Source organism: Mytilus californianus, unplaced genomic scaffold, assembly GCF_021869535.1.
Source record: "Mytilus californianus isolate M0D057914Y unplaced genomic scaffold, xbMytCali1.0.p SCAF_7, whole genome shotgun sequence".
NCBI lineage: Eukaryota > Metazoa > Mollusca > Bivalvia > Mytilida > Mytilidae > Mytilus > Mytilus californianus.
In genome coordinates this window covers 11,021,778-11,165,956 of record NW_026262723.1, presented here as the reverse complement: position 1 = coordinate 11,165,956, position 144,179 = coordinate 11,021,778, and the positions used below count along the sequence as shown (strand labels likewise).

At 32.1% G+C, this 144,179-nt stretch overlaps 3 protein-coding genes across 3 annotated transcripts in view; 2 read left to right on the top strand and 1 right to left on the bottom strand.

Annotated features, from left to right (window-relative positions):
- The first annotated feature begins 36,335 nt into the window (after positions 1-36,335).
- LOC127708220 (neuropeptide receptor 22-like) lies at positions 36,336-37,151 on the top strand. Its single transcript, XM_052213064.1, has one exon. The coding sequence runs from the start codon at positions 36,336-36,338 to the stop codon at positions 37,149-37,151; it is 816 nt and encodes a 271-aa protein (XP_052069024.1).
- An 18,242-nt stretch (positions 37,152-55,393) lies between these two features.
- On the top strand, positions 55,394-116,981 carry LOC127708218 (QRFP-like peptide receptor). The gene is made up of 3 exons (XM_052213062.1): positions 55,394-56,107; positions 108,338-108,559; positions 116,471-116,981. The coding sequence occupies exons 1-3, from the start codon at positions 55,394-55,396 to the stop codon at positions 116,852-116,854; spliced, it is 1,320 nt and encodes a 439-aa protein (XP_052069022.1). The 3' UTR covers positions 116,855-116,981.
- A 22,150-nt stretch (positions 116,982-139,131) lies between these two features.
- Positions 139,132-144,179, bottom strand: part of LOC127708217 (angiopoietin-related protein 7-like) — a 9,086-nt gene continuing 4,038 nt past the window's right edge. Inside the window, exons 2-6 of the mRNA XM_052213061.1 lie at positions 143,758-143,814; positions 142,594-142,742; positions 140,976-141,072; positions 140,551-140,715; positions 139,132-139,172 (exon numbers count right to left, since the gene is read on the bottom strand). Of these exons, the coding sequence (XP_052069021.1) occupies positions 139,132-139,172; positions 140,551-140,715; positions 140,976-141,072; positions 142,594-142,742; positions 143,758-143,814 (509 nt within the window). The remainder of the gene's footprint in view (positions 139,173-140,550; positions 140,716-140,975; positions 141,073-142,593; positions 142,743-143,757; positions 143,815-144,179) is intronic.

The following is a 144,179-nucleotide window of genomic DNA, read 5'->3' as shown; positions in this document are numbered from 1 at the left end:
TGACAAAGGATTCACTAGAAAAGATGGAAGTGGTTGTTAGTAGATTAGAGAGAGAGAGACATCAACCAAAGACAACCATTACTTTTTATTTTTGTTCATAAAATGAATGCGATATAATAATGAAAGAAAACATAATATATATAGGGTTTAAGGACAGAAATGAACTGGAGAAAAATGCAGCTGCATGTATTTCATTCAAATTCGTTGAGCAACTTATTGTACCAAATGTAACATATAAAAGATAGACAAAGAGGCAAAATATACCAAAACCATTATCAAAGAAGACAAACTGACAGCGCCATGACAAAACAAGAACAACGACTAAAAGACAAACAACAATCCACAAAACACAACATAGAAAACTATAGACTTAACAACACGAACCCCACCAAAAATCGGGGGTGATCTCATGTGGTCTGAATGTGTAAGCAGAACCTGCTTCTCATGTGGCACCCCTCGTGCTTATCATGCAAGTACAAATTATGTGGTAACATGGTGATGTCACATACTTGGAAAAGAGGACAAGATTTTTCTTTCGACGATTGGAACATACTAATATCTGCCGTCATCTAACCGTATATAATAGATTATATATTGTTAATTTTCCTTTTCCCATGCCGAAATTAAAATGGATGGTGCATTATTGTATACAATTTAATATACTGTTTTATTCTGACAAGACAGTACATTACAGCATCCAGTCTAGGCCAGTAGTATTCTTTAAATACACGGACGAATCAAGTCGCTGTCTGAAATTGAATTTTTGCTTTATGCAATGACTTCTTTTTGAAAACGAAATGCGTGTCTAGCGAACAAAACTGAAAGCCTGATATCTTTGAAAAGTTTTTTTTCATAAGTTTATGTTTATTGGCTTAATCGGATAATGTCTCATGTATAACATATAACAGTAATATCAAAATAATGTATCATGCAAAACCATCTATATTAACTTCTACATTGTATAAAATAAAATTTTTAACAGTCTACTTCATGTGTGAATTTACGCCTTTAAAGCTGGGAAACCATGATTTTATGACGCCTGGATGTCTGGTGTGTATTTTTTTTTTAATAGCTGATAAATTAAATGTGTTTGTATTTTAGTTACATGCACTCGTGACAAAACTGTACTTCCTACATGTGTGATTTAAATGTCATAATTTGATCAATCAAGAGAGCAATAATTATTTCCCTGTCAGATTGGAAATCTAAAGCAAAATTATTACATGTTTAAAAATTTACTCTAATAGCAGATAAAATGTTATTTATCATGATATTACTTATTTATCAATTTATTGATAGAGACTTATTTCTATTAAAACCCCGTTTATCACTAAATGATCAATTTACACACACGAGTGATTTAAAGAAACGGCGTTTTGGTTTATCTGGGTTGCGAAATATAGGTTTTGTTACATAACATTTTTTGCGAGATATTGTTGATTAGTGACGTAAGACGAGAAAACACAATAGACAACGCAAGCCGACCAATACACAAAAAATAACAAATTATAAAAATTTAAAAACTATTTGACATGGTTTTTCTGGTGAAAAGTTTTCATGTTGTCTTTAATATAATCAAAATACACCAAACAACGGTGTTTGTGCCTAACGTTTACCTATTTATACACGGACTTGACAAATATATTTGGACATTTTATTTGAAAATCATCGTATTTTATGGACGTACTATCAGCAACGGATGGAGACTTAAGAAGACCTTTTATGTTCAAGGTTGTATGAACAATATGTTTAACTGCTGTAAAATGTCAATGATTTTTACATGCAAACTAACGAAATATTAACAAAAATGTGTGCATTGTATTTTTACACAGATCCGATACAAATTCCCGCAATTATGGGACATAATCTTTAATGATATAATTTATAAAAAAATAATAAAAAAAAACATTAAATATTTTATGTAAAAGTAATGTTCGATCATCAATAAATCTATCTATGGGAAAACTTGCTATATTTTTTATGAATGCAATAGAGTACTTTTGATATCAAAACATGAACAAATCGATCTTTTTCAATATTTTAAATTGCCAAACGGAATTTGAAATCGTACCATGTGATCTGAAAAACTTTGCGCACAGCACCAAGGCTGTCGTCCCTTCTTTGTGGTCTAGATATCCATACTCGTTGTTGAAGGTTGTGCGTTAAACCTATAATAGTTGATAAATTCTACGTCATTTGGTGTCTGTTGGAGAGTTGTCGTATTGGCAAGAATACCACATCTTCTTATTTTATAAAGATACTGGCACAAAACATAGCTGATTTAAACCAGTTGTTAAACGTAGGTGTAACCCTTTGTATTGCCTTTCTGGACCATCTATTTTTAAAGAATAACACAAAGAAAAACCTGTTTAGTCGAAATTCAAACAGGATGCATTTTGTATCTCTCTTTTCAAGTCTGCACCCATTTTTTATACCTTGCATATGATAGTAGTACGGCATATTGTGTTCTGGTCCGTTTGTCCGTGCGTCTCTTCGTTGGTTCATCTGGAATATTAGCTTGAAATTTCATACACATGTTTATTTATTAGTGAATTGTTTAACTTATACCAAATTAGGTTTTGAGGAAGATTTTACAGTTTGCTGAAAATGGAAATGTGATAGTGCGAGAGAGGCATAGTGACTTTTTGACATATATCCTTTTATTAAAATACACAGGCACATCAAGTTTATCTATTTTAAAACTTAATATATTAACAAAAGACTGTAAATTGGAGATACTTATTGTTAAGTTGAGATCATGGCAAATTCAGAAATTAAACAAAAAACAATACCACGTTTTACATGTTTAAGCCGACAAAATTTGGTGACGGATAGAAATCAAATGTATGATATAAATATAAGATGTGGTATGACTGTAACTATGTACCAGGGACTAAAGGAGGAAGGTGTATGTGCATATAGGGTAGAGTACGGCCTTCAACAATGAGCAAAATCCATACTGTATAGTAAATTATAAAATTCACCATCATAAACAATTGTGAAAGAAAACAAAAGGGAAAATCAACTGCCAATTTTTTTTATTTTTGTCAATTCTAAAGAAATATTATGCCTGATTTATGCCTAAAACAATAAACAAACAAAACATATGACAGACAGCAACCATAGAAAACCATATATATTTTTCTTCTTCGTGATATTAATTCAATATAATGAAAGAAAGCATATATAGTATTACAATTTAAGGACATAAACGACCAGGGGGAAACTGTAGCTGATTGTGTTTTACTTTGGTTTGTTGAGCAACTTATAGTACAACATGTAACTTATAAGACAGAAAGGCGGAAGAAAGCAAAGGAACATTCAAACTCACGAGTCGGAACGTCAACTCAATGTCAAAAAAAAAAGACAACAGTCTAGAAAAAAAATAACATAGAAAACTAAATACTAAGCAAAACGAATTCAACTCAAAGTCGTGAGTTGACCTAGATACTCCCGAGAGATAAACATATCCTGCTTCACATGTGGCACCCGTCGTGTTGCTTGTGTAAGAACACATTCGGTCATGTTACATTCAACGAAAGAGGACGGGATTGTAGTTACGGAATATTTGGAACATATCCGTCGTCATCTCTGAACGAATGTTGATGAATAATGTAGTAACTATCCAATTTAATATACTATTCTATCCTCACATAAGACAGAAACTGACTATATCTAGTCTTGTCAAAATAATTTTCCAAACATATACGAATCAATTCGCTATATCAAATTTAGATTTCGTTTTATGTAACGACATTGTCGGAATAATAAATAACAAATATCTCGAAATAATGCATCATGCAAATTCGTCTTATATATCAACTTCAGATCTGCATAATTGAAAAGCAAATTTATAAGACTCTAGTAAATGTGTGAAATAACGCTTTTGATAAAGCTGGAAAACCATGATTTTTGTACTCCTAGATGTCTGTGAGTATTAATTGTAAAGAAATGACAATTAAGTTGTACTTTAGCTTGAAGCACATGTGGCAAAACTGCACTTCCTACAAGTGTGATTTTAATGTTGATCAATACAGAGAGAAATAATTATTCCCCTGAGGCCTGACAGATTTGAAACCTAACGCATAACAATTACATGTAAAGCAGTTTACTCTGATATCAAATAAAATGTTATTAACCATGATATTGCTTATTTATTAATTTATTGATAGACATTTTTGATTACAATTCTGTTTATAACTTCATTTTGTGTAAAATGTCATCAATTTACACACACGAGTGATATAATGAAATGGCGTTGATCTATATCTGAATTGATAACTATTGGTTATGTTATGTAATATTGATCTTAATTCAAAATATATTGTGTAAAACTATATGTACCTCATAAAAGATGTAATTTACATATTTTTAGCTCACCTGGCCCAAAGTGAGCTTTTCTCATCACTTGGCGTCCGTCGTCCGTCGTCGTCCGTCATCGTCGTTAACTTTTTACATTTTGAACTTCTTCTAGAGAACCACTGAATGGAATGAAACCAAACATGGCATGAATGTTTCTTATGAGGTGCTGACAAAGTGTTGTTACTTTGAAGCCGATTCATCATCCAAGATGGCTGCAAGCGGGTGACTTGGTTTATCATAGGACCCTATGGGAAATACATACAAATGTCTTCTTTTAGAGAACCACTGAATGGAATGAAATCAAACATGGCCTGAATGTTCCTTTGGAGGTTCTTACCAAGTGTTGTTACTTTGAAGCCGATCCATCATCTAAGATGGCTGCCAGCGGGGGACTTAGTTTAACATAGGACCCTATGGGAAATACATACAAATGTCTTCTTTTAGAGAACCAGTGAATGGAATGAAACCAAACATGTCATGAATGTTCCTTATGAGATGCTGACCAAGCGGTGTTACTTTACAGTCGGTCCATCATCTAAGATGGCTGCCAGTGGGGGACTTAGTTTAACGTAGGACCCTATGGGAAATACATACAAATCTCTTCTTCTAGAGAAACACTGAATGGAATGAAACAAAACATGGCATGAATGTTCCTTATGAAGTGCTGACCAAGTGTTGTTACTTTGCAGTCCGTCCATCATCCAATATGGCCACCAGCGGATGGCTTAGTTTAACATAGGACCCTATGGGAAATACATACAAATGTCTTCTTTTAGAGAACCACTGAATGGAATGAAACTAAATATGGCATGAATGTTCCTTATGAGGTGCCGACCAAGTGTTGTTACTTTGCAACCAATTCATCATCCAAGATGGCCGCCAGTGGGTGACCTAGTTTAACATAGGACCCTATGGGAAATACATACAAATGTCTTCTTTTAGAGTACCACTGAATGGAATGAAACCAAACATGGCATGAATGCTCCTTATGAGGTGCTGACCAAGTGTTGCTTCTTTGTTGCTAATTTACTGTTCGAGATGGCCACCAGGATATTTTATTAAATAACGGGACCAATATTAAACTAAATTTGGCCTCAATCATTATTTGGGTATCTGTTATGATTTTTATCTATCTTTACATGATATCTAAAACTAAAGTAGAGTCAAGTGAGCGACACAGGCTCTTGAGAGCCTCTAGTAATGGTGATATATTGTTATTTTGTGACAGGAATTTTAATTTAAAAGCACGAAACACCATTCGAGGAAATAATTCGAATTGCATAACACTATTATGTAAGAAATGTAGAATCCCAGATGATGATTATCGTTTCTTTTTTTATAGTGATGTTAATGTGTCTTTATGTGCAGATTATATTGTTTATCTAAAAGACGACATGTCATCATTTCAAGATTAAGATCCATTAAATAAATTTATACACATCATTTGCCCCATTTTTTTTTTATATTGGGATCTTTAAAACTGAGATCATCAGACTGCAAGCAGGTTCATGATACTTTGGAATAGTATACTGACAGTATATTATGTCTCAGATGGTACTCATACTATCACAATGTAGTAAATATCATCTTACATCTGTGTATTTGGTTAAATGTTCATTTGTTATATTTTTGTACATGTATGCGGCTTTTCTTTTAATGGTTCTGTGCTGATGTTTTTATCAAGGTGACGATAGGGAAACTTCGCTACTTAAACTAGCAGCCAAAGTTTTCGGTCATCTAATGGAGTATTGTTGTTGCTTATACGATTTTGATTCGTAATACCTAGTAAGTCTTAAACAAAACGTGCACAGAGAACTTAGTTTAGAACATAGGCATGTCTTGGTTCAATACTTTCCAAAACATTAAAATCTTAAACTCGTTTTATATGACTTTCAGAAATTGCAGAAAGCATCCTTTATCTATTATCGTTAAATATTAGACGAAGAATAAAGAAAACGCAAAATATTTGATTCTAATATGACGCTCTTCAAACGCTTTGAGTACACACCCGTGGTAAAATTCGAATATATTCATATATCAGCTGATAGGCAACGTCATGATCTGTTTGGGCTGTTCCAATTCTAATCCCACGCCGAATGCTTTTTATGAATGATTTACCTCAGATGGTGTAAATGACGTCATTGAACGATTACGTAAGAATATAAGGATTTTACGGGAAAATGCACGAATGGGAAACTGAAAGTAGTCAAAACATGAAAACATAAACAAACGATGGTAAGAATTTGTAGTATGTCCCTATCTTCTTAAATGAAAGTAAGATAGTCAATTAAATACATCCAAATCTGTCTTAATATGTAATTGTATATCGTTTAAGAATGTCACTTATTCAATAGTGTGTTCAATTACGGGAACAGCAAACATTTCCCTACACATAGAGCGCTTCGATCCAAAAGAATTGCTGTCTTTGTCATATTAGAATAGAAATAATTCATGAGGGGTTGCATTTATATTGATTTTACCACGAATTGGCCCTTTATGCTGATAATTTACCCCTCGCTGTCGCTCGAGGTAAAATATTTAGCATAAATAGCCAACCCTTGGTAAAATAACGATAAATTCAAGCCCCCATGGATTATTTCTTAATTCTACATAGACTAAGAAAAGGTAAAAAAATATTAAACTATTGAAAATAAGATAAAGTGAGTTCTCTATTACAAGTAGAATTAAAAAAATAAGATGCAAAATAAAACACGAAATACGTAATTTATAATGCAGAAAACGGTAGATTTTTCTTCAAAGGATTATTACTCCTACAGAATGAAAAAACTAAGGGGTAGAATACCAATGTTTCCCATAAATCGATACCTGTGGTAACATGGTGATGTCACATTCGTGGAAAAGAGGATAAGATTGTGGTTACGACAATTGGAACATACTAAGTTCTGCTGTCAGCTAGGCGTATATAATAGATTGTGGTTACGACAATTGGAACATACTAAGTTCTGTCGTCAGCTAGGTGTATATAATAGATTACATATTGTTAGTTTTCCTTTTCCCATGCCGAAATTTATATGGATGCTTCATGATTGTATACAATTTGATATACTGTGTTTTATTCTCACATAAAACAGTAGATGACAGTATCAGGTCTAGACCAACATTATTCTTTACAAACACCGACGAATCACTGTGCTTTATGCAATGACTTCATTTTTACATATAACAGTAATCTCAAATTACTTCATCATGCAAAACCGTCTATAATAACTTCTACTTTGTGTAAACTCTAATTTATTAGACTCTTTTTAATGTGTGAATTAACGCCCTTTTAAGCTGGGAAACTATGATATTATTACGCTTAGATGTCTGGTGGATATTTTTCTGAATGTAACTGATAATTTATTGGTATTTTAGTAACATGCACTTGTGGCTAAATTGCACTTCCTACACGTGTCATTTAAATGACATAATTTTATCAATACAGAGAGAAATAATAAATTATGTCCCTTTCAGATTGGAAACCTATCGCATAACATGTATAACAATGTATTCTACTAGCAGATAAAATGTTATGAACTATGATATTGCTTGATATTTATAGATTTATTGACAGAATTATTTAGATTGCAATTCTTTTCCAAACAAAAAATATGCGTTCAATTTACACACATGAGTGATTTAATGAAACGGTGTTTACATATATCCGGATTATTAGATATTTGTTCTGTTATGTAACATTGATCATAGTATTAAATATATTGTATAAATAAATACTTGTTCATAAAAGCTGAAATTAACAGATTTTTCGTGATATATTGTTACTTTGCCACGTTAATTTTAATTTAAAACCACGGAACACTCACCGAGGAAACAATTCGAATTATATAACACTATTATTTAAGAAATACAGAGTCCCAGATGATGATAAAGAACATAATTGTCTTTTATTGTGACAAAAATGTGTATGTTCGTTAAGATTGTTTGCTTATCTAAGAGACAATGTGCCATCATTTCAAGGTCTAGGTCCATTGAATAAACTAATACGAACTCTTTTCCATACACCCTCAGCTTGTTTTTCATATTGGATTCTTTAACAGACATTTTCGTATTGGTAGACCCTTATGCAATAAAGATATAAATTAGTATTGTATTTAACAGTAAAATTTTGCCGATAACCTTGAGCAAAAACAATCTGTTAAATGTTTGTTTTATTAACGACCGCTTTATGGTATGATTTTAATGGTCAAAGGTAAAAACAAACCAAACACTAAGACCTAAGTATTTAGACATTTTATATTGAAAAAGTACGAAAACTAGGATTTTGTAGGGAACAATTGAAATTTTAGTTCGTAGGCTAAATCATTAATTGGTTCAAAATATTAAAACAAAACATACAACTGGTATCTAGTTTAATACATACATTTTTTGACAATAATAAATTTATATTAAAAATTGGTTTCATGTATAGTATTTATTTTTAGGTCCCCTCAGTCAGAATTTGGCTTCTATTATTTGGTTCCCTTTGGTTTTATCAGCTCTTCAACGTTTGAATAAAGTTTTCGATTTTCAAACATTTTGGCCTCAATCATAGCTGAAGAGATGTTAAGAGCTTGTTTCACAGAAAACCATGCAAAATTTGAAAAATCGTCCAGGAGGGTGGTTAAAACTTTTACGGCTTATGAAGATTTTTAAGATATAAATATTATGTGTAATGGAAACAAGAAAATATATTTTAGAGTTCTCTAAATTGTGTCTATTTTTAGTAACAAGCTAATTTGCATAATTGATGAAAATGAGCTAAAAATTCCTTCAAATATAGGTTAAGTTAAAAGTACTTTTAAAGTCAACATGATAGTTCTATTGGGTTTCTAGCAATTTATAATGTGGAAACATATACAAAAGGTCATAAATTATGCATTTTTAAAGTGTTTTCTTTTTTTTGGCTAACTTATAGGGTGCTTCCTATAAGGCCTTATTTTGTGTTTGTCATTTACTAGCCAAGTTTCAGTCACTGGTTTTCAAAAAGGTGAGCGAATAAATACATGAAATAAAGTTCTTTGCAAACATTGTTATTAGATTTAAAAAATATAAAAAATTCACCCATGGCAAATTAGTAAAAATTACCTTATTTTTTACTTTAAAACCCCACGTCAAGCCTTTCCCCACATTTTTTACTAAACCAATTATGAGTAAATATCAAACAAAATATGATGTTATAAATAATTAAAATGTTCAATTTTGAACATTTCTAATATTTAATTCAGATAAAATAATTTGCAAATGTATAACTTCAAATTAAATAAGATCTTATAACTTTCATCAAAAAATTGTTATAAAGAGTTATCTCCCCTTAAATCATTCTCCACAAGAATTAAAGAAGGTAACTGCTTTGTGCAGACTTCACTGACACTTGAAAACAAGCCTTCTCGTGTTAGCAGGGCCTTACCTAAGCTCTATGATTGGCATAAAGATACATCACACTTTGTATTGATGTCAATTTTGCAATGTGAAGAGAAAATTCTAGAGAATTTCCTAGTTTTCTTCGCACATTTTATCAGCTCAGAGCCTCGGTGCTTCTGCAAGAAAATGTCCTGTCAGATATTAAACTAACACTACAAAAGTCTAAAAGTTTGAAAAGACCAGTTTTTGTCTTAATTTGCATGAACTTTTACTCGACATTCTCCAAATGTATGACTTGTGTCTTAATTTTTTCTTGACAAATTCTCATTTATAGTTAATTTGAATGAAATTTACTCGACATATTCTCGACATTCTGAATATGGTCTTGAAATTTCTTGACAAATTCTTGAAATTTGAATACTGTCTTGAAATTTCTCGACATATTCTCGACATTCTTATTTTTTCTCAGTATGGCTTGACATTCCGAACATTTTGAATCGTGTCTTAAATTTACTTGACAGTTCTCAGTTTTACAAATCATGACCAATATTCATGATATAACTTTAATCTTTATTTCTCTTTATATGATATACTGTTGTTTCAAGTTACACTTCTTTACAACAAAAATAAAAGTTGGGCATGTAAAATAATTGAAAATTTGGGTATATTAATATTTTTACAAATGCAAATATGGCTATGAAATCTAAAGTATAAAATAATTCAAATGTGGGTGTGTTGATATAAAACAATTTCAATGTGGGTTTTTAAATAATTACAAATTTTGATTCCTAAATCTTATAAATTAAATGATTTAAACCAATCATACTGTAGACATATTTCATTCTACATTCATAATATTCAATGTTGATATGGTAAATAATTATTATACCAAAATGTGGTTTATATAAATAGCAAATTATGATGATATACAAATCATTCATTTAACAGAAGAAAAATTTGTGTAATGTCATCTGTGGGAATATATTAAGTATTACACATGGACAGGATGTTCCCCATAAAATTAAGGTATTCCACACCCCAGAGTACAGGCAACTGTCAAATAGAAGTTATTGCTTTACCTGTAATCAGCCATACAACTTATCAGTTGACTAACCATGCCACTACCATTTAAAAAGTTTGTTGATAGATGAAAATGAAAATCATCATTTGGATGAAAAAAAATTGAATTGAAATGGATTTTCTTCATCAAAATTATGAAGTTAATTATTTTAACATAAAAACAAATTGAATAATTCTCAAAGATTAAAAGAAAATTATTATCTACTCCAGGAATAATAAAAAAAATATTTATAATGGGTCCCATCAATGATTTCTATAGACAAATGTGTGTAATGTCATCTGTTGGAATATATTAAGTATTACACATGGACAGGATGTTCCCCATAAAATTAAGGTATTCCACACCCCAGAGTACAGGCAACTGTCAAATAGAAGTTATTGCTTTACCTGTAATCAGCCATTCTATAGAAATCATCGGTCTTATGAAATGGTTCTCAAATAGACATGCATAATATAGATCTAAACATTTTTTTCTTTTCAGGAAGGAGTTATCACAAATATTTATTTTTGATAAAAAATTATAAAATTCAACACTCAAATTTGAATAAAAAATGTTTTTGGGTTGTTTTAAAAAATGAATAAGGTTTTTGAATCAAGACGGGAACAAATTCTTTGACCTAAACGAAAGCCCCCCCCCCTCTTTTTTTAGCCACACAAACTCAAAAGATGAATTGTGGGGTCCAAAAGAGATACAAGATACCTATTTTAGTAAAGCAAATTTGACTAGCAGTTTTGCGAACTTAGTTGCACCAAAAGGGTATCTTACTATACCAAATTAATCCTTGATTCTTCAAAGTTTAGTTTAGCCATAATAAAAAGGAGTATATAACAGCAATAGAATGTCATAAACAGTGCAGAATAAGTCTGTTCACATTTCAGGCAAAATTTATACTGTTGAGATAGTGTCAAGACATATTTAAGACTGTCAAGAATATGTCGAGACATATTCAGACATTATTTAGAATATCAAGAATATGTCGAGACATAGTCAGACATTATTAAGAATGTCAAGAATATGTCAAGACAGATCGAGACAAATTTAAGACAGTCAAGAATTGGTCGAGACTAATCCAGACTCTTATCAGATGATACAGGAAGTGTCGAGAAATTTTAAGACAATGTTCATACTGTCAAGACACTTGTCAAGAAAAATCAAGAACCTTATTAGACAAATTCATACTATGTCAAGAATTTTTTTAAATTATTTAGACAAATTAAGAATGTCGAGTAAAAATTCATGCAAATTCAGACAAAAACTGGTCTTTTCAGACTTTTTGACTTTTGTAGTGTAACGTACTGTAGAGCTCACACAGAGAGAATATGTTGGTGAAGAAGGAATTAGGTTTGCTGTTGCTATTATGAGTCATATGACCTGATCTTGGGACTTTAGGAGGAGTGCACATTTGTAGTTCTTTGTAAAAGAGGAGTCCTTGCAGAAACCTGAACAGACACATACAGCATGTACAGGGTTTTCACATTGGATAAGGTAAATATAAATTAATGAATCATTATCTGCTTATATAATAACATGGTCTGCTGATACCATACAATAACAGGGTCTGCTGAAGTGCTGATGTAATGTAATTAAACCTCAGCTGTAATCCCTTTTACTGTTAAGGATTCCGAGTCCGGAGTCTCTGAGGTGCCCAATTAGAAAGTTCGCTCCAGACTCCGGCAACAGTCACATGACATTTTTGTGACAAATATCTGGGACTATTATATTAGATACAATAGCACGAGGATAAAAGCTTATGTGAAGGGTTACTGCCAGTCACCACTTATTAAAAAGTAGTGCTGCATATACCTACGCGTATAATCATAAACAATACTATAGGTGCCTGTAGGTCACACCTAAATTTATCTGTATAAAATGTGCCTGCAGGTCACACCAAAATTTATCTGTATCATAGATGCCTGCAATTCACATCACTTAAGATCTGTAACATAGCCTATCGTTTGAGTCTGCAGGTCACAATGCTAATTATCTGTACCATAGCCTATAATATGTGCCTGCATGTCACATCTCCATAGATCTGCACCATATGCTATTAAAGGTGCCTGCAGGTCACACTTTCATTTACATATATGCATGGTAGGTGCCTGCAGTGCACATCACTATAGGTTTTAACCAAATATATAAAAGGAAGATGTGGTATGATTGCCAATGAGACAACTCTCCACAATAGACCCAATGACACCCAATGCCACAGAAACTAACAACTATAGGTCCCCTTACGACCTTTAACAATGAGCAAAGCCCATACCGCATAGTCAGCTATAAAAGGCTCCAAAATGACAAATGTAAAACAATTAAAACGAGAAAATGAACGAAAAACAAATATGTAACACAGCAACAAATGACAACCAATGAATTACCAGTTCCTGACGACTTGGGAAAGGCACATACAGAATTAGTTTGAAGGCGCCAACCCTTCCCTTACCTGGGACAGTGGTGTAACAATACAACATAAGAACAGACTATACAAATTAGTTGAAAAAGGCTTAAAGGAATACGATACAGTTTCGATCCCATGATGATTTTCTACGAAAATTTGCATACAAGCTATTTTTCATCCTAGCAATTCAAATATACCTTCATGTGCTACTTTAAGAGGTAACAGAGGTAGAAATTTTAGACTTTTACTCAAAATTTCTGTTTTTTGGACATTACTATCCTTTGGATAGACACACCTAACCTCTTATTTCAGCAGATAAATACAAGCGGATCTTTATAGAACCATTATGAAAATCTTCGTTACATAAATATGGTCTAAATATGTTCAACAGTTCTTCGGAAATAATTAATTGTTAACAAAGTTTCAGGATTTTAGTAAAAAAAAACGGCATTTTTGCGGTTTATTAATCAAATTTAAAAAAATGTTGACTTTTTTATTAAAATTGGTACAAATTATTTTCATACGTAATCAAACCTAATGCCATTTTAAAAAAGAGGCGTCCATGTACTCGTTTTCAGGTTAAATCAGTTTAAATCACAAAAAACAGTAGACAAATGCATCTTTTCCCGATATGTCACAGTTTGACGTCGCGAAAATAACATTTTACGTTAGCAACGTCATTACCTCCCCTGTAACTGTATCGTATGCCCTTAACCCATCAGATGGATACAAATAGAAATACATCATGAACTAACAATAATACAAAGTGGACGTGGATGGAGAAACTTGCACATGCAAATAACCAAAAAAAAACAGTCAGTACAAATCTGAGAGTACTGATAGGTGCCTGTAAGTCACACCGCTATTTAAAGTACCATATTCTATCATAGGTGCCTGCAGGTCACACCAAAATTTATCACTACCACCATTGCCTTCAGGTCATACTTTTATTCATATGTAACATTAGCCTTTTATAGTAGGTGCCTGTAGGTCATTTCACTTATGATCTGCACCATAGCCTATCATAGTGGCCTGCAGGTCACACTGCTATTTATCTGTACCATAACCAATCATAGATGCATGCAGAACACATCACCATAGATCAAAGCCTATCATGGGTGCCTGGTGGTCTCACAGCTTTTTTATCTGTTCCATCGCCCATCATAGGTGGCTGCAGGTCACATCATCATAGATCTGCACTATAGCCTATCATAGGAGACTGTCGGTCACTTCACTACAGATCTGCACTATATCCTATCATAGATGCCTTTAGGTCATTCAACTTTTTATCTGCACCTTAGCCTATCATGGGTGACTGTAGGTCACACTGCTATTTATCTGTACCATAGCCTATTTTAGGTGCCTGCTGGTCACATCACCATATATCTGCAACAAAGCCTATCATAGGTGCCTGCAGGTCCCAGAGCGTTTTATCTGTATCATAGTCTATAGATGACTGCAGGTCATACAACTTTATATGTGTACCATAGACTATCATAGGTGCCTGCAAGTCACCCTGATATTTATCTGTTCTATAGTCTATCTTAGGTGCCTGCAGATCACATTACCATAGATCTGTACCATAGTCTCTCAAAGGTGCCTGCAGGTCACATCACCATAGATCTGCACCATATCCTTTCATAGGTGCCTGCAGGCCATACAACATTTTATCTGTACCATAGCCTAGCATATGTGCCTACAGGTCACATCACCATAGATATGTACCAAAGTCTATCATGGGTCTATCATAGGTGCAAGTAGGTTACTTCACTATAGATCTGCACCATAGCCTATCATATGTGCCTACAGGTCACATCTCCATATGTCTGTACCTAAGCCTTTCGTAGGAGCCTGCAGGTCACACTGATTTTGATTTATACCATAGCCTATCATATGTGCCTGTAGGTCACACAGGTTTATTTTATTTACCATATCCAATCATAGGTGCCTGTAGGTCACATCGCTATTTAAAGTACCATATCCTATCATAGGTGCCTGCAGGTCACACCAAAATTTATCACTACCATCATTGCCTTCAGGTCATACTTTTATTCATATGTAACATTAGCCTTTTATAGCTACCTGCAGGTCAAACTGATATGTATCTGAAAAATAGCCTTTACATCACGTCATCATAGATCTGTATCATAGGTGCATGCAGGTCGTATCCACATAGATCTTTACATAGATCTTTACCAGAGCCCACCATAGGAGCCTGCAGGTCACACTGCTATGTATATGTTACAAAGACTATAATCGGTGCCTGCAGATCACACAGCTTTTTATCTATACTTTTGCGCATTATAGAATACTTCAAATCCAGTCACCATATAGATATGTATCATAGGTGCATGAAGGTTGAATCAAGTAATACGATATGGATAAATACCATCGTGACTAACAGGCACCTATGATAGTAAAAGAAAATAACAGGGTGACCTACAGACACCTATAATACGATATGGATCAATAACATGGTGACCTACAGGCACCTATGAAAGGATATGTAAAATTAACAGGGTAACCTACAGGCACCTATAATATAATACCGGTATGGAAACTAACATGATGACCTATTTTCATATATGGTAGGATATGTAAAATAACAGGGTGACCTACAGACACCTATGATATATATGATATGGAAAATAAGGTGGTGACGTACAGGCACCGATGATAGGATATGTAAGATAACACTACGTTACAGGGTGACGTAAGCTTACAGGCCTCTATAATATGATACGGATAAATACCATGGTGACCTACAGGCACCTATAATGTGATATGGAAAATAACAAGATGACCTACAGGCACCTATGAAAGGTTAAGTAAATTAACAGGGTGACCTACAGGAACATAAGATAGGATAAAAAAAATGGTGACCTACGGGCACCTGTAATATGATATAAATGAATACCATGGTGACCTACAGGCACCTATGATAGGATATGTAATATAACTGGGTGACCGACAGACACCTATAATATGATATGGAAAATAACTGGATGACCTACAGTCACCTACGATAGGATATGTAAAATAACAAGGTGACTTACAGGCACCTATAATATATATGATATGGAAAATAACAAGGTGACCTACGGGCATCTATATATATATGATATAGAAAATAACAAGGTGACCTACGGGCATCTATATATGATATGGAAAATAACAATGTGACCTACGGGCATCTATATATGATATGGAAAATAACAAAGTGACCTACGGGCATCTATATATGATATTGAAAATTACAAGGTGATCTACGGACTTCTATATATGATATGGAAAAAATAACAAGGTGACCTATGGGCATCTATATATGATATGGTAAACAACAGGGTGACGTACAGGCACTGTTGAAATGATATGGTAAAGATAAGAAGCAGTCTTGCATACAGGCACATAGGATATGATATGGTACAAATCAATAGCAGGGTGACCAACAGTCACTTTTGATAATTATGATGGTAATGACAATTGCAGTCACCTAGTTAGTGAAACATTGTGACCTGCAGGCACTTATGGTACGGATAAATAGCAGGACGACCTACAGGCACCTATGATAAGGTTTGGTAAATAACATGGTGACCTACAGGCACCTATAATGTGACATGGAAAATAACAAGGTGTCCTACGTGCATCTATAATATGACATGGTTAACAACAGAGCCGTTCAAATGATAGCTAAAGATCAAAAGCAGTATGACATACAGGCACCTAGGATATAATAGGGTACAAATCAATAACGGAGTGACCTTTTTGATAATTTTGATAATTATGATAATATATGGTAAAGATAAACAGGAATATAACCTTCAGCAGCTAGCAGATACGATAGATACAAGCAACATAAGTATAGCGCTGTTCAAAAGTCCTAAATCGATAGAGAGAAAACAAATCCTGGTTACAAACTAAAACACATCAACTATAAGAGGAAAACAACGGAACAACAGAAACAGCGAAGTGCACCAAAAACAAACGCCAACATACATAGAAACGGACTATGTGGTAACAACTGCATTATTCGTGACTTGGTACAGGATATGGTAGAGACGAATAGTAGATGACCTACAAGCACCTTTGATAGCCATTAGGATTTATTATACTTCACATTAAAATGCCAGATTTGATTGGCTAATACGAGTAAGACAATTTACTCTATCTCATGGCTGAGCGGGAGACAATTTTTTGAATGTCACCCTCTAGTGTAGACCAATCAAAATAGATAATTTAAAGGATAATGAATTGAATTTACAACAAATAATTAATTACAATGCTCAAGTTCTACGTGTTGGCTCAGAACTTTTTCATGGAATGTCAAAATAAAAAATAAATATCTTTCTTCACTTCTGTTGATTTTTATAATATCTGTATAATTGTTATGTACGTGACGTCCTGGTAAAATACTTTAAATTTCAAATTCAACAGTAAAAGACAATAATGATAGGACATTCAGTATAATAAATTAGATAACACATAGCTGAGAGGGTGATCGATCAGATTGGTACCCCTCGAAAAAACATTGTCAATCTTGGCTTCACCTCAGTTGACAATGTTTCCTCGGGGAAACAATCTGCTCTATCACCCTCTCAGCTATGTTTAATTTATATAATGGTACAGATCAACCACAAGGTGACATTCAAGCACCTTTGAAAGGGTATGCTACGGATCAATAGCAATGTGACCCCTTGTACCTTTGATATGATATGTTACATATTAACATCAGTGTGACCTACAGGCACTTTTGAAATGTATGGTACAGATCAATAGCAGGGTGACATACAGGCACCCCAGTAACAATGTAATCTACAGGCAACTCAGATAATTATTAAATAGATCAATAGCAGGGTGACCTACAGGCAACTTAGATAATTATGGTAAAGATCAATAGCAGGGTTACCTCCAGGCTACTCAGATAATTATGGAACAGATCAATTACCTACAGGCACCTCAGATAATTATGGTACAGATCAATAGCAGGATGCCATACAGGCACTTTTGATAATTATGATAGGATATGGTAAAGACAAACAGGAATATAATCTTCAGCATCTATGGTAGGATATGGTAGAGACTAATAGTAGATGACCTTCACGCACATTTGATAAGATGTGATAGAGATCAATAGCAATGTGACCGCTTGCACCTTTGATAAGATATGGTACATATCAATAGCAGGGTTACATACCTACACGTTTGAAATGATATGATACATATCAGTAAAAAGGTGACCTACAGGTACCTCAGATAATTACGGTACAGATCAATAACAGGGTGACCTACAGGCACCTCAGATAATTATGGTACAGATCAATAGCAGCGTGATCTTCAGGCACCTCAGACAATCATGGTACAGATCAATAACAGAGTGACCTACAGGCACCTCAGATATATATCGTACAGATCAATAGCAGGGTGACCTGCAGGCACCTCAGAAAATTATGGTACAAATCAATAACAGGATGGCCTACATGCAGAACCAAATGAGTTTTATATGTTATATGGAATGGCCAATAGTAGTTAACATTTTATCAGGAGTAACCTGTCCTTACCAATACGTTTGTGTGTGACCTGCAGCTACCCATGTATTATTGGGTATAGCTAGCAGTAAATTCAGTGTTATTGAGTATGACTAGCAATAACTCATGTTTTATTTTTTATGACTAGCAGTAAATCCTATGCTTAAGGGTAATATTAGTAGCATCACATGTGTTATCGGGTAAGACTAGCAGTAACTCAAGTCTATTAGTGGCCTGCGATGACCAGTTAACTGTCACTTGACGAGAAGAAAGACGTCTGCATTTTAGTGCGACTTATTCAATGAACAAAGCAATTCTAGTGTTTAGTGTCAACTGCATTATGCCTGGGCCGATATTACAAAATAAAACATGTTCCACATTTATTAAGATGCAGGTACTGTGATGCTCTTATCTGGTTGCTTCATCAATGTGCATGGAAGTAATCTTGGTGGTACATGTTAACCCTACATGTTTACCAGTATACAGCTCAGAACAGAACAGTTCTTTGCATCGTGCAATACAAGAGCCTTAACATGAAGTAACTGTACAAATGCATATGTAGTTCAAAATATAGATGTAAAATTATAGAAAATAAGATTAGCAGAAAACCAAAATCTAGTTATAATTATTGATTAAAAAAATAAAAGATCTGACAGTTCGCCGTACTAGTCATGACACGAAAAGTTCAATTACACCATGGTTGACATTCTACGAAACCCAATAGTAGTTAATTATTCAACAAATTAATTTATGACTTGCTTCACACGTGAACACATATACATGTCCCCTTTTAAGTGAAACTCCTGCGGTTTTCTAATAGATCGTCTATATAGAGTAAAACGGTCAGAAATAACATTTAATTAAATTTAAAAGTCCTTTAACATGTTTAACACGACACCACTCTTTGACATCATGAATTACCCAAAAAGGGAAAAACATTGCAACACTCAAGAACGGGAATGGAAACTAGACTCCACTAAAACAACATTTGAACTAAGACGAAGTTCACCTGTTGATTCAGTTAACTTTCAAGATATGCCCCTGTAGATATTTTTGGGATTCCAAATTCGGTTTATACCTATGTTTTCACGAACTTAATAAGTAGACATTTAATTTTGTTGATTTGTAAAAGTTCAGGGGCTGGTTTTCGAAAGTATCCCAAGATATGTCATAAGATACATCTTACGACACATTTAAGGACCATCTTATGACAATCATATGATATTTCGTAGAACGTAAATCATGGCAGTCATTAAATAGTCATCATACTTATGATGCCCTTATGACAGTCAAAAAAGATATAGTAGTATGAAAAACTATAATTATTCTATCTTATACGAATATTTCGTATATTTCATTATAATGAACACGATGAACATGAAAGTATATATGAAAACGAGTTATAATCTGAGTTGATAATTTGTTTAATTTTAGTAAGAACTTCGCGTATATGTATAATTATAATGAAGTGTTATCTAATTATGAATACCTTTAAGCCATGGTACATCGAGTACCCACTTAAAGAAATGCCCGTGCAAATACGTTAATGAATTACTATATAAAGAGAGAAATATCATAAATATTTATTAAAAATAATCATGACTATGAAGTGGATTCCAAATTTTACGTCGCAGGAGATTCAAATTTTAAATGACCAAGTGGAAAAGAATAAATCTTTACTATTTTGCAGATAAAACAACACAACAAACAGTGCCGAAAATAGAGCAAGGGAGGTTGCATGCAGAAACGGATTTAGTATGAGAGGCAAGGCCTTGCCCCCTATGGAGCTACATATATGGTTTATGTATAGACTTTTAGCATATGCAGGTCCAAACGTTGTCTAGTTTGGGCCCTTTTTTTCAAAATCTTTGACCTGCATGTTGCATGTGCAAATAAAGTTGCAGTAAATGACGCGTATACCTTAGAAACAAATGTGTGATGTCGTAACATTTATGACAATCATAAGACCATCATAAGTCATGTTGCAAGGTATCTTAAGTGTACGATAAAAGTTATGACATATCATAACTTGAGACCCTTTCGAATACATATCTTACGACTATGACATGAACTAAAACTATCGTAGAACATGTCTGAGTCATAAGATACTTTCGAAAATCAGGTCCGAGGTCTTACCTTTAAATTTCCTCCATGACCCTCATATGAATAATTTAAATCCTTGATACCATACGTGTACATATCTACAACATTTTAAAAGTTGGTGATATGTAAATGTGACCTGCAGTCACCTACCATTTTGCCTGATATGATTGTTAATGGTATTTTATATATTTCCAATAAACAGTAATTTTCAACGTTATACAAAGGGGATAATCAAAAGATAAAATATATGAAACCTTAAGTTAAAATTAAAGGACACAAAATACATATTATAGAGACTGACAGAATTTATAATGTTTAGCATCAACTGAGTCACGTTGCATATGTAATAACACCGTCGATTAATCTAAATTTTTTACTGGAATCAATATTACTTGTAAATTACAGGCTATTCTATTTAATTTGATAATCAAGAAAGATTGCACTTCAATGGCAAATAAATGCTCAATTACAATGTTTCCCTTTAGGTATTTAGATCTACCTTTTTGTTGGGACTACATTAACTTGCGTAGACAATATTCGTAGTGCTACGGTTTTGACGTTGGGTGACTGGCAGTAACCCTTCACATAAGCTTTTATCCTCGTGCGATACAATACAAAGGTAACAAAGAAACAGGCCGGTAACAACCGTAGCCGGATAGCTTTACTGCACGAGTAGTCAGGTGAAGGTCCGAGGCAATAACCGAAGACCTTGACCTGACTACAAGTGCAGAAGAACTATACGGCAGTTTGTTTCCGGCCTGTCTTTTGTTACCTTTGTTTTTATCTGACTTGTTCAAGAAAGAAGTAGTATATTTTGCATTTAGTAGAGGTCGAAAATTAAACAGATTCGAAACTTAAATGGCCATATACCAGTTAATGTAAGTTACAGTTTAAACAAACTTTTTTTTCACTTCCCTTCAGCCGAGAGTTTTTTTTTCTCAAGAAATTCAAGAATCTAATAATTTTATAAAAAAAAGAATTCGAACCATGTCAAGTAAAAGATGACTGTCGTACATTTTTGAGACTTTTGAAATAGTGTTGATCAGGATTCAACACATGTCCAATTGCAGCTTACCGTCTAAAATTGGTGACACAAGTTGAATGATTTTCTTCAAGATTTGCTGCCTATTTGAACACGTATTACACGGACACTTTTTATTTATAGGATCAATCGTGCATTGGTGAGTTGATAGGGATTTTATCTTTTGATTAGATTTGATTTTTTTTATATATATATATTTCCTGTCTTTTCTATTGAAATATAAAAGTCGGTACCAGCATTTCTTTCATTATCCAGAATACTGTTCATGTCCAGTAATATACGGGAATTGTTTGAAAACAATATAGTTATTGATGTCAACGTAAATATTTCAATATTTTAATAAAAAAGACAGGAAATATGTCGGTGAAACAAAAAGTTCAAGTCTAATTGAAATTTAAAGTGCCCATGATCTCACTGACCATGCACGAGTGATTCAAATCATAAAAAGTGTCCGTGTAACAACTAAAAAGTGTCCGTGTATCATCTAAATAGTGTCCGTGTAACACCCGTTAATGTACTGTTTTTCTATAGCTCTGCTGGGGGCAAAGATGTACAAGTACATATACACTAATGTCATGAATGAAATTTGGAAAGATATATAATAATACATGTATTTAAATGTACATGTATATCCAATACTTTTTTTGACATATGTACCAAAACCCAATTTAAGGCATTAACATTTCAATATAACTTTAGATCATTTAATGCCTCAAGATTTTTTTGTGAAAAAAACTCAAGTATTTTACAATCAAACAACGAAAATAAATAAAAGGAGATTATGTGGGGGTATAAAAGTCAGCAACCCAATGACAAAAGTTTCCAAAAATAAAGACATTTCTGATATGAAGATTACAATGACAGGTGTCTATACAGTACATGTACGTGTATCTATGTCAAGCTCTAAATGGTTCCTTTTATTTTGTATGAAAACAAGGATTTAATTTAACAGAGCTTTGTCGTTGGTTGTTTTCTGTCAGTCTGTCATATTTTTTTTTCGTAAATTGTATTGTTATGAAAGTATGCTGTTAGTTTTCTCTGTTCAATTAAACTCGCATTATTCATGTCGGGGTCTTTTATAGCCAGATATACGGTATCTGGTATGGGGTTTTCTAATTGATGAGGGGGGACATATGGTTTCGTATAATTGCTTACATGCACTTCATTTAAACTTTGGTGGAGAGTTGTCTCATTGACAATCATACCACATCTCGTTATTTTTTTTTTATAAAGATCTGCTTATAACCCCTAATTTTCAATTGTCAAAAAGTACACTTTTGGTTTAATAAATTATCCATTATTATTTAAAACTTTATATTTTTTCTCCTTTGCTGACATTTACTTTAGGTGTGAAACCTTGATGTTTGGTACATTTATACTTATTATTATCTCTATCATGTTATATTGGGTTTTCATGATTGAAATTCGTTATTAGTATATAGAACAAGAGTGCACAAGCTGAAATGTCTTGCCTGCTTTACTGACCATTGATTTTATATCGATACTCGATAGTCCTAACTATAAATCTTTACTACAAGTTCATTAGATTTTACATGGTTTGATGGTTATCTAAAACACTATCCTTTAAGGCCATTTTTCCCAAGTTTTGTTGGCTGATCTTCACTTTGTTTATGAAGTGTCTTTAATTAGTATTTTAACCAGATTTTCGAAGTAAAAATCGGTTATTGATTTAAGGGTGTACGGCGTGCTGGCTGGCTGGCGGGCGGCTGCCAAACAGTGACCGTTCATTTACATGAAAACGCTTTGACGATTTTTTTTTCAAATTTAGATATGTTGTTTTCTGTGACTAAATGAAGGTCAAGTTTAATTTTCACGATTTTAGCTTTTCTCGTTGTTCAGTTATAGCCCTTTCCCCAGAATTAAATTTTTGATAAATTAATCCATTTCTGTACAAAGGGAAATAACTCATTTTTTAAAAGATTTTTAAAAGACATTGTATTAATGATAAATGACATTTTGGATTTTTTTTTCTTTTCTTTGGTTAATTGTTTGAAGAATTTCGTGGTAGGTTTGTTTGTTATTCTGTATTAACTAATTTTCTGAATGCTATATATATATAAATTTTTTTTATGAAGTGAACTCCTTTATTTAGATAATAATCTATGTTTATTATAGGATATATTTCATTACATTTAAAGTTGTTGACATTGATCATAGATAAGTTGGAGATCTGTATTAGTTTGTGACAAATGAAAGAAAAAATATTTGGAACTATTAGCTATATTTGAATATAATTTGAAAATAGATAAATATTGTGTTACATCACATATAATTTTAGAGAACTATTAATCATATCTAATGTTAGAGTACTATGTTAAACCATATTTCTGTTCAAAGGAAAATAACTCAAACTTATTCCATGAACACATAACATCAGAATTTCTTTATAACTATTTTTTTAAGTCATGTGTGTTATGAAGGTAGATGTCACAGTTGTTATGTGGTATTTTATTTTTGTTGTGTGTGTTAATATTTAATTTTTACATGATCCTGTTTGGGGTTTAGATTTGCAAATATCATTTTCATTATTAATTAGATAATAATCTATTTTAAATATTCAATCACAATCCAAATTCAGAGCTGTTTTAAGCTTAAATGTTGTGTCCATACTTGCTCAACTGTTTAGGGTTTGACCTCTGCAGGAAAATTTGGTTTGCTGTCACTCGACAGCCTCTTGTTATTTTCTAATTCCAATAATGAACATGCAACAATAAGTAAAATGTTTTTGTAAGTGTACAAGAGTACCTGTACATTTTTTGTACTTCTATAACTAAACCAATAGATTTGAAAAGTAATAAGTGATCATAATTTCATGCATATCATCAATTTTTGTATGTGTAAGCTCTTGCAACCTGTATCAAGCTTGAATATTGTGTCCATTTTTGCGCTTGACGAAGCAGTTTATTAAACTGAAGTATTGACTGAGGTCTATAACTAAGATTATTCACAGATTTCAACTAAAAATATAAACATCTTGCTAGAAATTATAACATTATACATGTAAAAGAAAGTCAGGTATTGTTTTGTTTTAATTTTATTTTCCAGTCTTTTAATACATGTACATGTATAGTTACATCAATTCTTTTTGCACACATGAATAAAAGGAGATGTTGGCTATATCGGACAGCAACCCAACATTATTGCAGATTGTAAATGATTTTTAAGATGTTATTTCTTTCTGTCATAATTTGGTATCTGTTCAAAATTTATACATGTATCTAATAATGTAATTTTTTCATGTTTCAGGTCATTCAGGCTTTTCTCAAAAACTATTCATTGCTAGATTAGTAACGTCCATATATACAAGAAAACACAGCCACCTATCAATGAAAATTAAGCAGTCAAAGGCTCAAAGCTACTTAGTGTTTAGCATGATGCTTATGTTCATTTTTTTGTTCATGGTCAGATATGCATACATCATGAAAGAAGTTGCTAAGAAAATATTTTTAATCTTGAAAAAACATGTACCAAATGGATAGAAATTAAAGTACATGTAAGGACAAGACTGTGAATTTGCAGGCTTCAAAGTGCAATTATTCATATGTTAAAATGGTCAATATATTATACTTAGCAGTTACATAAGTTACAGAACAAAATGTCAGCAGATGTTCAGAAAATGCTGGTGGAAAGGCTACATTGCAGTAAGAGAAAAGTATCAGATTCACACAGCAAGTGAATAGCTACTAATCTGTGAAGCGTGTGTAGAAATAGAAAGATTCCTTATTATATGTAATAGTCAGAATGAAGCTCCTATAGCTAATTACACAAACTACAAAAGTTGCCTAAGTTGGATACTTTTATAAAAAGAAAACAGATTAACAACTTGACAAACTATAGGAATCAATGCATCCTATCTGTAAAAAAATAATCAAAGATGATATCAGATCTGACCTCATGCACCAAACAGTTAGTTTCTGAAAATGAAAGTGAACTAGTGATGATGGTGAGGACCTACTCAAAATAAAAAGTATGCTCTTCATGGTAGATAATGTGTTTTAGTTGTGAATATGCAATGAGAATTATAAGCCAGAATGGAAATGACAATTCATTGAATATTACATGGACAATGATATGGCTACTTTTGCTATTAATGGAAAGTAAATCAGTCTTTGCCAAGTCAGCTGGTATCGATGATTGTTTTAAATTTAAATTCTAAAATGATTTGAAGGTGATAATGGGCAATTAAAAAGAAATGTAATGGATACAGTGTCACTCTTAATGTTTAAAACAAACAAAGAATGCTAAATTTTGTGTAATTTACATTGAAAAAAAAAATGATTTTGATGGCTTTTCCTTGTTAAACATGTCTTACAAATTATTCTGTCATCACCTTTTCAAACCTAACTTGATCAAGCTCTTTTAATTTTGGAGATACTAGGACATTACAATATTTCATTTTGACTAGTATTAGGATTTGTGTTTTTCTAATTTCACAGCCTCTATATCAAGTACCATTGGACCAAAATACTGATTAACTTGCATGATTACACATATTAAATGAATGCTCATGAGTAGCATGAAAGATTTCCAACAAAATTACATTTGCAGCAATACGTTTATACAGCACATTTATGTTAAATTTAATTAATGATCTTAGCCCAGGGGTTCCAGTACAAGTTGTTTTCTTCCATACTTAAATATTTTGAAGAAATATGTTTCTCTAAAATCAAGTTTTCTTTTATGTTATTTTGAAGACCTTTACTATGAGGTTTTATATCTTGCATCTTACATCTGTAAATGAAATATTTTGTCAGTAAGATAACGTTATTTTTAATAAAATTCAATTTATAATTTTCATAGAGGCCAAAAATGACAATATTAAAATTTAGTGGAATTTCTATATGAACTATATCGAAAATCCAAGAATTTAGATTGTGCCAAATGTCGGCTACAATATGACAACCCCAAAGTAAATGTTCTATAGTTTCAGGCTCTTCCTTGCAAAATGTACACAAATTACAGTTAACAAGTTTCATTTTAAAGAGTAGAGCATTAGTCCCTAAGATATAATGAATAATTCTATATTGAAACCAACATAACCTAGTATTTTTTGAAACCTTGGTAACACACAAGTGTATTTTTTTCCAATTTTCTATAACTTTATTAAGAATACCTTCCCATTTTTTTTCTGCTACAAAATCTATAGGTAAAGTTCCTTGATTTAAAATAGTATACATGTCCTTTGAGCCCTTTTCGGACTTAAAGAAAATATTAATGTTAAAAGGTATAATAGCCTGATGTTTTTTTCTCTCTTTCGGTGTTGATTCCAATGGCTTGTAGCCATTTTTTTAGTGCTAATATAAGCCCATAAAACTGTAGAAACATGGGTTTGAAATTATACATAATTTCAAAATTTTCATATGTTAATATATTTCCATGTTCATCTAACAGGTCATTTACAGTCCATACCCCATGATGTGACCAATTTTTATAGTAAACGCTGACGTTATCAATTTTAATATGTTCGTTATGCCATATAGATGTCGAAATGACTTCCTCAAAATGAAATGGATGTCTGAGTTTTGACATAATTTTCCAGGCATGAAAAACTTCATCCCAACATTTGTTTTTTGATTTTTTAATAATTCCCAAATAAGCCAACTCTGTAAAATTTATATTTTGGGTGGAGGTAAATAATTTTGACATAATTTTCCAGGCATGAAAAACTTCATCCCAAAATTTGTTTTTTGATTTTTTAATAATTCCAAAATAAGCCAACTCTGTAAAATTTATATTTTGGGTGGAGGTAAATAATTGGATCCATTTGGATTTTGACTTAAATAATCTTCTAACCCAATTTAGTTTTAACTCTTGTATAAAATGTCTCAAATTAATAATTTTTAGGCCCCTCTAAAGTACTCTTGGCATAGAAGATCCCGCTTTATCTTGTCAGGCTTATCATCCCAAATGAATGAATAAATTTTACTATTAAGTTGACGTATCATATTATCATCTGGACCTGGGATGGACAGGAACAGATGATTTAATTTTGATATAATTAGTGACTTTATAATTGTTATTTTACCAAACGGGGTAAGTGACTGTTTTGACCATTTTTGTAATATTTTTTCTATTTCTTGTATTCGAGGAGCATAGTTTAGATTTAACATTCTATCTAAATCAACACAGAAAGTGATACCTAATAATTTGAAGGTACTGAAACCCCATTTCAGTCCCCACTTTACACATATTTTGTCTTGACTATGTCTTTTACTACCTATCCATATAACGTTTGTTTTGTCTAAATTAATTTTCAGTCCTGATATCTCAGCATAGAATTGTAATATACGGAGAGATGCATCCAGTGAGGAAGGCGACCCATCTAAAATAAGTGATGTGTCGTCTGCATATTGAGACAAGATATACTCTGAATCATCTATCGTAATACCCTTTATCTCATCACTACTTCTTACTAAAATGCCTAATATTTCAGCACATAGCAAGAAAAGGTAAGGAGACAAAGGATTCCCCTGTCTACAGCCTCTCTCCACACGGAAAAAGTCTGACAGACAGCAGTTCTGGGTGACAGTAGATGTAATATCATTATAAAATGTTTTTATCCAGTTCATAATAGAGTCTTCAAAATTAAAATACTTCAGTGTTTCAAAGAGAAAGGCCCATGATATAGAGTCAAAGGCCTTCTCAAAATCAATGAGTAATAATATACCAGGGATATCACTTTCTTCTGTAAAGTGTAAAATATCATATATAAGTCTACAGTTCTCCCCAATAAATCTACCCGGGATAAAGCCTGTTTGATCAGAGTCAATAATTCTGTTAAGAACTGACTTTATCCTCTCAGCTATACAACTAGAAGCTAGTTTGTATGTTGAATTCAAAAGTGTAATTGGACGCCAATTTTTTAAGAACTGTTTTGACTTCTTTTGGAATACATGTGATAACCCCCTGCCTCTGTGTGACAGACATTTCCCCTATCAGATATGAATAATTTATTGACCTCAAGACAAACTTTCCAATGTCTATCCAAAATACTTTAAAAAATTCTGCAGCAAAACCATCTGACCCAGGACTTTTATTATTTTTCATCCTTTTCAAAGCTTGTGTTAATTCACTAAAAGACATGTTACCTTCTAATGATTCTTTTTCGATATCATTTAATTTAGATGTCAAAGATGGTAATTCCCTTGATAAGTTTACCTTTTTAAGACATTCTTGTCTTTTGTAAAGTTTCTCATAAAATATTTTTGATTGTTTTAAGATTTCTTTTTGAATTCTACTACAGTATTTTCATCAGTAACTAGTTTTTTAATAGTTTTATTGACAAAGTTTTGTGTTTCTAAATTACAAAAAAAATTAGTGGGCCTCTCTCCTTCTTCAATCCATTGGGTTCTTGACCTAACATATTGACCTTTAACCTTGTTCTGTCTCAAAATTCTAAGTTGACATTTTTTGGCTTCTATTTCAAGAGTGTCCTCTGTACTTACCTTATTTTCTAAATTTTGTATCTCCTCAGTCAGTTGGATTTCCTGTTTTGTCCTTTCTCTTTTTATAAATGTTGAATAAGAAATAGTCTTACCTCTAATCTCAAGGAGAAGGGTCTCCAAAAATAATTGGTCATTAATTGAAAATTCAATATCCAAATTATCAATACCATGTAAAGCATCCCCTCTATGCACTGGCATTACATATTGCTCAACTGTGTTAGTAATTTGTTGTTTTATTAGTTTTACATATTCAGGATCTTGAAGGAGAGAGTTATTAAACTTCCAGAGGCCTCTGCCTTTTATAAAGTCATTTATTTTTAAAGTCAAAATCACTGGTGAATGATCTGACCTGTAGCTATTACCAATGTTTACTTCACAAATGTCATCTATAAGGCTTTCAGAAATCAAAAAGAAATCTAATCTAGATTGATTAAAAGGGTTTTTCCTTCTCCATGTAAATCGTTTAAGATCAGGATATATTTCTCTAAATGGGTCGATGAGATTCTTATATTCTTTAATTTCCAAAATTTTCTCTCTAGATCTTGGATTGTTTATATTTATATAGTGATGGGTATCAAGGTTGAAATTTTGAACAAGATTAAAGTCCCCACAAATAATACAAAGCTGATTTCCAAAGAAATCTATTATTTCTGTTAATTTGTCATAGAAGCAGGGAGTATCAATATTTGGCCCATAAACATTTATCAGAGTAAATCTCTTGTCTTCAATATTAAGATCCAATCCCACCAGATTGCCATCTCCATCTTTTTTAACTTTATGTATTTTATAGTCAAAATCATTTTTAAACAGAATAGCAACTCCTCGTTTATTTGAAGCAAATGAATTAAAAACACAATGGCCTTTCCATTGGTTTTTTATCAAAACTTCATCTTGTTCTACAAAGTGTGTATCCTGGAGGCAATATATATTTAAATCTTTTGAATAAAGATAATCAAAAATATCTCCCCGTTTTTCCCTCATGTGAAGTCCTTGACAATTATAGGACATTATTTTAATGTTTTTCCTTCCATCATGATATTTGTTCTTCAACTGTGAAGTATGATATTTGTAAAAACAAAGGAAAAAATAGTTCATGCGAGATATCAGGACTGATTTCATAATATTTCACTTCCTTAAAAAATATTTCATATATATGCCAAATACCAGAAATCCATGTTTTGTAATAAATATATACATAAAATAAACAAACAAAAAAGAAGATGAAACACGTATAAAACATATAAAATGAAACTAAGATATTTCTCATCTTAATGCAGATTTACATATGTGTTCTATGGGAGATAGCTCAATTTGTTTTTATATCAAATTTAGGCCAGACTAAGTTTTGTACTGATCTGCATAATAATATGTACTACATCTCAATATTTAAACACCATTTCTTACAAACTTATAATTAATGAATTAGGTTTATACATAAAATATTGAAAATAATTATTTAGACAAAAGAGAAGAGATCACACAAGAAGCACCTTACAACAAAATGTCCATTGTTTTGTGCTTCCTTATCTGATCTGGTCAAGTTTGTCTTATGTTTATATCACATCACTACAATATGTGAGGTGTCACTTTGCATCTTAAGATTTAAATAAGCATACACAATAACAAGGATCTTGCAAGTTTCAATTATTGTCTTAATGTGCTGTATTTTTATTGTGCTAAGCTCTTATTTTAGTTGTCATTGTTTATTGTGTAGTTTTCTTAATTTATATACATGTAAGCAATTAGTTGTCTTTTATGAGATTATTTAGGGGTAGTACCTTATTCCTTTTTTGTCATTTTCAGAAGCCTTTGTTGAATTATGGAGTAAAATATTTGTTAAGTTTACAAGAAATCATTACTCTTAGAACTTTTACAATGATTTGGATCAATCCTCTTTGCTATTAGAAGTTTCAAATTGGAGAATTTTGATTTTGAATCAAACCGTCTATTTTTTTCATTTGTATAATAGAGCTCTCCATGAGTGCTTTTAGTACTTTGATTATTGTTTTCATTATGATTTTGCTTTGAATTAAAAAGAAACAGCAGTCGAAATAATAAATCATTTGTTTTGATAATAATTACACCCTGAATTGTGGATTTGTGTCGAGAAAATGATTCTATTACATGAAAAAATGTATAAAAATACTATTAAAAATAGCCGTACAGTGATATAATATACTAAATATATTTCTAAATATTTGCCGTGGGTGGATTTTTATATTTCTTTAATCTATCATATTAGTTCATGTTGATATATTCATCTTTTAATTACAGTTCACCCTTTTGGATATTTTAGCATTTCTTCTGACCCTAAATTAGGTAAAATAGCCAATTCCTCAAACACCAGTTTTATACATACAGAAGCCCTACTAAAATAAAAAGAAATATATTCATTATTTTGTCTTTTTATTTCCTTTATAATGCTTTATCACATGAATTGGTCAAAAAAGATATTTATCATGGCTATAACTGAATATTTGTTGGATTAAAATGCAAAAAAACCCTTAAATTTAGCAATTTTCCCGTAAAAAAGGGTGAAAATAGATGGTGCAGCAAAACTCGGCTATCCGATAAAATTCAAGCAAAATTTTTTACAAGTGAATCTGGCATGGCCAAAGTATTGTGTGTACCAAATTTCACGAGATTCTGTGCGATTCACTCCTGGACACTTTTGCATGGTTTTCTGTGAGACAAGCTCTTAATAGTCGAATTGCGCTGATTAATGTTTCGATTAAAATAACACACAATAAAAAAGGAAGAAAAAAAAACAAGTCAAGTGAGAATCAACCAGATCGTTCTTAATTACTGTGGCGATTCCGGTCACCTCCAATCTTAATTGACTATGATAGTCCGTTTTGCCTTCTGAAGGTCGGTGATTCTCTCCGGGCACTCCGGCTACCTCCACCAATAAAGACTGACCGCCACGATATAGAACAATAGTGCTGAAAGTGCCGTTTAATCCAACCAATCAATCAATCTTTATCGATATTTTGAAAATCTAAAATGTCGAATACGTTAATCCATAATTAACACGCCAACTCATTAACAGATAATCATTTTAAGATTAAAGATATTTTATTCCAATTAAATGGTCCATGATGAGCAACAAAATGTATTACAATATTTTTTTTTTATAATTGAGAGACAGTCGTATATACATATGGATATGATCACCTTATTTTATTATCTTAAGTCACAGCCAGACCAGAGCCATCAGCATATGTGTAAGAAAACATTAATAAACAGAGAACAATTATCACGTCAACCCATTAACACGTCAACCCATTAAAACGTCATCACATTAACACGTATACAAATAAAAAAAAATACACAAACAACTTGAGTCGTGATCTACTTTATTTAATTGTTTTCTTTTGTCATGTTATCGAAGCTAAACATGAAACAATAATATTGATATGAAAATATGATTTTGTTTCGGCTCAAAGTACATGGATGAATATTGTATACTTTTCGTTTGCATCTCAACACAAGACAAGGATTGACAATTACGTCTAGACTATTTAAATACCAGTACTCAAAAAAATCATGTCGCTTTATGTAATTATACATTTCCTTTCATATTCGGGATTTATTAGGTTTCTATCAGTGTTAGTCTAATCATTTGATGTCTCAAGCATAACACATTCGAAAAACCTATTATTTATTTTTTACACAAAAAACACTCTCTATTTTTAATTCAAATGTAAAAAATAAAAGCTGTGTTTCATGTGAAAAAAAACGCCTGGAACTCTTATCAAGAGAAGTTCACACGCTGTACCGCACTACGCCATGATGTCTGATACATTTAGGTACACAAGTCATGTGTTTATATAAAAACATCATGTTGATTTCTACTTAAACGCACTTCCTACAAATTCATTTAAATGAATCAATTTGATTCAAAAATTTTCCCTAGAGAAATATGTATTTCCTGTTAGAAATTGGTTTCGTGTCGTAGAACTGTTCAAACTCTATTGGGAATCAAACTTTGACAACTTTACAATAATTTTGCTTATCACGATAAAACAAGAGTGTGAAATCATCTCCATTTAAAGTCAAAGTTTGAATTGCAAAACTTATAATGCACTATCAGCATTTTGATATTTAATTCATAACCAGCAACACAAAAAGGCAAAAAAAAATGGTAAAGTCAAATTCCAACAGGATGTATTCTGTACCTCCTTTTTCTAGTATAGCAGATTAATACATATACCCCACCTAAGTATGATAAAAGAGCGACATTATTTTTTTCCGGTTTGTGCGTCCGTCCGCCCGTACGTACGTACGTTAGTCCGCGTCTGGAATACCAATTTGAAATTAAATACGCATTTTCACATTTGGTAAACTGTTGAACTAACACCAAATTAGGGTTTTGGCCAAGATTTCACGGTTCACTGAAAATGGAAAAATGATGGTGCCAGCTAGGCATGCTGTCCAACGGACACATCTTCTTTTTATAATCTAATATACTGACATACAACAATAGGTAATAAAGAAAAACTTAGAACTGAACCTTTGTATTCAAATACACCGACACATCAAACTTAGCTTAATTTTCAATTTAGACAGTAACCTTTACATACCTAAGTGTCCTGTCTGTATACATGGTATAGTTAATAGAATAATCCAAAAGTTAACTCCCCTCGACTTGCTGAATATTTTCGGCTACCGTTAGCATCAAATTGGTTAACATTTTATCGTGATTCGTCAAAATATCCTTATTGTGAAGCGTCAGAGGTCTCAAATAATTAACCGTTACCGTTATTTTTGGAACGAATTTAACGTGATTCGTCAAAATCAGTCAAATTGTTTTATCGTCATAAAGAAAGTGTACATTTTATCGTCATGCACCAAAAATTACCGTTAACGTCATTTGGTAAGATTTTTTACCGTTATTCGTCATGAAGGTACCCCCATTACGACCCTCCTTCAACTCAAACGACCCAGCTTCCAGAACCTACTTGTATTCAATAGTAACCTGTAAAATAACTACGATATCTGTTTGATACATTTTGTGAAAAAAAAGCCACTGAACTTCAAAAACATTGACTTAAACCTAATGAGAACCCATTTTCGAATTGGTTACTAGTAATAATAAATAAAATGAAAATGAAAAAAAGATGTATCTAAATCTTTATCTTAAACCTACAAAATTTACTTTATCGATTTTAATTGTTTGTATGCAACACTTTATTATTGTTGTATCTGATATATCACACATAAGTCCATGACTATTCATCTGTGGGATACCATTGACATGTACATGCTGTATTTCAGTTGCTTACGAATTCATCCGAATACAATTTTGATAAATCCTTAGATAAATATACTTCCAATTATGACATTAATTGAGATATTTCTATCAATAATTTTAGATGCATACTGGTTAATAATTTATAATACTTGTTCTACTGAATGAAGTCTTGTTTTAATTCACTTTTTATTCATATTATTCAAACAAGACAGTACCCATTTCATTGTCCCCTGTCGGAAACTATATTGCATACATGTCTTTTATTTTGTTCCATGTTACTTTGAAATGAATTTGAACAATTTAAAATGTTATTCTTAATCTATTTTTTAAAAAGCATGGCATTCATTTCAAGGCCATGAATAACAAAGTTGTGCTTCTTGTCAAAACAAGAAAAGGATAGACTCGGATCGTTGGCTTTTTCCAAAACAAAAATGAAAATAGAAAAAAAAAAACCAAACGTATGCATCTGATCAGATGCGATATAGTGCAATCAGTAGTAATGAATTTAAAACAAGAGGATCATCGGGCCTCGAAAAGGTTTGTTAGAGGCTTATAAAAACAATCACCTAACATTAAAGATAAGTTTTAAAAGGTTCAGTTCTTATTGTACACAGCATCATCCATTATTTCATAGAGTTAGTGTGCTTTCCACCTTCAACACCATCAACTCAATTTGATGAGCTTAATTATGAGGGGCGTAAAAGGGGGGGTATCTACACGAAAGAACGCGAAATAAAATTGCCATTTCACGATGAACGAACAATTAAAAATTTCTTGCACGTTGATCTTTTTACCGATTTCACGAAACACGGTGAATATCGAACCTTTTTCACTGCTGCACGTGAAATAAAAATGGCAAAACACGTTGCATGAAAATAACCCTTTACCACCCTCAATTATTATTTCAATTTTGCTCAAAACACTCTTTCTCCCCTAAATATTCATGAAATATTTGCTACTGGACATTAAACAAACCAAACAGTATCTACACTTGTGTGTTCTAGCAATAAACACCTTTACAGAAGAACAAATAATCCTTTCACAATACAAACAAATACAATTGACATAAAAGGAGACAATTCCGGTAAAAGAAAAGTTCTATAATGTAACTAGTATGGCCACGTCATGTCCCATCCGATGTCAGGAAGATGTTATCGTTTAATTGACCACTCTGCGGTTCTTACTGGTACTAATTATCCCGTAGCGAACGTTTTATGATAACACTGAGTTTATTGAATTGGTTTCGTACTTTTCAATGGATACCATAATAAACTTTTGAGATTGTATCCAATAAATTCCCATACGAATTCGTCATCATGCATGGTGACATTGTCTGTAATAGTCTATTTAAATATACATGAACATGGGGAAACAAGCTATCATATCAATCGGTTAAGTATCTCAGATACAATTGCGTTTATATATGTAAATTAAACGGTTTCTGGTAACAAAGTGAAGAAACTTGTCCTATAAATGCAGATTCCTTAAAATGTTTTGAAGTTCTGAGTGGGATTTAAGTCTTTATATCTGTCGCTATTTTTAGTGGCATGGGAATAGTTTATATTTTGCTAAATAATACGTGTAGCTTCAGCACAACGGAGAACAAAGTAAATAGTGCTCGAAGTCAATAATGTATTCAAAAGATCGCTAACTGCGGCAATAGGTCATTTGACATTCCAGATACACGAAAAATGTCAATTAAATAACAAAATATATACAAGTAAATTGTTAGTTATTAAAACCAAAATGGATGAAAACTCAACTGGAAATTTAAGCAGCTTTTTTGATCAGATATCAAATCCAAAACTAGACAAAGAAGCTTTGACCGGACTGATACTATTATACTCGCTTACAACTCTTTTGTCCATAATAGGAAATATATTCGTCATCATAGTTTTTAAAAATGGAAACAGGTCAAGGACGGATTTGCGGCCTTTTCTGATTAACTTAGCTATAGCCGATCTCATGATGGCTCTGTTTTGCATGCCCTTCACATTTGCCGATGCTGTTTTCGGTACATGGATATTTTTGAAGGAATTATGCCCGATTGTTCTATTTGTTCAAATGATGTCTGTGGCGGCAAGTGTTTTTACAAATATGGCGATCGGAATCGACCGATTTTTGGTTGTTATGTACCCTCTACACCATCGTTTTACGCTTCACCGATACAAGTATGTGATGATTGCTATATGGGTTAGTTCGATTTGTTTCGGGTCTGTACAACTTATTGTAGCAAGGACTACTCGAATGGATTCTGGATTGCTTAAATGTGACGAAGTCTGGTCTTCGCCGTATTCGAGAAAAGTGTATACTATTTTTATTCTGTTATTTACTTATATTATACCACTGGTGATCTTAGCCGTGACTTACACGATTGTTGCATTTCTTCTGTGGAAAAGAACATCTCCGGGAAACAAAGATCGTTACAGGGATTATCTGCAGTGGCGTTCAAAGATTAAGGTAAACTGCTTTATATTAGTCAGGTTATCTACCTTTTGCACAACTGTTTCCAGTATGCATGGTCAGGCCAAACAGACAAAAGATAGTCAGAACAGCCAATGAAGTATGATCATACAGGTATTTGGAAGTTGTTTTATATTTAAGGCGATTTTCTTAGGAAAAAAAGTTATGATTCCTTACGAGTTCCATTACCTAGGTTAATTATATACAGGTACTTAATTTGGTAATGTCTTTAACTTCAGCGAGGTATAGTTTAATCAAAATCAAGGAAGTCTGTATGATTTACAGATGATTTATAATAATAAGAAGCCTTGATTTGTCTCCCCGTTACCAACACTGATCAATGAAGACTTTGTAAAGCTTCCCTCTTGATATCTTTTTCCCACGAGTTGACCAAACGTTAATTTGAATTTCCCGTCATTAGCCCTTAACTGACGCTTTCATGAATTGCTGATTAATTGTCTCATATTACGTTTTACTTTAAAAGAAATGTAGAACTACAATGCACTTCTAATTAACTAAAATAGAATTAAACTCTATCTCAAGGTTATTTTTCCCTGAAAATGAATCGGCAAGACATGTAGAATCCAGGTTGCACACATGCTTGCTTTAGAACTATTTTTTTATATTGGTTATATGATAGAAATTTCAATTCACAGTACATGTACCAGAATCAGTCACGTTAAAAAAGAAGAAAGAAAGGCAGAATAACAATGAACGATATTTTTCATAATTATGATTGTCCATTTTTATTTTATGTGAAATATAGATGCTCCTTTCTTTCAAGAAAGTTATTAAAAAATCATCCTTTTGCAAATTTGACGCATTCGTTATTTAATTGATTTGTATGGTATATATGTGTTAGATATAGGCTTGGATGTGTTCCATTTGTCGTAACCAAATTCCAATCCTCCTGTCTCGTTATGAAAATCATCGACAGCAACTGACCATCATGGACAACACAACGGGTGAAACTAGTTGAGCAGGAAGTTCTAGAGCACTTGACTTGTGAGTTTGAATGCCCCTTTAATATTTTTCGTCTCTCTTTTATAAAAAATTGAAAACAACACGTTTAATAATTTCATGCGCTTTTCTGGATTTACCTTCAAAATTTAGTTTATGTGTAGTGTGTTATAATATATAAATAAGGAGATGAGGTATGATTACCAATGAGACAACTATCCACCATAGTTCAGATAAAGTGGATGTAAGCAATTATTATATAGGCTTACAATAGAATAGTTCTCTGTTAACTTTTTACTTGAGGTATTGTGCTTTCCATTTTCTTCGACTTGTGGTTTATGATTGCACCTTAGGTATGTATAGTCTTAGTATGTATTTTCGATAAAAAGAAAAACTAAATTGGCTTTCATATCATGTAACCCAAATTTCCTATTTTCAATTTTGAACATTTAAAAACATGTTCAGACTTGCAAAAAAAAATTCAGCTCTTTGCATTTGCTGGATATTCCCAACTCAAATGTACAAGTAAACAGGAGCGTGTTTTGTTGCTCTTTGTTGTATATCTCCAGAATATCATCTGGTGGAGAGTCCCAAGAAATAAATCTGAACCTCTTCTTGGGATATTCCAAAGAAGCAATAAAACATAAATTCAGTTTGGCATCAAATATTGCAGAATTTGTTATGTTGGACGACAAAACTGAAGTTTACAATGTTTTTTTTTTTTTTTTTTAGAAAATTCAGTTATGTCAGCTCATTCGAAAGACATGACTGTAATAGTGTGTTCTTGTTTGGGCATTGATTTTGTATTTACATTGTGTCATAGATCAAATTTATTCGTCCAGTGTATGTTCACTTATTTTTGTTAATATGTCTTTTGATTGAGTTAAGCCATTTCAATTGATATTTTATAGTGTGTCTTTCTATGTTGTGATGTTACACTATTGTTTCAGGTAGAGTGAAGGTTGGCGCCTATTAAAACGTTTGCACCTGTCCGAAGTCAGGAACCTGATGTTCAGTGGTTGTCGTTTGTTGATGTGGTTCATAAGTGTTTCTCGTTTCTCGTTTTTTATATAGATTAGACCGTTGGTTTTCCTGTTTGAATGGTTTAACCCTAGTCATTTTTTGGGCCCTCTATAGCTTACTGTTCGGTGTGAGCCAAGGCTACGTGTTGGGAGGCCATACTTTGACCTATTATGGTTTACTTTTACAAATTGTGACTTGGATGGAGAGTTGTCTCATTGGCACTCATACCACATCTTCTTATATCTATTGATGTATATAAAATATTATACACGTAAGTGTAAAAACAAAGAAAATTGGTTGGAAGAAATCGCTGTGTTCGTGGCATTTTTTCTTTATGTTTTCCTAATTTAATTTAGTTAAACAAATCCGGCTCAAAGCTCCGACTATTTGATTTTCAGTGATAATATTACTCTATACAAAAAAATGTCTGGTATATGATTGAAAAAGATATGTTGTCTATCTATCAAACAAGTTTAAAGTAACCAAACTTGATTTATGTTTGAATATTAAAGATATATGTATACAAGATATACAAAGTCATGCGTTTCTTAGACTATTTATGGCGTCTTTATACTAAATCCATTGGTTGTGTACTGATTGATACTTTAGACTCGGAGAACATCATTTAATAATTAGTTGTAATTAGCTTTGAACTATAATAGCTTTCAGTAACTGCGAATATACTCTTGTTTCGGTGCTTTGAGTCGGACTCTATTGTTTTTATGTTAGTAGTTTTTGTGCCTCGCACCGATCTTTTGAGTTAAGCCAATTGCAACTAACTTTTACAGTTTCTTATGTGGTGCTGTTACACCACTGTCCCAGGTTAGGAGGAGGATTGAGCGCTCATAAACATGTTTAACCACGTCACATTCAATAAGTGTCTGTCCCATGTCAGTAGCCTGAAGTTCAGTGGTTGTCGTTGGTTCAATTCTGTTATATTTGTTTTTTTTTCATAAATTGTTGTGTTAAAACTAAATTAGGCCGTTAGTTTTCTCGTTTAAATTGATTAACAATTTTCATGACGGGGCCTTTTATAGCCGATTATACGGTATGGGTTTTCTCATTACATGTACAGTTCCTGTTATTGCTTAAATCATTTGAACTTTGGTGAATAGTTGTCTCATTGGCAATCATACTTTATCGCCGTATTTTTATATTATATATCCGACTTTTAATCTTGTGTCGTGCTTAACATGCATGAAATATTTGCCACTGGACGTTTAAAAATAAGCAACCATCAATCAATCAATTTAAACTTGTTTGAAAATAGGGACAACCATTTGATATCTAGTTTTTGGGGGTAGGCGGACAGGAGGATTTTTAATCCGAATATGCTGGCCTGGTAAGAGCCTAGAAAATAAGCATGCAAAGCGACAAATTGAAATGAATAATAAATCCGCAAAAAAATCTACCTGCCCCATTCCTTTCTCAGAATATCAAATGGCTACTCCCTTACTGTTATTGTCCGGCTAGTTCTGTAGTATAAATTCTTCAATTTAATTTTTTTCCTTTTTTTTTATCGGATATTTTCATTTGGAATATCCGATGGAAAATGTAAAAAAATAGACAAGAAATTTGTGACTATATTTTATAGAATGGCTGTTAAGCAGACGTTTTAACTCGTGTCTCATTTATATCATAGTATTGCAAGCAAATATTTATATTCATCCATCTTATCGTCCCTAAAGGGATGTCATACAAAGGCTGCCATAACATAAAAACGTTTATTACACAGCTCACATTCTATTTATATCATTCTGTAGACATAAAGTTATTAATGTCATTTAGATTAAACGACGTCATGTTTGTTATGTGATTCTGTCGTCTAACATACCTTTTATTTTAAAGGAAGAGGTTAAAGAGAGACAGAAGATATTCCAATTGCAAAAAAAAAAAAAAAAAAAAAAACTGAAATGGACCTCTTCTGGTTCACTTCCGACAAACAAAAAAATCACGCCCCAGGAAGCTGAGCTATTTTTGACATTCTCTTTACATACACATTAAAATGGATGGCATCTTTTGATATTTAAAAAAAAAATACAAGTTTGAAATACAAGATATGTATATGTATTTTGAAAATAGATGACTCGCAAAAATTGGAGAAAAAAAAAACTAAAGCGAAAAGCAATTTTTTACATGAACGTTGTACAAATCGACTCTAGGAAAAGTGTAACGCAAAGAAAAAAAAATCAAATGAACCAAAACATAAACATACCCCCACCCGATAAAAAATTAAACCAAACAAATAAAATTAAATTAAATTAAATTAAATAAAACTAAACACAACCAAATAAAATTGAATCAAATTGAATTAAACACAAGCAAACAAAATATATTTTGCATCATTTATACAGGACGTAAACAGCAATTGTATGTATCATAACAGTATTGTTATTTTATCAATCAATATCTTGCATATTATAATAACAGAAGAACAGATGTCAGGAAAATTAATTGCACTGATGGTTTCTAAGAAAAATAGATTTTAAAGTCGTTGACATATTTTTGCTATTGACAACGAGCTTATTAATAATAAATAATAAATGTTGAAACAACAGGAAAAAAGTCATAAAAGTTATTCTTGGAAACTGTAAAACAATAAATTAATTCCTGAATATAAAATAGCATGATAAAAATCTTCTAGATGCAGAAAATAGAGAGTTTGAAGGATCTATTCTCTTATGCCTGCATTTTCCTTTAATATCTTATTCTAATAATCATTGTCCATCATGTAGAATTTCAATTTATGTAAGAAAAGATAACATTTAAATATAAGTTTAATATTGACTTCAACAATTCCATATGTTCACGACTAACAGTAATTGAATGTAGGGCAAAATGTCAAAGGACAGAAAGTCGCAATTCAATTTTGAGAGAACTTTTTCTTTGATCATGCTGATTAATAAAAATAAGAGGATGGGTATGATTGCCAATAAGACCGGTTTTTTTTCTTTTCTAAAACTATAACATATATATAAAACAAGTTTCAAATGTGTTTTTTTTTATTACATTCGATGAAAATACTGTTAAGAAAAAAAGTTGTCATAGTTTCTGTTTAGTTACTGGATTCGTGGTGCCAAGAAATATATCTTTTTTTTGTGATTAATATTTGATAAATCTTCATTTAACCATTTTTAAAAAATTAATGTATGGCTTAAAGGGTCTTTTTCATGGATTTTCCCAAATAAATTCAAACCCTTGTTAACGAGGTTAATGTGACTTTTGTTCTTGTACAATGTAGTAAATACGGGTTTTTCTGTCTTGTGACTATATCTGTCCCTTTACTCAATAATTGACCAGGTAGGGACTGGTTCTATCAAAATTTCAATTGACCCGTACTTGCGGGACAGTGACCAGTATTTCCCGGTATTTACCACCGGCCTGGTCAATACTAGTATTGACATCTTTTTTACCAACCTTAAAAATAACACAACCACAAAAAAAAAAAAAAAAAAAAAAAAAAATTATGAACATGCACCCAAATCATCAAAGAAAGAATGAAACATCAACCAATACAAATAAAATCAAGTCCTGTATCTAGCTGAATCAGGGACCGGATACAACTTTCCGGAAATTATTTAAGTTAAAGATTTTAAGTAGATATTTTTAAAAATAAAAAAAAATCGTATAAATTTAAAAGAATCTTATTTCATAAAACTTGTGTATATGGAAAGAGAAATTGTAGTTTTATTAATTTATAGTAGTTGTGATACAATTTATTCATTAGCGCTTCATTGTTAAGATGTTGGAATCCGGTGAAACGTTTCAGTAGTTTGTACCTTCATGATTTGTGATCAAAGGATTTTATGATTTATTTAGGATGTTTGAATGAAATAAAAAAAAAAAAGGAAATATATTTGTTTACTGTCTTCAATAACAAGTCAAATTGCATGCCTCTCAGAGTCTGCATGTTTAGTCAAATTTGCTGGCTAAACGCAAAAATGAAATAAAAAAAACTGCTTCATACAACTTTTTGATGGCCAATCTTAAATTGAAATAAAATCATTCTTCTAGAGCCTTGCAATTTTTTAGCTGTGTAATATGAAGTGAAATTAAACTCTTTTGATAATCGACTTCTTCCTACTCCGTCACCGCACTATAAAATATTGTAAACACTATACTTAGATACAGGAAGACGTAGCGAAAATACTTCGTCATATCAATTTTGTATTAATGTTTACATGTAACTACATTTGTATATATGTAATAATGTTACAATATTGTGTTCTAAAATGAGAATCAGCATTGTGTTCATTTCTTACAAATACCTTTTTATATAATTCCAGTCGGTGGAATAATTTACTTTATCCGACACAAAGTTTGCGACTTTCTTTTATATGGTAAGATGATGAAAATTATTATTTATTTTGCTTCTAGATGAATGTTACTATCTTCAATGTCATGTCACCGGTTACGGATAATGTTTATGCTTCAATAAATTGTAAAACAAAGCTTCTTTTGTAAGATATTCCCATCACTTAAAAAAAAGAGAAAAACAACACAAAAGCTAGCATGTTTGCAAAACTACCGCAATTATACAATACAATTTTAATTTCTTACTTTTCAATTATCGAAATCAGTAAAATGTGTAAGTTGAGTCGTTTTAGATTTAAGGAAAAAATCTTAGCATTCAATATTTCTTAACTATGACTTCTGGCATTAAATTCAAAAATTTATAATAAAATTCAAGTGTTGTACTTTTCGTAATCACAGAAATAAAAAAAAATATTAATACCTACAAAATGTATGTATCACTTCAAATGTACCATAGAGTCATAGCAGTTAAGAGATGTTGATACATTGTACTCTGACATCTACAATCCAGCAGTAAGAGACGTGCAGAGTAACATCCTTTTTTTACATGAGGGATGTATAAATACGAAGACACATCTGGCCGGGATAAGCTGTTAAATTCGTTAAATCAAGCAGTTCATTTTCAAAAAGTGCATCTCACACTTCCACAAGCACGTTATAAACAATTTGTTGATGGGTCAACTGTTGCAAAAGTTATTAAACATACTCTATTTTTCATCGATGATTTCCTGCCCTTCACTCTGATCCATCAACTTTGCGGAACCTACTTAATTGATTAATTTGTTTATTCTTTTCTCGACCTGACTATGAATAGAATATTTCCCATTAGAGATTTTACAACAACAATAAATCTGCCACATACATGTAGGTGTTGTCATATCCATTCAATATACGGGTTATTTAAGTGTTAAAATATTTTCCCTTTGAAACAAGTGGGATCACATATATAATTAGCATTCGGTGTATAATTGACCCCAAAATGATCTGAATTATGACCATTTTATAACAAGTAACATGTTCTGGAAATAGTTATGCTTCGCGAACATTATCCCAAATGTATATAAAAAGTCTGGAGATAGATGATACCTAGGGAAAAGTAAAAACATAAATACGAAGAAAGACAATTAACTCAATGGCAAAAGTGAAGAAAAAACATAAACATGAAGAGACAAACAAAAGTCAACAAAACGTCATTGTGACAAAAAACTAAAGATTTAGCAACCCACACAAAAGATTGGGGGCTGGGGACTCAGGTGCTCCAATGAATGAGATATATATATATTTGGACCTGTATATATTAGATATGGTGTAGCATTCTACTTTTTTCATTGGTTATTATAATCACGTGTTTCAAAGGTTATTTCATGTATAGCTAAGTATATTGACGCTATGTTTCTATTTATATGTGTATTGACGGTCAATATTAAAAATCTTGCTAAATTTGGATCCAGATTTAAGCCGATCCGGTCCGAAACCACTCAACGTCATGACGTCACACATAATAATAAAGGGAGAAGCGCCGCAGCAGATGAACATTACATAATTGGAATTCTTATTTGTTCTAAACAGAAAAAAAATTAGTTACAATATAACAAGTTCATCTTATTTATTGATATTTTCAATGTTATATTGTTAATTTATGTATCATTATCATTTCGTTTAGTTTCTTTTGTTACCTATTCTGACATCGGAATCGGGCTTCTTTTAAACTGAGTTTTGCTTTGCGTATTGCTGTGTGTTTGTTTTTTCTACATTGGCTAGAGGTATAGGGGAGGGTTGAGATCTCAAAAAACATGTTTAACCCTGCCGCATTTTTGCGCCTGTCCCAAGTCAGGAGCCTCTGGCCTTTGTTAGTCTTGTGTGATTTTTAATTTTAGTTTCTTTTATATGGGGCCTCGGTGGCTGAGTGGTCTAAGTAGTTACTACTGTAATCACTAGCCAGTCAACACTGAGGTTGTGAGTTCGAACCCCGCTCGTGCGGGTGTACTCGACTCCAATCTTAATTGACTAGGATTGTCAGTTTTCCTATCGAAGGTCGGTGGTTTTCTCCGGGCACTCCGGCTTCCTCCACCAATAAAAACTGGCCGCCACGAAATAGCCCAAAAAACGGTGCTTAAAAGTGGCGTTAAAACACCAAAAATAAAAAATAAAATAAAAGTTTCTTTTATATATTTCGGAGTTTAGTATGACGTCCATTATAACTGAACTAGTACACATTTTTGTTTAGGGGCCAGCTGAAGCACGCCTCCGGGTGCGGGATTTTCTCGCTGTATTGAAGACCCATTGGTGACCTTCGGCTGTTTTCTGCTCTTTGGTCGGTTTTTTTATCTTTGACACATTCCCCATTTCCATTCTCAATTTTATAAGTTAAAATCTTGCAAAATACAATTTTGAAATACACAGAAAGAACATTGAAGTTCATTTTGCTAATACATTATTTACATATGTAATATAAAAATTAAGGACTTTCACTCAGTCAATACGTTATATATGGACCTATTATATTATATTGACACTCGGACTTCGTCCTCGGTCAATATAATCTGAACAGGTCCATATATAACGTGCCAAAAGTCCATAATTGATAAATATATATGTTAAGGTTTTGAAGTCCATTTAATGTACTTATATTTGCATACGACTTTTATGTTATAAAGTCAATTCAATTTCCAGCTTACCCAGTGCCGCCGTTTTGTTCGATATTTGTGGCCCAGAATTTCAAAGTAATTTACTGGAATCGCACACACGGATGTTTTTCAAGTAGACACACTGATGGTATATGACAATAACGGAATCATGATAGAGTTGTGATATTGAACTTTGATAAATATATATTGTTCAAGATTTTATGTCGACGAAAGAGGAGTAATCCATACATGGTACAATATTAAGCAACCTTGACTTAATTGTTTGCCTTTTATGTTTAAAATGACATTTTTACACTATTTAATTCGTTGCATATTTAATTGCTATATAAATTTTTTATCATCCTCTTAGATCATTTGAAGGATTTTCATATTCAGGAATGGATTGTTTTGTACAATGAAACCACCTGAGTAGCATTTCGCAAAGTGGCATAACATTTAATTTATCGTTTTATCACAAATATAGAGATTTATTGGGGGAATGTATATTTTTCTAATCTTTATGATTTAAATAAAAAGTAGAATGTTGCAATAAAAAGTAGAATGTAGAACTTCTTAGGAAGAAAGAAAAGAAATTAGCAGTATCCTTTAACTTTACTTTCCGCTATATAGATGATGTTCTCTCACTAAATAATTCAAAATTTGGTGACTATGTTGAACGCATCTACCCCATCGAACTTGAGATAAAGAATACAACAGATACAGTTAAGTCTGACTCATATCTTGACTTACATCTAGAAATTGACAATGAGGGTCGGTTGAAAACAAAACTCTACGATAAAAGAGATGATTTCAGCTTCCCAATTGTGAACTTTCCGTTTCTATGTAGCAACATTCCAGCAGCGCCTGCATACGGAGTATATATCTCTAAGTTGATACGATACTTCAGGGCTTGTATTTCCTATCATGATTTCCTTGGTAGAGGGTTGCTGCTCACAAGGAAGCTATTAAACCAAGACTTCCAAGTGGTGAAGTTGAAATCATCCTTTCGTAAATATTACGGACGCCATCACGAGTTGGTTGACCGTTATGGAATATCCGTTTCACAGATGACAGCGGATATGTTCCAATTGTCGTAACTACAATCCCGTCCCCTTTTCACCGAATGTGACCTAAAAAATTAAACTTATTACCAGATTTGTACTACATGAACTACACGACGGGTGCCACATGTGGAACAGGATCTGCTTACCCTTCTGGAGCACCTGAGATCACCTGCAGTTTTTGTGGGGTTAGTGTTGCTCAGTCTTTTGTTTTCTATGTTGTGTTTTTTGTACTGTTGTTTGTCTGTTTGTCTTTTTCTTTTTTAGCTATGGCGTTGTCAGTTTATTTTTGACTTGTGAGTTTGAATGGTATCTGTTGCCTCTCTTCTGCATGCAGCTATAAACGGTTTTACTATTTATAAAGCTAACAAGTGAAAGACTTGTTTTTCAAATATTTCTGGCTGGCTTCATATACTTATTAACAAAGGTTATTACAATGCTGATAAGGTATGACTTTCAATAACACAATTATGCGCCGAAAACCAAAGTACAATGATGTGAACAACTACAGATCTCTGAACGGCCTTCAACAATGAACAACACTCATACTCAAACTCATGTTGGTTAGATGAGTCGATGCATGGGTTACTGTTCAGTGATGTATGTCTAACATTGTATAGTCATGTAAGGAGTAAATATTTGTGAATCACAAGTCTGTTTAATTCCTTTTATATTTCCTTCAATGAATATGACGACAGTGACGACCTCACATCCTTGTTATAGCATACAAATTAACAGATACTAGTCTAGTAATTAAGATTTAGCTTTCAATATATAGATAACGTTCTTCTTCAAAGAGCACGAGCACGAAATCACAATAGTATGTTCATATCATCCATCTGAATGATCTAGAAACTACATCAGAGTCTACTTAACATGTATCTACCAACAGACACTGGAGGAAATATGATTATAAAACTTTAAAACTTCATGATTTAAGTTTTCAGCAGGTGAATTACCTTTTCTTAATATTTGTTTGGTATCAATGTACATAAGCTGTGGATGTCATTTCTTCAGACTTTATGTCCACTACAGAGACTTCCCCAAAGACGTAAGACATAGGGTACAGGTAAATGGGACAGCTTTCAAACTCAGTCATGGTTATGGAGGATTGTTCCATTGCAAAAAAAATATTTTAAAATTGTTTTAACTTTCTTGCTAAGTAATTTTTAACGCAATTTGATTTTAAAATGACCACATTTGATAGTCATTCTAAATTTATTTTGATATCTTCTGTCGTCCGACCAACTTTCATGGTCGGAAAATAATCAAGATAGCACAAAAATGTAAAAAAAATCGGAGAAAAATGGCTGATGGAAGTTAAATAAATTAGATATTTCAGGAATAATACGAAAATAAAATGAGTAATTCACATATTCAACCGGTTTTGACAGGAATTGCTTGTACATGGTTCCCTTTTAATTTACATCGAATGACCAAAATCCGCCTGTCATTTCTTTAAAAAGATAAAAATAGAAATTATAGAAAAATAAGGAGATTTATCATACTTCGGATAAATTATGACGTTGTGATTGGTTTAACGCGGTCACGTGGTGACCCCCCACATGGATCCGTAAGGGGTCAGTAGATTTCATATGGGGTTCATGACGTCACGTTTACTGTTAATGGTGACGTCATATGTTGGTGTTTTTGTATTTATTTTTTTTTTCCAAAACGCGGCAGTCCCGTGTGCGATAAATTCGTTATTAGGTTCACTACTGACCCCCTAAGGACCATAGAGGGTTAGTAAAATCCATAGGAGATTCGGCCTTCTGCCTCACCCCCTATGGATTTTACTATCCCTCTATGGTTCCGCAGGGGATCAGTAGCAAACCATATAGAGACCACTAACAACAATGATAGTTCAAATGACGTGGATATATTACAATGTAAGTAATTATAGGTCACGTACCGTACGATTTAAAGATATTGGAACTGTCTGTCATTAATATACAAGTTTGAAAACATTTGTTTGGACAAACAATATCAAAGGAATGTAATGAACGTCTATTCTATGGGTATGAATAGAATCTAAAAATTGTGATTTTATCAAATTGACTAGCAAAGAAAGACACCAGAAAAATAGCTTTTACTATTTCAAAAATATTTTCAGTTTTCTACACAGCTGCTCTGTTTTTCCTTTTTTTTATTGGACAGTATTACCGTATGTTTTACTTTATTCTAGAATCACTTTGTATCTTTTGAATAAATTATATTTATAATGTTGTTGTACATTGTAGCGAAGTAGGAAAATGATTTCCGACAAGCTTAACCTCATCGAATGTGAACGATTACCAGGTTTTCCCATGGGATAAAACTTATGTATTTTTTTGTCCGTCCACAATGTCAAACGCTTTGATTTGTCTTTTTCGTAAATTTTCCCATGTTATGTGATTCGTAATTTCCCATGATTGATATGATGTTTAAAAAAACAGAAATCATGCCTTCTACCGCTTTTCTGAATTGTTATTTCACATGGTTATTATAGTGCCTTCTTCTTGTTGATATATTAAATTGTTTCAGCTTTACAATGTAAAAGGATATCAATTGCAAATAGTTAGGTAGTTTTTTTTTTCTTTTTTCTCCTTTTTTTGTTTTTGTTTCTAGCCCAAAATATTTAACACGAAAAAAAAAGAACAACGGCATTCCAATACCAAATGCGCAAAATAAACGCAAAAAAAATATTACATTGCTTAAATAAATATCTTGCCAGTGCGTTTTTGAGTTACAATCAAGTAGGTGATTATACCGACCGTGCGAAACCCTCATGGGTAGTCAAGGTCGTTAAACATTCATCTAGTAGAAGTTAAGTATCTATCAAGATACAAAGTTTATCGTAAGGACGAACATTGTAATAAGTATTCAGTTAAATTAATTCCCCATCATACAACAATAAACACCAATAAACTAAACAGTTATTCATCTGAAGAATCATCAAAAGTAATTATTTTTTTCAGTGCTTAACAATTTTTGTGATAAAAATCATGCCACAAGAGAATACTTTTCAATGTTAAGAAGAGCATGAACTTTGAGATAACCTTTGAACTTTCTTCAGATGCATACAAAAAAAATCATAAGTCAATTAGTTCCTCATGAAAAGTACTTAGATCGATAAAAAAAACCAATAATCTATTATTCCTGAATTATAGTAATAACTTTTATTTTCTTAGTTGAACGTTTGTCATGTGTCTCATCTGGTCTGTAAACCAAATTGAATGTAATTACTGACATCACTTTTCTGACAAAATAGCTTGTAAAAGTCCATCAAGCACATTGGGAAAAACCTTAAGGTGGTACCTAACACTACAGGGAGATAACTCTGTAAAAATCAGCTAAACGTTTTAATTACGTTGTATTGTTAAGGAAATATTAAGCTTCTCAATGATCAAAATTAGTGTTTGTCAAACTGCTATATAACCAATGAAATTTTTCTGATAAAGTGGTTGGTTCAAATTTTTTGAAATTTTTATATTTTTGTCAAAGGGTCAAAGTAAACATTTTGTCAAAATTTTATGAAAATTAAACGAGCCAAATTAATATTAGTCAAGGTGTTGGGTACCACCTTAAACATCGCCAATGGAACTTGCGTACATTTGTAAACCGAACCCATTAGTACCAGTCTCTCCACAGATAACATTATTTTTCTTAACCAGTTAGAAAAAAAAATGACTTTTAAAAGTAGTCCATGGAATCAGTTTGCAAGTTTCTCTTCCTTACACAAATCTTTTTAGAATTAATAAAATCATTATATAGAATATTTTTTTATTCAACGACTGGTCAAATGTCTATAAGGAGATATCGGGTAAACAACATATCAGCACTAACAAACACAAAATACTCATAAGCAAAAAATGAAAATAATTTACATATGTCGTAGCCAAAAATACCGATCTAATCAGAAGTTTGAAAAGAGACAATTTCCCAAGAAAAAAATCATAAATCGAAGAAAACCCCCAAATAATATGATGGCTAAAAAGAAAACCGACCGAAACGACAAATAGACACAAAATAGTCCACATAACACCACACAGAAAAACTAAAGATTGAGCAATACATGTAAGTCGTTGATGTGATGATCAAGGAAAAGAGAACGTGATTGTGGTTATAATTGGAACATATCCGTGATCATCTGTTATGAACTCCCTTAACTATAACGTTATAATTGGAACATATCCGTGTTCATCTGTTATGAACTCCCTTAACTATAACGTTATAATTGGAACATATCCGTGTTCATCTGTTAAGAACTCCCTTTACTATAATGTCATAATTGGAACATATCAGTGTTCATCTGTTGAGAACTCCCTTAACTATAACGTTATAATTGGAACATATCCGTGTTCATCTGTTGAGAACTCCCTTAACTATAACGTTATAATTGGAACATATCCGTGTTCACCTGTTGAGAACTCCCTTTACTATAACGTTATAATTGGAACATATCAGTGTTCATCTGTTGAGAACTCCCTTCACTATAACGTTATAATTGGAACATATCCGTGTTCATCTGTTGAGAACTCCCTTAACTATAACGTTATAATTGGAACATATCCGTGTTCATCTGTTGAGAACTCCCTTTACTATAACGTTATAATTGGAACATATCAGTGTTCATCTGTTGAGAACTCCCTTAACTATAACGTTATAATTGTAATATATCAGTGTTCATCTGTTGAGAACTCCCTTAACTATAACGTTATAATTGTAACATATCCTTGTTCATCTGTTGAGAACTCCCTTAACTATAACGTTATAATTGGAACATATCCTTGTTCATCTGTTGAGAACTCCCTTAACTATAACGTTATAATTAGAACATATCCGTGTTCATCTGTTGAGAACTTCCTTAAATATAACGTTATAATTCGAACATATCCGTGTTCATCTGTTGAGAACTCCCTTAACTATAACGTTATAATTGGAACATATCCGTGTTCATCTGTTGAGAACTCCCTTAACTATAATGTTATAATTGGAACATATCCGTGTTCATCTATTGAGATCTCCCTTAACTATAACGTTAGCCGAATAGAGCTTTAATACGTTATGAATAAAACAACGCAAAACTTCCAGAGATCTGCAAACACACACTATTGAATATTAAATACCTAAAACAAAGACTAGGATGGTTTTGATTTGGAACAGTCACATTTGAATGCGTTTTATACTTTATTATGCTGCGTTCTTATTTCTATTCGCATTAACTAATTCGAATTAGTTTGATCCGCATCCGAAACGTTTTACCGTCCGAACGAAAATTTTAATACGAATTGCAATGCGCGTCAAATTCGCTTTAATGTCCAAACGCCGTTAAATTTTAATTTGCATTATCAATTAATTAATTATAATTTAAAACAAAACAACCATTTTAGAGCCAATAACATCTTCAAACTTGCTCTCTTGATCTAATATGGCATTTATCGGAATCATTATTACATCTCATTTCAATAACAGGGCTAGAGTTTACCTATTTTTTCCTGTTATTTTGAACAAACCATTGTTAAACGAAATAAAATTTTTAATTCGTCTTTGAAATTTTGCCCAGATTTATTACTTCTTAAAAAACTTCTTCTTTAGGGAACGACTATTTGATTTTTATGGAGGGTGCAACAAAATCATCAAAAGACAAGTCAACTATGCGCAGCTGGACATTCGGCAAACAACTATGATCAAGCAATCAACCAAATATTGATGTGCATTTGTATTATTATAAAAATATAATTATTAGAAATAAGAAGATGTGATATGAGTGCCAATGAGACAACTCTCCATCCAAGTCACAATGTGTAAAAAGTAAACAATTATAGGTCAAAGTACAGCCTTAAACACGGAGCCTTGGCTCACACCGAACAGCATGCTATAAAGGGCCCCAAAATGACTAGTGTAAAACAATTCAAACAGGACAACCAACGGTCTAATCTATATAAAAAACGAGAAACGAGAAACACTTAAGAACCACATCAACAAACAACAACCACTGAAACAGGTTCCTGACTTAGGACAGTTGCAAACAAATGCAGCGGGTTTAAACGTTTTAACAGGCATTAACCTTCTCCCTAACCTGAAATACATATGTAGTAGTGTAACATTACAACTTAGAAAGACACACTATAAAATAAATCATTCATGCAGAAAACTGTCTGAACAAAAAGAAATGAACAACATCTGTGTGCCGTTTCATATAAATTTACATTATGATGGCGATATATGAGTAAATTTCAGATACATTTACTTCGACAAACATTCATTAACTATACAAATATTTAAAATAATGGCGTCACTAATTTGTCTGTTCTATGTTGTAACATGCAATAGCAAATCAAATAAATTCTTGACATTTTTAACTAATATTTTGTGTGATGCATACTTAAAGATTTATTAAACAATTACTAAACATAAGTAGTTGAGTATAAACTATGCTTTATCTATATGATAGATTATTGGATAAAAATAAAGATGATATTCATGCCTGTACTTAGTTTTACTTCAGTTGCATGGTTTAACCTCATTATCTTGGTACAATCAATCGACGATACATTGTAATAAGGGGACGGAAATTTGATTTTATTTTGGGGAGAGTAGAGCAGGATGGTTTTGCAAATGACTATTCCGGCCTGGTAAGAAATGAAAATAAATTACATTACATAAGAGGATGAAAATGAGTATTTTGCAACACAAACTGCAGGAATCAATCGTGCACAAAAATGCAAATAAATTTTCGCGGAAATGAAATAAACGTGCCTAGCAACATTACAGATGGCAGTGAATAGTCAATACCCCCCTCCCTAATCAGCATATCGAATGGTCGTCCCCTAATAATTATTTAGACTTTTAATAATTTTATGGAACAAGTTTAACGTTAATACAGCCATGTTTTGAACTCTAGTCATTACAATATCCTTGTCTTTAAAGTTTCATTGTTAACACTTGACATAATATATTTAATTACAGTGCCATAAAATCTTAAGGGACGTTAATTTACATAGGAGGTTAATATAGATCATTCAAATAACGATTCAATAACCAATAGATCAATAGTCACCTATTCTCTAAAAAAACTTCAATTTTGTCTATTTATTTATAATTAATTCATTCCTTAAGTCCTGTAGTGTAAGTGTTTGAAGAAGATTTGCAAAAGAAATTTTATTTGAATTGAAGCTTAGCAAGAATGATTGGAATTCTTAGAATAAGAATTTCTTTTGTTGAAAAAAAAATATCAACGACTTTACAACAACGGATAAAGTGACTTTAATTATAGAAATTTCTAAAAATGTATCGTTAAAAATAGTAAAATCGGTAAATAAATTGAAAAACTACATTTATTTAACGTTATTTGTTTATTATTGCGAGCGACACTAAACTTACTACTGCAACAATTCATTTAGAAGGTGTTACATCGTTTGTGACAGAAACGAGGAGCAGCATAGAAAACTGGCAAAGATACACAAAACGCTTTTAAGATTCGGATCAAACAAGAAGATTGGATGAGAGACAATGATGCAGCACATGCTTCATGCATTGAATACATAAGTGTGATAATCATTATATTAATAGTTATACCAAGATAATTTTATCATCTTTAGTGCTAATTACAATGTAGTTTAGATGGACGCTTTATTTCTATATCCGTTATTAAAACCTTCTTTCGAAGAAATGTGAAATAACGAGATAAATGAAAAGTTAACGTTTAAGGTGTAAAAAAATGCAGTTTTACATATAATTTGTCAAATACTGAGGAAACAATTCAAAATGTCAAAAAAATGAATTTTTGTTATAGCTTTGCAAAGCACTTTTGTATCGGTTAAAGCTGACGTTTGATGTAATTTGTAAAACATTATAAGTAACGACACGCAACATGGAAATTTAACGTTTCAACGTTCGTCGACTTTAACTTTAAATTACTATGACATTGTGAGACGAGTTTTATATTAGATTCTAGGATTGTGCTTTAATTTAAGTCTCCAGACCATCAACTGGTACTTTATATTAATCAACGATTTATCAGATAACAGTATTATTATTCTGATGGCTGAAAGATTGTTGAATTTATCCAATAGAAGTGAAGTTAGAATTAAGTGTTATCAGACGAGATTCTACTCCGATCAATTTCCATGGAAGCACGTGAGCTAGTTAACGTCTGCAATGACTTAATCAATGACATTCTATAAATATATATCAATATTTAATAATCATTCTGATCCCTCTGACGACAAAGAATTGATACATGTATGCAAATAATGACAGACTTTGTCGAAAGAAAATAATGGAAACTTATGAAATCTTTGGAAAGTTTTGAATAAGTAGTGTAGTCTTTTAAATCCAGCGAAGAAACTTAATACACTTTCCATTCTTTAAGATGGATAAAAATTTGACAGAAAATTCAACAATTATTTATAAACAGATCACAACACCTAAACTAGACCAAGGACCTTTAGTTGGATTAATAGTTTTATATTCTTTAACCACTTTACTTTCTCTGGTTGGCAACATATTTGTTGTGATTGTTTTCAAAAAAGGTAAAAGGTCAAGGACTGATTTGAGACCTTTCCTTATTAACCTTGCACTTGCAGATCTTTTGATGGCTGCATTTTGCATGCCTTTTACTTTCGCGGACGCTATATTTCGTACATGGATATTTTCTGAAGTGTTTTGTCCTCTAGTTCTTTTTATCCAAATGTTGTCTGTAGCGGCAAGTGTTTTCACAAATACGGCGATAGGAATAGATAGATTTCTGGTAGTCATGTTCCCATTAAAACATCGGTTTACTCAACAAAGATACAAATATGTTATTATATCAATTTGGATATGTTCTACGTCATTAGCTTCGGTACAATTTTTCGTAGCACGAACAATTACCTATGACCCCGGCTATCTTGTTTGCCAGGAAGTCTGGCCAAATACACATTCTAGGCGCGTTTATACCGTAATACTTCTTTTATTTACCTACATAATTCCTTTATTCATTTTGACAATAACGTATTCTGTTGTTGGATTTTTACTTTGGAAAAGAACAACGCCAGGAAACAGAGATCATTATCGAGATTTCTTACAATGGAAGTCAAAAATAAAGGTAAGATTGTTGTAATATGTCCCCTTCTAGGGCCTTATGAGGATCCAGGTGGGGATACGTCATTATTTAATTAATTTTGCCTTTTTTTTACTATACTTTTGTTTTCCACACATTATTCCCTAATCCTTTTATTTCAGCGCCCAATTATGCATTCCTTTGTTTCTCGTTGTTTTTATCATTTTTTTTTTAATGTGGGAAAGGAGGGGGGGGGGGGGGGGGGGCGGGACTTTTTCCCTATTCTTGATTCCCCCTTATTCTCATTTTATGTTAACCCAATCCATACTCTTTCTTATTAAAATGGACTTAACACTGTTTCATTTTGTTATTTTTTTTTATCAGTCCACAACTCTAAATCATATTTTACCACAAGTGACAGGAAGAACCTCTCCAAGCTTCACATGATTTCTAATTCATGTGTGAGTACATGGTGTACACCAACTAATTTTCGCGACTTTCGAAGGTACAATAACATCGCGAACTTAATTTGTCGCAAATATATGAAACTATGATCTTCTCTTATATAAATCCAGAAAGAAAATTGAGAACACCGCGAAAAAAAATCGCCGCAGAGTTGGCAAGAAAGAAGACCTTAACGCGAAATAAAGTATGCTTGAAGATTAGTTGGTTTACTGTAATTTACACTCATCTCACCTTAATGCAATATAAGATAAATGGTAAAACGAAAGGTATATCTCAAACATCGAATTCTCTCCTGCTTTTGAAATGAAATCCATTATGCAATTAATACTTTACTTTTAGCAATCAATAAAGTTTTCAAAGTTGTTTAATTTATTTATGCTTAAATAGAAAAAACATATTATTGCCTCAATTCTCTTTATGGAATCCCTTAGTGTGTTTACAATCTTGTGATTTCGAAAGATAAGATGATAGAGTGATAAATAAGTCATGCGTTCTGTAAATCTGGCATTTAAACCTAATTGATAAAGTGAAAGTTGCGATATTAAAATGTTAGCAATATTTGAGTGACTTGCAGAAAACAATGACGGACAATTGCTCTTGTAAAAATAGCAGTTTTGACATGATAATTATATGACAAGCAACAAGAATTGTAACAACGAAGAATAGCGAACATCTTATGACTATCTTTAAAAATTAAATTGAAAATGTTATTCGTTTATATTGCCACTATAGTTCACATTGGTCATACAAAAACTGTGCATTCTTGACAGTCATTTTTGAACCTGATCTAGTACATCCATGATCTTTGCATTATAATTGTGCAAATAATCTTAAAAATATCAGTTATATATACAAAGAAACTATATATTACCTTTTGAAACATTGATATGACAGAAAAATTACCATAATATCATGTCAAAACAGCCATAACCATAAGAGTGTTCAGTCATAGTGCATTTTATTAATTTAATCATTAGTTTACTATTGATATTTAACACAGGTATGATTTAACATTAAGTTATCTAAATTTTTTCGTTAAAAGTTTAGTAACTATTAGTAGCAACCTCTTTCCGACGCCATGATTCTGTTTATCCAGTCTAGTTTTGACATGTTCAGATAACAAACTTACGCTTTTCTATATCATTTTCAAAATATAGCTGTTTTTTTTTTCATGACAAACATCATTTAAAGTTCTCCCTTGTCATTTGTTCTCAATTTCCATTGTCGTCTTCTTTTTATGCTTCAGTTCTTTTGACGAAATCAGAAACATTAATCCAAAATGCGTTTGAAATTATGTTTTAATTATTCATTACAATTGCATTTAATGTTCATTGAGAGCAACAAAAACTGTGGGTGGTAGAATTCCTATAATGTACTATATCTGTGTATTAATACGGTATCGATGAACGTTTGTCGAATGAACAGATGATAGGATTATGCATAAGTTAGGTCTAAGCTTTACTGGAGAGACAACCAAAGAAAAGTAATGATAACATTATATATTATATTGTACCATGAATGGTAGTTTTACCTTTGTTCTTCGAATGAGTTCACTTCTGTCATTTTTAGATGAGTGATTTAATTGAATAGATTTTCAGTTAGAGCACTATCGAATCCAGTTGACCGCTTCCCATTAAAAGCGCAATACAATTTTATTGGTGTGCATTAGATTTTAACTTTTGACATCTGGCATTGCCCATTAAAATTACAAATCATATATGGCTGCGCCTTACTCATTAACATATTTAATCCACTCAAAGCTACTTTTTGGTGCATTAAATACGTTGATTCGTAAAAGGCGTGCTATATATACAACATATCATTTTCTGAAATAAGCATTTTTAAGCTGATGACATTACATTGTTAAACATACAAAATGATTACGTGACTCCCTCTGAAGTTGATACTAACACATGTTATCATTTTATGCTTATAAATACATGTATATTTAAATATTTACTTTGAGCGAACAAATAGGAGGCAGAAACAGTACTTACATCAGTATATGTTATATGTATTATTCGATGTATTTGTTTGGCAGAAATTGTGTTTTACAGTAAGTACACTAAGGCAAATGGCACACTTTGCAAGTGCATCGGTATACAATGTTAATCAGTACAATGTGAATTAGGGTATTATATTTGACTTTTTTATGTAAGAGAAAGACAGGCGAAAGATACAAAAGGGACATTCAAACTCATAAGTCGAACTTTGCTTTTAGTAGGCTCTATCTCTTGAATCTATCTGTTTATTAAAAGGTAAGCAAAAAAGAAATTGTAAACTTTATTCAAAACCAATAACTTTTTTTAAAATTGTTTTTTAAAATGAATGATTAAATTGAAAAAAAAGTCCTTTTTGAAATACGCACAGTTCTAAGCTGACTAAAAATCTGTTTTTAAAATTGTAGAAGGAAAAGAATATTAAATCTTAATGAATTTGTTATGTTATCATTATAATACGAATAAAAAGTAAACAAATGACTGAGTAACAAACTAAACTTGTACATGAAAAGACCAAGTTTTTTTTTTAACCAAAACAACATTATACACACACACCCACACCACACACACAATGTATCTCATTCAATTCGAATGTCATGACATTAACGTTGTTTTGTACTATCATTTTAATGAAGACCTTTGTGTTCAACAATTCGTTTCACTTTGTAAAAAGATCTTGAGATTTTTCATAATTAGTTCTGTACAAAGCATGAAATGTGAACATTATGTACTCTCCGATATTATTACAACGTGACCTTTTGAAATACATCATCTAGTTTTCAAGTCCCAATGAAAGCTTAAACTTACACTTGAATCGCTTTTAGAATTCAAAGGAATCGACACCTTTCCTTTGATAATACTTGTTCAATCAACATCTAATTGGATCTCTTATTACATAACATAATTGAAATCTTGTCTCTGTAGTCATTCATTTGTGGGCGTTGATAAAAAATGTTTCGTCATAAAGATAGGATCTTGAAATTCACTGCCTTCTGAAATGGGTTCTCAATGGACGCTTTATAAGCTGGTAGTGATCTATTTGTGTTATATTTAATTAAATTGCTTGTTTAATTGATTCGATGAAACAAGTTTATGTGTACCATCGGAACCAAGAACGGTTGTGTTATACGATAACCAGTAGGATTCACAGTTAAGATTGAAATTAATTATCTTTAAAGTACTTCGATCAATTTACATTCACAAGAAAGATCCATTTTTTTTTTATTTATTTCAAAAGCAAATTTATTTCTAAAGGTTCGCTATTATATGTATGTTCTGAATCATTTGCTTGGAGATAGGATCATTTTGTAATTAGGAATACTGCCACTGCATATGAGTACATTGCTATATCTGCACAAATGTATTGTATGGGTTTATAATCAGTTTGATTGTAAGTCGGAGCAATTTAATAGCATTATAATGTTAAAAATTCAAACCTTAACAATGATGATCAACTCTTTAATTTATAAAACAGCTAAAGTATTCCGAGATTTATTTCTCTTTCCTACAACAAAAAGAGAAATTATACATAGTTTTAAGTGGCTATAATGTAACGACCGTTATGCCAATAAATTATTTATTGTCTTGTCTTTTGCTAACATAAACCATTACATCAAATAGTTATTTATTTGTCGCAATAAGTGGCTTACTTGCTAAATATATCATTATATTGATTTAGTAAACTAGTGCTGCATTATCATTTAATAATACAGCAGAATCAAAATCTTGCTTCACAAGAATACATGTACATGTAATTAACACTTCCTTTCCGTATTGACACGATTTCTTAAATTGTTCTTTTATAAATTTCGAAATTATTAAGAAAATAAGATCCGAACTCCCTCAGGCAAGATGAACTAATGTAGGTTTGACCATTATCTTTAGATCCCATTTGATCATATTGCTATTCGCCATGTTCACGTGTGTCGGTTTGGTTTTCAAATATTTGGCTTTGAGCGTTCCTAATAAAACTAGGTAATCCAAAAACGCGCTTCGAACGTTTAACAATTATAAAGTCCTACTTTTTTGTCAATGTAAGAACAAGGTAGAAACATCTATTATACTCACTTTTCTTTATAGCTTGACGGTTTCTTTGCATCATGTTGAAATATTACAATTGATGAGAATGTTTTGTTTTCAACCAACACATTTAATGTTAGTTTACCTCGATAGTCAAACAAAGACGCTTCTGTAGAGATTTGGGTTTGCCCATTTCTGTCATAGCATATGTTTGCTGGTGGCATGCTTTGTTTATGGTGAAGGTATAGAAAAGAAATATAGACAAAATGACCAATCTCCAATGTTGGTTGCTGTATTTAATAGCAGTACATTTTCTATAAATTTACTGTGACTGTGTTTGTTTTACACCATTCATTGGTACACACAGCCCGGTCCGTGAAAGTTTGCATTAGTAATGCTCATTTCTGCAAAGCACTTTGGATGTCGATACAGCTGTAAACTAAGAATTAAAATAAGAAGAAGTTGTATGATTGACAATGAGACAACTCCCCACCAGAGACCAAAATTAAAACTCACTATCTGTGAACGGGCGATAATTTGAGTATTTAAACTCAAATGAAGAAATGCAAATGCAACGTTTAGGATGCAATCTTTACACTTACAGTAAAGTAAAGGTTTCAAGTAGAATGAAGTTATGTATTTTCCTTTTAATCGATCGTACAGTTCCTTTATCCAAATACACCATGTAGGCTGTTGATAAGATATATTTCCCTTTCTGTATTAATTTTTACCATTATATGTATAATTAGTGATATTCATGATAAATTATTTAAGGCATTAATTTTTCGTTATATAGTTCCGTGTCCTTGTAAAGCATAAAACTACCGTCAAACCTTGACTGTATTGCTCCAACCAGTCTACTTAGAGAAACAGGCTTATGACAAAAACATAGTTTGCACGCAGTTTTCCAATTAATTAAATTGGTTTTGACAATGTAAATGACTTATACAATATATTTGCAATGAAATCAAATACCAATATATAGCTTTTAATACAATTGAGAATATAGTACATAAAAGACATGATGACATTCGGTTCTTTTTTGCTCAAACTGTTGTCTCGGAATAATAGAGGTATATTTCCCCCAGATTCTTGTTGCTTCCAATGATTATCAGGGTACAGAAACACATTTCACAGCACTATAAAGCTGCAATTCCATTGTGAATGACTTTAAAAATTTCGCAAGAATAAATTCTAACACATAATTTAACAAAACTAATGTTGTATGCAGCTAGAACTCGTTGAACTGCATCTGCATATCGAAAAATGATGTATTTAGCATTTATATATTTCTAGAGATATACACAATGAAACGCATGTGATAGGCTTATAAATGTTTGGAAAGTCTAAAGAGATCTTATCTAAATTTACGGGTTCTATAAACAACTTCAGCGTAAGAATTAGGATGCGATATCTTGTTTGTAGGTAAAACCAAGATTGCAAAGATTTCCCTTGTATGATATACAAGTTGAAGGCAATTACTCAAATATAGAAAACTCAAATGGCGTTTAATCGTATGATATTTGGTATCGAATGAAAATACCAATCACACTGGACTATATGTTCTGTAAACCTTATCTGATATACAAAAAAAAAATTATTAAAATTAATTGGTTTTCATACTCGGATATAGTTGAAAGACATGATATTGTTCTTGTTTAGTGACAAATGAAAAAACTGTGATAGATATCACTACTGCGTAAAGCGATTTTTGAGAGCGAAGTTCTATTGCATGTATTGATTAAAATTTTTGACTTAAAAAAATCTTGTCTAAAACAAAAATGATGTATTGGCTCTCAATAATGACGACTTCAGTATGTACAGTAAAGAGATTTATCCTACCGAACTGACTTTAAATAAAGCTGATACTAACAATGAACACTGCGCTTTCCTGGATCCTTATATCTATATCTTTAATGGGAAGCTTTATACCAAAATATACGATAAAAGAGATGATTTTTCATTTCCTATTGTTAATTATCCATTTGTAGATGTGACGTTCCCTTGTCACCATCTTATGGTGTTAATATATCTCAACTTGTCCAATTCGCTCGTGTATGCAACAACGTTTGATTTTAACGAAAGAAATCTCTGTATTACTTACAAATTATTACACCAGGGTTTTCGATATCACAAATTTCGTCAAAACATTTACTAAATTTTATCATCGGTACAAGGACATCATTCGTAAATATAAATCAACATGCAGACATCGTATACGTTCAGGTATTTCACATCCAATCTTTTATCGTCATATTCTATACGAAGCACAAAAATGTCGTCATTCACCTCAAAAGCTAACCAAACCTTTAAACAGATTTATTCAGAAGGGATATAGTTACGATACTGTTGTCAGGTATTTTTTTTAAAGATGGCATATTTTGGAATTAATATTGATTCACTCATAGGGTGTTTGCATCGGAAATTAACACATTTATTCTAAAACTAGTTATTGGCATGATACGGGTTATGTTCTTCTCATATATTTTATGATTGTATGATACTAAACCCCTAACGAGAGGGATTGTGCTTGATTTTCACATGATGAAGACATAATCTTTCAATCAGTTTAATTGAGGTCTGGAGCTGGCATGTCAGTAACTGCTAGTAGTCCTTTGTTAATTTATGTATCATTGACATTTTGCTTAATTTTTTCTGTTACCTATTCTGACATCGGACTCGGACCTCTTTTAAACTGAGTTTTATTGTGCGTATTGCTGTGTGTTTGTTTATTCTACATTGGCTAGAGGTATAGCGGGAGGGTTGAGATCTCACAAACCATGTTTAACCCCGCCGCATTTTTGCGCCTGTCCCAAGTCAGGAGCCTCTGGACTTTGTAAGTCTTATATGTTTTTTAATTTTAGTTCATTTATATCTTTTGGAGTTTAGTATGACATCCATTTTCACTGAACTAGTACACATTTTTGTTAAGAGGCAAGCTGAAACCCGCCTCCGGGTGTGGGATTTTCTCGCTGTGTTGAAGACCCATTGGTGGCCTTGGGCTGTTTTCTGCTCTTTGGTCGGGTTGTCTCTTTGACACATTTCCCATTTCTATTCTCAATTTTATTTGTTTAAATGAAAGTATCCTAAGCTTATCATCATTAACGCATGTCCTCAATTTTTAAAGACACAAATAACATATAATGTTGGACAACTTAATGTAAAGTTTAAGAATAAGATGCATTTCATATTTTTGCAATGTCTTTCAGCCACTGATAAAGTAGTCTTGTTATTTATTTTTTTTCACTTTTAAAAAAATGATTTCTGATAAAGGATTTGAAACTTTGTCGTTTATACTTTGATTTCTACATACATGTTTAGATCATATAGGATCCTCACAAATAGTAATCAGTTCTTTCTAAATCACGCATTTTGCAACTTTATCATTTCTTGACTTGATTTTCTTAATTATTTGAACATATGTACTTGTCAACTGTATCCAGCTTCCAATTTGACGTTAGAATCGATCAGAAATACGGTTATTTGTACTCTGTACCATTGGGGCGGTTATCTTTTGTTGCAGATTATATTTCTGTTAAACAACGTCATAACTTTGAATTGCTTTAATCTAGAGGATTATGGAAACATGGAAATATTTGTACTTGTCGTCTCCAATTGCCGCCAACTATCAGTTTCATAGATACTGAAGATTATGGTTGTTTTCCTTAAGTGGTAAATGGTAATTTGATTGTAAAAAAATAATGAATTGATTTTTCCTTAAATCAGAGCCTAGTAATCTAGGCAAAAACATATATTTAGAAATGATTTGAAGTTTTCTGATTAAAATAACAGCAAGTTTACCATTTGGACAGCGGCATACCAAGTTTGATATATTAATTTTCCATGGATGTTTAACTAGTTATAATTCATCACTAACCACATATGTCATGAACATCCTCATAACTCAAATCGAATAGATTTAGAGACTAGCGTAAACAAGCAATAGCCCTCTACAACTTTCAATTCATTTCATGTGTTTTTCTTTTTGATTGAGGAAATGACATTTGGTGGTTACTACCGATACTTCAAACAAAAATCAATTAAGTTTGGAGTAGATTGATAAAACATGGTTTACATAAGTGCATTCCACTTACGAGAGCAAGTATCAACTTAAAATAAAATTCTCTGATAAAGCCGGCATGTTTATTTTGATCCTGAACAGAAATGTAATGTTGATTGGCGATATATATAGCATGTATTAAAAGTGTCAATTACCGTTTTTTTTTTTTTTTTTTTTTTGTGTGTGAAAAATGGCTTTTTTTGGAAGCGCCATTTTGCCAAAATATATCCACCAAGACTCTTACATATCACAGTATGGTAAGTGAGGTACTCTGCGTTTTCAAAATTTGGGAAAAATCTCCATTTCTGTGACATCACTGCATTGTCATGTTTACACATCTTGTCAGGAAGAACAGACTTAAATAGCAGATTTTGATTATCTCTGAGACGTGTTCCTTTAATAACTTAGAATTATTTCGTCTTAAAAGGAACATGTGTTTAAAGTGACAAGAACATACCCAAATGATATCTGCTGTCAAACTATCTTGGAATTGATGCGTTTGCTTGATATTTTCCAGATTTCTTTTATATTGTTGGTTAAATTTACGCAGAAATATGACAATCAAATATAGCGATTTTTACATTATCGTTGTATCATCGATACATTTATCAAGAGACAACAGAAGTTTACCTATGTCCAAATCTATTCAGAACCTAACAAACAAACAAAAAAGAAACGTTTAAACCGGATGAATTCAAATGAACCACAAACGGAATAAGTCGACATGGTACGTGTCTCCTTACAGGCTTGTATCACGGGCCACTCGCATCCACTTTCTGTCAGAAATGTCACAATAGGTTTTACGATACTTGTATACGACTTATCTTATCTCACCTTAGGGTAGAAAACCTTAGTCTTTTCCATAACTCAACATCATACAGACAGTACATTTTACGAACATTAGAATATCAATGATGTTTCAAGAGTGATTACTACTAAGCTGGTGACCATAATGGGACAGTAACGTCCTTCATAAGTAACAATTATTGCCCCTATCTGTCAATTTCTTTACTTATACAGAGGATTATTGTTGTTTTCCAAGGGTGGTATATGAGAATTGGATTAATTTAAACAAACTAAAATGATTTTGTTTAATTAAAGTTTAGAAACTAGTCAAAATTATCTTAATAAATTTATCCAAATTTGACGTTTTTTCTTCTTTTTTTTGTGATTAAAATAACAGTGCGTACTTTTGGACAGCGCAGTATCAAGTTTGATGTATTAGGTTTCTGTGAATGTATTACAAGTGATAAGTCATCGCTAATCACAATCATGGTGACTTTTTAAAACAAACAAATCCTTTCTGCAAATCATTTCATTTCATCGACCATTCTTTTCACACCAATATAAGACATTTGATAGATTATACTGGTTACCTGTAACTAAACATTAATTAAGCTTAAACAGATCATTATAAGTGCATCCAAATAGCGATGACGAGCTCTCTAATCTTGTTTATTTATGATTTGTTTAAGACTAACTGTTTGGGTGTCTGGTAATGTACTTTGCGTTTAAAAAAATCCGCTTTGTTTTACGTTGAACGATCGGTATAAATTCTTTTTTTGATATTCTAACTAATTTTTCATTCATATCCCCTAATAGTGTGTCAGGCTATATGAGCTTTCTTATTTATTGGGAACTCCGTTTTTCTGATATCACTACTGTGTTATGATAACACACGTTATTTTAAGCAGAAGCAAGGAATTGCAGATGTTTTTTATTTCTTGAAAAATGTGCTTTTAGAAAATTGGAATGTATTCCTGAAAAAAAGAAAATGTTTGTTAAAAGTTGATATGTTCGCAGATCCTCGATATTGTTTAGAATAAACAATTATCTAAAATTGGGCTGTTTTATGGAGCGAAGTTGATAATCAAATATATTCGCATTTACAATATGTATAAAATAAAGAGATTCGGTATGATTGGCAATGAGACAACTACCCATCAGATAGTTAAGGTTGATTCATGTGATTTTTAGATGTTTCGAGATTTTTTCACAAGCAATACACTTATCTTTTTTATATAAAAAAGGTGTTTGAAACTCTTAAGTAAATGTTTTTTATTTTCTTAATATTTTGTAAATCAAAATGATTGTAATTGGTCTGGTCATTTCTTTTATGAAACAAAATGTAATCTCCTTCTCGCTTAGTGAAGTTTTGTGTTTAAAGAATACTACGATCATATCAAATGAATAACTATATCCAAACCATGAATTTTACAATATAGTTTAATACGGTATGGTGTTTTCTCATGGTTGAAGACCGTGCGCTGTCCAGTAATCGTTCACGTAATGGTGCATTGGTCTAAATGGTTAATTTATTATATGAAAAATACAACATCTGTCTATTTTTTGCATGAAAAGGTCTTTAAACTAAACAAGGAATTATTTCATAATTTACAGTCGTTCTATAGTTAGTGTGACAATTCTTGCTAGTAGTCGTATAGAAAGACTACAAACTTAACCACTGGACTGATAATTGACTATAATTGACTTTTGTTAGTCAATCTATTCTTTACAAGTTCTTTTAGTAACGCTTCATGTACCACAAGATTGTTTGGTTTAATTGCCCAATCAACACCAGTATGACAAATAATACACCTGATTGCGGCAAAGAAAAGTGACAAACAATACACCTGATTGCAGTCAAGAAAAATGACAAACAATGAACCTGATAACCGTATAGTAAAATGACAAACAATAAACCTGAACATCTTATAGTACCTATATAAAAAAATAATATTCACCAGAGTTCCAAATGAAGAGGATGTAAGTAATTATAGGCAACTGTACGGCCTTCAACAATTGAGTTTTAACTTAAGGTCTATTTTAGTATATATCACAAAAACCAGCAGACCAGTGTAACAAATTTAATGAGTTAATAAATACATTATTTATCAGTTATAAGAAGTAAGTGAATGACTGTCACATAAAAGCTGGTGACCAAATCTGTGGTTTCTGTGTTTCAACTTCTTCATCATCAGAACTAGCAGGTAAAACATTTGAAGATTGGATATTGTTGGCATAAAACGGTATAGGTTGTTGTTGTATTTGAAAAGCACTTGCATGGCGTGGAGGGAAACAGTTGTACATGTTTTGCCCTACTTGTTGTATATGGTGAAATTCTGGGTTAAATCCAGTTGGCATCTGTTGGTTCACAAACGGAAAACCACAAACTACATTGCCAGGATAATAAGTCGGAAAATTAATAGGAAATGGATTTGGACTATAAACATAATCGGAACAGTGCATTTGTTGCCTTACAGTCTGTCTGACTTTCTGCGGAGTGACGGTACACAATTTTTTAGAAGGCGGAGAGTCAGTAATGCTGGAATCTGAATCATATTCCCTTTTTATTTTAGTATTGACCTCCATAATTTTCTTTGGAATTTCTAATTTATCGTTTTGCGAAACTGTAGGAATTCTATTATCATATGCTGTTTTAAGCGCCATAACATCTCTCAAAAGAACACTAAATTGGGAGTATTTGGTTGGGTTACTCTTCCTAAGCCTATCCTTTACTACTTTCGTGAATGAGTTACCAGATTTTGCCTCATACGTAGTAGCATGTACAAGTTCATCCTCCAAATCAGCAATTTCATTTTTGATGTTTTTGAGGCGATTTTGTATTTTCTTTTTGTCATTTCGATACTCTTTATGTTTGTCTTTTTGGCCACATGATCGGTAATCGTTGCACTTTTCATTTCGACAAACATAATTTCCTTTGTTATTATCTGCCTTATGGCCACGAACATGACCATTTGTGCAGTTAAAAGTACAATGTTTTAAATGCAAGTTAAAATTGAAAAGCGAAAACACTTGCTAAATTCCTGTGAAAAAAATGATGCTGCGTTCACACGTAATGCGTTTTCTATTATTTGTTGTTTGAAATGTTTCGAAATTTTTTTACATTACACAATAAATGTAGGTGTGAACTAACGATCATGTGTTGTACTAGTATTATATTCTATACAAACAGCAATTATGTTCACACTTATGTAAATTCTTTGTTGTATGTGCATTGAATTTTAAGATCGGAATTTTCAAATAAATATTAAATGTCCAACAGCTCATACATCTATAGTCATATTGATTTAATTGGTTCGTATTCAATTTGAAAACATAACACCTGTTTGCTGTACTGTATAATGCAGTTTGTGTACAATTTTGATATAAACGTTACATTGATGACGCCGACACCGACGCCGCCGACGCCTGAAACAGCATACCTGTTCTATTTTATGTTGTCCGTGACTTTACTTTCCCCCCCCCCCTTTTCCCAGTACTTCGACCCACATCTAGAAAGGGCAAATTTAGGTCCAGATCAAGAATGGGGATACTATCTTTTTAAATTTACCTGTAATGCAAGCTTCCTTGTGGAGCAGGCTCACAAATAGGCATCTCAAGTTTAGCCAATTTTGTTCATCGTCGGCTTACTCTTGTTTCTTTTGGCGGATTTTCTCTTCTGTCGAATAACAATTTTTTCTGATAACTGGGTTTTCGACTTTTTCTTGTACATTTTTGTTTACACTTGCAAGTTCATTTAATGCGAATTCCATCCGTCTCATTTCTCCAAGCGATAGATCATTTCCGAATATAAAATGAAAGTCATCTGGAAATTTTAAACACCGTGGAGAAGCTACATTTGTGAATTTATGTCGGATAAAATGGTCAGCAAATCTTGCAAATTCGGGACCAATTTGATATAGAAATTCTCTTTTTTTTCATCCATTTTTATCAAGTAACACAGAACAAAGTTGTAAGTAAGGACAAGTAAAACACGTGAGTAGATTTATTTAGTTAGTTTTTTTCATGTTGACATTTGATTAGAACTGTACACGTTTACTGTTACTGTACGGTATTAGGTGAAAGAAATTAAAATGACAGACAAGGAAAACAAGTATGGAAGAAAATACAAACCAGGAATTCCCACTAATATAGAGTTAAATGAAAAAGTGATAAGACTTTACAAAACAGGGAGATTTTCTAATCCGCAAATAGGACGACATTGTGAAATATCGCACAATACTGTAGAAAAAATAGTTCAGAAATTACGAATTGACGGAACGTTGTCCCCTGTGAAAACCCGTTCTGGACCTGATAGAATCAAGAGATTGTACAAGCGGTACAATATTATAAATCAAGGAAGCCGTCTATTTTTCTCTCCGAAATCCATAAGCGATTGTTGGTTGATGGTATAACAACACGAGAAAACGTACCAAGTGTATCAACAATTTCAAAAATATTAAACAACGACTTAAAGATGTCATTTAAGAAGCTGAAAACTTGTGCAAGAGAGTCCCTAGATGCTGGCGTTCAAGTTAAATTTGATGAATATATATTCAATAGAAGTACAAAAAATCCATATACACTTCATTTTTTTTATAAATCATCTGTGGTCAAAACTACTGGAAATAGACTGTATGGACATTCACTTATAGGTGAAAAGGCTATTGAAGTCCAGAGGTATGCATCCAATGCAACGTATACAGTTGATTTACTTCAGGGACCTTTTGGAATTGAATATTTTGATATAGTTGATGGAGCATCAAACGGACTTGTTATGCTAGACTTTTTTGATAATGCATTCCAAGCAGTAGATATATATGGAAATGCAGTTCTACAGGCCGGGGACACCGTTATCATGGACAATTGTGGTTTTCACCATGGCCGGTTTGTTGAGAGTCATATGAGAGCTTTGTGTAACCAGCATAATGTCGAACTTTTGTTTCAACCACCATACCATCCAGACCTGAACCCGTGCGAAAACTGTTTTAAAGTAATGAAGGATATTTTACGTCGCCACACCAGGTTTGCATCAGATTTAACAGAAGTAGCTATATGCGATGGTCTAAATAATATAACTCCTTCAAAAACACTGTCAATGTTTCGTGGGTGTGGCTATTTGTAAATTAAAAATATTAGAAAATAAGTAAGCTTTTATTATTTTTTTTCCGATGCTGTGAATTTTCCTGTGTGTGTGGCTGAATGCGAGACATATGCATTATTTTCTTCCAGGTTTATTGTTTGTGGTTTTACTATACGGTTATCAAGTTTATTGTTTGTGATATTACTACACGGTTATCAAGTCTATTTTGTTTGTCATTTTACTTTACGGTTATCAGATGTATTGTTTGTCATTTCATTATACGGTTATCAGGTGTATTGTTAGTCTTATTTCTATACTGTAATCAGGTGTTGATTGAGCAATTAAACCAAGCAAGGTAATCTTGTGGTACACGAAGCGTTACTAAAAGAACTTGTAAAGAATAGATTGACTAACAAAAGTAAATTATAGTCAATTATCAGTCCAGTGGTTAAGTTTGTAGTCTTTCTATGCGACTACTAGCAAGACTTGTCACACTAACTATAGAACGACTGTAAAACAAAACGAAAAGAGGGAAAAGAAAACAATGGGGCAATGCAAATGCTTTAATAAAAAAAAAAGGCAGCAATATTTAAGAATTGAATGCTTCTTTTTGTAAATTCATTGGGGTGTAAAAGCGTTGATCGAAGTACATTTTGTATGAAGCGCGAAAGCGCTTCGTTCTAAAAATGTTCGCACGGTCAACTCTTTCACAACCCTATGAAATTACTAAAAGAAGCATTCAATACTTATAATTACATTTTTTCGCTATGATCATGAAAACACGATTACTATCATTTTTTTCTTTTATTTACCTGTGCACTTTTTTGTGGAAACGTGTGTCATCATGTATGTTACAATTCATGAAATTCATTTTGAAATGAAGAATGACGCGAGATTCCTGTTAGCCAATCAAAACAATGTATAATAATGAAACATACATCTAATGTAATTATAAAAAATGAAATAATAAAAAAAAGACAAATACTTATACCGCATAGCCAGTTACAAGTAGCCCCGAAATGACAAATGACAAAGAATTCAAACAAGAAAGCTAGCGACCTGATTTATGTACAAAACAATAAACGAAAAATAAATATGATATACAGCAACAAACGACAACCAATGGATTACAAGCATCTGACTTGGGACCGGCACATATATAATGTAGAGGGATTAAACATGTTTGCAGGCGGGCCAACCCTCTCCTAACTTGGGACAGTGGTGCTACCGCACAACATAAAAACAAATTATAAAAATCAGTTAGAAAGGGCTTAAATCATTATGTAGATACAAAGCACAAAACTAACTAGAACAACACTTGTTTTCCAATAATTGTGGTTATATCTAGAGTGGTAAAAGATCATTACTTTGTAAAAACCGAACAGGTTATCTTCAAGATAAGGCCTAGTTAACCGGGCAAAAACATGGTCAGAATTGTTTTCAAAATGTGAAGGTTAAATTATATATTTTGCAAGCGGTGTACAAAGTTTGATGTATGATTTTTTTCTATGGATTCAATGAAAAGTTATATTTCACTCCTAATCACAATAACCATGATCATCTTTATACGTCACTGCAAAGACATCGTCGTAAATTGTATCCTGGAACTTTGTTTGGGTATTTTGTTTAGTGCAAATAATAAAAGTATGGTTTTAAAGAATCAATTGTTTGCATTTAACATGTTTTTTTAAAAAAACGGTATAGTATTTTTGAAATAAATGAGATTTACACAAACCTCTTAAATGAATGTAATATTTGATTTTTGTAAATTGTTGGTGTTGTTACTAATTGTTTTTATTACTTTTATGAACTTAACGCTTTTTGCGGGAACAATCATTGATTTAATATCTTTATAAAGTTTTTTTTTTTATTACAGCGGCACTGACGAGTCTTTAGTAGACGAAACGCGCGTACAAATTATATTCCTGGTATCTTTGATGTGTTTGATTCCTATATTAATTGGATCAAGTAAATTTTAGTTAATAATGTTGATGTTGTTACGCTTTTCTCTACTACGATATTTATACTAGATGTAAAGGGCGGAGGATATAATTTGGTGAAATCATTTTATTAATATACAATAACAGACATTATTATAATGAGTATAATTTAGATGATTATGGGAAAAAGAAAGTGTTGTTATTCTCAATTCTCAATTATCAGATGCCTAAGACAATGTTGGTGTTTCTTGATTTGTAACAAATATGAATTCAATAGTACTAAAATGCACGATATACCAAATAATGTTTTTCTTGAACTTTAAGCTAGAAGAAAACATATAAAGGCATAATTTCAAATCTGATTTTTAAATTATTGTATTGTACGTTTTCTATTTAGACAGCAGTGTAACAAGTATGAAGTAAACATTTTTAAGAGTTACAGTCGTCACCAATTACAGGATTATTATCGTCGCTAAGAAATCATCGTTGAGACGGATAAGCAAACAACAGCCTTCTGCAAGTTTTAATTCGTTAAATCGGTCATTCGACCTACGATGACATCTGATAGTTCCTACCTGGTACTTCAAAGAAAAAACAATTAAGTTAAAACTAGATCAGTAAAACAGTGTTTACATAAATCCAATTAACTTACGATGGGATCTGTCTAATAAAGCAGGTATAACAAGCATGCAGTTCAAAACATACATTTTATTATTGTCTGGCAATCAATTTATTTGTATTAAAGCAATTAATTTGGAATGAAAATTAAATGAATATTAGTTTCGATAAGAACTTAGCAAACCATACAGCTACAAAGGCCACCGTTAATTGAATGTTCGAAAAGGGTGTAACTGCAAATTATACTTCCACCATAAAGTCGGCATAATCTTTTAGCATATGTCAGATTAACTAAATAAGGTTTAGAGGATTGTCGATATATTGCACTTTCCAAATGTTGCTGCAATTTGAGAGTGTTCTGCTTAAAAGACCATACAAAAGAAATTACCTTATTTTAAAAATAAGTTCCAACACAAACAAACCAGCATCTGCGTGCATAATAAACTTAATTTAACGCTTCATTATACAGCTTATAATAACGTAATTTGGAACAATAAATCTTTATGTAACATAGTCAAGTTCTGATGGACATTTCTTGACAGCATATATCTTGACCGAGGGTTCAGGAAATGTTTATGCCAGTTAAAGGACGAATATATAATATTTCCTTCAATCAACTTCCAAAGAAACAATTCATCGAATTAGAAACCAAGAGTATACTGTCTCACATCTGCACGGAAATAGGTCTCCTTTCCTAAAGAGGTGAACGTTTATATGATAATAAAAAAAAACATCAGATAATAACTGTTGTTTAACGGCAAAACAAATGTAAGAGGTACACATTTCAGACAACCGATAATAATTTTGGGTCCTCAATGCTCTTCTACTTTGTACTTTATTTGGCCTTTTAACTTTTTTGATTCGGGAAATCACTGATGAGTCTTTTGTAGACAGAACGCGTGTCTGGTGTACAAAATTGTAAGGCTTGTATCTATGATGAGTTTATGATCTAAACCAAAATTTAATGCATTTTCAGTTTACCTGAAGGAGTGAATATTTTTGAAGTGTTATATTGTTCTGCCAAGTTTTTGGACAAGAAAAGCAGAATTAAACTGCGTTAGTGTAGTTCGAACAAAACAAGGTTAAGTAATAATGGATCTTAATTATAACTCAGTCTAGCGTGTGACGTTCAATAAGTTTTATTCGCAAAAATAGTTTTCACAATGCTGAAAATACTTTTTGTAATCCCTAAATAAGATATTGATAGTTTTCTTTGGACTAAAAATAAGCGTTTGTGTCATGCAATAACTTATCGTTTTCTTTAAAAAATAAAACATTTTACCACGAATACCGACCTTAGGAATACATAAAATACGGTAGATTACCTCATTATAATTTAATTTTGGATGTAACGCGTCTTCTGATTGGCTGACGTTGTTTTGTTTATCAGCTCATAGACATAATTTTGTCATGTGACCGTGACGTCATCAACGTTTTTTCATGGTTTACTCCGGTTTAAAATGGAATTTAGAATTAAATTATAAGAAATGACTGTAATATTTTTTCTGTCTATTCGAAATAACATAAAAAATGTGGTGCACACTTTAAAATAACCCGCTACGCGAGTTATTCAGTGTGCACCACATTTTTTATGTTATTTCTTCATAGACAGAAAAAATATTACAGTCATTCCTTAAATCAATTTTGCCTAGGCCTTCTATTCTACAACTGAATTAGAAAAGTAAGTATATAATATTGATTAAAAACTAGATATTTTCTGTGGAATGTATAGTTGAGGTCAACTAGTATAAAAAGGTAAGACATACTGTGAAAAAAAATATATAGGAAAAACGTATGGACATCAATTATTAATTGATAGTTGATCACATAAATGAAAGATAAACTCATAAATAGCTACCGAGTAAATGAAGATGATAGCATATTACTTATTTCAACCAACTATTGCACTCAGGGTAATTCTAAATCATATTGTTAATTTATCATTCTGCTAATTGTGAAATATTTTTAATTACATTGTAGTTAGTAATTTGTTAGTTTTAATCAAATAACTAAATTAATGTTAACAAAATATTTTGTATGTATACGTATTTTATAAGAAGCAGTCCGATTACATTAAAATTTCATCTTGATAGATATTTAACAGATATTTTAGTAGACAAAATGAACATATAAAACATTTCAAATTGGTTAAACTTTCTTGTTGCCTGTGTATGCTTTCGTTTTCTTATCAACCAGTTCTCTTATTCTGACTATATTTTTATAAATATCTTTATCTTAATTTTGTCCTCAATACTCTTCAACTTTGTACATGTCTGCCTTTTATCTTTGTTGATTCAAGCGTCACTGATAAGTCTTATGTAGACAAACAGCGCGTTTGGCGTACACTATTATAAGCCTGGTATCTTTGATGAGGTTTTTATTAATCTAGTCAAAAGACTGTCTAGATTCTTTTGAAAATTTGCATTTGAAAATGTACTGAAACCTAAATTATAACAACCTTTACCTGATTAAAGGATAAGCAATAGTATCGATATAAATCTTATAGGCCATTCTTCAAAAGATATTATAGTTTTAACTTGGCATCACCTACAACTGTTTTCTCTTTGAACAACTGTATTTAGGTTTTTCTAAAAAAATAAAAACGCAACGTATTGACCCTTCAGAATTATTTAACAAAAGAGAACAAGTTGTGGCATGAATTTGTTCTTTAGGAAAAGAATGGATAGAATAATCAGTAGTAAATCATTCCTGTAACCTGAATCTGTTTTATACAATGATTGTAAGTGCACAGGAAAATGCACCGTCAATGTATCTACTTTGCTGCTTGTTATGGTGTTCATTTGCGATTACTATCATATAATAAAAACAGTGGATCATTGATTTTTTGAAGGAAAATAAAAACTCACTTTTCTATCATTTGAATTGTGATTTATTTCCCAAGAAAGTACAAATCAAAAACTAGATCACGTGACATTGTGATATTGGAAATAAAGCGTTACCTTTATCAGTTGCATATCCATATCGAAGACCTTGCTATTGATAATGGACATGGAAATGATCACAATACTTTATTTGTATTAAAGATGTTCGCTCCTCTGTTTCAAAATAACAATTGTTTTTTAAAAGACTGTTATAAATTGATAGTATATATAAATACCGGAACTTAAAAAGTAGAAAAAAAATGACAAGTCCGTGGCCTTGCTTTTGAGATATAATCAAATGAATACTTGGCGGGATATGATTCTCTCTAGATTTTTCATACATTTAACATAAGCATCTTTTTTCTTTCAAAAAAAAGAAGGATTTTATAAGATTTTCAGAAATGGCTTTTTAAACTATATGTAATAAAATTATAAAAAGAAGGGTATGGGTAGGCGGGCAAATATAAATAAGAAGATGTGGTATGAGTGCCAATGAGACAAATCTCCATCCAAGTCATAATGTGTAAAAAGTAAACAATTATAAGTCAAAGTACTGCATCGATAAAACTAGAGGAAAACACATTCCCGAATTTAAGATAATTTCGAAATTTTATGACATCAAATTTAAATCAACAATATCCGTATTGTCATGCTGTGGCTGCTGGGCTGATGATACCATCGGTGATCAACAGCTCACACGCAGAACTATCTACCTTTAAGCACTAAATTTATTTATGAGCCTAACCATAATTTTGCTTTCGAAGACCCTTTCAATTTCTGATGCATTTGCAAAAAAAAAATGACTCCAGACATATAATGCTGATCGTCTTAATAAAATTACACTTCAGCCAGATTCATTGTATACGGAAGAAGAAAAAAGTATTTTTCCGATGACATATGTTGGTCACCTTACCAATGCAAAATTGATGTTGAGCGCTCAATTATACCCTAACCTGGAACAATGATATAACAGCACATTAGGACAACAAATTATAAAAATCAGTCGTGAAGGTACTGAATCGTTTTTTCGGCAAGAAGTCCAGCCAGCATCAAAAACAAAAAATCACAAAGTCTCGATCATAGAGTACTCGCATTTACTGAAAGCTCAAAGCTAATTTCAACTTATTAATAAACCCTTTTTACCAGAATAAAATATGAGTAATAACTCATCAAACATATTAACTGAAAAGACGTTATAAACAGTCTGAGAAAAGCATTACCTTGTAAAATGTCAAACTATAATATCGACAGGATGTTTATCCATAAGTGTTCATAACTGTATAACAATACACATTTACTTTATAGCAATACACATTTAATAACGTTTTGATTTATTAAAAACAATATCAGTTTTATGTACCGATAAATGTTAAATGTTAAATCGATCACCTTCCAAAATAAGTCATTTCTTAAAAGGACCAATAGGTTTTCATGGATCGTAGCTAAATATACGGGCTCTATATACATCATCCCCGTTAAGGATGTAATGTTAGTTTGTAATAACATTTTTTGCAGGTACAGCCAAACCAAATATTTTTATCTATATAAGAATTGATACGGTTTGATTAATGATTTGTTTTGGTGTTTTATACAGTTAATAATAGTTAATATTGTATAAGCTGCCATGGCGGTCGAGTAACATAAAACTTTCAGGTCAGGCCGGGTTCATTGAAATAACGGATAATAAAAAAAACCAAATAATCCAATAATGTGTAGTCTTGTTGTTAAAGAAATATACAAGTAAATTCACTAATCTATGATTTATTAAAATTCCATTCCAGGAAATTATTTACATTATATACAGTTTACAAAAATGCATAGTTCCAAGATTCATTGGTACATCACTTTCACACGGTTTCACAAACTGATTTCATTACATTCCGTATAAAATTAAGCAACAGTGTCCAATACTGTGCACACATAAAAAACCACGCATAGTGTCCAATACTATGCGGACAAAACCACGCAACAGTGTCCAATACTGTGCGGACAAAAACCACGCATCAGTGTCCAATACTGAGCGGACAAAAACCACGCAACAGTGTCCAATACTGTGCGGACAAAAACCACGCAACAGTGTCCAATACTGTGCGGACAAAATATTAAGAAATAATAGTAATTCCGAATCTATCAGTGATCTGCCAAGATGTACCTAGAATAACAAAATCCTTTTTAACGTTTCATAATGTATAGTTCCTTTCTCACCTTCAATTTCTCCCAAAACTGAAACAGAGGGCCCTTATATACATATTGCCACCAAAAATGCACCAACTATGCACCACGAATTTGACCTAAATTCTACTTGTTTATCTGACCTAATTTGCCACCAAATATGCACCAAAAATGCACCAACCTATTAATACATAATAAAATTCTACTCTAACTAACACATGCTAAAAGGCTATGACCTCTATGAAATTGAATACATTACACACTACTGATAACTATGATACAAAAATAAATTGTTAAAAGAATGAAATAAATGACTTTAACAGATAAGAGAAATATTGTCTTATTTACACTCTATCAAAGCTAAACTGTGTTGATGAAGCTGCTCTATTCTATTTGTGACAAGGACTTAAGTTATTTCTTTTATTTAAATCATATAAATGAAGAAACACTGGGCAAAATGCTACTGTGCTAATGCTGTGTTGTGTCACCTGAGATCGCCCAGAGCTTTGGTCGGGTTCGAGCTGCCCAGTCTCTAGTTTCTATAGGGTATTTATTTATGTTAACTTGATTGTCTTTTCGTCATCTTTGTTTTTGGTGTTGTCAGTTTCTCTCGAATTATGGGTTTTGAATGTCCCTTAGTAGTCCGCCTCTTTTAGTATTTTTCTGCCATGGCTGTTAATTAGCGAGCATATTTGTATATGTTCATGCCGTTTGGTTTTAGATGAGTAATCAGTTTATTTGCATTGGTAATCACACCACATTTTCTTTTTTCGTAGCATATAATAAGTATATTATTTTACATGGGACCATGTGTGTTAGTAGACACGTTAGTGTTATCATATTTAGTGTTGGTCGTATATGGTTCATCTTCGTGTTTTATGGTGTATAGATTTGTGACACTTCTAAAACACTTTGTTTTGTAGTTCGATCGAAACCATTTAACCAACTTTGCTTCTAAAGATTAAATCAGAAAGTGAAAGGACGTGAATTAATTGCAGTTTATTTGCTCAGTTTTATTGTTAGATTTTTATGTGTATACACGTACTTCAATAGGAGAATACGACAAAGAGATAAGGAATATATTTACTGTTCTCACATAACTTCTGAAACGTAGTACATATTTGTTATTCTGTGACCATTTCCATATCTATAACTCTTAATTAGATTTTAATTATTAATAAACAGTAATAAAATGCACCATTTAGTTACTTGTTACACTGTAACGCTATTAAATACTTGTTATTTTCGTGAGAAATAAAATGTTTCATTGCTTCATTCAAACGATAGCACATGGGTAATATTTATATGTTTTTCAACATACGACGTGAAATCATGCAAACTAATATGTAAAACAAATTGCAAGTGCACTTCATAACTGTCCATGAAGGAGCTTTCAATTATTGTTTCTCTTTTTCAGTTATTATATAATAGATAAAAATTGATTCTGCATTGTAATAATAATGATTATGATGGGGGATCTTTATTAGAAACCGTATTGTATACATTACGCGTACGTAATATATGAATCGAATGATCGTTTTATGCTAAACTAAACTTAACGAAAGAACAATTGATTGTAAATAACTATGAAAATTTTTATTAAAAAAAACCCAAAAAAAACCAGAAAGAATCACAACAGTTCTGACAAAAAAAAACATTCATTGAATAACTGTTAGAAATATGTAGATGTATTTTTTGTCATTTGTATTAAAATAACACGTGCTAGCTAATGAAGGTTATATTAAATTAAAAAAATAAGTACTGCAGATCATATTATAGCATAGAATTGAAAAGGCTATTATATAAGACTTGAAGTAATTCAAACTAGCAATGTATTTGCTATTTTTTTTTTTTTATTTGTAAGAATAGAAAACCTCTTAAATCATTTAATAATGCTACGACCGAATAGACTTTCTTAGCGTTAATTTAGAATTTTATCCCATCTGATAAATATATATATACCAAAATATCATTGTTGCAGCAGATTTCTACACAATGCTATGAATGAACAAAGAAGTAGGCCTTACAAATGGGGGAGGAGGGGTAACCAGAAACGGATGAAATTTTATAACTAAATATTGTTGAATGTACATGTACAGCTAATGCACTGTGGCGTTGCATGATTTGTAATGGATATTGATAATTTGCTACGTCATCGCTCGAGATAGTTGATATTTCAATGTCATGATGAAAGCAGATACATGTATTGCATATTGACATCAGTGATTTTGTATTGCAACAGATGGATACTCAACCAAAAATACATAATAAAATGACACAAACATTTGACAATATTACATAATAATCTATACAAAATTCTATATATGGCTTCCCATAATTAGTTGAGGTGTCAATATTAGTGTTGATCGTTGGTATTTTAAAAGCTATATTCTATAATACATTGCAGATACATTTGGCAACTTTGTTTTTTACTAAAGGTATCGCATTTTGATATTTGTATGAAAACTTTATGTTATACAAAGAAATCCTGTGAAATGATCTTTTAAACTCTGAAGAAATATTGATGATTCGAACATCATCGATAATCGTTAATACACTTCAGAGGAATGTTATCTTTTACCAAAGATAATAGTTAATTGAATCCAAATTGTTTTATTTTTATCATTAGTTTCAAGAGATCAATTACTAAAGTTCATACTGTTTCCCTTTTTATTAATTTTATCACCATTTTCATCTGTGTTAACGTTTTAAAGCAATCAATTAACCCTCGATAAAGCACAATAATGTATTAATCATCTTAAATATACATATTATTTGTAAAACCAAATTTTATGAGCTGTGTTGCTTTTGAAGAACAGACAATTGTTAAAGCTACATTCCAAGGAACATATACATTTTCTGTTTCTAAGCTATTTAACAGGTCCACACTTTTAATATCTCATTTGTTACAAATGCATCTAAGACAAGAACTCTGACAGTGAAGTTACAATTGAATGTTCGATACGATTTATGTTATGCTTAAGTTGTCGTAATTACATTTCCGTCAATCATTAATAGAAATAGGTACTTTTAGACAACAATCTGTTACGTCACAACTGAACAGGGATACTACAATTTATCATTGTGTTTCCGTTGATGGCTCAACTTTTAAAAGGGCAGACTGACATATGTTTCATGGTAGAGTGATATATATTCTGTTTAGATAATAAACTTTCCAATTTATTATTATATATCTTCTGTTAAAAACATTTTAGTACGTTCAATTAAAACCAGCATTGTCTAATTCTCTATGTTATGTTTTGTAATTTTATATTAAGGATGTACTTGGGTCAGGTTTAGGAATTTGTGTCAGATGTTCGGACTCCTTGGTTTTTTTCTTATGATACAGGGTAAAATATTTTGCCCCATAACACCCATTTTTCCTTTCATATAAGACTTCAATATCTCATACAAGGTCATTTACCAAAATTTAGCAGATTCTAAATTTCTTTTCTTTCGATTTGAGACCCAAATGATACCAATGCAAATGTAAAGTAAAAGTCCGAGTCAGGCTTTTCCTGCAATTTAAAAAAAATATAGATATCTCGAAAAGGAGCTCCATAACCTATCAATATTTTTAGCTTATTTTGTTCCTTAACTAATGCTCTTCTGACTTATAGTATCAATTTTATATTCTAGATTTTTAAAATTTCACCTAAGTACATCCTTAAGAAGAAACAAAAGGGGCGGAATATACCAAGAGACCATTTAAATCGTACAAGCTGAAGAGAACTTACAACTACACGGCAAATAACAAAGAACCTTTATATTATGATGTTTTTAAACTTTTAGGATTTTTTTGGATGCAAAATGTTACTGTCTACTTCGGGCGAAAACTATTGGTTCATTTGTTGATTGCTGTTATTTTTTGTGTAAGTTTGGAGAGAGATGAAAAAGCAACTAATCATTTCTATTGTCTCAAAAGTGTGCGCTGAAACAGAGCAAATTTATCTACGGCAAAGTTTGGAAGGTAAAAGAAAAAAGTTTGAGCAAAATACAAAAAATTTAAAAAGAACAAACAAAACTATCGTTGATCGCTCGAGAGGAGGAGGGTAAAAAAAAAATTAGCGTTTGAGCAAAATCCCAAAAAAATATTCAAATCGAACAGACAACACAGTCATTGTTCAAATTTGCCAGATGGCGTTGTAACCTTAGTTTTAGAAAAATCGTATAATTTATGAACAGGAAATGTAAGAACAAAATGCATCATTTAACTTGTACCACAAAGGCACTGGTTCTTGGGCGGATGGTACCTATGTGATTTATAGTTAGCAAGCAGCAGGCAGTAACGACTCGAAGCTTTAATGTGAAAAAATAACCCCCGTCATCTATGTCGGGGACTTATAATATTTTAAAAGCCGAAATTATTAACAATTGACTGTACGAAAACCAAACGAACCTACAAGTACTTAGTAAACAGCTTAAACAAAGTGATATTTTGTCAGCGGTCACCTTTGCTTTATAACTTTCGTTGATGGGTTACATGTACCTTTAATAGTACTGAATATCAGCTGAAAGTAGCATTTTGAAAATGCAATTATACCTTTAAAAAAGTGCGTGTATTGAGTTGCTTGTTTACGCTTTGAATGAAAAGGAAATTTCACTGCCGTTTTCAGGAGGCGGAATTATTTTAGATGAAAGAATTGTAAATACTTTTGCATTGCTTTTTTTGGCAACCAATGTGATATATAAAAGAGAAACCCTTTGTTCAAGTTATGTAATGAGAATATTATAGAAGAACATTGCTATGTTGAAATCTAATCTGCTTTTCTAATAATCCAAAATGTGAAGTACTAAATTCCAGAAGTAAACTCCGTTTGTTCAAAGAAAAAAGGAATGAACTTTATAGAGTGCAATTTCCCTCGCTTTATCTTTTAAACAAACAGCGTATGAGATCAACAACAGCGAATTCTTCATGCAATGATTATCGTGATATCAACTGAATGCCAATATACTGGTGAGATGATTACAATAAATTGTCTCATTAGATTAATATATGATTGAATAAACATCAAATTTAAATATCGATTGCTACACTTGAAATATTTCAGGTTGAAATAGTACTATTGATTAGAAAATAACAAATGTACTAAATGCCAAGGTTATTTGATGATGATTCTGGTGTTTAACGTCCAGTGGCAAATATTACATTCATATCAAGACGAAAACATATTAATACAATTGAGAATGGAAATGGGGAATGTATCTAAGAGACAACAACCCGACCATAGAGCAGACAACAGCCGAAGGCCACCAATGGGTCTTCAATGCAGGCGAAACTCCCGCACCCGGAGGCGTCCTTCAGCTGGCCCCTAAACAAATATGTATACTAGTTCAGTGATAATGGACGTCATACTAAACTCCAAGTTATACACATTATATATTAATATATTTCAGTCCCGAGATTGCTATGACGTCTGGCGGTCTTTTATGACTAATTTGTGTCGTGGGAAGTTAGAGCGTAATTAATATGGAAAAAATGTAAAAAGTCGACCCAGACTTTAGCCGACAAGTTTCGATCTCGAAATCGTAAAAGATCTATCTTCAAGTAGCTGAATCTTTCGATTCCTTATTCATTTTCATAACTTATATGTAACTTTTATACGCATACAAGTACTAACCCAATGTATCACACACGAAAGCTTCGTTCTCGCCTTTCACCTCCCATTTTTGCTTTGTCCTTTAATTTTGAACAATGAGTCACATAACTGCTCTTTTTCATTCCGTGTGCATAGAATTTTGAAATTTAATTTATGGATTTGATAAAAATATCGAGAGTTGCATCTTCATCCAATTTATCGTATGCAACAGTAACACATGCCAACCTCTTTGTATAAATAACCTCCCACGATTATAAGTGTTGAGCGGTGATAAGAGGAAAGCAATCTCAGATTATATGAATATTAACCATTCTTTTTACGGAGTGTCTATTGTTCCGGGTAAACGGAAGAATAGTTAAAAATCTCTATTTTTCCGGCCATTCGTTTGCGCATGCGCAAATGGTCAATATCAACAGCAGTGTCATGTGGCGCGGAAAGTGTCCCGGATGAGGTGTCGGATTGCAAACGCGCGGATGCAATGGACGTTTCGAGAATTAAATGTCGTGATTTATATTTAAAGATGTACTATGGAAAATTAGAGAGAGTAACCAATTTCTATAGGACAGACTCCAGAAAAATAGCGTGTGCGCGTACACTGGGAGGAGCAAAGCGTGAAATCAAACTGAAATTGTTGATTTACCCCATTATCGTTACCTGTATCAATTGAAGCAAAACGCTTAAAGACAGTTCACAGGGAAACGACTAAATCAAATATACTTGGATGCATTATTTCTAAGCTCTACTACAACGGAGATCTATGAGTCATGATACCAGGGATGGAGTATACTGACCCCCTTTTATTTTTATTTTATTCTGTTTTATTTAATTTCTCAATAAAAAAAAATGTTTTTGCTATCAGAAACACAATCTTACGTTAGGGACAGTTTACATATGGATAACCTTTTCTCTTATTTTCTATGTGTTAAAAATCACCGAACATTTTAAATAAAAAATCGCGCAATATCATTTCACGACTTCATTGGAACCAAACTTCAAGGAGATGATAAATTCAGGATCACCTTTATTAACCATAGATGTGCATTGAAGTCGTAAATCAGTGGGCAGACTGATAACCTTGTAAAAAAGGCATGGTTGCCCCTCCCTTTCCTTTATAATAAAAAAGGTGAATGATATGCCGTATACTATGAATTAAGTTTATTTGCATTTTGATTTGTTTTAGTAAATGGAAAACTTGTTGCACAATTTTTTGCCAAGTGACTAATTCAAAAGTGTATTTGCTGCATATCAATCGATGTTGATATTCTTCTTTTGGTCTCATTTGAAAAGCTGTTTATAGTTACGGGGAATCGGCGTGTTCCATAGAAAAGCCAGTAGAAAAATAAATCAAAGTTGGTACTTGAGGAGCTGAATCCCATGATGATTCTGATTTTTTTCTTTCATTATTACTATTTTTCAAAACGTTTTACCTTTAGTTTATAATCAGTTACGTCTGCGCGGAGAACGTGCAAAAATGAATAGTTCCATGCAATTATTTGTGTTTGCATTGAGGAATTTTTTGTCAACACATTCTCCATTGGATGCTACAATAACCACTTTACCAAAAACATAATTTTTATTCAATATTCATTGTTATGTACTGCCGGAGTAATAGCATAATAGAGGTTTCTCAACATCTAACGAACGGACGAAACTCGACGAACGTATCGTTGGGGAGCTGTAATTTTATGCAGTAAAATTTTCTACCGATAATGCAGCGTGTTTAAAGACAACAGTAAACAATTTAATATTCATTTTGCAACCTTGTAATTCATTGTTGTGGTTAAACATTAGTGTTCCAATTGGTTTTGTGTTGTTAAATGTTGCGTAACCTTACGTTGAGTTTCGTTTATTTACATGTCGAATATACGTTCGATTTATCTCCCTTATCCATTTAAAAAGAACAATGTTTTTGATAGATGTTAAAAAAAAATCTGCGCATTTGGTTTGCATTTGACTGAATGATTGTTGGATGTTTTTTTTATAAAACGTTCAGTGGCGAGTATTCCATGCATTTCACGACAATATTAACATTTGATAAAGGATTTAAAAGTGGTTGAGATGACACAACCTTTATATTTAAATCTCCAACTCTGGACTTAAAGTCATATGAAACCTCAAATTAAAAAAAAAATATGCATATATGTTTTTATAACAAATGGATAGTTTTCATTATAAAACTTGTGTACATATACGTTTTTCTGAAGAAATTTTTAAAAATTGTCCACATTTAGAAGAAGTTTATTTTTTTTTAATTGCTTGCTTCCAGGAAGCAATTCGCCGACATATTTTCCGTATGCAAGTGACCTTATCGTGACCCTCCTCGTAAAATTCCGGTGATCGCAATACGCATGGATCTGTCATTTAATGAACTATTATCTGATTGTACATGTTAGACACGTGCTCAATATCCATGCTTCTTTGTTGATTGTTTACTATAAGGTGACAATCGGTAAACTACGGCTTCAAAACACGACAATTAAGTAGCTGTCATATTTTCACATCATAACAGACAGAGAAAGAAAAAAATTGACGATATGTTTGCGTAAAAAATGATAAAATCGTGTACAGAAGACTAAGTTTATGATATATACATGCATTGGTTCAAGAATTGGATAAACATTATTTTTCACCAGTCACTCGTTTCATATGACTTTAACATCTCTAGCGCTCGACTTTAGATATACAGCGCTAGACTTTACACCCCAGCGCGCTGGACTTTTAAAACCACAACTCTTATATCTGCGTGAGACCAGCAGATCACTGTATTATATAGATGTTTTGCGTAGATTTATAGGCCACACAGACTAATATATCAGCAGTGCATATGGCCTTAGTTAGTTCTTATAGTTCAAACAAAGTAGACTAATCTTTTCCTATCCTTAATAATTGTTGACAAATAATAAAGATTGAATTTTGAAAGTCACAGAGAAATGAAATTTGGTCACTTCATAAACAAATCAAAGGTGGCAAGAAAGGTCTAACACAAAAAACTCGTTAACCATAACCCCTTTTTCATACATTCTGATTAATGTTAATACATGTATAAGTGTAAAACAACTTCGATAAATATATATACATATTGAATAAAAACGCATAAAGAGATAAGATGTGGTTTAAAACAGCTTAATTTCTTCATTTATATCAACACAATGTACATTGAAACAATTTAAATTATACTAATATACTAATAAGTGTACGATAATAAAAACATAGACAAAAAGGATAAGAAAGGCCTTGAAAATAAAACAAAAATCAACAATACATTACAGAATATCTTTTCGAGTGAACTTTTTTTTCTCAAACATCTATTTCAGTATTTCCCTTTATTCATTTTCTTGCCAATTTAGGTAAAAATAGTTCAATAATAATTATGTAAGGTGAAGAACTGACCATTTGGATTTTATAGCTTTGAGGCAACAAAGTTATTTCGGGCCCAAGGATTTTTTTTTTCAAATTAAAAACCGATTTTTTTCTAGAGTCGTTCACTCCTAGATTAAATTTACCTCTTTTATGCGGGACTTTTTACCTTTGAATTGAGCCTAGATAAATTTCAAACATATTTATTGCCCTTCCAATCTCAACAAAAAAGGACACCAAGTCATTAAGTACACATTAGAGAGAACTCGCATTCAATATAATAATATGTCCACAACTCAAAATGGTTTAAAAGAACCCTGCATGCATATCTTAATGAAAGGAAGTGCACATCCGATAGTCCAAAATCATTCAATAAATGAGTGCTCCCTCTTTTCTCGTTACGGCAAGTTACGTCAAGTTAAGGCGATTTTCGTCCGTTCGTAAGATGTTGAGAAACCTCTATTATACGAGAGAAAGGCTGTTCTCCCGGATGGCCGGAAGAATAGACATTTTGTGCTATTTTTCCGGCAAGCCGGAAGAATAGCCACTGCCTTCTTTTTATTAGACCGACACATTGAGTCGAATTTGAAACATGCTACTTCTTGCGATGTAGTAGTCCTCAGGAAAACAGGTTACCCTACCTAGATATATTAATAAGTTGACTCCTAGCTGAATAGATGCTTAGCGCAGATCAGCAAAAACAAATGTTCACCTTTGGATGACTCGCCCTGGCATCGACCTTGGCGTCCCACATTCGAGATCAAATGCTGCCACAAGATCATCAAGGAGGTTTATAATTATTAGAAAATCTGAAAACCTACAATCCAACATGGTGACACATTCAGTTTTGACTTTTTTCTAGAAAATGTTGTTCTGTCAGTAAATCATGGTGTTGTCTCTTAACGTCGTTTCCGATTTAAAAGGCTTTTGATTGCGAAATATATTTTACAAAGTGTGATATTTAAGTAAAACGATACTTACTTGAACCGGTAAAACAGTTTAATTACGAGCACAGTTAATGTATTTATGTTCATTCAATATTGGTACAGTAGTATGAATTACATGTACCGTTAGAAAATTAATGCACGAATTGTTTTGATTGCGTTCTTTTAAGTATATTTTATTGGTGTACAATGACAAACTTAAAGGTATTATATAAAAACATGACATAAATGCAAGCCAGGGAGATTTCTATTAGAGACCCTATCCCCACACAAAATAATAATGTCTATGTGTCTCAATTCATCAAGTTTCACACGACCAGTTAAAATGTAATTCCAGGGGCGGGTCCAGGGTTTGAAGAAAGGAGGGCGTAATTGTCCGCAGCTGTTTGAATAGCACCGAGCGTAGCGAAAGGGGAGCATACGCCCTCTAAGACCCCTACTCTTGGATCCGCCACTAGATTCTAAAAAACTTTTGAACAATGATGTTGCAAAGTTTGACGAAACAAAAAGAAAGGCTTTTATGATAGATGAACTTCAAATATTCTCAATGCAGGATTTAAGTTGATAACATACAAATATTTACAGATAGTAAATTCATGCATCCAAATATACCTATTTTATTGCTTGGGAATGAATTCTTTGCCTACGTTCTGGAATAAACGATTTTACTTTTTTGATAAAACAAGTCTGGTATTGAATTATGTAATCTCTAACGCGATACCATTATGTTATAATTGATAGATAAAGATAACTCAAATGTGATCTTGCACATTACATTGTACACGATTAGATAAAGTTTGAATCTTATTGAAGCGGTAGGAAAACAATTATCAGACTACAATCGTGTCATTTGAGGATTTTACTGTGAAAATCAATTTCCGTGTAAATTTCATGACTATTAAGCAATGGTATACCGATTAATGGAATTGGGTAAATTAATGCATATAATATTCTTCTGCAGAAATAATCATGTCTAAGTCAGCTTGACAAATAATTATACTTAGAATAGGATGCAATGTAATCAATTCGTACTTATTCGACACATATATTATTAAACTTGCATTCAAATCAGATTCCTTTGTTTAAAAGCGTTAACAAAACATTTTATCATGTTTAGATATTAATTTGTGTGGGAGTTTTCCTTAATAGATGTCTCATTGCCATGCATTCAAACGGCACACGTTAGAAACTCGACTAATTCATCAGAACAATCGCAACGCGAATGTAGTCGAGTTGATTCAGTACTGGGAACTGTGCACGTGAAATCGACAATAATGCTGATGATTTATAATTGCGTGTCCTTGTGAGTGTTGTCAGTGACATGAAAAATAAAGCCAGATAAAAATCTCAAGCTCTTAAATTAATAAAAAGTTGTTTAATATCTTGAATTTAAATTTTATTTTATCATACCACAGGCTTCGAATTTGGTACATGTAATATGTTTTGTATCTTAGTTTGGAATCTTCTTACAATATTAACGAACAATAAAAACTTATAATTTGAAATTGCTGTTAAACACATAGGAAATAATCTTAACATGAAACAAAACAAAATTTGATTAACTAGGACGTAGGAATCTAATTAGTCAAAGGTAAGTTCGTTAGTTGTTAATTACCTGTATGTTTTACGTGACTGACGTCAATACACATTTCCAGTGGATATATCTCACGCTGAAAAGGGTGTTTACCAAACATAAGACGTGCTATAAATATCTTTAGACTATTTGATGATTGAATACTTTAAAATAGCTAGTTATTATAAGACAAACATTTGTAATTAACGTTTAATATTCAATGTAATGTGTTAAGTCAAGAGGAGAGACATGCGTCAGTCAAATGAATGCATCTTCTGACTTACTTTATGATACAATCATATCATATTCCAAGCCTCAGAGATAGATACATAAAACTGTTGAAAGACGAGAGAACATGAATTTATTCTAGTACATAATGTTTATAGAGCTGATCAAAGATAACAAATCAACAAAACTGATGAATTAGAGTTTATGTATATAATTGACTATTGCATTGTAACCTGAATAATCCAGTCTTTATATTTCACTCACTTCGATCGCTACATTAACAGTCTGGAGGACTATGACCGTAAGGGGGCGCTAGAAACGAACTTAGTTCATTTTCCGGTAACGTATTCAACGATGCAAAAGAGACATGGGAGAGCGTATAATACATGTAGTGCATTTCAATTGTAAGGGTTTTTTTTTCTAAATGTTCGTGTATCAACAAACAAAGAATCAATAAACAGGAAGAAATTCTAACCAATAGAGTTTAAATAAACCATGAATTCAATGTATGGTTAAGCAGAATTACTTAATTCCACTTTATTCACATTGAATGCATTATTAGAGAAAACACTTCATTACTATTACCGTTACTTTTGATACGCTAAATGCAAACATTTATTTTGTAGTGTCTGGCTTCTGCCATGTTCTCTTTGAATTTTTGACATGCTATTGTGTTTCCTGCTAAAACTTGAGAGTGTTTCTAATGACGCCTTACATAACATTGAACGTAATATTTGTAGAAAAACAAATTATAAAAGGGACATAGATATCATAAATGTGTCATACATTGTTAAAAATGAATGTTATCATCAATTATTTACATAGATGATTTGAGAAGGCCGGATTCTACCAGGAGAATTTTTTTTTCAGGCACGCAAGTTAAAATGTGAACTGTCCATTAAAATTTTCGATTTTGGTAAATTAAAAAGTTACAATTTGTGTTAATATATTGATATTTTGTACAAATTGAATTCATTCTCGGCATAGTAGATTCATATATACATACAATTATCTGCCTGTACTTTTCATGACGTTACTTTGCAGTCAACTACTTAGATCTACAGCCGCCGATATTACAGCGTAGGACGGTATGATTTAATAACAGCACGTAAAGAGATATTGTTAATTTCAATATGTATAGTAAATGTCGGTTCTTTAAAGGCCTGTTATTAATAAAAAAAAAAGAGGAGTGATGAGATTTCAAACACAAAATTAACAAACATACAGCAAAATTTTGAGTACTTTGCTAATTTGCTTAGCGGCCATATTGCCTTATCATGACGACAGCCATTACGATAGGATTATACGTACCCCAAAAATATACTTGCAACTTTGTCAAATTCAAGTCACATCAATAATTTGGCCGCATATAGGTGAATTGTACATGTTTTTTGCCATTGGTTCGTGTACAAATGAACATAGACTACAATGAAAACTTTCGGCCTTTTCAGTTTGACAATCGAAAGGGCAACCGTAGTATAATTGCTATATAAAATAAAGAAAATTCCTAAACAAGTAAGATTCAAATTATTTAAACCTCTTCAATGTTCCATGTAGTCCTCCAATTTCTTCCCTGGGTTGCTGTCTCATTGCCTTTACCCCCTATTATCCTTGGTTCTAATATATTGAAGGTATCCTTACATGCAGAAGTAAGAAACCTCAAGTAATATTAAGTTGTATTTTTTTTAATATAACATTAACACTGACACTGACGGGTCATAATTATAAAACATGTATTGTATCCTACTTAAATAGAAAGAATGCATATGATTATTGTACGAGGCGAAAAAACAAAAAAAGAATGATTAAAAAAAATGTCTCAAAGAATCCGCTATTACTTTATTTTCTTATGTTTTCAACATGTACAATATCTGGACATTTAGAAGTTTGACATATTTGACGTAGTTATTGTGTATTTAACTGTTGGTATCGTGATCAATAATGTGTATTGTTCGGGAAGGGTGTTGGTGGGAAAGGGGGTGGGATACGCGTTAGAATAGCAAGCAGTAGCTCAGCTTGGCGATGTCTAGTTCATATATTATCTTTCGTGTTTATAATAGAAAAACAAAGGATATGGGGTATCCATCCATGACACAAAATCAGTACAAGCACGGCAAAAAATCACACAATAAGCAAAAGAACAGCGCTTTTATTGCTATATGGATGAATTTCAGTTATTTCCTGAAATAGTGTAACTAAAATTCAAATTAAATATGTGATGAGTTTCATTTTTGGTTTTGTCATGCTTGTTTGCAGCACCTCTTGGACCAACTTTTTAGTTCATTACATTTTCCCGTGACGCTTTTAAGTTAACAGTGTTAATGTCATCATTATGTTTTTAAATATTGAAAAGAAAACTGCAAACTGCATAAAAAAATAACTATTTGTTTCAAACTACATTTTCGTTATTCAATAATAGATTGTAACTGTTTCCCATTATAGAACAATATCTGTAACGACAATGGATAAAACTAAAGGCAGTTAATGTCTAATTAGCAATCAAATATTAATAATATCTGTCAGCTAAGTGAAGTGGCGAGACAGTTCTATTGTATATCGCACAAAAAGATCAAAGGAAACGAAAGTTCCACAAGATTTTATTTATATTTGCGATTTTATTACTCTTTTGTTTTATGAGGCATTTTCTGATAAATGATGCATAATAAGAAAATCAATATCATAATCGTGCTATTAACCAAACCATGTGCGAATCTAGGAGTCTTGTTGTTCCCAAATCTCATATGCATGTGGTTAAACCATGGAAGACATTAGAACTATATTGTCAAAATAATACTTCCATGTTTATGTTGTGATGTTGCACTATTGTTTCAGAAAAAGGATGAAGGTTTGGTACCATTAAAACGTTTAAACCTGATGCATTTGTTTGCACCTGTCCTAAGTCAGGAATCTGATGTTCAATAGTTGTCGATTGTTGATGTGGTTCAAAAGTGTTTCTCGTTTCTCGTTTTTTATATAGATTAGACCGTTGTTTTTCCCGTTTGAATGGTTTTACACTAGTAATTTTTTGGGGCCCTTTATAGCTTACTGTTCGGTGTGAACCAAGGCTCCGTGTTGAAGACCGTACTTTGACCTATAAAGGTTTACTTTTATAAATTTTGACTTGGATGGAGAGTTGTCTCATTGGCACTCATACATGTACCACATCTTCTTATATCTATTAAACTAAGTTTATGTTATTCTTTAAAGTTCAAACTATGAGAAAAGATAACAAGTTACTCAGTTATTCATATTTTTTTTTTCAATGAGCAAATATATGTAGTCCAAAAGAGTAAATACGAAAGTATTAATAATAAATAAATGTTTTAGCGTTATACTACATGAAAAATAATACTATTATATGAATAAGGCTTATACAAGTATGAAGATGGATTTGGGGGCTGTAAAATTTAATATTCAGCAATACGTTTGCCTTTTCTATCTTTACTTCAGTTACAATCATTAAACATGTATAATCATTTTAGATTTATGATTTAATTTTTCATTATTTTTTATTATTTGATTGAATTATTTGTACTCTTCTTGGCGCATGTGTACGGCGTGTGTAACATGTATTAGTTGACCCATTTCTATATTTGCTTTGTTTGTTTATATGATAATGTTTCCTCTTTAATATTTCAAAACAATAATAAAATTGATATCAGAACCCAATTTACATATCAAAAGGCAATACTATTGATATAATTTGGATGAGAGAATGAACGATTTATGTAAGGGTCTGAATGGGGTCCCTCGTTTCTGAATTCTTTATTACTTAGACCATTTTTCCATATTCTTTATTCATTTTTATATTATCCATTATTCTCTTTTCTTTAAATTTTAGAACTCCATTATTCTCTATCATTCATTATTTTTGCTTATTTTTCTGTATTCTTTATTGTTTTGCCCTTTTCCCCTCACTTTTTGCCCAATATTATCTATTCTGTAAACCACTTCCAGACCCTCATGAGAGAATGAATAATTTAAATCTAACATCAAGAACACTTGTTGATATCAGCAATAGATCAAAGGACATCAAATGCTTCAGTCACTTGCTATGAACAAATTAATGACAATAGATCATGTCTTATCATCACCATGTTAGTTTGACTCTGGTTTAAATTGACTACAAAAGTTTATTTCTGGAAAAATTATACACCAGGGAGAGTTGTTCTCTTAGAAGTGTTCCAGTAATTTGTTCTATTTATTCGATAATTTTGAAAAAGATACATATAATGCTTTACAACTAAGATATTTCCGATATTTCAATTGTCTTTTCCCTGAATTTAATGAACTTTCAACAGTAGACCAGACCCGAGGTGTCGGCACCAGTCATGATAATCATATAAAAGCCGTTTTTTCTCATGAAATTATCAGTCTATTCTTATTTTAAATTTAATAAAACTGGGTAAAATTTGGTGATCAAAATGGTTTTTAAACTGCTTTCCATGGATTGAAAAGGCAAATGATGTTTTTCCTCCTTTTTCTTAGTGTTTCATGTCGGATTTGTTTATCATGATTTATAAATGCTTTAAATATTGAGTTCAAATAATTAATTTTAGTCGTCATAAAACCATGTTATATCAGAATTACCGATGTCCAAGGTGAATTCAAAAAAGGAAAGTCCATAAAACTGACAAATCTAACGCTCGACTATTTAAAAAAAAAGAACGACTATAGATAAACACTGTCATATTCCTGACTTGGTACCGTCATTTGCCATAGAAAATAGTTGATTAAAACTGGATTATAGCTAGCTAAACCTCCCTCTTGTATGACAGTTGTACATATTAGTTCCTTTATATTGACAAAATATAATTGCCATAAGATAATCATCAGTATATTCTATATAACGACCTTGTAATTTGTTCAATGCAATCACAAACCTCATTTGCAAAGACTTGTTCACTGGGGAAATACAGTTGTGTTGCAGAGGTATTTGTTATATAGTAAAAGTTTTAATTGTAGAACGGAAACATCTATTTTTCGACTAACGTTAAATACTTTCTAGTATTGTTGTACCAGCGCTGAAGATATTAAACTAATCTACAAGACCACAAAAAGATGAAATAGGTCATAAGTAAACCCATCACATATAATAAAAACGAGTAGAAAACACATTTAAGTGTTGAATCTCATCTATGTAATGAATAAATTTGCATTGGAAAAAAACATATAATGTTAAATGTCTTGGATGAATATTTGTATTTTAATTAGTTTTCCTTTCCCGTCCTAATGTATATAGGATTGTTCGGAGAAAGATCTTGCTTTTAATAAACCACATTAACGGCTACCATTACAGCAGATACAATTGGATCGGTGTTCCCGATTGCTATTCGGAACAATTGTTTTGGCTATCGTGTGTAGTCGGCAGATGTCGAACTATGGTACCAGTTGCACCTGCAGTACTTAAAGCCGATAATAGGATGTGTTTATTACATTGAAATGATGCAAAATACATATATATATAACATGAAAGTCATTGTCAATTATAGTCGATTTATTCACTTGTTATCAGTGAAATATGGATGCTTAATGCATAAACGTCATTTGGTATCAATGCAAATAGACACGTGTCAAGCGTGAAATTAAATTTATTAAGTACTTGAATGTTAACATTTAAATATGATATGAAAAATAATTTAAAGTTTTCAAATTAACACAAACAAATATCTTATCTCATTGGTAAATGTACCAAGTTGATAAAAGATGCAGAAATCATCTGTTTTTTAGATGTGAAATAAGTTTCAGTACAAATGCATAATTTTAAACTGAACAGTTACAATTACATGTAAAATATATCTTTATAATCATGCCAAAGCCATTCCGAATACACTTCTTACTGTGTGTATGTTTTGACTTTAGTGCAAAGTTTGTACACGTTAATAACCACGTAGAAAGAAAATAAGTTTAATAATAAAATTCTCAATCCAAATTTTGTAATGTTTTTCGTCCAATTTCAAATGTCCTGGAACACCAGGATGACATTAATGTGTATCGTGCATGGCTATATCAACTTTATAAAAATAGTAATTACAAAAAGGATACAAAAAATGTTCGGGAGTATTGTCACTCGAAGTGTAAACCACAGAGACAAATCAAAACGGAACAATTACATTCAATCATCAAATTTTATAGATATTCAAATCATACAATTGATCTGTGATATCGACGATGTTCGTGGGCATAATATTTGAAAATAAGCAGATGTGGCATGATTGCCAATGAGACCTCTATTCATCAAAAGCCAGGTGTTTTAATCAACTATAATAGATCCCCGTATGGCCTTCAGCAATGAACAAAACCCATACGGAACCGTAAGCCATGAAAAGACATAGTATGCCAAACTATAAAACAGTTTGAAAGAGAAAAGCAACGGACTAATTTATGCTTAAAACAATACAATATAAGAAGATGTGATATGAATGCCAATGAGACAACTCTCCATCCAAGTCACAATTTGTAAAAGTAAACCATTATAGGTCAAAGTACGGCCTTCAACACGGAGCCTTGGCTCACACCGAACAGCAAGCTATAAAGGGCCCCAAAAATGACGAGTGTAAAACCATTCAAACAGGAAAACCAACGGTCTAATCTATAAAACTTTTCCCGAATTCGAATATTTTGCTAGATTTGGGCTTTGGAAATGTCTTCACTTTCAAAAACTTAATGTTAGAACCAATCAAGTATCCAGAGAATTTCCCAATCAAAAAGCTTAAGGTGTTGTATATTACCTTTTATACGTTTTTTTTTTGTTTTTTTTTTGGCAAAAAAATGTGGTTTCATTGTAAATTTATATCCCCCACAGGTTTATTTAGCCTACAGATGTTTTGAGGTTAATGGTCCACAACTATTATAAGGAATGCATAATATCTAATGTGTTTGATTTTTGCTTAATTGAAACAATTCTATTTTGGATTTAGCCTTTATATGGTTCTTTGAGAACATTTTAAAATTTATCTTCATTCAAAACAAGAAGTCATTTTCATTTTTAGAAACATATCTAATGCAAAAAAATTAAAAGCATACTTATACTTTTTATTATAGCTTAATTGCACCAGTTAATTGTGTTATTAGAGTGTTCATCGTAACATTATGTAACATCACAGTTGTTGCTGTCAATTAAATAGTAATTTTAGTTTTAATAATAAGAGATGTATATGCAATAACGAGAAATTTATGAACATATTTACTACTCCAAAAGATATATTTATGAATAGTTTTTAAATGAAAGCAATCAGACGACGGCAAATATTTATTACTATTACTTTCGCAGTTTAGACAAATTAGAATAACATTTATCAGTTAAGTTTAACAAAACGGCTATCATATTTTCCAGGAACTACTTCTGCGACAAAAACATGAAAATATGATAAAATGAGCTTTTTTTTTGGACGGTGTATTGATTATCTGCTAATACATAATTTTTCGCAATCCATTTGACAATATACAAGCAAAATGCATATATTTGAAGATAAGTCATTTAAAGGAAATGTTTAAAACCCGTATTCTAATTAATCGGAGTTTACAAAATAAGACATTTCTCCTTAAGTTCTATTGTGTCGTACGACTGAGGATGTATTTAACCGTCAAGGCGTATGTTTTACGTAAATACTTTTAACCTATTGGTAAACCTGATCTTGCTTCTTCGTTTGGAAGTCAATTTCCTCTTATCGGATTTTAATCTGAAAACAAACACCGCCATTGCGGATGTACTCAAATATGATACCAATTGATACCTAAATCACATGACGTTCTATAATCAAAATATATATGCATGTTCATTAGAAATGTGATGCATGTAACAATACATGTACTTTTATCTGACATGTGATATCAAAACGTTTCCCTATAGGTTTAATTCTGCATAAATTAACCAATATGTTAGAATGTCTCATATAAGTACATGCATATTGCTTTCTTTCAACAATATGTGTACTTTAAGACATGTTGACTGTTTTATCGCCTCTGTCCGTCATGGTCCATCACAAGTTGTGTTTTCTTCATTACTCTTTAACTTTGACTATGAGTTAGGTATTGAACGTGAATAGCACAATGAGATTTATCAATATATATGTACATGTAACGTATTAAAATAATCTAAACACATCATATTACTGATTGAAAAATGGGGGGTTATGTGTAGCAAACTATTACGCTGTATGTTGGTCTGGTGAGGTTTACAGAATAGAGAATAACGGTAAAAAAGAGCGGAGAAAAATGGGCCTAACATAAATTAATGTATTGAAAATCATTGCTTTAAAATGTATAAAGAACATAGAAATAATGTCCTCTCCCCATTCCAGACCCTCTTGCATTTACAAATGTGTTATACAAAATTTTACAAGTGTTCATACATGTATAAATTGCATCCATCTATCAAAGAACAATCTTCTTCATTAATAAAAATATATATGTTTGGCAACAGCAACCCAACAAAATCAAAAGTAAAAAGAAAAAAAATATATATTCTAGAGATATGCATACATTTACGGATTAAATAATAAAACCGTGTAAACAGCAGATGCAACGAACTAAATCTCTAAGAGAAATAAAAGAATCAGAAAAAACACGTACAAGGATATATTGTTAATTATACATGTTAACTCAATCTTCAGAGGCTTTACTCGAATATCGCGATAAGACCACAAATATTTCACGAGATATCATGTTGCTTTATAGCATTTAGACATATTGTAAAGAAGCACCAGGCGATTGGTTTTTTTTTTTATAAAATTGTTGGTCTTTCTAAAATAAAGCTACTGTATTCCGAATATTTATCTAACTTAATTTAGTAAGTTAGAGCTCACCTGACAAAACTCATTTATGAACAATACTATCATAGTCAAGACCAGATCGTTGCGGAAATGTTTACCTACTATCTGTGTACACTAGGCCCGATTTCACCTTCCAGAAGGTGTTTCACTTTCAAGTTGATAAGTTTACCAAAATTATATTTCAACTGTCATGTAAAAGCAGTAAAAGAGCCAAAGAAGAAATCACAAAAATTGAAAATTGAAACAATAAAGAAATGACAGAATATATATCAAAGCATTAGTAGATAGAAACTATCAAATAGCGATGGTCATTGTTGTGTCGGGCCTTCAAAAAGAGTTTCCCAGACTTAAACGAAATCAAACGCGATCAAGGCCAACTACATGCTTTGGACTGATTCATTAAAGACATAGATCACATTGAAATGGCGCAAAGCCAACCAAGAGTAGTATGAATTAAATACAGCATTTTAATTACGCTGCTTTAGAGTCATGCCGCTCCATGTTCATCTCATTTGATGCAATCGAGTTGTCCTTGCTCCATAGGAGTCACAATAGTGACGATAGCGTCTCTGTCTGTAAATACATGATTTTCCATTGATTTCTCTTATTTACCTACGTTATGCTGTATGGCTTTCATAAAATTGGATTCAATTTCTGTTAATTGTATGCAAAAGCGAGTTTGAGGTAATTTTTGCATTGGTTATGATTAGAGAATCGTTGCTTCTTTCAGCAGAACATTGAATGATTGAAGTGAAGACAGTGTTGTTCGGAAGATTAAACGTTAAGACTTATGTATTATATATATATATATGTGATTGTCTCTAATGACATAAAACGAGAAAAATAATGCTGACCAGATTGAGAGGATTATCAACTAATTGATATTTGAAATTGACTCTATTTCACATCGTGTAAATAAAGAATTCGATAAGTTGAGGGGGCAAATTATCAAACTACTCGTATATAAATCATTTCTGCATATTGAATCGTGTAGTACATATTCAACCACAGGAGATAAATGTTATCAACATTTTATACGGTTCAAATGCATCCAGTGCAATAAATCGAAGTTATTATTTTTTTTCAAAATATTAATCTGAAATTTAATTTAGAAGGACTCACACTGATTTACTATGGAATAGATTATACAACATCAGATTCAAACAAAACATATTATTGTATAGAAACATGGAATTGTACTTGTCGGCAATGTTTCAACAATGTTGATGCTGTTCTTTGCGCACTAGAAATTGATGTCGTTTTGTTTCCAAACTATATGACGAATGATCAATGTATACAACGGAATCTTGAAGCGGTACGTGCGACTTTCACATAGATTTCTTGCTCGTTCAGTCATTCATTCGTGTCAAGGTACAACGCTAAGCGGTGGTCGATAATATACTGTCATATTTGAGAATTAGTTTCAACGACAGTATACAAAGACCTGTGATAAAGTCTAAAGTTCCGAAAGTATTTGTTTTAACAGTTAGTAATAAAGTTCCGAGAGTATTTATCAACATGGCTGTTGATGTCAATCTAAGTCGAAATTCAACAAATGAAGTTATAATTTCTTCATCAAGAGTAGACAATCAGCCATTTATTGGATTAATTATCTTATATTCATTGACAACATTCCTTTCAATTGTTGGTAACATAATAGTTGTGATCGTATTTAGGAAGGGTAAAAGGTCAAGGACCGATTTGAGACCTTTTCTTATCAACCTTGCAATTGCTGACCTTTTGATGGCATTGTTTTGTATGCCATTTACATTTGCGGATGCAATTTTTCGTACATGGATATTTTCTGAACCGTTTTGTCCGATTGTTTTGTTTGTTCAAATGTTATCTGTGGCGGCAAGCGTTTTTACAAACGTTGCTATAGGAATGGACCGATTTTTAGTTGTTGCATATCCTCTTCAACATCGATTTACATTACAGAGATACAAATATGTTATTGTTGCTATATGGACATGTTCCATACTTCTGGCGTCTGTTCAGTTAATTGTAGCACGTGCGATGCATTTGGAATCTGGTGTTCTCGTATGCAATGAGATCTGGCCAAATACTAACTCAAGGAGAATATATACTATTTTTGTTCTTGTGTTAACTTATATCATTCCCTTGATAATTTTGTCGATCACATATTCAATTGTTTCCTTTTTACTGTGGAAGCGAACGTCACCCGGCAACAGGGATCATTTTCGCGACTTTTTACAGTGGCGTTCTAAAATAAAGGTATGTAATATAATGATTAAGAGGTTTCTTTGTTAACATTGAATTCTACATGAACACAGTGATGTGTATATATTTTAAAACATGGGTATGAATCATTATTGAGAGACGAGAGATCTTAACCACAAATTGATATTGTATAACTGTTAGATAATCTATATCAAATAGATAAAATTAAGTTATAATTTCTTTGTGTATTTTCGTATGATTTATGATTCAATACTTTATCTATGTAATTTCAAAAGATGAAAAAATGTTTTAACTGTCAATGTAATCTGGAATATGGAAGAATGTTTGATCTGACCAAATTTAACTGAAATTGTGCAACTAAATCAACCTTCTTGTATAGGCACGTGCTTAAACTTGTCAGTATCCCGCCTATAGCATTGATGCACCATCCCCTACCAAATACCTGATACCCATCGCAAAGAAAGCTGTATGGATAAAAAAAATGCTTTAATCCCGTTAAACAAACAACCTCAATTCTTTTAGTCCACATTAACCCTTTTGGATAGTGACAAAATGACAGATAACATTCGTATAAGGAAATGGTCTTTCATTGTCAATCATACCACATCTTCTCATTTTTATATCATATCTTACTCGTTGATAATCACTTTTAATATATAAATCGAGACATCTTTAGGTTAATTCTTTATTATCAAAAAAAGTAATTCTGACATTGTGCTATTTGTAGTTTTATCCATATTCATATTTTGTATACCAGTATATACGATTATTAAAACTCGACAATTGTTTTTATACATGTGGACATGCATGTCTGTTGGTAATTATATTTACATAGTTATATAATCATGATAATAGAGTATATGGGCGTATTGCGTTTCCGCTCATTTTTCAAAGTTCCAATACTACGTTTCCGGAAACTTAAAGTATACGTTTCCAGAATTTTTATTTATTACTTTTCCGGAAATTTACTTGGTAGTAAATTATAAATATTTGAAGTTATGTTAGATAAATTATTTATTTTATATTTTTATACAAAAAAGGTTCTGATCTTATTCATTTCATGCTGCTACAATCAGTTGCTGCAGGTTTCATTTAGGACAAAGTTGGTGGCGTAAAATTCAGTCGATAGGTCTTAGTGCCGATTACAAGGACAAAGATTCGGATTTTGGAAAATAGCTGACACATTTCTTTGGTTTGGCTTACTTGCCAAACAATAATATTGAAGAATGCTTTGTAGAATTAATAGCAGATGCTCCATCTGACGATAAATGCATGAAGTTTGCAGATTACATATTGGAATTTTATATAGATGGCAATTCGAGATTTCCACCAACCATTTGGGCATCACCTCCTGACCCCGAGGAAAAGAGAACAACGAATGGTGTCGAGTCTTTTCATGCCCACTTGAACGAGCAGTTTTACATTTTTGTCTTTGTCGATGTGCTATTAAAACTGCAAACAACATCATACATAAAGATGAGAACTTTATCTATTAAAGCACCCGTTCGAAAATATGAAAAGGAGAAGATGGACTCCCTTGTTGAACAAAACACAAAATTTGTAAACGGCGAATGTACTACTGCGGTATTCCTTAATTATTTTCCGGGAAAAGTAATAATTTATTTTTTCCGGAATCGTTACATTTTTCCCGGAAAAGTAAGGTATTTATTTCCGAAAACGTAGACTTTTTTCCCGGAAACGTCATCTTTTTTCCCGGAAAAGTAATGCCAATTTCCGGAAACGTAAAACGCCGAAGTATATTACTTTACAGATAAAACCTCGTTAAATATATTGATATTTTCCACTTTGAAATAGTGTTTAGATAAAGATGACCATAAATGGATTTGGTTTTTGTATTTCAGCAATTTTTTATAAGAATTATAAAAACCTTGGTGTATTTGGCCTCCTGAACTTTTATATGGTTTCTAATGTATCTACCGGATACGTGTCGCACAACCTGAAAATGGTATTGTTCGTTTCGAAAAAATCTAAAAAAGCAGAATATTTCCTCACTTATTAATTGCCCCCTGTTACGTATTTTAAATTTGTATTTTATAATGATTCGTCAGGAAAATAAATAAAAGAAATTGTCGTAAACCATGGGAGTAATAGTAGATGTGTTATTTAACACTTAACAATAATAATTAACGTAAAAATAGGAAGATAATAACCACTTTCTTACAGATAATTAACTTTTTTCAGAGCATCTGTGTTTTCATTTCTTTAAAGTATGCATTTAAGTATGAAATAGTCTGTACTTAACCACTTTCGTATACTTATACTATCTTGTAGATACCGTAAAAATCTGTTTTGAAATGATAGGTGCATAGGAAAATTTGATTTGAATAGATGCTTACAAGAACGTAGCAGAACCGTTTTCTCCTGAATTGTTTTGGCACCAGGGCCATTTTAAATCTGCTTCATCTTTACTTAAATTCCAAGTATCATATCCCAATGTATTTACTTTAAGGTTCTAATTAATAGTTTGGCTTATTTTAAAACAGATCAAAAGCCTGAAGAATACCCCAAGCTTCACTTTTGAGTATTTATACCAAAAATGTATAAGAAGTACACCGTAAAACAAAATCTCAATTATATTGGCATTAAATCTGTGTATTGTCTTTCGGATGCAAATTAATTCAACTTGGTTAGTGATGTCCTGTGTAACACTGAATAACTTTCTAATTTTATGGGAAATTGTTAAATTGTGAAACAGTATATATTTTAAGATTATGTACAGTATTCACTCTTTTTTCGTAGATTTTGAGTGAGTGAAGCAAATGCAGGCAAATTGGCCTTACTCTTTGGTAAAGTTCTGTATAAAAACTTTATATTTTATAGCTTTATCTAACATGCGATGAGTTTTCCTTTTCTCAATAAAAAATCCAGTTTCTCTCGTACTTTAGAATACTACACGCAATTTAAACACCTTGACGACTATAATTGCAGATAATTTTACTAAATTGTATAAAAGTGTGATGTATGTTCAAAATCTCATTTATAAGTAATACAAATCTAGTTATTGATCATACCAGAACTTATTGAAAAAGATAATTTATATCCAACAATTAAAATATAGCAAACTACATTAATACTGAAGGTACATACTATAGAATACATGAACACAAAAAAAAAATAATCCTAATCTTAATTGTACGTTCATGAATTTCATTCAGCGCATAAATCGTTTACATGTATACAAATTATGAAAATTCGTATTTGATATACGAGAAGATGAAATATTGATTTGCAAGTTCCGTATTTGATAAAAATCATTTATTGATGATTTATGTATAACATGTAATATCTTATATTAAAACAACTATGTTTAACTTTAATCCAGTTTGTCTGTGTACTGTTTACCGTTAGGCTATCGATAAATAAATTTGTTGGAAATGAATTACCATTTTAAATCAGCTGCAAATAATTTTGCTGTACAAATCATCAGGTTAACTTTTCGAAATTGAGACTAGAAAAATTGTAATCAGAGCATAAAAATCAATGGTCATGGACTAGTTTACGAAAGTAGCGGCCTCAGAAACGAACGACTCAGCGGTTCTTGTACACAATGCATACTGTTATACCGCTTCCTTAGATCGGATTTGCAGTTGCAGTAAAACATCTGCAAACACTCCTGTTTTAAAGACAATTGTTATGTAGCCGAAAACAATTGTATAAAGTCAAAGGATTTTACAGCTTCCGATCCACTATTAACATACTTTAACTCTTTTGTCACTTTTTAAAACTAGGATATGCGCACCCAGACCCTTCAGGAGTATTTATTGCCTAATCGATTTTGACGAGAGGCGTGGTATGTTTTCCGTATGGTTATTTATAGTTTTTACAGACGCCATCATGATTTGGTTAACCATTATGGAATATCTGTGTCAGTCTTTTCCTCGATGGGTCAAATTTGAATGTGTCTAATCATCGATATAAACTTATAAATAGGCAACACGACAGGTGACACTAGCGGGGAAAGTGTGACAGGAATGCTTCCCTTGGTACATCTGTAGATGCTTAGCCAGCCTTAAGCGGTTGAGCTAGGGAAGTACTTCTTTAGCTCAGTCGGTTAGAGCGCTGCCTTGTAACACAGAGATCCCCGGGTTCGAGTCCCAATGAAGACATTGTGATTTTGCAATAGAATTATGCACTCCGTTTACACTGCTTTCCCTTCCGGAGCACTGGAGTTGATCACCGGCTTTTGGTTGAGTTCATGTTACTAAATCTTAAACTTGTTGTGTAGTTTTTTGTGGGATGTTGTTGTCTTTTGTCTTTTGTCTTTTTTTCATTTGACCATATATAGGGTTGTTTGTTTTTATTCAACTTTTATTGATTGCTACCATGGTACTGCTCCCTGTTATTATACACTTGTGTTCGTATGTCCATACAGTATAATTCAGAAATAACTGAGAAGTGTTTATTAATGCCAATAATACAACTGGGTGAAATGGTATTCTGTTATCTGATACATATCTCGGTATGCATATTTTCCTGAAATCGAATATTTTATCTCGCACTTTTGTCCGTACTTCAAAAATTTGCAACAAATTAATGCACGCTATAATTTCTGAATTACGTCTATGTAAATTTTAATTTGATTAGCTACAGTTTAGTTCGGTATCTTCTACGTGTTATGTAATATTATTATGGTAATGATTGTATGCTCTGTAACGTTGATTATCAGTTACAGCTAATTCATATCTTGTACTAAACCACTACAGTGTTAATATACTAAAAGAAAGGATTTATATGTAATCTGCTACATTCACAAACACTGATGCATCACTACACAGTATGTAATTGACATTCGACTAATGGATTTCTCAAACATTGTTTCGTAAACTGTGAGACAAGAATTGTCGTAGTCAAAGAGTTAAACTAATTTAACTGCTTCGATTTTTTGTGATTTTTTTTTAGATTCCATGTATGCATAATGTTCACAATATATATCAACAATAAAACATCATTAGTGTTACAAATATATAATTATATACATGTATATATATATAGCAGCTTCTTCATCTCTTGTACTAAACTCACAACTTGGGAAAATCTGAAATACATTTTGTACTTGCGCGTAAATCTTTCTAAGAATAACCAGATACCGATTTAAAATAAATCGCGGTGCATTCCGAGGCTAAAACATGTAATAGGTTTTGAAAATTCTTATAAAAACGTATCGTTGTTTGGACTTATTTTTTTTGTGTTATTCATTTGTGTTGTTGTTGTTTTTGTCAGGTTTCTTTTTTGCGAGGAGGTTATAGCCTCAACATGGAAATCATCAGTAAATCAAATTAACATTCTGATTTTTAGTCTTATTATACATTTACATTCTATAACTATAATAAATACATGTTATCGTAAAGCTTTATAGCCCCTGGTTGTTCTTAGAAAGATTTATGCGCAAGTACAAAATATAATTCATTTTCACAAGTCGTGAGTTGTGGCTCAATTACAAATAAAAAACTGCTGCATCTGCAGAGGTCTCCACCAAGGAACATCTAACTAAACTATAAAGCAATTACACGTATTGGACACTTGTTATTTGATCCTTATGTTTTGAAAAAGAGTTCAACTACAAATTAATAAAATGACAGAACCTAGATTACTAAGTTTGATGACCATGTTGGCTGAGCTATTTTTATGTTGATATTTATTTCGCTGTCTCCTTGACAAGGTCCTAATCAAATATGGCTCTTATCTTAATGATGTTGAAACAAAGAAATGCTCAGACAAATGTAAATAAAGGTCCATTTTGATTTGATGAGTGCTTCCTGAATCTGTTGTAATGTAAATGTCATTTGTATAAACTTTGATTGACCGATAATCAGACATGATAATTGGTTCAAGTATTGGCTTTCATTATTATCATATCACTTACTTTTGTTGCAGGTGCTGTTAATAAGAATATCAAAATGCGATACTTGATAGACACTAACATTTTTTTGTTATCTCATATTAGCCAGTATAATATTTATGTACATTTTAATTTGAGGTAAATAGAACTATTGTTATCTTCCTACATCAAACAAATCGTAAAATGTTCAGCAAAAGGTGTACCAACACGATGTGGAGGCTATGAACTTATTGCACGACTCAAAAGAGGAGAGGCGGAATTATTAATTTTCCTATGATAGTCCACGGAGATCATGACCAAATTAAATTGATTTATTATCAAATGACAACAACCGTGATACTTTAAGGTGGTACCCAACACCTTGACTAATATTAATTTGGCTCGTTTAATTTTCATAAAAATTTGACAAAATGTTTACTTTGACCCTTTGACAAAAATATAAAAATTTCAAAAAATTTGAACCAACCACTTTATCAGAAAAATTTCATTGGTTATATAGCAGTTTGACAAACACTAATTTTGATCATTGAGAAGCTTAATATTTCCTTAACAATACAACGTAATTAAAACGTTTAGCTGATTTTTACAGAGTTATCTCCCTGTAGTGTAAGGTACCACCTTAATCTGTTTTCATTATTTTTTTTTAACACTCAAATTGATTCTTTATTGCACATATTGCTGTTTTAACAATAAAAAAAACTTGGTGTACAGCATTCCATCACGTATCCCTGCTAAATTTACTACTAAATATCCAGGGAGAATATTCCGTAGAATTAACAATAAATAACATTGGTATAAATATCTGAATAAATAAATTACTGTTACAAACAGTCTTTACTAATACAAAATTAGTATATTATTTATATTTATAATAATATCTGTAATATTACAATATCTCTAATTACACAAGTTTGTCAGTATTTTTACGAAAATTATTCGTTACTGCGGAATGGTTTTTTTTATACTATCTCTAATGTACCAGAAACGAAATGTGGTCTGTTTTTATTATTTAAAGAATGACTGTAATAAAAAATGTAGTGCACACTGAACAACCCGCGCAACCCGGTAACTGATAAAGATTAAGCATGACGCTGAAGACCATGAATATGTCACATTGAATCAAATCTGTAAATTTAACTACTTAAATTAATTTTTGTAAGTTGTATTTGTGTACACGTTGCTTGTAAATAAGTTCAAAATGTAAAACTGTACAGAATATTTACTAAAAAAAGTAAAACACAAAACAAAGAGAGAGAAAAAAAAGGAGCCCAGTCCCAAAGCGCCTGTGACTTTATCCTTTCCATGTGCTCTTTTCACAAAAAATCTTACGAGTAAACGTAAATCATGAACATTTCAGTATAACTTACGATCAACTGTAGTGGTAACATTTTTTGTGAAAAGAGTCGCTGCTACATAAACCGTAATCCTTGACAAATTGATTACTGATTGGTAGTCGTGGGTGATACATTATTAATTCGTCTGAGTTACATTGATTGATTGTCACGAAATTGTTGAAATTGACGTGAAAAAAAACATCACACTTAAAACAAAAATCCTTCTTTAATCGAAACAAAACATTTAAAATGTCATTCAATTGGAAGACTCAGACACCAGATGCTATCCATCATCTCCATTGACAGTAATTTGTATTCCTAAAAGTCTCTTAACTTTATTTTAAAATTAAGGATTATAATTTTCTATTTCTGTATTTTCAGGTCGTGAAGATGCTAGTTATAGTTGTTACCATATTTGGACTTTGTTGGCTTCCATTACATGTGTTCACGTTAGTCATAGATTTTCAACCGGAAGTTCTAGATTATGACACGGAAGCAGACGAGAAACTTTTGTTAGGCATCTACCTCGGGGTACATTGGTTAGCGATGTCTAACAGTTTTGCAAATCCAATTATTTATAGTTTTACCAATGATAATTTTCGGGTAGGTATAGTAATTATCACTTACTTACATGTAGAAACGATTCATATTGAAAAGTAATTGAATATGATTACGAACTAGCGACACGTAGAACGATTCACACTGATAATTAAGTGAACATGATTACGAACAAGCTTCACGTAGACACGATTCACATTGATAACTAATTTAATATGATTACGAACTAGCTACACGTAAAAACGATACAAATTGAAAAGTGATTGAATATGATTACGAACTAATTACATGTAGATACGATTCAAATTGAAAAGTAATTTAATATACTTACGAACTAGCTACACTCAGAAACGATTCACATTGATAAATAATTGAATATGATTACGAACTAGCTACACGTAGAAACGATTCACATTGACAAGTAATATAATAGCATTACGAATAAGATACATGTAGAAACGATTCACATTGATAAGTAATTGAATAGGATTACGAACTAGCTACATGTAGAAACGATTCACATTGATAAGTAATTGAATAGGATTACAAACTAGCTACACGTGGAAACGATTCAATTTATTAAGTAGTTGTATATGATTACGACATAGCTACGTGTAGAAACGATTCAAATTCAAAAGTACTTGAATATGATTACGAACAAGCTACACGTTGGAACGATTTACATTGATAATTGATATAATATGATTACGAACTAGCTACATGTAGCAATGATTCAAATTGATAAGTAATTGATCATGATTACGAACTAACTACACTAAGAAACGATTCACATTGATAATTAATGGAATATGATTACGAATTAGCTACACGTAGAAACGATTCAAATTGATAATTAATTGAATATAATTACAAACTAACAACACTTAGAAACTTTTCTTATTGATAAGTTATTTAATATGATTACGAACTAACTACATGTAGAAATGATTCAAATTGATAAGTAATTGAATATGACTACGAACCAGCAACATGTAGATACGATTCAAATTGATAAGTAAATGAATATGATAACGCAAATTGAAAAGTAATAGGATATGATTACGAACTAGCTACACGTAAAACGATTAACATTGGTAATTAATTGAACATGATTAATGTACGAACAAGCTACACGTAGACACGATTCACATTTATAATTATTTTAATATGATTACGAACTAGCTACACGTAGAAACGATACAATTTGATAAGTGATTGAATATGATTACGAATTAACTACATGTAGAAACGATTCAAATTGATAAGTAATTGCATATGATTACGAACTAACTACATGTAAAAACGATTCAAATTGAAAAGCAATTTAATAAACTTACAAACTAGATACACTCAGAAACGATTTCACATTGATAATTAATTGATTATGATTATGAACTAGCTACATGTAGAATCGATTAACACTGACAAGCAATTGCATATGATTACGAACTAACTACATGTAAAAACGATTCAAATTGAAAAACAATTTAATAAACTTACAAACTAGATACACTCAGAAACGATTCAAATTGATAAGTAATTGAATAGGGTTACGACCTAGCTACAGGTAGAAACGATTCACATTGATAAGTAATTGAATAGGATAACGAACTAGCTACATGTAGAAACGATTCACATTGAATTAATTAAATATGATTACGAACTATCTACACGTGAGAACGATGCAAATTGATAAGTACTCGAATATGATAACGAACTAATGACATGTAGAAACAATTCAAATTAATAAGTAAATGAATATGATTACGAACTATCTACACGTGGAAACGATTCAAATTAATAAGTACTCGAATATGATTACAAACGAACTACATGTAGAAACGATTCAATTTGAAAAGTACTTGAATATGATTACAAACAAGCTACACGTTGACACGATTCACATCGATAATTGATTTAATATGATTACGAGCTATTGACATGCAGATACGATTCAAATTGATAAATAAATGAATATGATTACGAACTAGCTACATGTAGAAACGATTCAAATTGATAATTATGTGAATTTGATCACGAACTTACTACACTCAGAAACGATTCATATTGATAAGTAATTGAATATGATTACGAACTAGTTACATGTAGAAACGATTCAAATTGATAAGTCATTGATTATGATTACGAACTAGCACATGTAGAAACGATTCAAATGGATAAGTATGTGAATTTGATCACGAACTTACTACACTTAGAAACGATTCATATTGATAAGTAATTGAATATGATTACGAACTAGCTACATGTAGAAACGATTCACATTGATAAGTCATTGAATAGGATTACGAAATAGCTACACGTGGAAACGATTCAAATTGATAAGTAATTGAATATTTTTACGAAATAGCTACGTGTAGAAACTATTCACATTGATAAGTAATTCAATATGATTACGAACTATCTACATGTAGAAACGATTCACGATGATAAGTAATTGAATATGATAACGAATTAGCTACATGTAGAAACGATTTAAATTGATAAGTCATTGATTATGATTACGAACTAGCACATGTAGAAACGATTCAAATGGATAAGTTATTGAATATGATTACGAACTAGCTACACGTAGAAACGATTCACATTGATAAGTTATTGAATATAATTACGAATTAGTTACATGTAGAAACGAATAAAATTGATAAGTATTTGAATATGATTACGATCTAGTTACACTAAGAAACGATTCGCATTGATAATTATTTGAATATGATTACGAATTAGCTACATGTAGAAACGATTCACATTGATAAGTAATTGCATATGATTACGAACTAGCTACATGTAGAAACGATTCACATTGAATTAATTAAATATGATTACGAACTATCTACATGTAGAAACGATTCACATTGATAAGTATTTGAATATGATTACGAATTAGCTACATGTAGAAACGATTCACATTGATAAGTAATTGAATATTGTTATGAATTAGCTACGTGTTGAAACGGTTCAAATTGATAAGTATTTGAATATGATTACGATTGATCTTTTTACCAAAAAATACTTTTGTAAAAAAAATGACCAAGAAAGGCAGTTCTAATATAAAAGCAAATCCCTATCGGAATAAAAGTTATGTTTTAATTATGTCGATCGACAGAAGATTTTACAAAAAAACATGTACAATTTGCAATATATTGTATAGTTACACTGTTATACATGTAATCAACATTTGTCTGTAACATCAGTGTATAGATAGATATATTCAAATTCCACTAAAAACATTTTAACTAATGACTTAAACATTTATTTAATAGAAAAGGAGTAGGTCTAGTCTCTATTATTTCAATTCAAAAACAGATGAAGGCACACTTGTTTTCATTTAATAAGATAATAAAACTTATATCGATTATTTAAAATAAACGAATTAGATTTAAAGTTTTCGCTAGAATTTTATTCAGGTCTTGTTAAGATTTAAGTACACTGAGTCCAAATACGCAAGCATGCATGTCACTAATATTATCTAGATCATTCAGACATTTTCATTTAACGGTAGAATGATTACACAAGATATTGCAGATAGTATAATTTGACATTAAGTAGTCATTTCTAGCAGTTCTTCATTAAACGGGAAAGTTACATAAGTGATTATATCTTACAAAATTGATTTCTACTGTCAGTTTAAATGTCACTGTACATGACGTTAAACATACTAGCATTTCATCATGGTGCTTTAATTGCTCTCTGTAAATATCCGTCAGCAGTGACTACGGAAACATGTTGATTTAATTCCTGAAAAATATCTTCGTTTTTATTGGTCAATAAAAGGTGACAAAAGTAAGAACAATTTACCATATCTATCATATAATATATATTTATATATAGATAGATTTAGCTAATCTGCAATCAATTCCATCTTCATGCCTAATATATCATGTACTGTGTTACAACTCTAGATTCTACTGACGAGGAAAGGTAGCACTAGGCCACCGAAAGCTGAATTTTGTTAGTTCAGTCTAGGTGGTCGAGTGGGCTAGAGCGCTGGACACAGTGCAGGCGGTGTTGTCTCGATATCCAAATATCATGAGTTCGAATCACGGGGAGGGAAGAACAAAAATTTGCTTCCGCAAATTTGCAGATTTAACATTGTTGTGCTGATAATTAGAGTAATTATGTATATATATACCTTGAGAGATGCACACGCCTGATGAAGCTAGTTTGTCTAGCGAAATATTGCGTATTTCTATTTAAAATCTAACAGAACTTTTTAATGTATCAATTAGCGTGTTTAAGTTATATTCTTAGACATTTATATAATTTTAATTCAGTAACTGTATCAGTTTATTTTCACAAACTGATCCACGCCTACATAGATTGGATGTTGATTGTTGCTATTGTTAGACATTATATATATATTTCTGTGACTGTATCTTGCATTAATTTGTAGGATCCTTTACAATAGATGTTTCAGCTGATCTGTAACAATTCCATCTTCATGCCTTGTATATCATGTACTGTATTACGACGCTAGATTAAAACTGACGAGGAAAGGTAACACCCGGCCACCGAAAGCTTTTTATTTGTGAAGCATAGGTGGTCGAGTGGTCTAGCGCGTCGGATACAGTGCAGGCGATTTGGTGTCACGATATCTCAGAAGCATGAGTTCGAATCCCGGCGAGGGAAGAACAAAAAATTTCCGAAAGCAAATTTACAGATCTAACATTGTTGGGCTTATGTTTAGACGAGTTGTATATAAATATATATAGATGTATATATTCAATTTGATTTTGACTAAAATGTTAAATTTACAAGATTTTATCAAAACTGTATAAAAAAAAATGTATACGGCTATATATATCATGTATATAGCATATTTGAAAACAAATTTAAAAGTTATTTCTAGAATACTTGTATATTACTTCAACTAGAAAATAAATCTCATTGGATTCACAATATTTTTTGCAAATGTGACTTTTCAATACCTCGTAGTTGGAGGATGCCCGTCTGTCTTTACGTTAACGGATGCTTGCAACAACTCACCGATGGTGGCCTGCTTGCAAGGGAAAATATGTGCAAAATCAAAATTCCCTATCCAAAATTTCCCGCCGAACGTCCATGTTCGCTTCATTGCAAAATCTACCTATTATAAGAATTGTTAATTTATTCTCGTCCTGAATTTACATAACACATTTGCCACTGGACATGGATATTCCATGATTCAATAATACAACATCGTCACTGTTGACAACGCACGATTCATTAACGTGATGTCAAATTACCGTTCAATTGTACGAGACAGTTTTATCTGCATGTGATTTCATTTGTGAATCTTTTGGTAAGTGTTTTACAAAGAAAGAACATGTGGTACTGTAAAACAGTGGAATCCGTGCGAAAGAAATTATGTAATAACGAGGAATTGCATTTATTGATTTAGCTACAATAGATTGAGCGGCAATGATAGTGTAATACTTGTCAAAGACATACCACAACACGAATAAATGATGACGAATGGCTGTTAAACTTCTATTGGCGCATTACATGCACATTCCGGACGGGAAGACGCTTATATAATGTGAATATAAACCTTGTACTAGGCCGGCACGCTGAGCAGGATATACATTTGTCATGTCGGTTCCTTTTATTACCGACTTAACGTTGTGGTTTTTCTCAGTGTTGAAGGCCATACGGTGACCTATATTAGCTCATATCTACTTCATTAAACTCTGATGGATAGTTGTCTCATTGGTAATCTTACCACATCTCCTTATTTTACATATAGTTAACAAAGCACAGTTAACAATAAGACATGTCATCTGAGCCGGACAAATTATTCTGACTCAAGGGCCTACTGGTCCTTGTTCTTACTACTAAAGGCCACATGCTTAGCAGAGAAGCAGAAACTTCATATTTTCGAATCAGTGGTTTGACATGGCCGGGGAACGAACAACAGATATATCATGTTAATGAGTGATATTTGCAAAAAATACCAGTCTTGAGAAGGAATTTCCTTCGCCTGGCGACTAAGGAAATCTTAAGTTCCCTTGACTATTGTTTTTTTTTTCTCAAATACTCCACCAAAAGATAAAGATGAATGGACAGGGCCATTTTTCCTAATACTTATACTCGAATTGTCACTTTTGGAAATCGTTGAAATTCAGTATAATTCAAAGACATTAAACGAAAAAAATAAAAAAAAAAAAAAAATAAAAACACCATCAACTCAAAATGCTTCAGGTTTTATATTACTGATTAATTTTTAAAGTTTTGTTAGAATATTGCAAAGGAGGAGGTGACTAAAATTGAAAATCACAAACTTTGGTGATTTTCGGGTAGAGATATATGCATGTGCCCGTTTAAACTGTAGGAATTTAAAATGTTATAAACCACTGTATTTGTGCGGTAAAAAGATACATGTAGCATGTTAAAAAAAAAAGAAGGAAAAACAAAATCGCATATTTAGACACATATTTGTGAGTTATAAGTATTGAGCACATGCAAGTACCATGCAGATACATGTAAATATTTAAATAAGGGGTCTTATATGTTCATATAGATAAAAGCTCGAGGTGATAAACTATTTTGTTGGAACTTGCCTGAGCGCTATACTTGTGCCAGTGAGTGCCATAAGTAGTTGGAAAAAGATGATCAAAATATATGCATTTTCACACACACACACACACACACACACACAAATCACAAATCACAGGACCCTTTTTGTAGCGTCATGGATTAAATGGATGATTTAAGGGAGGTTCTATTGGTTCTCTTCCTGCAACATATGGGTAACTGAGCCACCCTAGATCCACACAGATAAAAGACAGTGAACCAGTATAGGGGAAGGTTTAGAGGGCATACATCTCCACCTTTGATCGGAAAACATATAGTTGTTTTACACATAATCGTCGAAACTTGCTATCTTAATGAACAATTTTTATATCTGTCTTTAATTCTAACCAATATGAATATAAAAACTGGTGGTTAATTTCACATTCGATTTGATTCCAATTTTCGTTTGCTATCAAAACGCAAGCGATAACAGTTACATATTAAAAAGCGAACAAATGAAGAATACCAATGCATGATTATAATTTTTGGCAAATACCACGAAATAGACAATAAAAAAGAGATAGCGTTGTGCAGATGTTCGGAATCTACTTCAAATTCTAAGAAATTATTTTTTTGATGCATATACATATTATTAAAAATAGGTGTAGGGTATACGTCAATGAGACAGCAACAAAACGACAAAAATAACCAGCAATCATCTAGATGACAACATACAGTCTACCAATATAGACATGTGTCTATACAATATACAAAGTTCTAAAGCGTTCCAAGTCTATTATAAAAGTAGTGTATACATTCAACATAAACAATCAAAGATCTGCTATAACCATCCAATTCTCCAAATATAGAAAACAATTTTCGAAATATCTGGCAAACGATAAATTATGTCGGGTTCCTGACCTGGGACGTGCTAATGAAAATATGACAGAGTTAAATTAATTTTTGGAGTTCTCAACTCTTCCCCATTTTTAATATCTTTTAGTTCTTTTTTTTTTAAATATGTGTATACATGTACATGTAGTTTCTTCGATTCGAACATTGGATACCTCAATGTTAAACATTAACTTCTATTAACTACTCAAGGTGTTCATCTGCTATGTATGTACACAGCCTGATACTTGGTTGTTATCGTTTGAATTACAGGATTAAGACATTGGTTTTAAACATATCTAGTGTTATTGTTAAAAACATAAACCTTAGCCTTAAATAACTAACTTTTGTGTTTAAAATTAGCGGTTTTGAACGAGTGCATGACATATGCAACAGTTTAAGCGATGAATTTAGTATTCTGGGTTATAACAGAAAACACTTCATTTAGAATTTAAAGACGATTATTTGAATAATCTAATTTATGCATCGAATATTTACCATATGTCAATTTTCAGTCTTTGATTTGCAATTAAACATGTGTGTTGTTTATTTCAGGCCGACTTATTTACATTGTTTTACATCTGGTTTCCATGTTGCACTTGTCTGAAGACTATGATACGTCGCACAAATAGCTCATCTACCAAGGACAGTTTTATTTTTCGGCGACAGAGTACGTTACGCCGAAGCATGGGAAGTTTCGGCGGTTCGCGGCGCCAAATTTTATTCGATCATAACCGACGAAACTTTGGGTCTTTTCAAAATGGAACAATTAGAGAGGATTCTCGTGAAAAACAGGAAGAGAACGAAAGACAGTTATTGCAATTAGAAGAAATTTTAGAAAAAGAAATAACGCATGGAATACAAATTTGCTGTGATCAAAAATCGCGAAATACTGAAACACGTATTGTAAGACAATCAAGTTGTAAAGATATGTTATGAAATCTTCAATGAAATAGACATATTTCAATTTAATCAATTATACATGCACAGTAAAAACCAAAAAAAAAAAGATTTACTATTTATTATTCTAAAAATAAAGAAGAAGTGGTATGCTTGCCAATTATTATGTAATATTTTTATTAATTTGAATGTAAGGTATGATCTTTTAAGTGGTATAATTATCATAGAATTGTTCATGTATTATCTGTCACCAAACAAGTCAATGACGTTGTGGGTTGGTCTGCATAACTCGTTAAACTATTGTAACAGTTGTACTGATTTATGTATGCTTAAAAATATTTTGAAACTTTGAAGAAAGATAAACGGGCAAATACCGTCTACCAATGCTCGTTATTTCATGAAACCAAAATGCTAGCATCCTTTTCCAAGTACAAGCTTCCTCATCGACTCCATATACACTTTAAAACTAGACCATTGAAAAACAAAGTAAGCTCAACGTTGACTTTTTGTGGATATAACTATCACGTGAAAGTTTTCCATTCAGGTTTATATGCTACATTTGAATTAGGACAGACAGTTAAGGAATATTTCTTTCGTTAAAACACTGCTTTTTATTCACGCATTACTTCAAAATCACGAAATCTTAATTTTCACAAAATTGCATTTTTATTCTATCAAGGTAAAATATAGTATATAGGGCGGTATTAATACAATTGATGGACATTGTTGTTTTTTTTTTACATTGTCAGATTGTAGTTCATATATTTTTACAAGTATGTCCCCAACAAATGAAAACGTTAGGTCACCGAGCTTGATTTCAAGCTAGTGTATCAAATTGTGAAAAAATTAAAGATTTTGTAAGTAGAGAAAAGGCATTATTATTTGTAAAGAAAGAAAAGTAAATTACTATGATATATTACGCGAAGATAGCTTTCATATAAAGCTTTTTAAAAATTAAAAGAAAATAATGCTTATTTCATTAAAAATTGAAGACCGATTGTTTGTTTACCATTTTACAATCCCAGTTGGCGGGAGACCCATACTACCTCTTATTGACTGTCGACATGAATGACAATCACAAAAATGTACCGGTTATCAGGTTGTCTGCATATTGATATCGTAAAATATCAGCTGCGAGTCACAATAGGAAGCTTTTTGTCGAACGAGCACAGTGAACGAGTTCATAAAGGCTTCATACTGTGACTTGCAGCTTATATTTTACAATACAAATATGCAGACAACCAGATAATCGATTTATCGTATTGTATTTGCGTATTTTGCATGATGCATGGAAACAAGTGTTTTCTTTGTTTCACCAGCAAACCGGAAGATGACTTGATTAGTTCCGGTCAAAGTTGTCAACGTCGGTTAAAATAACAATGTCTCCTCTGAATAGACAATATTCACCAAAAATGAAAATAAGAAGATGTGGTATGATCGCAAATGAGACAACTCTCCACTAAACAATTCAAACGAGAAATCAAACGAACTGATTAATGAACTAAGAATGAACAAAAACTAATATGATATACAGCAACAAACAACAATCACTATAAGCTCCTGACTTGGGACAGGCACATACAGAATGTGGCGGGGTTAGATTAGTTTGTTGTCGCCAAACCCTCCCCCTAACCTGGGACAGTGGTGTAACAGTACAACAAAAGAACACACTATCAACATCAGGTAAAAAGGGCTGTTCTCAGCATATCGATACAAAGCCGAAAAACGTCTAACAAAAACACAGTCCGGATATTACATCCCCACTGAGAATACTTGCAGTTACTGACAACTAGTTCAAAAGCCATTAACAACTTAATAAAAAAATCATGCATCTAAAACCAAGCTGATTTTGGCGTTTCATGTTCCTCTAGTGACATCCGTTACGTATATTTTTCATATCATACATGTATGTCAAACCTTGTGATTAAACTTGATACTATATTTAAGACACAAGAGAGAGGCAAAAGATACCAAAAGCAATAATAAAGCTCATAAGTTAAAAAAAAAATTTGACAATGCCTTGGCAAAAAACAGAAAAGGATTAAAACAACAGTCTACAAAACACAAAATAAAAGACCAAAGACTGAGCAACACAAACCACACCAAATGCAAAGGTTGATCTCATATACTTGTGACGGGATTTCTTCCCTTGCATAGTAAATACTTAATCAGCCGTAAGCGGTTGAGCTAAGGAAGTACTTATTTAGCTCAGTCGGTTAGAGCGCTGCCTTGTAACACAGAGATCCTAGGTTCGTGTCCCGGAGGAGACAAAGTGATTTTGCAATAGAATCATGCTCTCCGGTTACATATGGCGCCCTACTTAAAAACCCACGGTATTTAGAGAGCATTTCTAGCCAGGGTAAGGGTTGTTTGAGTCATAATGGTATGATGACTCTTGAGGTGGGGGAGTGTGACGGGATTACTTCCCTTGAATAGTAAATACTTAGTCAGCCGTAAGCGTAAGAGTATTTATTTAGCTCAGTCGGTTAGAGCGCTGCCTTGTAACACAGAGGTCCCGGAGGAGACAAAGTGATCTTGCAATATAATCATGCTCTCCGGTTACATACTACATAATATGTAGGCAATGTTCGAATGTTGCTACACAGAAATGGAAAGTTCATAATTGGGAAGCTGAAATCATCTCTTTTGTCGTAAAGTTCTGCTCTCAACCGACCCTCAAACTTTCTATTGTATTTCCATACCGTAAAGTCGCCTATAAAAGGCCCCGACATGAAAAGTATGAAACAATTCAATTGAGAAAACTAACGGCCTATAATTTAGAACAAAACAAGATATGAAAAACAAATACAGTATGACAGGCATGAACCAACGACAACCACTGAACTACAGGCTATTGACTTGGAACTATGTATATAAAAGTATGTGTGTTTATGTGCTGTGTAAGCGCATTTACTCCTAATGAGCCTACGACTAATTATTTTGATATTTTGTTTTGATTGCAAAGTTCTACTAAAATGTACTAATAATTCCTTCTCTAACTTGCGTTCATAGGAAATATAAATCATGTGAAATATATAATGAAAGTTCTGTAAATGGAGACAACTCCATGATCTGCAGAAAATTTCTTTGCTTGCTTAGAGTAAAATTTGATCAATGACCAGGCATCAAGCAAAGAACAATAAACCATTCCATGATATGAACCCAACAGCTTGTCATTATAAACAAAATTAAATAATAGTGTTTTCATGTGAATCACTATTTTACCAACTGATTGTACGTCTTTTTTTTTTATTATATCATAATTTTATGAAAATAACACTTCATAAATTCCGTGCGTCCGACGCGTCTTTTTCAAATATCCCTTCTCGGGGAACGCTCAAATATCCCTTCTCCGGGAACACTCAATTATCCCTTCTCCGGAAACGCTCAAATATCCCTTCTCCGGGAACGCTCAAATATCCCTTCTGCGAGAACGCTCAAATATCCCTTCTGTGGGAACGTTCAAATATCCCTTCTCCGGGAACACTCAGCTATCCCTTCTCCGGGAACGCTCAAATATCCCTTCTCCGGGAACACTCAAATATCCCTTCTCCGGGAACACTCAACTATCCCTTCTCCGGGAACGCTCAATTATCCCTTCTCCGGGAACGCTCAAATATCCCTTCTGCGAGAACGCTCAAATATCCCTTCTGCGGGAACGCTCAAATATCCCTTCTGCGGGAAAAATAAAATATCCCTTCTGCGGGATCGCTCAAATATCCCTTCTCCTGGAACACTCAGATATCCCTTCTCCGGGAACACTCAAATATCCCTTCTCCGGGAACACTCAAATATCCCTTCTCCGGGAACGCTCAAATATCCCTTCTCCGGGAACACTCAAATATCCCTTCTCCGGGAACGCTCAAGTATCCCTACTGCGGGAACGCTCAAATATCCCTTCTCCGGGAACGCTCAAATGTCCCTTCTCCGGAAACACTCAAACCCAAACATTTAAAAGCCAGTGGGTCTTTTCACAAATTATCTTACGACCAAACTTGATCGTAAGTTTTACTGAAATGTTCATGACTTACGAGTATTTTCACTCGTAAGATTTTTTGTGAAATGAGTCGCAGGATGTATAAATAAGCAGAAACGTTCGGAGCTACATGACCAAATAGAACGTATAAAGAATAGCCATATTCAGCTAAGGTCAATTTTGTTGGAAACTTACTTTGAATTCTTAATAATTTCGTTGTTTATCGAATGAGAATTTTAGAAAAATTAATAGGTTAAAAATCATGCCAGCACCGAAGCACCGACTACTGAGCATGTATATGGATTGAAATTTCAATATATCTTTTAATTAATGTTATATACGTGTCCAAATAGTAAAATACAATTTTCTCATGCATACAGAAAGAAACACTCGATATTAGTAAAATATTTCGTTACACACATCATTATTTGTTCTCACTTTATTTTTCTAGTCGTTTAGTAGGCCATTTTTATCAAAGACTTCGAATCATGCAATAAACCCATTTTTCACCCGAACATGACACTGTAAGAAATAAAGAAAATGGACGACGTGGTGTTATTTCCTGTAAAGTACACGAGCTACACTTCTGATGGATGAAAAGGCAATCAATTACATAAAAAAGTATACACTGTGGTAATCCAAAATAAGATAATTTTTTTGTCAATCGATTGACCAACTGTTAGTAGAGGGTAAAACAAGAAACTTTTGACAAGATGTAGACAATTCTCCCAGATCACATGTCATATTGTTATGTATAAATGTAAAACCCAGTGGACATGCTGTAAATGATTAAAACTGGACAGACATCTTGAACTACACTTACAAAATGTAACAACTCAAACAACGCACCACATCTTACCATATATATATAGTAGTTTGACAAATTTCTTGTTTTTGATACAAATTTGTAGAAATCTAGTATATTTTAAACATAACCTTGAAATTACTACAGAGTTTACAGAGAAATTTTCATTTTGGTGGCGGCAATAGAGATTTCTACCACAACAGTCAAAAACCAAAAGTTTAAGATGTTAAGTCAATTTCAGATAGGTCATTAGACCAGAATGTGTTTTAGAAACGAAACATTGTGTCAAAATTTTGACTCATTTCAAGCACTTTCAAAAAAGTTATTTGCAATAAATTATTGAAATTTTTACTCCAAAGAAATTAATGGAGGTGGTACGTTTCTTTAGTTGTTAAGGATATTATAATATCTTCTATGCACTTGGCCATGGACGATGGTCTGAATTTGGGTCCTTCATTTCTGTATTCTTCACAGAATTGTTTACGTATTTTGTCTCTATTCATTTAGATATGTTTCAACACCCAAATTTTCTCAATTATTTATTTTAACACCCAATTATTCACTATTCTTTATTTTTTAGATATGTTTTAACTCCCCAATATTCTCAATTTTCTGTTTTAACAACCAATTATTCACTATTTTTATTCTGTAAACCCCATCCAGACCCTCATGAAAGACGATTCAAATTAATGGTCATCGTGATTGCAAATAACACGTAACTATGTTAGTCATATAACAAACTAGCAACAATTTTCAGGAATATTAAATGGAATTTTTATATGGGTCTATGATGAAGTTAGTTGCTGTGCTAAATTTTCTGTGGGGTGGTGTTGTTTGTGAATGTGGCTTGGTCTACATCTACACAGAGTTTGATATAATTGCTGTAAATACACTTTATCTGTCTTTGTTGATGACTTTATGTTGACAGCTCTAGATGTATTTCTTTTTTTTTTCGTGGCTGTTAGGGAGCTACCATTTGATTTTTAGGGGGTGGGGGGGCTAGGATGAAATTTAAAAAAAAAGGCAGGACAGGAGTTTTGAGTAAAACAAAAGGCAGGATGAGCAACTTGGCCAAAAAAAAGGCAGGTTGACAATTTATGTAAAAAAAGTCAGGATAAACTAATAATAAAAAAAAAGGCAGGACCGAATAGAGTGAAAAATAAAAAGACAGGACAGAGATTACAACTAAAAAAATGCAGGACAAAATTGTTCACCCTAGCCCCCCACCCCCATAAAAATCAAATGGTAGCTCCCTTACATTCACTTATACAAACCATGACATTTATTTATTGGTAGAATTTAATTTACATTGAACAACAAGCATATAGCATACTAAGTTAAAAAATAAGAACAAACACGTTAAAAAATCGAATAAAACCCAGGAAGATATTGTCGAGAAAAAATAATTGAATATTACTAGATGCGAAGATTGAAGATGCAAGGACATATTTACATTATTCGACAGCTGATATTAATACGTACTTTACAATGTAAGTTAATTAGAAACTAGAATTAAAAGACTACTTCAATATCAATTTTCAAATATTCAAATAATTATAAGCTTTACACATGAGCAAACATATTCTATTAGATGCATCAAGTGTACTTTAAATAATATTTCTGCAAAAGTCGATTGTCACACCTCAGAAAAATTAAAATAAATTAGTACGAGTAAAAGTCAATTATTATCCATAAAAGTATGAAGCAGGGGTCATGAAGCGGACACGAAGCCTAAAGAGATACATTAGAACGATTTGGGTTATATTAGCTACTTATCGTGTGAATAATAGAATTGCCAAATTAATGGACAATATTTAATGAAAATATTCATTCTTCTTTCCTAATGTTATAAACCGTGTTGACAATCTAAAACCCAATAAATAAATGAATAAATTCGCACAAAATGTAGTGGTTAGTCAACAGTTTTAAGCTTAAAAGATAAACCGCGTTGTGCAAATATGCTTTACATTTAAAAATCCCTCAGGCAAAAAATAGAAAAAAAAACGAAAAAAAAACAGCAAACAAAAAAAAAAAAAAAAAAACACAAAAATTAGAGAGAAAGGAAAGAATAAAAAAAAAAGAACTTACCTTACCGATAAAATCACTATGGATACATACATGGTGTACCTACATACTCATGACGAAACCCCATTTTTTTTTTATTCTGACAACCTTTCTTCCAAAGTTCAACTACACAATTATCCAGAAAATACCAAATTTGTAATAATTGGAGAATAAAATTATTCAGCTACCGAACACTGTCATATATAAACAAAATTCAGAAGATTTGTAAAAAAAAAAGAAAACAGTAGTGTACAAAGTCCAAAAGACAACCCGAAAGATGAAAAGACCTACAAGACATGTTTACCCTATGCCCCAAAACAGGTTTACAGATTTATTTTGTAAAAGCATAATTGACATGATAGTGTTTACAAAAAACAAAAAATAACATTTCTTAAAAGGTGGTGCATCCGATGCGCTTTTCTTTATTTACCTTCTTCAGGAATGCACAATAAAATATCAGAAACCCTGATGATGTATGTATATAAATAAGAAGATGTGGTATGATTGCCAATGAGACAACACTCCACAAGAGACCAAATGAAGTTAGCAACTATAAATAATTGAGGAGTATATGACCAAAACGGACCCACATACTGATCTATACAAAGAAAATTTTCTCGTAACTAAATGGAGAAAATCTAACTTTGTCTCGACATTCCGAAAGTCCCTACTAGCTCTTCATGAAAGAAAAATACTCTCAAAGTGATAATAAAATGGAGATTGAAACGTTCAAAGAAAGTAACTTATCGCTGACCATTTCAATGGAGTGAAGCAAGAACTTGTTTTCAGTCCGGATCGGCTCTCACTCCATCCCGATGTGGGCCGGTATTTAGGTTGCCCAACTTGTTAATCAGTTTTTCGTGTAGAATTTTGTGTACTGTTATTTGTCGTTTCAACATTTTGTCCTGCTTCTGTCTACCTGTCTACTTATGATATATGAAAATATGATATGATTGCCAATGAGACAACTCTCCGCCGGATAACAAATGGAGTAGAAGTTATCAATTATCGGTCACCGTGCGGTCTATAACAAATGATCAAAAATGGAAAAACCCATATCGCATAGCAAGCTATAAAAGATTCCGAAATTACAAATCTCCATTAATGTCTTCTGTCCTTCTAATACGTTTTCACATATATTTATAAAATATATAAGTTACAATGTGTATACATATGGCTGTTTGTATATTATGAAGAATGCTAAACTTTGTGACATTTTAATGTTTGTAGCGCTAATACTGGAAACAAGTGACATCATTTATCATTGTGTATCCATGAAAATGTCAGGAATATTAGTTAATGACAAAATGCCCAAAGTACAAATTAAATAATGCGCAGATACTATGTAATCTGACATTATATAAGTGAATTAAGAAATGATTGCGAAAATGTCCGACGGACATTTCATGCTGTCATTCAAACAAAGAAAGTTTCATTTAATTTATCTTGGAGAAATATCACAGAATAATTAGATGACATTTTTTTGATAGTACGGAATTGAATCAAGATTGCAGCCTGATGGCATATACAATTTTCTGTATAATCCTTAATATCGGTTCGAAAAAGAAAAATTAATCAATTGTTTGACGTCATTTTGCCTTGCTTTAAGTTAAAGTGAACTTCAGTTTTAATTAGTATTACATCACTTCTAGGTCTGATTAGAGTGAACACTACCTGGGGACTGATAAGGATGGTATATTAATCGTTCGAACATCAATTAGGGACAGTCAGACTGTTTTACTAGGCTGTACTGTCAAGGTATTAATCGAGTTTGCATGCGACATTTCTCGTTTTTTTTCCTCGACTTAAACTTACATGGTGACAATATTAAAGTACGAGCCGTGAGGAACAATGATTGCGTTACTATTATACTGATTGTTTTTCTCTTTTGGAAATCTTGAGGGTTTTCAGGAATGTTTATGTAGATATAGATTTTGGAACACAAATGATTTTCTAAGTAAAGTGTAGACACAGTATATAAAGGCAACAGTAGTATACCGCTGTTCAATAGTCATAAATCGATTTAACTGAAACAAATCCGGGTCACAAACCATAACCGAGGGAAACACATCAACTAAAAGAGGAAAACAAGGGAACACCATAAACACTGAACTGCTACAAAAACAAACGCCAACATACATAGAAACGGACTATTTAATAACAACTGCCATATTCCTGACTTGGTACAGGACATTTTAAGAAAAATGGTGGAATGAACCTGGATTTATGGCTAGCCAAACCTCCCGCTTATATGTCAATGTTAAAAATACCGTTAAAATGACATTACGTGACAGGAGTACATTACAACTAAACACAAGAACACTCAGGACAGAGACATAAATAAATAAATAATATAATAGTACATTACAACATGTAAACCACAGAATAACAACGGACACTTCCCATTTACATCACAATAGAATATGTAATATGATATACTAGTATTGTATCTGGGAAGGGTGACATCACTGAGGGTCTGGATGACAGTGTCCTTCATTTCTGTATTCTTTCATTCTTTAGGCCATTTTTCTGTATTCTTTCATTTTTTAGGCCATTTTTCTCTGTTCTTTATACTTTTTGCCCATTATTCTCTATTCTTTATATTTTAGCACCCCATTATTCTCCTTTTTTTGTTTGGTACATTTCTCTCTATGCTTTATATTTTTTGTTCGTTATTCTCTATTCTGTAAACCCTCATCCACACCCTCGTTATTTATTTATAACAATGAATCGAGTGCAAGCTTCAATGTTCGTCTTCTTTTCCAAAAAAGTCATAAAAGAAAGTACTACGGAGAGCAATGCAATTTGGCTAAAATGGGCACCGAAATAAGATAACTAAGTTACTAAAAGCTAGTTCAACGCCAATTGCAACTAACAAAACTAATAATAAATACAGCTTTGTTAATTATAATCGACTGACATTTAATAAAATTGAGAATGGAAATGGGGAATGTGTCAAAGAGACAACAACCTGACCATAGATCAGACAACAGCCGAAGGCCACCAATGGGTCTTCATTGCAGCGAGAAACTCCCGCACCCGGAGGCGTCCTTCAGCTGGCCCCTAAACAAATATGTATACTAGTTCAGTGATAATGGACGTCATACTAAACTCCAAATTATACACAGGAAACTAAAATTAGAAATGATACAAGACTAACAAAGGCAAGAGGCTCCTGACTTGGGACAGGCGCAAAAATGCGGCGGGGTTAAACATGTTTTTTGAGATCTCAACCCTCCCCCTATACCTCTAGCCAATGTAGAAAAAACAAACGCACAACAGTACGCACAGTAAAACTCAGTTTAAGAGAAGTCCGAGTCCGATGTAAGAATAGGAAACAAAAGAAAATAAACAAAATGACAATAATACATAAATAACAACAGACTACTAGCAGTTACTGACATGCCAGCTCCAGACCTCAATTAAACTGATTGAAAGATTATGTCTTCATCATATGAATATCAGGCACAATCCCTCCTGTTAGGGGTTTAGTATTATACCGTCATAAAATAAATGAGAAGAACATAACCCGTGTCATGCCAACAACTGGTTTTAAAACACATGTGTTTAATTCAGATGCAAAGACCCTATAAGTGAATCAATATTAAAGAAAAAATATGCAATTTTTAATGACCTGACAACAGTATCGTAACTATATCCCTTCTTAATAAGTCTGTTTAAAGGTTTCGTTAGCTTTTGAGGTGAATACTGACATGTTTGTGCTTTGTACAAGAATATTACATTAAAAGATTGGATGTGAAATACCCGAACGTGTAAGATGTCTGCATTTTGAATTATATTTACGAATGATGTCCTTATACCGATGATAAAATTTAGTAAATGTTTTGACTAGTTTATGATATCGAAAACCCTGGTGTAATAATTTTTCAGTAATACATAAATTTCTCTCGCTAAAATCTAATACGTTGTTACATACACGAGCGAATCGTACAAGTGGAGATATATAAACACCATAAGATGGTGACAAGGGAACGTCACCATCTAAACATGGATAATTAACGATAGGAAATGAAAAATCATCTCTTTTATCATAAATTTTTGTATTAAGCTTATATATTAATGTATATATAGATTTTGAAGCACACATTATTTTGTATGCATTATATGGAACCTGATGTTCAGTGGTTGTCGTTTGTTAATGTGGTTCATACGTGTTTCTCGTTTTTTATATAGATTAGACCGTTAGTTTTCCTGTTTGAATGGTTTTACATTAGTCATTTTTGGGACCCTTTATAGCTTGCTGTTCGGTGTGAGCCAAGGCTCCGTGTTGAAGGCCATACTTTGACCTATACTGGTTTACTTTTACAAATTATGACATGGATGGAGAGTTGTGTCATTGGCACTCATAGTTGTTTTGGTGCATTGGACATATCTATTGAGTTAAGCCGATTGCTACTGATTTTCATAGTTTGTTTTTATGTTGTGCTATTACACCACTTCTTAACGTCCAGCGGCAAATTGATATGCATATTTAGGACGAGCAATGGTATGTTGTTCTGTTACACCATTGCTCGTCCTGAATATGCATATTAATTTGCCGCTGAACGTTAAGCACCCATCCATCATCATCGTTACACCACTGTCACAGGTTAGTTTATTTGAGCGCCCGCAAATATGTCCAACCCAGCCATATTCTTTATGTGCCTATCCCACATTACTATTCAGAAGACTTTAATTCAGTGGTAGGTTTTGGTTCATGTCTGTCCTATAATTTGTTTTTCGTAAATAGTATTGTATACATTAGACCGTTAGTTTTTTCATTTTATATATTTCATATGGGTCTTTTATAGCTGACTATACGATATGTTTTTTTCATTGTTGAAGGCCTTACGGTGACTCATAATTGTGTATATCTTCGTATATTTGAACTCAGGTGGATAGTTGTTTCATTGGCAAACATAGTGGTTACCACTTCTCCTTATTTCAATACCGAATAGAAAATCATAACTGTCAACATGAATTCCATATATTACGGTAAGCCAATGTATATATATGCATCTTTCTAGTAATTCTTATAGTTTAGTGATGTCCGACATTGCAGATACGTTAATATCTAATATTTCCATACTTAAAAATATGATGGGAATAGCATAATGCTCTTTCTAAAAACAAAAAAATATACAATAAAAAACTTTCAGTATATAAATTTTATTTAAAAAAACCACATACTATTTGTTAAAATGTGTTAAAAGCTGTTACGAGTTGTCTTTCTTTCATAATTAACGTTGAAATGAAAATAGAGAAATAGTGAGTTTCTTTGTATCTTACTTGTTAATCTGCAATATAGAAAGCAACACACATGTCTTGCCATCTATAGTTGTTAATTCAATTGTACGTTTCTATTATTATAATATACAACACTGTTTATTTCGAGAATAAAAAATGTATGTTATCTGCTTTATGGTCGGGTTGTTGTCTCTTTGACACATTCCCCATTTCCATTCTCAATTTTATTCGTATTCCATTTGATGTATCTGTCTGTGTTCATGTCTCGACATGTTCCTGAGTTATTCTTAACAATTACCCAACAAATATTTCATGTTCAGTTACCGGACTGTAGTTAAGTTCAGAAGTACACCAAGACATAAAAAAATATCATGATAATTAATCACTCGTTTCATCTAACCGCTGTAATTATTATCTATATCAAAATCAATTCTTTTCATTTCGTGGAGTAGTTTGTTTAGTTTGAAAAATTCATTTCGTCGTTCCAAATTCTGATTGCCATTCCGTCTTCATTTATTTGCAAAAGAATGATTAATTGACGCCATAATAAATATGACAGGAAATGAACATCGGAAATGTTAAGGTTTTTCTGTTATGATAGATGTTTTCCGAATACGTCACAGTGTCTATCGATAATCCTTCAAATCTTAGAAGCGATTTTGCCTTATTTTTTACGATATAAATGCCTGAGAAGCAATAAAAGTATTGTCCTACACACAATTATCTCAATTGTTGGTTGTGGGTATAGAATATGTCGATTTTGCTTACTTCGGTTTTCCCCGTCCATATGTCAGGACAAAAGAGTCGAAAGATTATACCGGAGGGACAATCCAAAGTCATAAGTCGAGGAGAAACCGACACGCAAAACTTAACGTTAAAGGATGACAAATCTAGCCTCTTTTTATTATTCCTGAGAATTTCCTGACATTGTATATATTAAGTCGGCTAAATATTGATAACGAAAAGAAAAAAAATGGACCTGAAGCGGGGCATAGTTGGTCTCCACATCCTGTACATAATGTCATGCAATTCTTACCGAGTGCATCACCTGACACTACATTTTTTTAAAACCGCTCTACTCAGTATTACGGAAGCCGGTTAGTGACAGGGTGAAGTTTTTATCTTAAGTCGTTATAACGACGTACTTAGTCGTTTTAAAGACTAATCTATCTCGTTATAACAACATAGCTAACACGTTATAACGATTTACAAAAAAACTGCACCCTGGCACTAACCGGCTTCCGTACCTTAGTATGCCTTTTTATTGAATGTATTTTTGAATAACATTTGTTCTAGCACTAGATCTGCAGGAGCGATTTGCCACTTGACAACACAAACAACAAGAAATACATCAATCTTTTTGTATGCGTTATACACGACACCTTGGATGTTCAATCACTGTGTGGTTTGTTGAAAAAATGGAAATAAAATGCATCTTCCATGCATCATGTTGTACACAACCCTTTTATGTTTACCAATAACAAAAAAAAAAAAAAAAATAAAATAAAATAAATGTGTTCTTCCTTTGAATGAATTGGCAAGCTCGTTCTCATTTCGTATGATTATTCTAAGTCTAGGACATGAAAATGGAAGTTTTTGTATTTTGTCAACCCATCCGGTAGTAAAAATGACTTAAGACTACTTTAGGGAAATCAACTATGGATGAATTTCAAAAATCAAAACGGTACACATTTGTTACATCATATTCTTATCATCAATCAAGTTAGAAAAAAATATGATTTTTAAAGACAGAACAAAGTTGTAGAACTTGTTTTATTTCTACTTTGAAACTGAAATTCAACTGGGTCCAACATATGGACAAACTGACAGTAAGACCAATGTTGAAGAGCTGTCTACTTGGATGTATGGGATAGATCATAACACACAACCGTGTCCGGTCAGAATGGAGACCTTAAAGCAGATGCCTAGTGTCGGGAAAGGGCAACGCCCTCTGTGCTATAAAGAACGAACAAACGGAACAACTCTATGAAGGGCATTTTTTAATGTACTGTTTCAAAATGTTCCATGTACTGACATGAAGAACACGACGGATGCCACGTGTGGAGCAGGATCTGCTTACTTTCCGGATCACCTGCGATCCCCCCCCCCCCCCCCCCCCCCCCCCCCCCCCACTTTTCTGTGGTGTTTTGTGTTGCTCAGTTTTTAGTTTACTATGTTATGTTTTGTGTACTGTTGGTCGTTTTGTCTTTTAGTCATGGCGTTTATTTTCGACTTATGAGTTTGAATTTCCCTTTGGTATCATTCGCACCTCTTTTCCAGTCTATGTTTTTGAATTATTTCGCCCTACTGACATACTGAATTTTAAATGTATATTTTGCTTTACTGACGAGACAATGTATATATATTAATGTATAATAATACAGAATCTATTTGAAAGCCTGACTAGTAAGTTAAAATATGTCATAACTTTGAAATTATATTACTAGTAAAAAAAAACAAAAACAAACAATAAATGCTTATTTCGGAGATCAGCCTTGTAAATCTATTGCATACAAAAGGTTCGGAATTTTTCAGCACTGTAAAAAATTGCAGACATAAAGGAAGAGATATAATAAGAGCCATTATTTTGTCCCTTCAATTGCAAAATTAGCAAACTGAGCCAAGCCTTTCAAAATATATATTTTTTTTTATAAATGAACAGGTTTAAATAATATGGCTACTTATTTGCAGAAATGTCCCTTGAGATGTCACTATGACAACATAAACATGCCGAAATGTACGTATTTGACCTAAGTTTTTGGTCAAGATATATACAAGCAACAGCTTTGCCAAAAAAGATTTTTTACACACAAACACGTTTTGTAGTAAAATATCTTTTGGATAAAGATGTTGCTCATATCTAAATGTTAAAGAACAGATCTTAAAATGAGGCTGTTTTGGGCTGTTTTGCACTAACTGTAAGAAGTTTGAAACTCTTATGCCAATTATAATACATGTATGTAAGACAAAGTCCAAAAATATAAATACTGATGTCCGGTAACCTAATGTCTAATGAACACGTTTCTATCCTGTTTCTGTAGCAGGTATTTAGAGCAAGCCCGTGTTAAAAATGTGAAAACGGACAAAGCACTAACATTAAATCCATTTTATGACTCACCACACAAAAGCAAATTATTATCATATTTTCAAACAAACACACCGTCTGTTATTACTTAGAGGTTTAGCCAATTTACTCTGCATTGTTTCACTCTCGGTATTAAAATCCCGATCTAGATCGAGTGTGGTGAAAACTAGAAAACTCTATAAAAAAATAAACTTAGATATTATGTAACCAGTACAGCACTATTTTGCCGAAATGATAACATTGAGAATAAACAATTATATATTAACAATAAAAGAGGTCACTGACTTACTTTTAGACTATATATTAGACTGTAGTTTCTAAAGCATTGTTTTTTGCTTGTCACTTTCAGTCTATTCAACCACTGTTTAGTTTGCCCATTTATCCTTTTAATCTATTTGAAACTGGTACTCACCGCTTTATATTGCTACTGAAGACATACACAGATAACTGAAATGAATTAACTTACAAGTATATTTTGTATTTTAATGGGAAATGTCGATTTTCTTCACCCCTCGCTCTTAGCGTTTTGAAAATGGTTGACTATCATGGATGACCCTTAAGGAGTTAGATGCCTTATTGACTTAGTAAAATAATAAAATAACATCCAATTTTTATAATTAATGTTGGTAAAACGTTCAGAAATACGGTTTTATTTTGTTACATGTACAACATCAACGCAACTTCACTGTACTATAGTGAAACTAAAAGGACTTTTTGAAAATTGCGCCAGTTTGTAATACAATCTGGGGAAATTTAATATAATTATACCTCTTTGCTTACATGAGCAGAAACGCAGAAAAATGTACTAACGCTAGACGATCGTTTGCATATGATGGTGTTAACGTAAACATGAATAAAGGGGGATGTGGGGTTTACGTCAATGAGTTAGTAACCAAACAACATCAACACCTAGAAATACATCTAGAGGGAAAGTTTGTCTTTTCTTGAAATTCCACTTTTAAAACAAAATCAATTGTATAAGATTTTTAAAATATATCTCCCTCTTTCTATTTATTTTTGATTTAATAAAAAGTTGTGTTGTATACAAATATATGTTGCTGTTTTTGTATATCAACCAACAGTTGCCTCGGCACAGGTTTTCGATATTGTTTTATTTTTCTGTCTTTGATTGATCTTACCTTGCTTGGGTGAATTTATAACAAGTGCTAACAATGACAAAAAAAAAGATAATATCGAAATCCTGTGCCAAAGCAAGGTGATGTGGGGTATAACAGTTTTGAGGGTATATTAGCATACTTTCACATTTTGAGCACTAGGAAACTGACATGATACTTATAATTATGTAGTAAAACATATTTTATTGATTATAGTATACTTCATACTGAAGTAAACTGCCTGTTTGAAAAATTTATTTTCTTGGAGATAATTGCGAGTTATCGTTCTTAGTACGCAGATTTATATTTTGAATGGCATGATTTATTATTCTAATAATTAAGAACCCTTTAATAAGAGCAATAAATCTCCCAAACTGATGATTCTACAGTGGCGATCTTTTTAACACGGTTTTTTTTAAATGTGATTCTTACCATATTATCGATCCCGAGATAACGTACTGCTTCAAAGCGGTGCCTAACGTAAGCACGAATTTGTCCTACGTTTGCGCGAACAATTTTCCACTTTTGCGCGACAAAACGCATTACGTTTGCTCGAAATTTACCTGTTGAAAAGTTACTTCGTTTTCGCGCAATAATATAGAAATATATAAAAATTCGTCAACTGAAATAGAAAAGTTGTTTAAACACACGGGATCGGATTTGTGATTGATAGTCTCCCAGCGGAGAAAGTTTAGGGCAGTTTTGTAGATAATTTGATTTACAATGCTACTAAGAATGAAAGCCGCAAAATATTTGCCAACTATATAGTTGGAAAATTACCCCAAAAGTGAGCGTATAACACCGCCAAGAATGTGGACGACTGTTCCAAATGAAAGCACAAAACTTAACAACAATGACCCAGATGTTCCAAATGAAAGCACAATACGTACCAACAATGGCCCAGATGTTCCAAATGAAAGCACAAAACGTACCAACAATGGCCCACAGTTTTTTCACAGTAAGGACCGACTTATATTTTGTTACTGTCGAGATTACATACTTAGTTTTATTCCAGAATATCGTTTTTATACTTAGAATGTTCCTTTGCAGGAAATACAAACTATATTTTATTTAAAACATTGCTATTCTACATACATGTAGTGCCTTTTTATGTTTATATAAAACGACGAAAGACTTCTTTCATTATATTAATGATCTATAGATATAATCAATTTTAAACAAACAAATCATTAATGTTATTTTCAGGATAAAAACACAGATATAAATTCAGGTAAATAACAGGTAAATTCGCGCAAACGTAATACCAGACACACCAAATTTGTAGTATCATTTTTAGTTCATGTTCTAAAACGCTGGTCTCTGATGTACGCTGATTCACATACTCGTGATTCTCTGATTACAATACAATAAGATGATAAGCGAATGCTTAGAATTGTTCACTCTCTATTACACATGACACAATATGGGCTATCAGCACCCCATACTTTGTTTTATTAACCAACCTGAAATAAATGGAACCAACTTCAACCCTTGAATTATTTCAAGAAACAAAACACCTGAGCTGTTTCAGAAGATCTAAGCAATTCAACAGGTGTGCATGTAACATCTTTTTGCCGAAGACTTCCTCACTTGATGTCTCGGGACGATCGAGAGCTCGTATAACAATAGACAATATTTTTAACTTGACGATGTTGATCTCTAGAAGTATCCTGGTTCTTTGTGTCGTTGGCTTGCTGTCTAATTATGAATATCTCACAACCCCCTTTGTTCAAGTACAATCAACATTTTTTTTTATCTAGTTCCTCTAAATAAAATCTGCTCTTGAACAGTTTAGCCAATCACATTTAATTTAACAATTGATAACGCCCTTAAAATTATCGGTTTGCAATCGGCCCAAGTGGTAAACATGTAAAAATAAGAAAATACTTCAAATGCAAATTTAAAACTTTTGAGGACTTCAGCGTTATGTGTTTCATTGTAATGGAATATCTGGTTGAAAGAATGCAACTGTTGTTCTATTGGTCGAAATTCTACCATCTTTACTAGATTTTGATATCAATCTAAAATTGTCCGTTTATAAGTTTTGAAATTATACAGAAACCAACTGAAGGTTTCAACTCCCTCAGGCAAAGTTGGCCTTAGATGGATTTGGCTATTTTGTTTAGGCCCTTTTTGGTTATGTACTCTCGTCAACAGTGTTGGTTATTATACATCATTGGCTTTCAAATTTCCGGCTTTGAGCGATCCTGAAGAAGGTAAATCCAGAAAAGCGCTTCAGACCATGAAATTTATAACGTGTTGTTTTAATTATTTTGGACTAATCACCGGATTTATACTTGTTATGAGTACCACCGTGTATTTAGTAAGTTGGTTAATTTCATTCAATTAAAAAAAAAGAGTTCTTTTTTGCAAAAACGGAGTTTATGTGGAAAAAGGTATGTTCAGTAATAGATCCTCAAGAAATTTACAATATTTAAAGTGCTGATTTGTATGATGTCAATTTTTGACGTTTTTGATTACAACTAGTAGGTAAATGAACTCATTATAGATACCAGGACAAAAATCTGAGAGCCAGATGCACGTTTCGTTTACAATAGACGCATATGAGACGCTAGAATAAAAAGAAGTTAAAAAGGCCAAAAGTACGAAGTTGAAGAGCATTGAGGACCCAAATTTCCGAAGGTTTTTGCCAAACACAGCTAAGCTAATCTAATCCGGGGAACAGATTGGTAAATTCACAAAAAATTCAGGCGTTGACCCTATGATTCATTTTATATCAATCAAATGGAAATTTACGGAAGTCAGTTAGGGCCAACTTAAAAATATGTTGTAATTACGACATACTATGTCGATATAACGATATAACTATGTCGGTATAACTTTTCACTTTTATCTTAAGAAGCAATATAGGATTTATAAAAGGTGAAGAGAGTTGAATTTGTGGATAAAAAAATGTAGGAATAAATACTTTTAAATGACTATAGTTGACCAATTCAGCTTACTTTGCAATAACCTCAATACCTGTATTTGAAAAACAGACACTGTAAACAGTTAAAATGATCAGCAGATTATGCTTATGTTGAAGGCCGTACGGTTGCTTATAACTGCTTACATCCACTCTATTTGAACTTTGGTTGAAAGTTGTCTCATTGGCAGTCATACCACATCTCCTTATTTTTATATAATGAATAAAAGGGATAATATGAATTGTCCAAAATAATATACTGAACATCACACCACATCAACCACAAACATCTGAAACCTTTAGGAAAAACCTTGGCATACAGAATATACCAAACATCGTCTAGATACAAATGTCATGCTCGCAATATCATTTTCCTTGTTCGGTGGACCTTAAAACTAGGTCAAAACTGTAATTTGGCATATCGTTTACAAAGTTCACATCCTAATTTACATATGTGTAAAATTTCAAGTTGATGTCAATTATACTTCATCATGTACTACTTTGAGAAAAAAAAAACAACCTTAAACGAGACAAACTAACAGACGAAGGGACAAACAGACAGACACACAGATCAGAAAAAAAATCCCCTATCCTATCGTAACAAATATAAAAGTAAGTCAAGAAATGCAAAAAGTCCAATTGACCCATAATTTAAGTTATTGTCGGTGAATGAGTTTAACTTTTTAAAATTTGATCCGGATCAAACCCTGTCTCTTTTACTTATTGTGAAAAAGATAGGTGTCATTGTCGTCATTGCATTAAAGGTGGCATATATTATCAGGGCCTCTAGGTTTGCGGAAATTTAAGTTATTCATGGTCTCTGGCCTTTTTTTTTCTGATTTGCTGACTTTAAAACCTTTAAGAATGGAAAGACTGGACCAATTGAAACCAACTGTCTGCCTTTCTGTTTTCGACTTTCAATTACAATTCAACAAACAAAAGTTGTATGCCAAGTCTTACCAAAAATCTGTGACAAAGCCCATTTACTGAAATTTGATTTTAAGGGAAGACGAAATGTTATAAGAAAACACTTATTCCTTTCTATCTAGAATTCACGTTGTAACAGCGATATAACAATGTAGGACAGGATGGTGTCATATCAACATGTTCACTAACTTTAATTTACATAACTGAGACCACATTAGTACGTTATACTAAAACTGTTTTATTTTCCCTTTAAACATGTATCCGATATATTACAGGTTGTTCTAGTTCACCCTGATTTTATTGTTAAGAGGTTCTCATATACTGAACTTTTTTTAATGTATTTTGTTTATCTTACAATTAAATTCAGGTGCCGTGTAATTCTAATATCATGAATATGTTTAGCATAAAAATAGTTACTTCACAGTTTAACATACAAATACAAACATAATGTCCAATGGAAATCTTTTTAAAACCCAAACGTTTTAATTGTTTCACATTCCTATTGTTGGAGCAATTTATAGCTTGATATATGGTACGGGTTTTGCTTATTGTTGGAGGCTGTACGTAACCTTTAATCATATCCATGTCACGTTATCTCTTGTGGATAGTTGTCACATTGGCAATTAAACCACATCTCCTTATTGTTATATGTTATTAATACAGCATAAAACTTTTGACATCAAGTAATACTTTTTTAAGAAGGTATTTTATGAAATCCTTCTGATTTTGAAATATTCTAAACAGTATAACTACGTATTTGCAGTTGATCATTGTGATATAATGTGGTAATTGTAGTTAAATATAGTTCTTGAAGAAAAACAATATCAACAACATAATTTCTCTTTCAATTTATTGTATAGTATACTGGTGATATTACCAAATTTTGGTAATCGTTTGATCCAAGGATAATGATCATTGAAGTTATTAAAAAAATTATTCAAACCAGGAATCAATTTATTCTTCATAATAATAGAATAGAAAATAGATTTTTAACTTACAGATTAAGTGGTTGCTGAACTAACTTTTTAGTGGTTGCTTAACTAACTTATCTTAAAAAATGAAAATGCCGGTATTATATGCCAGTATTAGGCGATCTAAAACTGAAAGAAACATTTTATTTTAGAAATAACTACTCCTGATACAGATTTTTTAAAAGAACGCCTGCTATTGAATTAATTTTATACAGGCTTATTCAATGTTTTCGGATCATCATCTCAGATTTCTTTAGTGAATAATTCCACCTAGCTTTCCAGTAATACCACATCACTCCTCTATAGCTATTTTTATCGGTGCTGGTCTTTCCTCGAAGATATTCCCCGTTCAGATTAGAGTAACTGCAATTACTGTACCACCAAGCCCCAACAGCCCGTTGTGCACATTTGTCTCCTCTGTCTTTTGTACTGAATACCTTACCATTGATTAAGGTCATTGAATTTCCTAAAGAATAATAACAAATATGATATAACATTCAATATCTTATAAATGTGTGTTACATCATTAATTTACCTGTGTAAACATTATCGGTACCATAAGCTGATATACAATATTCAGGATTTTAAGATTTTTGTTCAAATCTCATATATTAATTATAGTAACCAAAATGCATAAAAATATACACGAGAAGCAACTACAGCATATTGTAATAAACATGTAATTGTAATTTTGAAGCACCCTAATTCTGTGTGGGTTGGTTTTACGTTGCTCCATCTGTTTTCTATACTGCTTTGTAATTGTTGTTTGCGTAATCGTCGTTTTTAACTGTGGTCATGATAATGGCGATGTGTGTTTTTTTTTATTGGCCCTGATTTTTGATTGCCTCCTTAGTACCTTATCTCAATTTTATGAGAAATGTTTTAAAGATGGATTGATTTTTTTTACAATCGACGTACTTTACATCAAGACGAAGATCACTTGATTTTAACAAAAAACATTAAATAAATTACACATATCAAAAGAGAGAGAGAAAATTATCACCAATATCTTTTTCGGTACACAATGCACAACGCGCTTTTCATTTGGTGTCTTCATCTAACGACCAGTCTCAAATTTTACCATGGCGCTGTCAGTTTGTTTTCGATTTATTAGTTTGATTATCAATTTGGTATCCTATTCCGCTTTTCATGATCAACAAATGTACTTGATTGTTTATTGATAGACATGTTCAATAATGTTTACAATTGACAATTGAGAGTCGATAGTCTAGAGTTGAAACCTTTAAATAAAGTATCATCTTAAACGTATTAATTTAATTATTGATTTATTCGGCAAACCGAAAGCTTTTCTAAGATTGTTTCCATCAATATAAGAGTGCAGTCTTTCCACCATTTTTGACATATATTATTGGTTGATAGAGTGTTTACGTAACACTAGTTTTCTATCACGATTTCCTCAATAGACTTAGAATAAATGCTCACAAGAAAGCTATTAAACCAAGAGTTCCAAGTGGTTAAGTTGAAATCATCCTTTCGATTATTTTACGGACGTTATCACAGGTATTATACTTACATGACAAACACGATGGGTGCCATATGTGGGGTAGGATCTGCTTACCCTTTTGGAGCACATGAGAACACCCCGGCTTTTTGTGGGGTTCGTATTGCTCAGTCTTGAGTTTTCTATGCTGTGTTTTGTATACTGTTTTGCCTTTTTTGCCATGTCGTTGTCAGTTTTTTTTTACTTATGAGTTTGAATGTCCCTTTGGTATCTTTTGCCTCTTTTTATTACAAGTTCTTCATGTAGATTGGTTGGTAGGTTAATTGATTAATTAATTGACACTTTGCATAATGTCATATTTGATGAATTTATCATTCCTTTACCTATTGATCGGCTTGGATTGTTTGCTTGAAAGATTTATTGATTGATTGATTGACAGCTTCGTCGCATATTTCATATTGATTGAAACTGTGACGTCCAGTTACAAATATTTAACGCATATCCTTTACTATAATAAAACCCTCTTCTTCCAAATAAAGAGGCAGACCAGAAACCAATTCCTCCATTCAATATATACACAGGATTGAATTGCTAGAAACAAGCACTAAAAGAGGTATAAGGCATGAATCCCTTTAAATTATAGATTTTAAAGTTAGTGCAATATGTTTATTTGTATCTTAATCATTTTATTTCTAGAAACATGCAAATATTTAACACATTCTCTGTTTCCCCTCCCGAAAAGTATCCTTGTATTTTCCTTTATAAATTTAAATGGGAACATGCAAGGATTAACATATCCTTCTATAAGAATAGGGATTTCGGAATTATGAATTTAATAATTAATTGTGTTTTCCTTACAATTAAAACACCAACAAATGAAGTCGAAAAAAATCAGTGCGCACCTTTCTATCATGTCTTTGTTGTTACCAATACCTCATTAATGAACTGGACAATATTATGTTTGTAAAAAGTGCAATCACGTTTCCGTGAAACCAGACCACAAAAGAAGAAAAAAACATGTTCACTACAAAAAGGGATCAACGATTTTATGTAAATTTTCTGGAAAACCTATCATTATTATCTTTTGCAGGACATATCAAACTTTTAATTAAAAAAAAAGAGTATTATATACATTTTAACACTTTCGTGTAACATACCTGCAGTGCCACTGTATCCTCCGATCTTCAATCTATAGCTAGAACCTTCGTTTCCCAAACTGAAAGTATTATATGTAGCATATCTCGTATCACCATCCCAGTCCTCTAGTGTAATTCGGAGCTGATAACTTCCTTTTGACATGAGTTTGTAAATGTGTTCATTACCTAGTATAAATGTGTGCAATTTGTTAGAAGCTGTTAAAAAATGTTTATTTTTAAAAGTATGTTATAATTAACTTCTTAGTTATCCCTTTATATTGTTGATAATGCACTATTTGCAAACCCTAGTGCTAAAACGAAGAACAGCACCCAATCACTTTTCCAAAATAAAAAAAAAAAAAACGAAAAGAACTACAATCATGTCACTGCCTATAATTTTTTATGCATAATTTTTTAAAACGAAAGTATAGTATTTAATTAGATACCAATCCAAAATTCTCCTGTAAGTCCACCAAAACCATTTTTATAGTCTTCCCATCCTCGGTAAAAATCCATACTACCGTCTTGTCTTCTCTGTATAACCTTAAAAGACAACATTGTATTAAAACAAAAGAAGTTCTGACAACTTGCAAATTATTGCGCTTAAACCAGTGCTTGGTGTCGTCTTGAAATTGCTGTACGGATAACAGTCTTTGCTTTTTATTATTTTAAGACGAAGAACGGCGATAAAAACGCCGTTCCTTTGCTTTTATTGTCATATCCGAGTAGAAATGAGATATAAGAAGATGTGGTATGAGTGCCAATGAGACAACTCTACAATCAAAGTCAAATTTTATAAAAGTAAACCATTATAGGTCAAAGTACGGTCTTCAACACGGAGCCTTGGCTCACACCGAACAGTTAGCTATAAAGGGCCTCAAAAATTACTAGTGTAAGACCAAACAAACAGGAAAACCAACGGTCTAATCTATATAAAAAAGGAGAAACGAGAAACACTTATCTACCACATCAACAAACGACAACTACTGAACATCAGATTCCTGACTTAGGACAGGTGCAAACAATTGCAGCGGGTTTAAACGTTTTAATGGTACCAAACCTTCACCCTTATCTGAAACAATAGTGTAACATCACAACATAGAAAGACACACTATAAAATATCAATTGAAATGACTTAACTCAATCAAAAGACATATTAACACCAGTGAACATACACTGAACAAAAAATTTTGATCTATGATACAATGTAAATACAAAATAAATAAACTAAGGGAAGAATAATTAAAATAACATGTTATACCGCTGTGAAATGTTAAACAATTTAAGAAAAACAATATGCTTGAACAAAAATATCAGCCATTTGCAATTACTTTAAACACATGTAAATGAAAATAATTTTGTTGTTAGGTATACGTGTACAGTTCAAAGAGAGAAATGAACTATTTTTACATAATAAATAATTTTGATGTACAAAGTACGAAGAAGTGAAAATTTATAGTAATACCAAACACTTATCAAAGCTGGTATATAGACCAGATATAACCCTGAATAACACTAAATAACAAAAACAAGCATTACAATAAGTATCAACAGGTCAAATAAACAAGAAAGTACGATTTGAGAGTACTTGCAGTTATTGACAGCTAGTTAAAAGCCCAAAACAATTAATAATAAAAAATCATGCATCAGAGACTAAAATCAACTAAAACACATCCCAGGGATTTAGTATTTTAACGTCATGGACAGTCAAAGAAGACATGACTTATGCAATGCCAAAAATAAATGTATCGACAGGCAGTAGGATAGTTAGGAATCAACCTCTTTATAGATCAAAATGAATGGTTTGTTATGAATTGATACACCGTATCCATTCGTTTCCATTTATGTTATATGTTTTCGATCTTAGTAAAATTAAAATGCATTTGATGAAATGAAAACGAAGCATTTGTGATGGTACCGCAACATTTATGATATACAATACACAACTAACATGAAGGAAGCTGAAGAGGGAAAGTAAATTACACATATAAAACATTTACTATATGATATAAAAGATATTAGTGAAAAATATTTTGTATGTTCAAGTTAACACTTAAAACGTACTGTCCAACCTCCACCAGTAATATCCATATTGCAGTAAACCCGGAATGGCGATACACCTTTTGGACCCAAATTGTAAACGCCATTTGGGCAGCCTGTTCCTATCAAATCACCACAATCTTGTAATACTTTCCCGCATGGTAGTTCATCGCCTTGAATTGATGTAAATGTGTTGTTGCAATTTGAAACATACAATAGTATATCATTAAACACACTCAATTGCCCCCACCTTAGTAGCAATATACCAACTTCACCTGCATATGGGATATACATTTCCTAACTCATTCGGTATTCAAGAGCTTGCAACTGATACTCATACTTTATAAAACGTCACCAGTGTCTGAGCAGAGAGTTGATGAACCAGACCTTGTTGATAAATATTCCGTATCAACTTCAAAAATAATACATGATGGTCTTGAAGTATAGATTCTAGGTACTGACATTGTTTATCATCTTAATTACGTTTTAAAGTGTTTTTTTATTTGTCTTTGTAAATTATTAACCTTTACTGTTTAGTCCATTTTTGGTAATATCCTTTTGGCTGGCTCGGTATTTATGCATCCTGCCAATCTGTTGTTGTGCTGTGGTCATTTTTTGTATTCTTGTCTTTCATGTTTGCTTATGTGCTATGTCTATATGCGATTTTGTTTTTCTTTGTTGACATATTTGTTTGTTTTTATAGTGATTAAGATTAACACAATGTTGACTTCTGTGTCCCTATTTTTGACTTTTTTACGTATTATGTCTGTTTGTTTTGTTCACACATTATTATCAATATAATGGAATTTAATGCAACTGTCATATAAGTGAGAGGTTTAGCTAGCTATAAAACCAGGTTTAATCCACCATTTACTACATAATGAAATGCCTGTACCAAGTCAGGGATATGAATGTTGTTTTCCATTCGTTTGATGTGTTTGAGCTTTTGATTTTGCCATTTTATAAGGGACTTTTCCATTTGAATTTTCCTTGGAGTTCGGTATTGTTATTGTTTCACCTTTTAAATCAATGACTGTAATTGAAATAACGATAATTTTACTTTTTGAAATTTCCTATACTGAAAATGAATTTTACAAAAAAGTATAAATATGACTGTCAATGCGTACAAACATTCAGAAAGTAAAATTAAAGACGGTCTAATTGATGATAGGACTTCTTTTTGCTTACTTTGATTTGCTATGATTTGTTGAACTTCCTGCAGTGAGTTCCGAAAAGACTTCATCTCTAAAATATATTGAGGAACATTAATAATGTTATGCTTTACACTAAGTTACCGAAGTATTTCATAATAGGTACCCCTAATATAATAAAATCCTCAAGTTCACTATAAAACGCAAGAAAAACTGTATATTTTAATACAGAAAAATATTGTGAGTGTAAATGTAATTATTTTTTATATTATATTCTTTGTATATGTGTATCAGAACAATAAGTTCAAAGTATAGTACTTTGGCTTGTTGAACTATTACTGAAAGTCGATAAAAAATAATGCATTGATTTCTTTTATTTTCTTATAAATGTAATACTATTAAATTCATTTTTTGAAAATAGATGAACATTTGTATAGAAGGCATATACAATCGGCAAAA

What these genes read in the sequence shown, in the direction of transcription:
- LOC127708220 (XM_052213064.1), top strand. Translation starts at nt 36,336, where the DNA reads ATGGATGAAAACTCAACTGGAAATTTAAGCAGCTTTTTTGATCAGATA.
- LOC127708218 (XM_052213062.1), top strand. Translation starts at nt 55,394, where the DNA reads ATGGATAAAAATTTGACAGAAAATTCAACAATTATTTATAAACAGATC. An exon ending in AATGGAAGTCAAAAATAAAG is followed by an intron (nt 56,108 to 108,337) that starts GTAAGATTGTTG and finishes CTGTATTTTCAG; the next exon opens with GTCGTGAAGATGCTAGTTAT. An exon ending in TTACCAATGATAATTTTCGG is followed by an intron (nt 108,560 to 116,470) that starts GTAGGTATAGTA and finishes TGTTTATTTCAG; the next exon opens with GCCGACTTATTTACATTGTT.